Source organism: Falco rusticolus, chromosome 15 (genome assembly GCF_015220075.1).
Source record: "Falco rusticolus isolate bFalRus1 chromosome 15, bFalRus1.pri, whole genome shotgun sequence".
Classification (NCBI taxonomy): Eukaryota; Metazoa; Chordata; class Aves; order Falconiformes; family Falconidae; genus Falco; species Falco rusticolus.
Window position 1 is genome coordinate 9433066 of NC_051201.1, and position 144179 is coordinate 9577244.

At 37.8% G+C, this 144179-nt stretch overlaps 1 protein-coding gene and 1 long non-coding RNA gene across 3 annotated transcripts; one reads left to right on the plus strand and one right to left on the minus strand.

Annotated features, from left to right (window-relative positions):
• The first annotated feature begins 22634 nt into the window (after positions 1-22634).
• On the plus strand, positions 22635-57161 carry LOC119157952. The gene is made up of 3 exons (XR_005107711.1): positions 22635-22746; positions 32857-32942; positions 56852-57161. It is a non-coding gene; the product is annotated as an uncharacterized LOC119157952 (long non-coding RNA).
• CDH11 (cadherin 11) lies at positions 35586-117378 on the minus strand. 2 transcript variants are annotated; one of them, XM_037409374.1, is made up of 14 exons: positions 117232-117378; positions 116730-116881; positions 76448-76578; positions 55975-56370; positions 54654-54948; positions 53778-53897; positions 53092-53259; positions 49983-50170; positions 48215-48468; positions 47099-47235; positions 46778-46899; positions 45876-45993; positions 39495-39746; positions 35586-38490 (listed from the first exon to the last, which is right to left on the minus strand). In XM_037409374.1, the coding sequence occupies exons 4-14, from the start codon at positions 56200-56202 to the stop codon at positions 37994-37996; spliced, it is 2379 nt and encodes a 792-aa protein (XP_037265271.1). In that variant the 5' UTR covers positions 56203-56370; positions 76448-76578; positions 116730-116881; positions 117232-117378; the 3' UTR covers positions 35586-37993. The 2 variants fall into 2 exon arrangements, with proteins under 2 accessions (XP_037265271.1, XP_037265272.1); XM_037409375.1 differs by adding an exon at positions 57255-57360 and having other exon boundaries at positions 116730-117378.
• Between the last annotated feature and the right edge of the window lie 26801 nt (positions 117379-144179).

The window sequence follows — 144179 nt, forward strand, 5'->3', positions numbered from 1 at the left end:
TTTTAAATAGACTGGAGTTCAATTGGGTTTTGGTTCACAAGTCAGTTAGCACTTCGGGGGAAGCTGTCTGCATATGTTTGCATCTCCTGAGTTTTGCTTAGAGTTTCAGTTTCAAACAAAATTGAAAGCTCAAAGGAGAACCCAGCTTGAACTGCCAGCATAGTCTGACTTGGGTTGGAACTATGCAAAATCTCTATATTTAGTTTGGTTTCAAATAGCTGCCATAAATCCTTATATAGATCCCAGGAGGTGCTTTAAAGTTCACTCAGTACTTACCCCAAGTTCCCCTGAAATATTTGGTAATTTCAAAGTTTTCTATACTAGCTGCCAAAATCTTCAGTTTATAAGAAAACCCTGATATAAGCATATCTCTCTCTCTTTCTCCCTCCGCCCCCGCCTCCACACCACTCTCCCCAGCCCCCAAATCATTCCACTCAAGCAATACACAAAGAGCTAAGCCCAGTGTGAGTTGTATCTTTCTTTTGAAGAAAAACATGGAGTGAAACCCTGAGAAGCTACTGCCACAGTTCCTCTTCCCACTCCTACACCAGTTCTCACCAATCTCAACAATATTTTTATAAGTACTAACTGGCTCTGACCTTGGCACATAGTCCTTTGCAAGCTTTTGTCTGGATTTCTTTACAGAAAAGTATCGCAAAATAGTCTGTGATGTGAATAACCATGGAATGTTTTTCTTGAGCTAGGCTTACCACATACAGAGCTATAGCAAGACACATACATTACTAAAAATAATAGCCTAAAACTATTTCGGTGTCATTTGGTCATTATTAAGTCTATTACCTCTGAAATGAGGCTGCAGTATTCAGTCCTTTCTTGTTCTGCGCCGAGCAATTTATTAATGGTCCTTTTGTTTAAGAAGGATGATACAGGGAGCTGAGCGGAAGACTTGAAGCTGCTTAGCAGCTATGAAGCAGCTACTAGGTACTGTTTAATATCTTAAATGACTCCATGCCCATAAATCAGCCAGCTGGAAATTATGTTTAATGCTGAAAAATAACCACCAACCAAACAGATCTTTAACCTGTAAATGTTAATTCTCTTTGTTAATACTCAGTGGCTCCAGCAGTGCTCTGAGGCTACACAAGTTATTATTCATTTTGACTCTGTTCCAGCCCTTTTCAGAAGAGCCTCTGCAGGATATTCCTAAAAATGGGAGTTACTGTGAGGTACCCACCATCAAGCAGAAGAACTGAGGGAATGGTACAGTCAGAAATTCAGTTCATACTTCTACTGCCCAAGACACTGTACCATGGAAGCCCTGGAAGGTGTAGGAATGGGGCAGTTCACATCCTAGAAGAAATATTAGATGGAAGCTGAATTAGAGCTAACCCTCTGCTTGAGCTGCCCACTGTGGGATGACTTTGCAGATGCTCGGCCCGATGATACAGCAGCTACGCTCCCAGAGCAAGACAAGCCGGCTCAGGTGACTGTGCTGCATCGCCGTGTGCACCATCATCCTGCCTGCAGTGCTGAGCACTTGTGGGAAGGGGTTGGGAGGGTCATACCTGCAATTGTGGGTGCCCTGAAGTGGAAAGGATACAATTTCAGACTGAAAGGAGAAGGTTTATTCAAAACCTTCTTTGTTTCATTTAAGCTCAGCTCTATGTCCCGTCTCATCCCCCCTTTTCCTGTGCACTGACTGTACCTAGCAATCCATACAGCTACAAAACCCCAACATTTTATTTATTTTTGGCTTTGTGAGAAATGAGTTAATTTTCCTTTATATCAATGACAAAATTTTACTCACCCTAGGGTGGATGTAGGAAAGGACTCTCGATTACAGGGTGGAGACAGAGGCAGGGAAGAGCAGAATAGTCCTGTCGGGAAGTCAGCTGCATTTAATGTGTGACTAGATGCTACTCTGCTTTGGTGATTGCCCTGGCTTCAGCTGGGATAGAGTTAATTTTCTTCCTAGTAGCTGGTACAGAGCTGTGTTTTGGATTTAGTATGAGAGTAATGTTGATAACACACCGACGTTTTAGTTGTTGCTAAGTAGTGCTTAGTCTAAATCAAGGACTTTTCAAGCTTCCCATGCTCTGCCAGCGAGCAGGTGCACAAGGAGCTGGGAGGGAGCAGCCAGGACAGCTGCCCCGAGCTGGCCAAAGGGATATTCCATACCATGGACATCGTGCTCGGTATATAAACTGGGGGGAGTTGGCTGGGGCTGATGGCTGTTCAGGGATGGGATGGGCATCAGTCAGTGGGTGCTGAGGAACTGTGTTGTGCATCACTTGATTTTCTTGAGTTTTATTCCTCTCTCCCTGTTATCTTCCTTTTTGTTACATTCAGTACTAGTAGCCATCGTAGTCCTAGTATATTTTACTTTATTTAAATGATTAAAATGTTCTTCTCTCAACCCACGGGTTTTACCTTTTTTCCTGATTCTCCTCCCACGTTGGTGCTTTGTTGCCGTCTGGGTTAAACCCCGACAGTGATGTACTAATTGTTCTGTGAATCAAATACTATACATCTGATGCTCATTTAAGTGTTTCATTTTTATTTAAGTCAGTGAGAGTGGATGATTCAAAACATTCAAGCGCCTATTATTGGTGTCTATTACCCTTTACAAGTCTACTATTGAACTCCTTAATCTGTATGGTCCATAATACTTCCACTCTCCAACTCTGCCTGTGAAATCACCTCTATCCTTGAATAAAAAATTCTTGCTGTGAATCCTGGCTTCTTTGATCTTTTCTAGGCAATATGAAAATCAAAGCGTTTTATAATGTGAAATGATTTTGTACATTAGTACACCCAGCTGGCACACTAAATCTATTTTGCATTTGATTAAATTTTTATCATTTTGTCCCTGCATTTCACTAAGTATCAACGTTTGGAAATGAATATAGTTAATAGATGGTAAAATCTGTTGGAACAGGTAGTAAACTTTGTAGTTAGTATTTTATCCATATTTGAAAAAAATTACAAACAGTAGCTAATTCTGCATGTATGTGTGTGTGCTGCACCCTTTATGTGGTAAAGCACCACTGTCTTGGGGAAACACTCTACCTACTTCTTCACTGGCGATTAGCAACAGGTCTCAACGATGAAGCTGAGGTTTGTCCCTTGTTTAGCTGTAGACTCTATTCTCTATACACTCTCTTATTCAGCCTGATTTTATTTGTGACCAAAATTGATGCTATATATGAACTAAAGGAGGCATTTTAATTCTGAAAGTTGAAATATTTATGTTAAAAAGAGATTTATCAGTACAGTTACATTTCATTATGTAAGCTAAAATGATGTTGAAGTAAATATTGACCTTGATCTAAGCTGCTGTCCTGCAACAACAAAAACATATTCACATCTCACTTTTCTAAAAATATGGTTGTTCAAACAATAACACAGCAGAAGGAATAATACAGAAACTGGGCAGACAAAATGTAAGTGGGAAACAAATGTTAACATTCTACTTATGAAGCTCTTACAAGCAGAAGAGAGCATGTAGAATGGTAATTAACACCCACTCATCACATTCTTCTAGAAGATTAAAGAACAGGTCCTAGCCTCAGTACTTACCTTTGCAAATATAATCTCATCAATTAATCTAATTCGGAAGAGAATGAGATTTCTATTTTAGCTCCCTTAGCCAGGTTTTCTTCTCATTAGACTGTTTTTACCACACAAGAATCATTTACCACACAAGAATCTGTAACTCACTTACAGGTGAAAATTCCTTGACCTTTAAATGCATTGAGTTATGTCTTTACAAAAATAGATGAGATATCACAGATGTAGGAATTATGAGAACAGGGTTTACGACATATGATAAAGCTGATTTTTAGCTCCCACAGAAACGTGTTAGTTGCATACAAAAAGTCTAACCATGGAAGAAAAGCTTTCTATTTTAGGCCCAGGGTGCCACATATCTACATTGCTAATAGTGCTTAGCATAGATCAATAGCTGTTTTCATTGAAAGACCACAACTTGATCTCCCCCTTCTTACGAAAATGACATGTGACATTGTTTATCACTCAAATCACTACAAATCTCTATCTAATTAGTTTTTCAAATTGCATTAGTTACCTAATTGATGAGAAGTTACTTGCACCACCAGCAGATAAATGTAGATTAAAGTTTTTTCTGTATATATGTAAAAAGGGGATGCATGTACTTTAGGCTGTAAGAATATAAAAAAGTATCCTAAAGAAAAGCTCTTACTAGTTTTAATATTTTTTTAATATTATTTTTGTTTTCCAAGCAGACTTCAGGTCTGGTGATTTATGTTATGCTCTGAGACTTTATAACGTAACTGGTTTTATTAGCTGGGGAATCACATTCCTTTAATATACAGTTAATTTACATCTGGCAGCATCTTTCCCTGCAAGCATCCTCTCAGTCATGAACTTTTTCTTAGTGTTATCATGCAAATATTTCCATGCACTACCTTCCTGAGACTTTAGCAGATGAGGATATTGTGGTTTGATTTTCAAATATTTTATAAATGGAGCTGAAATATGCCTTCCTTGTAAGTCGGGTAGTGAAAACATCTTAGTAAATCTACTTTGAACTGGAATTGCTCATTCTTGGCCAGGAGGTATTAGTTGAGCACTGGTAGAAGCAGATGTAACAAGGCAATGAAGGTGATCATTAATGATATTATATACATTTGCCGGAGCAAAAATGAAAATTTCAATTTCCACACCATTAGGAGCCTGAATAAGTATAAAAATGCATTTTGCAATCTTCACTCAGATAAATGATTGCTGCTTTCAAACCCTGGAATAGTTTTAACAAATGATTACTGGCTAGATTCCACTTTTGGACCGTAGCTTCAAAAAAACCTGAACGCATAAACACAGACTGTTAATGAAACCATTCTCTATATCCCTTCCACAATTCCTGGTAGAAAACGTTTAGTTGAATATGACTGGAAAATTGAACTTGTACCAAGGTTCTCTAATCTTTCTGTTCTGTTGAATTTATAGATGTACTCATGTTGATTTATTATTGAAATTTCTTTTCGTAAAAGAAATGGTATCATGGAGCTAGAATGACACATGAAATGTAGTCCAAGGTAAATTAAAGTACTTAAACTCAGTAGTTATCATCTCATTATAACTAAGTACTTTAGACAGCTCAGTATCCTTGCAAACACTTAATATATTAAGATGATCAGTCATCAGCACAGTTCTTTTCGTCTTGCCGCTATTATGAAGCACTTTTACAAGAAATGATCTCTTGGTTTTTATCTAGGTAGGGAGAGGAAAAAAAAAAAAAAAAGGAATAGTCAGTGCAGTTATACGAATACACCTATTGTTTTATTTCCTCACTGAATGGGTATTTACTTCAATAATGTGCAATAATGAAGCTTTAATGTGACCATTGTGAATTTAAGTGTGGACATAGACACCTGTAACAAATAGTAGGGAAATACCGAATCTCCAGTTTGAAAATTACATTAACTGTCAGCTGCACGCACAAAAATATCTTTCTGTTCCTGTCAGAAAGAATGAAAATCTGGTTCATGATCAAATGGTAAGACAGCAGGACATATCTGATCTTAAAGGAGTAAAACCACGTTTGTATTGTATTGTAAACACCAATCCATGCAAGCATCTGGTACCAAAAAACAGTAGAGAAACTTCCTAGAAACATACCAGTTCCTGTGCCTTCCAATACTGTCCATTAAACACAGCTATAGTTATTTGGTTTCCAAATCTACAAATTCCAGAAAGCAGCAAAGAGAAAAAGCAAAAAAATATTGTAATAACAAAACACATCTTCGGAAACTTCATAAGCTGTAGTTTGAACTGATCTGATGCCACTCAGAGAGGTTTTGTACTTCCTGAACTTTTCAAAAGACAGGACAGTAGACTGGGAACTTCTAGTTTGTTGCTGAAATTCCAAGGTTCATGCCATTTATTGCAATAAAGTTTTGTATGCTTTAGAATATCAGAAAAGACTAAGTCATCAGGGTTCATTTCTTTTATCCACAGCTTCATTTTTAGCAGCTGAAGGACAGATTTTCTTCTTGGTCTACATTTATCTGAGGTACAGCACAGCCATCATAAATGTTTAAAATAATATTATAATGCACTGGAAAATTAAGAATGAGGGAGGAGAGACCTAAAGGGCATAAAATTGAACGCGGATTCTGAAAATACTTAACATTAAGAGCAGCATAGTATTGCAGATACCTTGGAAGCAACAGAGAAACTAAGAAAATGTCATTCACCGTATAAAACCCTTTCAGTTTTATATTCTGGAATGACAATTCTAAGAAAGAAACAAGACCCTACCTCTCAGAAAATATAGATTAGAGGTGAAACAAGTATAGACCAAGGAATTTTTTGTATCAAAATCTTGTTTGCACTGACCAGTGCTGTACTGCCAGTATTACTTGCCTGAAGGGTGCCTAGGAAGCTCCTAACGGTGCGGGCTGTGCTGAGCATCCTCACTGCCACAGCCTATTCAGCCTGTTCTGAACTCAGAGCTCAAAGCTGAGTCATGGCTGCATCGTAGCATATAGCATATGTGTCCTTTAAATGAATGTGCTCTTTGTTCAGATCGTTATTATCTTCTGTGTTTTCTCAGGGGTTAAGTACAGGCTAGGGGCACGGGAAGAAAAAGTTTTCTGTTCTTCCACAGCACATTTTTACAGTGTCACAATAATTGACTGGGCTGCATTCAAGGTTGCTAAAGAGGCACAATTATCACATCGCATACAACGTGCCTGATATGCCAAATCAGCAAAACATTGGAATTTTTGTTCAACATGAACCACATAAATAATACTGTGCCTATTCATAAAATACATAAACATATTTTCATAAAATACATAACCTTATTGAAGTAGAACCAAAACTGAACCATTCTCTACAAACGAACGCGAAGTACTGGTGTTGGTTACTCCTTGTCAGAGAAGCGATGTAAGTACCGTGTGTTAGGAATTAAGGCGGTGTCCTGCCATAGCTTGCCTTGCAGGAAGAAAATTCTCTCTCTCTCTTTCTCAGTGTGTTTGAATAATATTTCTGTTCTGGGATGGAGATGTATTGGGTACAAGGTGACATATTTTGTAATTCACTATTTACACTGTAGTTTACTTTTGATTAAATTAATCCTTTAATGTTTGCTCTTGGTTTTGTTTTGTTTTGTTTTTAAATAAAGTTCAATAGCAAGTGTATTTCTTATATGGACTTAATTATTATTTTAGAGTATGGACAGGAGTTGTTGGTTGTGAAGCAGAAAAGACTGTGTGTTCTGTGCCAGGAACAGAAGAATTCTAGTTTTACAAAAACTTTACTTTCCTTATTGATAATTTATCACAGATAAACCTAACTGGTATTACAATTCGATATTGCAGAAATATACCTAGCCTCCTTTGGCTTCTGAGAAGCAAAGACTCAATAAGAGAGCCATCAGAAAACCTCAAAAAGTAAGTTGGGTTTGCAAGACACAACAGTATGTTTACAAGTCTGTTATCAATAATTTAAGCCTCACTTGTCAGAACAGAGGATGGATATGTATGCCGTTGTGCATTTTCCTTATGTATTCCGTTTGCTAATCCACCACCAGTCTGCCAAACAGATTTAAAAGGTATTTCCATTTCTGAAGGAAAGTTGCCTCAAACTTTCAAGGTCCAAAGATTTTGTGAATTTGTTGGTGTTAATTTATGCTGAATAGCACACTAATAAAGACACTAAAATGTTCCTTGTTTGTCAGTGGCTACAATAGGCTCCATTGTTTTCCTGCTGGCTGGAAGCACCTGGGAATAGACAAAAATGAATCTGTTGCAGTGAGTGCTCTCCCTGTACTGTTTAATCTGTCTGACGTTGGAGAATGCTTGTAGGAAAAGTTCTCTGCAGGCTGCTTTTGAGCTCTGCATCCTTTTTGAGCTAATTCCAATGAAAGCGCTTTGTTAAGAAAATTCTAAGGGGGATGTGTTGCAGTAGTTCTGTACATAGAAATGAAATGATGTGAGTCAAAGGTGATGTGTCTGTCAAATCCATAGGTAGGGCACACACTACTGCAAAAGCAGCAGTTTAGTCTCGATGGCTGTGTAAAGAATGAAGGGAAAAATTTCAGAAGGTGTGTTTTAAGGCAATATTTTCAAGGAATAAAGAGTATGCAAATGAAATTCCCGCTCCCAGATGTGTACTGATGTCTCATCCAAAGGGACTGCAGAACTGGAAATTACCACAGCTCTATCCACATTTCTGCAGTGCCCAGTACTATACCCAGCATACCTATTTCTACTTTTAAGTCAATAATAATTGATTTTAACTGTTACTTTCCCTTATTACAGGGGAGGGAAATCATTCTAATGACAATCTCAGTAGGTGTTACCCTCCTTGATACTGAAGACTCCAGGAAATCAGTGTGTTGTGGGAGACATGGTATTTTTTTTGGGGGGGGGGTGTATCGCCTCCTTACACCTGGCAAGGAAAGAAAAAGTAGAGGGATCAAGAGGTCACCCTCTGACTTACGCACTTGACCCAGTAATGGTTTAGGATAGGGAGTTTAGAGTGGCTACAAGTGTTGGCTGTGTGGACAGCTGCACGGGCAGTCTCGGCTTCCTTCTCTCTCTCACACTCCAAGTGTGCTCTGTGCATTTCCAGGCTGTGGCAACCATTCGGTTTTATCATCAAGCAAAAAACACATACTGCAAGCTCCTGCTTTTTTTTTTTTTTTTTTTTTTTTCCCCAACACTGAGTAGACTGCTTATACCTGAGAAGGCTCACAGGTAATCCATGACTGGGATGTGCAGTTGTTCCTCACTGAGAAACAACCAACCTTTATTCCCATGTCCCAGGGGCATAAGGGCAAGAGTCACAAGATCTGAATAGAGACAGCATCAGCACACAGCTGATGTGGTGAGGGCAGAGCAATGTGCACACTCTTCCTTACCATCACTTTTTTCCCAGGGAGCAGCTCTGTGTCCAGGTCAGGCAGATCTCTTGTAATTTACAGATCCGTCTGTCCTAGGTTTGACCCTTTCTTTGAATGGTTGAAGATGAACATTAATTGTCCAAATGACTACGAGCTAGGAACATCAGACGAATTTAAGCAGTCAGCCATCCGACAAAGAGATTTTCATCAATATTCACAGTACTTAGAGTGCAACAGAGCAGATATGCAGTGTGGTACCCATCTTATTCTGGCAAAGATCAGCACTCACACTTTTAGAAGAGAGGACTCTTCACACCAACCATGCTTTATGTCTCAGGGTAAGGGTGTACGTGCTGATGCACAGCCTAACTGTAGTAAGGTTGTAAACAGTTGTTAAATATCGTTTTCTATGGGAGGTGGAAAGACAAAGGATTTTCTAAGTTGGTGACTGTCATTTTGAAGGAATGTCTTTTGCATGTCTGAATTTGCTCAGTAAATTAAAAGGTAAAAGAAAATCATAAAACTAAGACAAAAGCTTTATTATTGAATAATGTTATGTCTTTTTAACCCTTAGGCTATTAGAGAGGTCTTCTTTCAAGAAGATATTGATGGAGTAGACGGTGTAAAGAAAAAAATAACGATCGACTGAGCATTGAAAATCAAATGTCATGAACAAAAAAAAAAAATGCAGCCAGTCTTCTTGTACCTGCCACAGATCAACACATCTCAGTAAATCTCCGTTACTTAGCAAGTCACCAAAAAAATTAATCCGGTAAGGATAGTTGGTAATATTTACTTTGTTTTGCCTCATAATTTAAATATTCAATATTCTTTTGTGTTCGTATTGCTTTATGTTTGGACCCCGTTGCAAAGCTGACACCATTTCTACTAAGAAAGAGGCAAGTTTCCAGATTGTTTGATGGTCCTTAGGTGGATTTCTCTAAGATGTAACATACTTACTGGTGTTCTCAAGCGAGCCTTCAGTAGATCTGAATCATCTAAAGGTTCACCCTTATCTAGTTAAAAATCAGTGTTTGAATATCTATCAGTATGCAAAACATTCATTTGCTACTAGAGTTAAAGCTCCTTATTATACCAGGAAGAATTTAAGTTTTAATTAGCATTTCCTCTGGTGTACTAAATCCACTGAGATTACTACACTTAGTAAAATTTAATTAACTTGACAAAAGATCCTAATTGTTTTCATGCCACTAGTCCTTAGTGGGACTAAAAATAATACCCTTCAAATTAAGTGTCTAGAACCAACCTTCCTTTTGGTTGTCCTATATACGTAAAATGTGTTGGCCTACATATAATTATAGTTGGTAGAAAGTCTTGCCCAATATGGAATCAAGATTATTTGCTCCAAGATGAAAAATTTATGGTAATGCATAACAATAAAAACTTATTAGTCAAAAACCTCAGCTAACATGAATTCTTCCCACTAACCTCTTAACTTTTGCAATGGGAGGTTTACTGATTTTTCTAGGTGCACAGACTAATGAACAAGATATAGTATTCATTTAAATCAATACAGTAACATAATACTGTCAAGAAAAAAGAAAGATAAAGGTGTCAGTAATGTAACTATGATAAAGAATATACATCTATATCAAGTGTAGCATAACTAGGAGAAAATTGGAATTAAAATAAAAATGCTGCTTGTTCAAGACTCTTGTATCTTTCCTTTTTTCTCAAATAGAACTGCTCACATAATGCCAAGGCTTTATTCACTTTGAGACACTCATCTTGAAAGAAATATGAGTGTGGAAAGTATTGGTGCTCACAGTTTAAAGAGTATTGGGGACATCTTTCAGCTCAAGAGATTTGTTACAGAAATTTATATGCAGTACATAAGTACTAGAGTCCAGAAATTTTTTTTGGCTCTGGATGTCTAAAGAAGAGATTTTAAGGAGAAGGGATCAAGGAAAAATACCTAAGCTCTTTTGCCAAAGTTGGGATTTCATTCCTCACATCCTCACATTACAGGGATCAGATATGTTTGCCTAATTATTATCTCCATAATTTAAGGCATGAAACTGTTTATCATCCTAAGAAATCAAATCAATCACTTGTTATGCCTGTACTGAGCTTTGTTTGGCCTGAATATCTCTGACGTGATTAGAAATTACTGCTAATACAGATTTGGTTTTGGCAACTTGAACCATTATGTGGATGCTTTTATCTGAAGAAGCCGTGTCTTTGGTAAGGCTTAAACTCCATCCCCTCCTGAAATAACACAGCTCAGACTGAAGCTTTACTATTGAGAATGCAAGAGAGTATTAACTATGTGTATTGTGAAGTCCCTATAGCGCTGGGAAAGAAAAAAAACCCTGTAAATCTCTCTGCATCTAGAATCTTCAGCTTCTCTTTCTGCCCAAACATCTGGCTGCTTTATGACATTTGAATACTAAGAAGATTATCTTGGCCGATGATCCATCCAGATTGGCTGTTAAACACCTCTTTCTGCTTTCCTTGCCAAGTTCCTCCTTTGCCTCCTTCCCTCTCAATTTGAACCAATTTGAAAAAGGGGCTCTTACAGGCTTCAATCTCCATCAAGATTTCTTGATGTAAGTTCAAGATATTCATCTATTTTAGTTAGATTATTAGAATCTTCTGAATAGATGTAAACAAAATATTTTTAATGTACAACCCCCACAGGGTTCATACTGATCACTTTTGCCCTAATAGAACCTTTATGATAAGCCTTTTGCTCAAAACCACTGTGTGTGTGTTTAATGTAATGAAATATTTAAAATTACACTCCTATTAACTTTTCTCTGCATATATAAAATAGTTAACTCTGAAGAGTTGTCAAAGGTTTAAGTTTCATATGTAAAAAATCAAAGCAAGCCAGGTATACAGTTGATAAAATGGAGACAACGGGAAAAGCAATCCACAAAAGGTTCGCTATAGAAGACACTAAGCATTTGGAAGAAGTTCCTGTTTCTAAGAAAATGGAAATAACTGTTCATCTTTGTTCCTGTTGAGAATATATTTCGACTATAAAGTCTTAAGTAAACTGTTGTACCTCTTGCCATCTCTGCCTTTAATTTTTTTTTTGCTTCGTATGACTAATGAATTATTGGCAACATTAGATAAAACATAGGATAAAAAATCTCTTGTTTTAACTGTGAATAGCAGCCTGGAATACTCTCGCATTCTCAACATCACTTATTAGAATCCATTAACTTTTAAAAAGACTGTTTTCAGCAGTTTTTCATGACCTTACCTACTGTTCACCTCAAGTATTTAGACACTTAATATCTATAATGAAAAAAGGTATTTTATAAAACAATTAATTATGTGATACAATTTTCTGATCCAGCATTTTTTACACACACCTTTGGAGTTTTACATTATACCATAACAATTTATGCATTTAGAAAATTGAAGCGTAATTGAACATTATAATGTGTAAAAGCAGTTCTGATTAACATAACGTAGAGGCATGTAATAGGAATGTTAAAGACTCAAGAAAGAAAATAAGGTATTTCAAGCCTCTGAAGTTGTAAGTCTCTACACAGAATATAAGCCATCAATAACAGAATGATTACTGGGAATGTTGAGAACATTTACAAAATCATCTCCTCATTATCTTTCCTAGAGAACACTGGTAATTTCATTTGGATCTAGTCTTCCTCTATTCTGATAGTCTTTCTTTATTATGTACATACATTTTTTAATGGTGTAGTTTTAATATTTTATTTTAAAATTACTTGCAAATTTTAATGGAAAAATAGGTCCTCAAAGCAACTAGTAGTAGCTTCAGAATGGTTCTTTTGGAAGAAATCCTTTGAAAAGAGAATGGATGCTCAATTTTAAATGAATCTGAGTGTTCTTAAGTATACTACAGTTTCTACTTTTCTGTTGCAAATTTAAGGCTTGACTCTGTCTGACTCAAGCAAAAGAATAATCCATCATAGAGTAGTTTATCAGAATTTTTCTTTTTTTTGGCTGCCAATAGCTGATGAAGAATATGTCTAGTACAGTTCCCCTAAATAAGTGGAGAAGAGAACAGTGACAGAAAAATCTGAGGTTTGGTTTGGGGCTGGATTTTTAGGGAGGTAAAAAGAAATGTTGTGATGAATCTCTGATATTTGTCCATGAAAAGATTTTGTATAAGATGCTCTTACCCAATTTTAAATGTCAGTATCATGAATATTCATCTCCTGCTGCTTACAACAAAAGCATTTTCAAGAAAAACCTGAAGAAGGTAAAGCCTTAGCGAACATTAACATCTCTCTTGAAATCAGTTGAGCTATGCTGATTTGTATCACTTGAGGTCTAAAACACAAAAATCATGTGTTTTTTGAAAGAAAACCAGCTTAATCTTTCTTTAACTATCAAATTACTTAGGAATTCTACAGTGACAGATTTTTCTGGGAATGAAACATAGCATCAGGCTGGAAGAACATAGGTGCCATGAGGAAAGAATAGCTATTTCATAAAGTTTTACCAGCCATAAGCATTACATACAAGACTGAAAAGACAAGTTAATATTTTCTTAGGAAAAATCCCAAACTGATGGAAAAACATCTGCTCCATTTAAAAACTAATGGAAAATATCAGTGCAATAAAAAGAAATAGTGCAATTAAAAGAAAGGAAAATGCTGAGGGAAGGTAATTTGTGGAAAATGTTCATCAGCTTTGCACATCTATTGAGGATTGCTTAGGCACTTCTCTCCAATCAACAGAAATCCAAATAATGTTACAGTATATGCAAACAAACTGTGTGATTTCTAAAGAAGCTCTACAAACTCAACCAAGTTAACCTTAAGTCATAGCAAATGTTACAGCTATAGTGTTATTGTACTGTTCCTCTTGGATTTTTCAGTAAGTAGACAGACTATAAATTCATGGGAGCACATTGTTCTTTTCCAATAAAGTATCTTAGCATTCTCTGTACCTAAAAAAGTAATAATAATTTGGCTTTATATTATAGCAACAACTATGAAGCATTGATACTTTCTTACTACAGTGGCCAGAATTGCAGGATTCTCTTCCAGACGTTGTAGAATTCAGCAAGTTCTGTGTGCATGCAGTCTGGTTTTAGTTACAGTGTGATATAGGACTGAAGAGAACTCATTCCACTCATGACTGTATTACTTTCTATACAACTATAACTCCAAAGACTTCATGTAAGTGTACTTGTAACAGTGCTGTAATATAAAAATGAACTGAGGAAAAGCCATTTAGAAATTTCTCTGATTATTAACCACAAGTTATCTATAATTAGATTGGAAGTCAAAGCTGATAGCAGAGGATTAAGGCTGCTTTTCATCTCCCTGTCTTCTTTCAGAGGTTGGAAGTCCTGAAGACTTTGATCTTTTGGTGATCTAAGCCCAGCGTTGCTCTTGATTCCATGATGGGACCACACCACTTGCCTCTCTGGACTGAACCACCCAGCTTCTGATTTATGACGCACAGTGAGGATCAAAACTTTCAACCACAGCTTGATATACAGCTTGGTATTCTTAGTAAACATGTAGGCCTAAATCCAGAACAACTTAATTCCCACTGGTTTAAACCTACTTGACTTGATTCCAGTCCCTAGTCAGTGATGAGAGTCACCGTTTCTGACACTAACTAGTTCAAAGCAGGGCTTGAAAATCAGCTGCAGAAGTTATTGAAATACCCTTAATCTAAACTCTAATTAGGTTTCATAAGAAATCTTGAGAACAGAAAAGCAGAATTTTCTAATAGACGTAATTTGCTTCACCTATCGGAATTTATGAATACTGTAGTAAATATCTAAATATTTTGATAATGACAATACTGTGTGAGAATAAAGTATATTTTTTGTATATTTTAACCTGTGGGGAAAGCTTTAGATAATATTTTTTTCTAAATTACTGTGACATCACATGTCCTATTCAAACCTCTAATTGCACTAGATAAGCATATTAATTATAATTTCTGATGCAAGATCTTTCTTATTTAGCAATGTATTCTTTTATTTCTAAGACCTGACTAGATTTCAATATTAACATCCGATCACTGCAAATCAGAAAATCTCTGATTTATGTTCATACATTTATTTTGGTCTTGGTTTTGCGCAAAAAAATTCTCCATGGCAGGGGCAGAGGAGGAGACTCGCACTGAGATCACATACACGCTACCGAGGCTTTTTTTGTAATTGTCACTAGCAAGTAAAAGCTTTGCGTTATCTGTTGTTTTAAGCTAATACCTTCAAGGCACAAAATGCCTACACACCAACTCAAATGTAATTGGTGAGGAGAGAGGAAAAAGTGTTTGTAGTAGGAAATAGCAAAAAACCATATTGTACCTGGAGAGGAAATTTTAGTGTTTTTTTCTCATTGTTTTAGTGTGTTTCTACAGAGCTTACAGTGTTACCAGAGACATATGTCAGAAGTCTGGCTTCTTCATGTCAGTGCCTTGTGTCAGATGTTTCCTAGAGAATATCTTCTTCCATCGTCATTCCACACATGAAATTGTCAGCAATTCCTGATCAACAGACTAAACAAGATTTTCCATATTATTTTCTTCCGCTCCGCTTTTCCACCTCTTTCCCATGGCATTAAACTGCAACGATAAAAACCTTTGAAAGACCTGTATGCATGCAGTGGGCACATGCTGACCATCCTGAAACACTGATTCAGAAATGCTGAGACCTATAGATCTCGGCACAGATATTAACATGACTCAATAAACAGGAGCATTAAAGATATACGCAACCTGAATAAATACTATAATAGAACGTACATGCAGGATGTAGGAGCCCAAGTTTTTGTCCTGTCCTTTCTTGTCACCTGATGATATTCACCTTATTGACATCTCTTTGGACCTCAGTATTCCTAAACCAGCCAGAAAGTTCTGCTTTCCATCCTGTCTCCTTTTTACTCTGGTCTTACTAGCTCTGAAAATTGGTTTGTTTGTTGATCTGATTGATCCCTCAACCAGACACAAGAGGGTTGTCTGACTCCTGGCATTCGGTTTCTAGGGCGTGGTGGCTCAGCATTCTCTAGTTGCCCAGGACCCAGGCCCATAAAACAATTAGACATGATGCTTACTGCCGTTCCAGTTTCAAATGCCTTGCTGAAAGACTGAATATGGAACCTAACTCTGTTCACATGAAGATAAAACTGTGCCTGCTCTCTTTGTTACAGCCTTGCTATCAGGCTCTCTATCTGCATGTATTAAAAACAGACTTCCCTGGTGGAATGCTGAAGTTAAAAACCGAGCTCACCAAAGTCAGGAAAAACACAGATAATGTTCCACTTTACTCATCACAGTCTAAGCTGAAGCTACTGTTTGCCATTCCTTAAAAGATACGGATCTCACAAGGAGCTGTTGTTGATGCCAGATGGGCAGATCTTTCTCTGTAGATAAGTGGGTGCTGGAAGCCTTCTGCCAAAATAATGTCTGGAATGTTGGAAAAGTAGAGCTCCACATTGACTGGGAATTAGACCCAGCAGGGGCTGCAGGGCCATTGGAGCTGCAGAACTCGCTCAGAATTGCAAAATCTCTTGATCATCCAGAAAGCCTGTTCTAAATTCTTTTATGAGAAGATAAAATATTGTGGTGGGAAATGCAGTTTGACCAAAATAGAAGGGAGTGTGCTATGTCCAAATCAATGACGCTTTCAACTGAGGATGCCTTAGTTTATGGCTTGGTTGTACATCTCACTTTCAGAGATTCCAGAAAGCCATGGGATGTCATCAGGCCTCAGCTCAGACTCTGGTGGTTTGTTTCCTGGATTTGTTTTTGTTTAAGGTTAATGACAGATCAAGAAAGGGGTGGGCAAGAAATTTAATGGTACCTCTGGAAGCAATTAGTTCCTACAGTTGGTATTTTGTGTCGAAATTCATAATTCTAGGTGAAATCAGCCTTTCTGAAGAGCTGCCCAGAACATTTATGTAGGGCACAGACTTTATGCTGGCCTGCACAGAAAAAAAATCTTATATTCAATAGTGTTTCTCTGTTTGGTTTATGTAGACCATGTAGCCAAATACTTTGTATTTTTAGCTGACATGAAAAGACATTCTCAGTACAATGTGGTTTAGAAAAATCCATTCAGTCAGGAAAAAGGTTGTGATGACCCATTAAGGAAACATTTCTTAAACCCCAGCAGTTTAATTTAAAAATGTCTTGTTTCTTCAGTCTGTTAATCCTAAACAAGCCCTGGATATTTTTGAACTATGCAACTAATCCTGAGAAGGCTCACTCATGCAAATTGTTGCTCAGAATGGGAATAAAAGATTAGGCTGTCAGGCTTCATATCTAGAATATGTAGGACTTCATATTTTATATTATAGAAATGTCACTACTCTTCTGGGGTAATGAAACATACTTTAACCTTGCACAAGTACTGCTTTACTATCTTTAAGATCAATAGAATGAATAAGAATAGTAGTATTTGGGCTGTTCAGGATGGAAGGCAGCATCTATACCAAAATGCAGCTCATAAAACTGAAAAAAATCCTTCAAGTGTATTATCTATGAAGAGCTCATGGGATTTTTTAAAAGGCATGAGGCTAAAGCTTCCTCCAGCACGTTCGACATTTGCATGAGTAGAGGATGCGTTGGATTGATATGGTAATAGAATTTTCTCTGTTGCTTCTGCCTCTGTATCTGTGGGTCTTCCAGCTACAAGCTGTCAGACACGGTGGGTATACATTCCTTGTAGGAAGAGGAGGAGAGATTGAGATCATAGCCCTAGATGATATGGTCATAGTAAATTATTCATTATTGTGATGTATATAATAGCATCCGCCTTAAGTGGTATTTCAGCAACATGAAACATGACCGGTTGTTTCTTTGTTTCTAATGGTTAAATAGACAAAAAGCCTGAGACAGCTTCTTTCTCGTATCTCACATGTTTGTGTTTTTATCTCTTCCTTTAACTTCATGAACATGTGCTTTATATGAAAGAATATGACAAAAGAATGAAGATGGCATTTATGGCAGGACAGAACTCCTTTTCCAACCCACTGTATGTAAAGTATCTTACATGCATTGACATTACTTCTCTCATATAAATTTAAAATATGTATTTCAAAACTTTCCCATGCTTCTAAACCATAAATATTTAATTGTTAGTATTATCATCAATCAGGTTAGATGATCTATGAAAGATATTGGTGGTAAAAGCTTCTTGCGCTGTTTGCTGTAGACCTCCAAAAGCACTCCAGGTTCACCGAGAGCTTCTAAGGAGCTGATGGCAGAGGGGGGCTGTTGATTAATGGCTCCCTGGGACACTCTGACACCTCTGCCTGGATCAGAGACAGCTGGAGTCTGCCTGAGAGCAGTGCTTTGTACAAGCGAGGCAAAGGTTAGCAGCATGGAGGAATTCCTGCAAGAAACGTGAGGTACACAGCTTCCTCTGGGGCAGGATAATGGTCTGCAAAGGGAAGTAATAGAGTGAAGGATCGTTTTGTACTACTCAAGCAAAAACAAGAGACAAGACAGATGATGTTAAAGGGTTAGAATAAAAGCAAGAATAAGAGTCCATGGAGAAATGAAGCTTAAAGTATGTCAAGTTTTGTTGTGGTTGTTTTTTTTGAAGTATAGTTGAATTTATCATCCATAACCAAGAGTTTTTGTTATGAGGGTTTTGTTTATTCATTCTTTCATATCATAATTTACCATGCTAAACAAAGTGCACTTCTCCATTGCGGAAGGAGTATCACTAATACCCCTAACAGCACCATCCTTATTTAGTTAAAACAATGCTGACATTATAATGGTGCAAGGAAAATTCAGATGGATTGGTTAGAGTTCTTTCATCTGCAAATCTGTGTTATTTGTGATAATTGGCACAGAAAAACCCTATTGTAACAAGGCAGTTTCCATGACCCTAGAACATTGCTAGCATTTCCTCCATGTAAAATAAAATGGAATGCAGGAATCTGCAATGCTTAAACATTCATTTATCCCAGCACTGTGCCTTTGGAAGTGTCCAGAATCACGTGCTTCACAAGAAAATACAATCACTGTATTTTAGGTTCATTTTACCTTCTCCCCAGCCTGTGCTTAGAATTCCTAGTACAAAACGACTAGTCTTGTAATCAGTTTCCTCTTGAAGTCATTGAAATATTTTTCTTGTGTAAAATGTTATCACTTAGGTTGCATTTCTGACCAAGCTTTGTCATTTACAGATCTAACTATTAGTAAATGCCATGCATGGAAATAAAGGTGGCTCTAAACTTTGCAAATGTCGTTTGCAGAGAAAGGCACAAGACCGCCTTGGGAGAATTCTGTAAACAGGGTTTGATTCAGAGAACCTGGGAATCATTAGAGGGAAAAAATAATTTGGCTTTAATGAGCTTTGACTTAGTATTCAAAGTAGGAACTTTTGACGCATTTGGGAGTACTTTGCATTAACACAAATGAGCCAGGAGCACAAATCCTTGGAATGGGAACTACTTCAAAATTATTGTAGACTGACATCACTGACTGGGTTTAACTGTGTCCTTTTCAGTGGGAGAGGTAAGAGGGAAAGGTCCATCAGTGCATGACAGTATAAACTTGTGTTTGGCATGGAGTCTGAAAAGGACAAACAACTACAGCATCTCCCAGACATGGGTGGGCAAAGCCTAGAAACAGTAATTAGAAGCTCCTAATCCCATGGATGCTCTGTTACACAGTGAAGGGCATTAACTGGTGGCCTCAGACAAAGACCTGCAGGTGGAAAAGGCAAAACGTCAGGTATATACTGCTTGGCATGGAGGTACGTACATAACTGAAAATCACCTACAGGAACTCAAGAAAAAGTGTTTCTTTGGGCCAAGAAAGAGGATTTAGAAAGCTGCTCAAAGCACTTTTATCAGAGGATTCATTTGGAGAGACATTTTGAGACTACAAGGATGCATCTCTTAATTACATCAAGTGCATTACTTGTAAGAGATCACATGCAACCCACATGTGCCACACTCATTTTCAAAATGCAACAGGACAGCAACAAAACATAAACTTAGAAAACAATCTAGTTTCATGTAGAGTCGATCTTTCAAGAACAGCAGAGGATTAGTAAATGTCATTTTATGGAGACAAATCTTGAAGCAGCAAAAATAAAAATATTACATTCTTTCACTAAAAGCAAAGAATTTTTTTTAACACTGTTGTCATTACTGTAACCAGGCAGAATGGCCAGAGGGTACTCTAAGCAAAGGTCTTACATGCTACGTGGCATAACTGCAATCAATGACAGCCTGGACCATGCTTACTTGCTTTCCTACACTGGCTCTGAGATGCATCACTATAATACAAAGGCACGAGATTTTTAAAAAGGAATTTAAGAAACATTTGGTTTTAACACAAATGAGCATCTAGTGGAATTCTGTTGCCTTTAATTATCTTTAAAAAGCCCACCAGATACACCACAGGAGTGAAATAGCTGAAGAAATAGTGGTTGTAATCCCTTAAGTTGTCAAGGGCCTCTTCTTCTTCCCCAGGTCTGTGAGATGTTGACCGTGACTTTCTAACGGCCTTAGGCCTTTAATGTCAAGGTTGCTACAACTGAAAAGCAAATTTGTGAGAGGAGTTTTGCTACTTTAAAATATTAAAAGTACAGTCTCACTAGGGAGAAAGGTTTGGAAATAAAGGGATAAGCTAATTATTTATAATTAGGTCAGACTGGGTAGGCTGATTGCCATAATTAACATTGCCTAATGACTGTCCTCAGGGATTTTACTTGGATATACCAGGTGAAATCTGGTAAGGGTGGGTATCTCTTGTGCTTTTCTGGTGCACGAGAGCATTTGTAGCTCCGGAGCAGAGCAGACGTGTGAGCAGGGATGCGCGTGGGAGGCCGGGAGCGCTGCAGGTGAGCGCGTGGCGCGGGCGGAGAGCGCCAGGGAGATGTAGGTTAGTGTGCTGGGAGGCCGAGCTGGCTGCGCTCCGGGAGGGAAGCGTGTGTGGGCTGGGGAAACGCTCCCGCGCTAGCGGTGAGGGAGCTGGGTGAAGCTTAGAAGTAGTTAGAGATCTGTGCATCAAAGCAAACGGCAGCTTTTCTTAATTGAAAAGGGATCTCTAGAAAATAGAGGAGGAGTATTCATGTGGCTCAAATAGCTAGGGGGACTTCTTACAGACTGAGTTAACCAGAGGTACGCAGACGGTGCATGTAAATATTTCACACAGTAATAATGAGTCATGAACATTTCCCTTCATACAGCCTCTTTCAGGACAAATTCAGACAAAATCCTGTGGGATTCTGTACTGAGTCTGTGCTAGCCTGACTGTGCAACGTTCGCCTACAGCACAGCGCTTTCCTAACTGCTCTTGTCTCACCGTAGGAACACTTCCTTCAGCCCAGCTGCATTAATCCTCTCTCTGACACATCTAAAATGAAGCTGAATAATAGCCAAGTGGACTCAAGAAATAATTAATGGCAAAGAGGACAGAAAAGCACCAGAGCCTGCATTACTTCAAGCCCACTTAGGAAGAGCACCATACACACCTTGAGAGACAGCCAGAGTGAGCAAAACCCCTGCCATCGCCCTCGTGCAGCTTTCCATCTGGGTTTTCCAAATTTCAGGAGACATCCAAGCCTTGGCCTTCGCAAGTGGTATCATGCCAGCAGCCCTCATTTGTACCTCAGGGGAACACTAGCTCAAGTGTTTTGTTGAGCACATGGTAGCTGCCTGACGAGGAATGAGAAGGTATAAAAATGACCGGTACAAATCATTTAGTCCATAATAGCAGACAAGACAATTTCTTCATAGAGAGACTGACAGGCGGATGGCAGAGGCTGATTGGTGTTACTCAGTTTTTAATAACATGTGTAGCTCAACATAAAAAACGGCTTTTCCCTCTCCATCGACCTCAGGCTCAAATGCTTTTAAGAAGGCCTGCAGGTCTTCCATAGGTATTCAGTGGTATGGTGAGGGCAAGTAAATACACCCAGCTGCATTTCTCTGATTTAAGCTATATTGATGCCTCTCTACTGCCTCTTGGGGAAGTGTGACTGGGTTTGAGGTTCTTTATTCAGAGTTTAAAGTGGCTGTCTGAGGTAACAAAACGGTGACATGATAGACAAGACCCACAGCTATCAAGGTGTACAACCAAAAGACAGACTATTACTAGAACTGTGTGAAAAATGCAGACACTTGATATCAATATGTATTTTCAAATCACGTATTGCTTTCATTGAAATTTTTGTGCCCCCAAAAAACCAAACACAAAACTTTACAAAAATCAAAATGTTTAGTTTCCAGAGATTTTAAACACATCTCTCTGTTTCCATTTGCATTAGTTCTTATTTGCAAGTTTATTTCAAATTTATGTAAACTTTCCCTCTGAACCATACAAAGGTGTTCTTAAAATACTGAAATCCAAAAGGAGGTGTTCATTGCAGATCAAAGGAAATGCTTTCGTTCCCTAGTAAGCCTTTAATCTACTCTTGTCCCCCCCAAAACGTTAAGAACATTGTTCTGACAAATCTATCAATTTCTTCAATTAAAAAAAAAAACCAAAAAAAACAACAAACAGCCAGCCACTTAATTTGGATGCAACATGGGCAGCGTCCTGATCAAACACAGCCAGATGCTCATGGTGCCACAAGCTCATATGGGTGTCTAACGGAAGAGTGACTGTTAAAAATGACCTTTATATTGCAAATTTGGGTAATCAACAACTTCAGCTAGGCACTTGGAGGGCTTTTTTATCTCTTGCTTCCCTGATGGTTACTCTCCACATGTTACCATCAGTCTCACCCATATGTTTTTAGAAGTCTTTGAGGACCTGTCTCAGTTAGCCTCATTTTGCCTCCCACCTGTGTTAAACATTCCTGTTCCTGTTACCTTCTTGCAGGAGAGGACCGCTGGGGTGCAGAGTTTGAATTACGATGCTGGAAAGGACATTGCCCTCGACCCAGTGAAAACCAACACGCCATTGTCATAGAATTACAGAGCGTTTCAAAGCGGCTCATTGTAAGTCTGCGGTTCGCAGGTACGGCTGTCAGCTGGGAAATCCCACGCTGACGCCAAGGGGTATGCAGCAGCCACTGGAGGAACTGTGAACTAAATGAATGAGTTCCATTGAAACTGATGCTAAATGAAAAGACTCATGCACTCTTAACCAGCACAAGATTGTTCATTATATATATATATAAAAAAAAAAAAAAGTACCTCCACATTTTAAACTAATGATGACTTTTAGGCATGGTGTAATTATAGCACCATTGGGAAGCCATATGTCACCGAACTTTCAAATGTAAAGGTTGTGCCTACAAAATGAAGCCATATATTCCCATTAATTGAAGCAGTTGATTTCCAGTTACACAATATTAGTTTTAATGGTGAGACTATTAGAAAGTCTATGAATTTCTTCTTGCTATTGATCTGTAGTGTGAAGGTGGCACACTTTAAACTGATCAAAGTTGGTAAGAGAGTGACGTTTGTGCCAGCAAAGTTATAAATATAAGTGACTCTTAGAGTTGTCGCCTGTAAGTTAGCATTAGAATAACCTTGGAGGAATGGTAGTTTTGTGCTGTCAGCACAGCCTGCACAGCTAGAGCATAAAGGATTAGCAACAGAAATTTTGATGAGGGTATTTACTACTAATGACTGCCTTCAAAATTGCCTTTTATCTACAGCTTTTCAAGGCATTTTCCATTCATTAAGCCTTATAAAACCTTTGTAAAATTGGTAGAAGATATAGAAATGCAGATAACTTTGTGCCAAAACACACAGTAACACTTTGACAGAAAAGGGCAGCAGTACATGCTAAACATTATTTAAAATAGGAATTGCACAAAAAAAGTGATGCTATCACTTTGTTAATTAGAGTTTGACCAGAACAGGGGAACAGTCTTGCTCTTAAGAAAAATGGTGTGGAATAATCGGCAAATAATGCTCATGGCTTCTGGTTTGTGTTGTAGCAGCAAGACAGATGTATGTTATGCAGTGACATATAAAAAAAAAAAGAGAGAGTTAAGTATATGAATGGCACCTGTTCTTTTATTGTAATGAAATCTGCTTCCCCAACTGCCAACCCCAAGAGATCAAAAGCAGTGAGTCAGGCCTACTAAACTGATGAGCTGAAAACCCTGAGATTTAAAAAAATAATAAATGTAGGGGGTTTGGGGTGTGGGGTTTTTTTTGAGGTCTTTTGAGCCTTTAGAGATGGATTTCTGTTCTTCTGCAGCCACAAGGAATAGAAGAGCAAGCAAGAGAGCACTGAAGGCACATCTGTAGAGATGTTTGGTCTAGTGGTGTACAAGAGATGTCAGAACCCCACGTCATGCAGCTGCTCTAGAACACGAGAGGTGGGAAGACCAGGCTTAGGCTGATGCTATTACTGGGTTGCAGTGGGTGAGGACGAGTTCAACCTGGCTGCCTTAGCTGTACCTCAAGCATGCAGACAGCCACATTTTTTAAGAGAAATTAGTAAAGAACAACATATGGACCAGAAGCAAAACCAGTGGCTACACAGCATGCTGCCCAGCAATGCAGGAGCAAGCTCTGATGGCACCAGTATGGGACTTCTTACATTGCTTTTAATTTGGGCAGCTCCAGGGTGGTTTACACCTTCATTAATGACCTGGGTGCTGGGACCAACCACACCCTCAACCTGCAGGTGACATGAAAGTGGGAGGAGGAGCTGATACATCACATGGGTGTGCTGCCTGTTTAAGGGGGGCTGTGGCAGGTTGGAGAAATTGGAATTTGAAGACTGTTATGGCAGAGTTGTGAAGTATAAAGCTTTAGGTGTGGGATTTTTTTTGGTAAGTCTTTTCCTTTCTTTTTAACTACGCTAGTTATTACTGTTTAATAATGGGTTAAGTATCAATGTTGCTGTTTAAATTTCTGGTTACTTGAAGCACCTCAAAATTTTGCAGTTGCTATAGGAATGATGTCTAAGGGCTATCAATACAATTAGTCAGTTCTGTAAAAACACAAGTGACTTAATAATGTGTAACTGAAGGCTGCCAAAATATACAGTAATCTGTTGAAAATGTGAAGTTATATGCACATGTGTCAGTGTGAGTCAATGAGTGATATGTGCATTTAAAAAAAAAAAAGTAGAAACACATTTTTACTTAAAAATTACTTGTGGAACAAGCTTTGCAGTATCCCTGAATATTTTTAGAAGGAAAGATGTATAAGATAATACACAGGATGACTTGCAGAATCAGCCATGCAGTGTTCAAAAGGCTACCGGAATTTTTTGCGTCAGTAAGTGATAGTACCTCCCTGCAGTGATCAGAGGACTTGGTAACAGTGGAGGGTCTTCGTCACAGTGAGTAAAAGGTTGCATCCCATTTGGGTGGCTTCCAGGAATTTTTGTTATTTAGTTAGTTTTCTTATTGCTTTATCATTTTAGCTCATTAAACCAGACAGAATTTAACTCAATTTAAGAAAAAAATAAAAATATTCCTACCAGTTAAATGGCATAGAAGGATGGATGGGCACCAGAAATGGCACATTGAGAGTATGTGGGAGCAGCAAGACGGTGCAAGAAGGCTCTTTACAGATCCTCCCATAATTTACCTAATAGCTTGTAGAGGGAACCTATGGAAATTTGCTCTTTAATTTTTGTTGGGTGTGAAAATTAAAATCCCCACTAATGTACTATAAAGGCCTAATCATGTCAATAATGGTTATAATAAGGTTGTTATAAAAACTAAATTAAGTGTTTTATAGGTAACTTGGCTTTTAAGTACTTGGGGGGGGTGTTGTTTCTTAAGGCTGTAAAGTTGTTGATTAAGGATTCGCTTGTTTGGTGAGAAGAAGCACTCTCATTGCTGCATGTAGTACAGCAAGCTAGATTTCAGTTTGAAGTGGTCAGGCTGGTAAAATATTCCCATTCTGCAGTGTTAATCTATTCTTTAATAGCCTGGGTCTGGCCATTGAAATCCACTGTAGGATTTTTTTCTTTCCTACCCGGTTTGATTCACAGCATTTTCAATTATTTAGGTAGGAAACAAACAAACAGGCAAAGAATAAAATTGCTTAGTTCCACAAGGAGATGGAAACTTTCAAATAGGTTCATAGAGCACAAATCCTTTTACAAGGAGGATCTCTGGAAATGCTTTGAAAAAAAAAAAAAAAGACACTTCAGATTTAGGGGTTTTTTGAAGCCCACACTAGGCATCAACAGAGCTTTGAAGTCTTTTAAATGATTCTTTTATATAAAATTGGCACACAGTTCAGTTAAAACACTGAGCTAATTTTTTTATCAGATATATGAAAAAGCATAGAATAAGCATGTGGATTTCTTTTATAAAGCTTGTTGGTTATTGGAGTACCGCTGAAAAAAGGCAGTTAATTTCAGTGCTTAATGCGACTGTAATAACTGCAAGGCCACAAACCATTAGGTTCTTCATCTGATAGGTGATTAATTTCCAGGGAACATATGCTAAGAGAATAACATATTTCCCCAGACCTCTTCCCCAAAAGTTCTCACAAAGCAATGTCAGTGTATTTACTGACAGAGAAATAAGGAGGGGGAAAAAAAAAAAAAGTTTAAAAAAATGTTCCAGCAAAACTAGTTGTGGTGTTTTGGTCACTACAAGGGAAAACAAGCATTACTACAATTTCTGGAGAGATCTGTAAGGTAATACAGCGGTCATTAGGAAAAGATGGTTGCAACTGACTTACTATGAGCATTGAAGGTATTGTAGCTGTTCCCTGACTTTTGAAACTGGTAATGCGGGTTTAAAAAATGACTATAGTTTCTTAAGAAAAGAAAACTTATTTGAACTCCTTTAGAATAAACAGAATTGTCATTATTTTGACCCCTCCCACATCCTGTTTTAATGGCAGCTCAGTGCTCAAGCTTGTCTGGGGGGAGCTGGTGCTGAGCCTGGGGAGGGCAAGGAGAGGGCTGGAAAAAATTCTGCCCAGACTCCTTAGAGAATTTAGCTGCCAAGTAATAATAGGTCTTCACTGACCATCTGCAAACTGTTTTGTTTTATTGTTGTTGGTTTTTTCCCCTCTGAAGCTTATACATTTTCTACATTTGGATGGGTTTTCTTAGGGAGAGCTAAGTGGAGATCAGGGATGACATGATTATCCTCCTGCCAGTTTCCACATCCCAGTTCCAAATCTTAGCAATGCTGAAATTTCATGACAAAAACAGTTGTCAGGATTCTTTTAATCTTAGCTCTCAACATTTTCACAGAAACTTTTCACCTACTCTGTTCCTCCAAAAACTTGACTTGTTTTTAAGCTAGTTCAGGGGGGAAATGAGTCTAAATACTTTCTATTTGACAGTTTATGAGTGTGTGTCCGTCCGTGTCCATCCAGGGTGGATGTCATACTGTGAAGTTACGGTACTGTCTACGGTGTTATTATGTAAGAACATGTCAACAGGGCTTTCAAGTGTGTCTTGTGTCAATGCAAATGTTTGAAAAATAGTGAACAATTAAATCTGTCTTTCAAACTCCCTATTTATTGTGCAAGATTTCAACATATGGACTTAAATATCAGTAGTGAAGTCATCTATTTCACCTGTCTCATTACAGAAGTATATGTAACTGTTAGAGGAATATAAGGGTTACATAAAATTATATCCACTATTTATGTATTATTGTATCCAACACATATGTCCTTTCCATATGGGATGTTCTCACTGTACAGAACATGGTCGGTTCCAAGTATAACTCAACAGAAGCATTCAACCTTTGATTTTAAAACTGTTATCATCTCCACTTCAACAACCCACATTGAAAGGAAATTCCAGATTGTGGGGGGGAAATGGCTGCCAATCTGAATGAGGAGGAACATCGTCAGATGGCAGGGAAGTATTTGTACTAGTTGTATTAACAGAAGCAATGACCTTTACACACTCCAAAACAAGCCATATGGGCCTTGGATCACAGCAACCGTTTGTCAAGCAAAACTCCTGACTCACTTCAAACAGTGTTCAAACACAGGCGTAAGAAGCCTGAACACAAAACGCTCTTCTAAAATGCGTCTCGGAAAGAGGGGCGATGCACCAGATTTTGAGGTAACTGCTATTTAAACCTTCGAATCCTAGAGCAAAATTTTTTTTGCATAAATTTTGGTCTCTCCATTGTTGGGAATGGAAAACAGATGGGCTGCAGTTTAGCATTGCAGCAAGAATCCAAATTCAATTCTCTGGCTTGTTCTTAGGAGAGCTAATGAAAGTTGAATAATATGCACTGGCAGTGCCTAAAACCCTCTGTGTTTTTCTTTCTCTTTTCTTTGGCAGGGTGAGACTATTCTGCATTAAATTTGCATATGGCCACCTTTCTCCCTAGCATAACCCTAGTGATTCCTCTGACCTTATTTGTGATTAATATGGGCCCTAAACTTTACAAACTGCCCTTATTGCTTAGGCAATATCTGTGCTCCTTGTAGCCTCTGCAAGTGAACCAGAAGGACCTGTGGAAGTGAGCAATGAATTAGTATTCACCCTATTTATTCATTAAACTGACCAGAGTGATATTCTGCTCCTCCATGGCAACACTGATCTTTAACTGAAATTATCCCTAAATTTTCTTGACGGAGAGTAATACACTGAGTTCTGGATGCTTGTGGCAAGGATATTAATAGAGTACTCAGGGTGGCAAGCAGAACACGTTTTAAATGTACTCTAAATAATATCAAGAAAGAAAACAACAACAAAAACCAGACGCCAAATCGAGCATGTAGTCTTCCCTGTGAGTAGCAGGAATAGAGTAAAACAAGCGTGCTGAAGTGTGCTTGGAGAAACCTCAAGGAAAGGAGTTCATGTGTCAGAAATCAGGTCTAATAAAGCAATGCAAACAATGAAGTCTTCTGACTTTAAATGATGATGTGATTTGAAATGACAGACAATGACTAATTCTGAATTTTCTGAGAAAGCAACAGAGGCTCTTTGGCAGATAAATAACTCTTAGTTTGGCCCATTAAGTGCAGTAGCCTTGTACCTGCTGGACACCCCGCTTCACTGCTGTTCAGCTGTGAAGAAGGAAGCTTTGGTGAGTGGAGCACTTAAAGGCTATCCCGTGCTTTGCAGCAATGTTCTGCTCTGACTCCCTCAGCACTATGACAGCAGAGATGTACTAACCCAACAGGGGATTCCCAGAACGTGACGTGATGCTAAAGCGACCCAGCAGAGAACAGATGAAAGTTTTCTAGGGGTCTGTCACTATTCTTAAAGATCAATGGGGTTATGAGAGAAAGTGATTTTAAGAGCTGCAGGGTTATGTTTGATGTCAGTAGTGATCTTTTTTCTTTAAAAAGTTGCACCCCCAACAGATCTGCAGGGCATCGAAGCAGCCCTATTCCTACTAGCACAGAAGCAAACTTGTTGCCTGCATTGGTTTGTCTTCCCTGTCCATGCTTCGGTGTCAGACCTCCGTCAGGGCAATGCAACCAAAGTGTTGGCTGGGGAATGGGGGCTGAGGAGAGAATTGAGAACCGAATCCCTTTTACACCTTCGTTCATGCTCAGATTATCTTGCCTGTCTAGTAGACTTCTATTTCTCTCCCTATGTGACATTTTACCAATCAGCCGCAAAATAGTTTGCTTGAATCTTTTCCCACTCTTCCCTGAAATGGTTTTCAAGACAGATAGTGAAGGAAGCACAGGGGGGCCGGGGTGGTTGAAGGTGAACCTCCTCCTCCCCCTGCTGCCTCTGCTTCAGCCCCTCTGCTGCTGCCCAGTCCTTTGCATACAGGCAGTGTTCCTAGAAATGCTTCTCTTCAGCTGTTTCCTGACTCCCCAAAATGAAAAGTGTTTTCCTAGCCACGGGGGTGGTGGGTTTTGATGGTTTGGTCACAGTGCATTGTTCTCCTGGCAGATGCATCTCTGCCGCTGGCACACCTACGCTGCTCCCAGGACAGCCTGGGTGCCCCGGCGCTGGGCAGTGAGCCCTGAATTCCCCCTCCATCAGTGACTATTCCAGCTTGTGACTCCCGGGAATAGCTCATAAATTTTGCCCTTAGACTTTGCAGCCAACATAAATTGGTAGCAAAGAATGATAACGCCTGAGGCTTGTGAGGGAGGTCACAAGAAAGGACGCAGTCCAGGCTCTTGGAGACAGGTTTTTGCAGTCACCTGTGTGGTGCCAAGTAAACAGAAGAGCTGACTGCTGAAATCTGGCTCACCTCGGGCGTGCGTGATGGGAAGAGGCCGTTCTGCAGTGAATTGCCAGCACGTGGCTTCATGTACAGCACTGGAAGGGTTAGTTTGGGTTCTGAATTTTATAGGTGCAGTGGGAGTCTAATGCACTTTCATTAGCACAACTCCATACTGACCTCTGGACTAAAAAAAGCAGGGACTTTCATATCATCTCATAATCCACCAAGGGCAAATAAACATTCAGAAATTCTAGTCATTCTTTTTTCCCCAGCTCTCATTAAAACTCTGGTCTCTGTTAGCATCATGCAGATATTTTGCACTAGCTTTTTATTACAGTCAAGTACAGATGCCCTCTTTATTTTGTAGCAGAGTTAATAGCAAAGCTTTTTTGCTAAAGTTTCTGATTATCCGCTATGGCTGAGAGCAGTTTACCAGCAATAGTCTCCTTGGAATATTCAGGGTTATGCACAGCTTTTAATTCTTTAAAGAGTTTGGTGATAAATAGCTTGTTTATACTGTGATCTCACTTGAAAAGCAGCCAGCAGATTTCTGAATGTACTTGTCCACTTCTACCGGGCTGCTGGGCCAGCATCAGAAGCATGAAGATGGTAGTGCAAAAGCCATGCCATGTATCTACGAATCGATCCAGTTAGTATTAAGTGATTTTACAGTGCACAATTGGGCACATACAAAAAATCCAAACAAAAAAAAAAAAACACACCAAACCACAAAAACAACAGCAACAAAAAAAAAAAAAAAACCAAACACAAAAACCCAAAAAACCCAAACAGATGAAATGCCTCTGATCTGTGTTCTGGGTGCTGGTGTGGTGGCGTGTTCAGTAAGGTGGCTTCTGACCTTGCATCATCTCCGCACTTGGAGAAAGTTTAGTTTTGTGAGCAAGACGGGAAAGGGGAGGAGGGGACAGCAAGGAAGACAGACTTAAATTTTGATCTGTGTGTTATAGTGGCTCAATAGTAGGTGCTGACCTGGCTGGTGATTTACAGTATCTCTCAATACAACGAATTCCTGCTGTTGTCTTCTTGCTTTTTCAGAATGTTTTAAAGCAAGTCCTATGGCTTTATTTACTTTTGTCTTCTATATTTTTTCCTTTACTACAGTTGCATATTATTACTTACATGAATGAAACATACAATCAGTTCTCTTTGGGTGGCCATGACAAAAAAAATGCCATTTTAGTGATTCTTAGTGGGATGCTTACGTGTTATTGGAGGATTTTTTCTTCATGAAAGGAATTTTACATGACACCCGGCACTTCAGAGCAGTCTGCAGTGGAGTAGCAGTATGTGTAGGCATATAAAGTGTTCATATTCTTTCATTTAACGATGTTTCAACACAGTGAGAGACACTAGCTTCCAGTAGTGTGGGATCACTTAGATTACAGTAGTGTTACCACATTATACTTACTATTATGTGTGCTACTATTTATTCACAGTAATAAACATTGTCAACATGCTAAATAGTAAGTGTATACAAGATCTAGGCTTTAGAAAATAATACAATTCTGAGTACTGAGCCATCTTAAGAGATTGTGTTTAGTGAAAAGCATTTGCTGGACCATTTTGTAAAGCCACAGGAATAGGCAGTGCTCAGCTGTCAGAAACCTTTCCCTTTTGAATTTTATAATTATTTTCCCCAGAAAGAATTCTGAAAGAAATTAAATGTCTGAGCTTAAATATGATTCATTAGCGACCAAAACTGCAGAAGCTAGGGCACTCAGCCATTCTGTCTTTGACCTCTTCTGAGACTGTTAGCAAGGGTGATAGATGGTTGGATGATGACAGTTTTTGAAGTGTAGATTTCTGCTAAATCAATGGACAAGATATGTCAAATTTCTAGTAATTTCCAAAAGCTTCTGCCAGACCCCCACAAATAGCTACTTTTTCATTCACTATTGTAATGTCCTAGAGCCACGTAAATTAACATGGGTGAAAATGATGTTCTGTGAGTTTTTACAGTTTGAAGCATCCAACTTTCCATTTTAGAAAACAAAGAACATAAACAACAGTTTTGCTTATATGTCTTGATAAGGTACAACAGCTCCATAATCAATAATAGAAAATGTTACTGAAAGGCCCAATAGACCTCAAAGAGATAATGTGAATCGGCCATTAACAGTAAGTCATTATAGAACTTATTAAGTGAAGCCTTGGGGCTGTCATAGAGCCTAAAGGTTGACATAAATTTTTCATACACATTGAACTTTGCTAAATGTGCTTGCATTTGATTAATGATGACTTTCTTCAGTGTGCTAATAAGAAGGAAAATATGAGCTCAGGCTGCAGCAGGGAGAATAGTCTCCTGGAAAGAAGGCCATCTTTGGCGACAGAGGAACAATGGAGCTTTCCAAAGACACCCTGCCAAGTATGAGGGAGTATATTACTCCCTGAAAAATTGCTCCTTACCACCCAGAGATAGGGCAATGAGCACAGCGTGCAAGCATGGAAAAGCAATTTTATAGTCGTGGAAGTGAAAGCATTACAGCTCCAAAACAAACAAAAAAAAAGCCACACACACTCCTGGGCCCCTTAAGACCTCCATATATCATAAAGAACAATACAGAAGTGCTTCATATTTATAAAGCAGCTTTGTGAGTGGAGTGGTATGTCTGCAAGGCCTGCTGGTGCTAGAGCTGGAGGAAATTTGCCTTGGCAGCCAAAGTAATGAGTCATGGATTCGTGGAATCGTTTAGGTTGGAAAAGAAGACAACAACAACAACAAAATAAACCCTTCACTTGCAAAAAGGCCTGGAGAACAGCATATGGATTTGGTCAATAAAAAAAAGTGAAACCCATATTTATTTTTAAAAAAAGGAAAGCAGTCAGTAACTTCAGTCCAAAGCAGTCACAAAGTTTAAGTCTCTTTCACTAACCACCAAAAATCTTAGGCATGTTTTAAAATTTGGGGATAGCTTTAAAAGTCTTTTAAATATTTTTTTTTCTTTCTAGTTTTTAAAATATTAAGCTTTTCTATTTCTTTTAAAAGAGCATCCCTACAATCAAGAGCCTAACAAACAGCCCTAGCCAAGAGGACTCAAGGTAAACCAGACGTCTTCTCCTAGACTTAGGTAAGTAATTACATATCTGTCCTGATTTTAAAAACATAAAAAGAAATGCAGCAAATGACAGATGTGTTTACTTCTTCTCACCTCCTGGCAGTGTGGTTTAGCAGACGATGTTTTACTCCCCATCCATACCAGCTATGAATTTGTCACTCCAAAGCAGCTTCCCCTGCCCCAGCCATGGAGTGCTTTGCCCATCAGCCTGGCTGGTGCTTCGGCTGGTTTTTGATGCAGTTATAAGCAACCACAAATGGATTAAACAAGTACAACTTAAAATAGAAAATATAAATCAGGTTTTGAGTTTGGCAGTTAGAGCCCTCACAAGGACTTTGATAATCTCAGGTTCAATTCCCCTCCCCATTTAACACTTAATTATTTATAGAATGCAAATTCCAACAGAAAGTCTGAAAGACTCTTGAAAAGGGCACTTCTCTGACCTGGGAAGAGGTCTTTGTAAAGCCACACACAGTCCAAGCAGGTCTCCCCCTCTTTGGGCATATGTGTTTTCTTTCTTTCCATGGAGAAACCTGAAATGCTCCATGTACCCTGCAGAAACCCCTACATGTGTAAACACTTGCCCCTGTTATGCACAGCCACCACCTCTGCCCAGGAGGTAGGAGGTCTTGGATGTACTTCTCATGTACATCCAATGTACAATGGGCAACAACCAGTGTGTGTATGCACATGTGAAGTTATGGTGTCATATGTGCAAAGCTGTTATCTGTGCATCAGGCTGCAGCTTCCGTGCTCCCTCTGCTGTGAGAAGGCATGAGACCTAATCTGGGAAACAGTTTGCAGTTACTAAGGGAGGGAGTAACAAATACTGAGCTAAAGCTGGTGTGCAGGCAAGGCCCAGGTCATTGTATGGAGCTACAAGCAGCATGATTTTCAAATGACTATGAATCTACAAATCAGGGTTGGTGAAAATTGTTCTGCTTGTGACTTGGGTATTCATAGTCAACCCAGCCTGGTCAGTCAAGGATTTGAAACAGCCTTCCTTATTGAATGCTGAGATTAGTGATATTAAATAATGGAAAACTTTATTCACTAGCCTGCCTGGGCCAGTTCACTGACCTGGAACTGGGTCAAACTTGTTGATCTCCAGTCTCAGCCCAAATTAGCGAAAGCAATAGCAAACCTCCAGAGACTGGCATTTAACTAATTCTGACAAGCTCATGCATTACTTCACAAGCCATTCTTTTTTCCTCTCTTTCTCTCTCCCTTCTGCTCTCTCTCTTTTTAAAAATATGGTTCTGGTGCTGATCGTTCAGATTTTCAGTAGCTCAGTGCCTTGATCAGCCACCAAAGTGGAAGCCTGCACAGAGCCTACCTTGATTGTTTGTTATTGAGGTACTCAATGAGAACGTGGAGTTCTGAGAATTCTGCTGGGTGGGGAAGACATAAAAGTATTCCAGGCTTTTGGTTCCCATAAAGCTAAGGCTGCCTCTTTGTGAGCCTGATTTAAATTCTTATTCTTCGCTGCTTCTGCAAGCTTATCAGCTCCAACATGGTAAAATTCAGCATTTTATTTTGTCAGTCAGTCAATGATATGGAGCCAAGAAAACATGCAAATTACTTAGATGTTCTCATCTGTGGTCGTATCAGTTTCTGAGGCGTGATCTCGCACAGGATTACCTAAATGTTGGTGGCAAGCTTGTACCCCTTGACATGGTATCAAAAACCGCTTGACATAATGGCAAGAACATGACAGAGGCAATCTAAAATATCCCAAACAAACCCTCTTCTTCCATATCAATGTAAGTTTTGAGAGTTCCCTTAGCAACCAGCGCTGAACTTGCATACCTAATTGCTTCTTGCCGGTGATGAGAGGAATTGTGTACAAACGCATGGTGGATATACGTGAGACGGGGAGCGTGTCAGATGCAAATGCTCCTGGCAATAAGCAGCTAGACAAGGAGCTCTGTGTTTTTGCCAACAGGAGCACAGGCATGTGCTCAGTTCGCAGAATAAACATCACTTCTGGTAGTGTCACACTGCCTGTTACTGAGGGTGTTTGGGGGGGTTTTGTTGTGTCCCCCTGCCAAATGATGCCTCAGGCAGGACTCACAAGAAGGAAAGGAGAGGCCAAAACATCACCTGCACTTGCTTCTGTCCCTTACCTACCTGGCTTACTCGTAACAATCCTCCTTTTAAGTAGGGTTTGTCTCCAAACCCACTGAAGTTGTAATTAATCTTTCCGTTGCCTTCCATGGACGCAAGGCTCGGTCCTTCCCTGAGCTCAGTCGGGAAGAGTGCGAGCGCCTGTGCTAAAGTAATTCAGGCAAGTAAATCCCTTCTCAGGCTGCTCAGATCCCTGGGATCACCGCAAGGAACTACAGTAGCCCCAGCCCACAGTCCTTTCTGATTTGTGTCAGGGACTAACCCAGCGCTGCTGGGCTGGTTTTTACGCTCTCAGATTATAAGCCTGAGACTCCGGTGACCACTGCTGTGAAGTTTAACACAAATAAATGTCCTGTCGTAGTGCCAAAACACGCTGTTCATTTGGGGTGTTGCAGATGATACGTAATGAGTATAATTCCCAGCATTTCAGCGGTAGTGTTGGCTGAGATTAGCAAGACTAACTTAATAAAGCAGTATGATAATTGCATAGTCACTGGGAAGGGGAAAAATAATCAAATGAAAAAGGACAAAACCAGCAGGGAAAGAAAATTTATTTCCAAGCATCTATGAGAGTGCTACAAACAATAGAGACTAAAACTCAAAGCATTTAAAACTATTAAAAAATGTAGTCGACAATGTCCTTCTTAAAAATTAAACATAAAAATGTAGAAAATGCAGTTATTAATGCTAAAACTTGCTCAAAAGTGAAATAAACCCAGATAGCATCAATGAGGATGGAGTCCTACAAATGACTTTTTTAACTTTATTTCAATCTGTTAATTTGTAAATTGATACTCATTTCATTTTTTAATGTTTATTTAAATTTATAATGGAGAAATGTGCAAATCTAGCAAAATATTCTTTGGATTATAAACAGAGAAAAATCAACAACCAAAGAAATTTGAACCAAGTTAATAATAAACTATAGAATTATATAGAATGCATACAGCTATAATAAGGTGAAATATTACAATAAACATTGTAGAGCAAATCTGCTGATTTAGCAAACTCTGCCTTATAAAACATAGGGATATAATGGGACAAGTGAATATGTTATGAATATAGAGCTGAAACATCATTCATAATTTTAACAAGTTAAATTTTAATCTAACTACATATATGGGGGGTCTTCAGAAAAGCAATACACCAACAGACCAGATTTCCTCTCAGATCGAGCAGTTTGGTATCTGACTGCAAATGAAGGACAGGGTCTGTAAAATGAACGGTAGAAAAATGTATATCACTTCTATTTATTGCCTCTTCCCATATTGCAGCTGCTGATCTCTGACCCTAAACAGCAAACTATATTAAATTTAGCAGAAGTACAGCTGTACACAGCTGCTGAAAATGTTGATGCGCAGAACATATTCCAATCCCTTGCTCATTCTGAACTAATATAAAAAGTTATAGATCATTTTTCGATTAAAAACATACATTACAAAGAACAACTCTGAAAGCACTCTGTATTTCTGCCATCACAAATTAAAATGCCTTCCTATCAGTAGACGATGCTATTCTACTGCAGTAAATGGAAAAAAAAATCAAAAGAAAAAAAAAAAAAAAGTGCCAGAATCTTAATTACTACTCAGGTAAGGTAATTGTCAGGTAGAATAATCTTTAGGGAACTTATAGCTAAACTGGGTCAGATTTAAGTCTCTAGAACCCGCAGAAGCTTAGCACAGATACGGAAATTCACAAGCCTGGAGTAAATTGTAAGTACAGAATACTCCTGTCCACTTACAAAGTCATTTCTGAAACCTCTGGAATTTCTAAGATATAAGATAAATGCATATTACATGGGAAATACTGAAAAGTGTTACACTTAATTTTATCCAGAAAACACAGTAGTATTATATGCAGATTATTACTGTGTTCTGGGAGCAGCCACAAGCTGTAGATAGAGGGTACAAAATGTTCACCAGACATTACATTTTTTTTAATCTAAAAAACATTTGTAAAATGTACTTGATTTTTAAATAATCACTTAACAAGGCAACAAACCAACTACAAACACATAATAAATAAGGCTATTAAAAGGTCACAATTGTAGTAAATTAGTCAGAACTATAAATGGGACATTAGAAACACTATGTTTTTCCTTATATGCTTAATAACCAGAACAAGAATTAAAAAAGGATCAGTTTATTTCAAAGTCTGCTTCTTATATTGAAGCACATATTAAAGCAACAGTACAATGTTCATAAAATATAAGTGTGATGTTGTAACATTTCTTACATGTCAGAATACTGATATTTGTATGTATACTAAAATAAGAATTTTAAAATTGTACAAATAGATACATTAAAAATGACATAGAAATAGGGCGCCTCCCACCGCAACAAGACAGAGTTTTTATATCTGGCACGTATTAGTTCAAGATGAAAGTATAAGCAAAAAGATTTACAAGAATCAGCAGTAACAAGTTTGATGCTCAAGAGACATAATAATTGTACATTGTACTGTACATACATCATATGGGTTTAAGCTGGCTGAATATTATATATTTCAAGTTTAAAAATGCACTACCATATAGAGTGTCCATAGTTTAAGGCGAAATTACAGCTCAGAACTGTTATCTTTTCTAATTTGTGGAAGCTTCTTTGACATAAAAGATTTAGATGTTCACAATACATAAAAGATTTCCCTTATTTGTAGGTTCACATTTAGCATTTTCCTTCATTTAAATATTTTGTATTTCTTAAGTGGGTTTTTTCCTTTAGTGAAGTTGGCAGCCAACTTCTATATTTGCCTTTTGTAGGAAAAGGTACTTCACAGTATTTACCACTTTTATGTCCTTTTTTATCAAAGGAATCCTCTCTGTCAAACTTAAATGTTTAAATGAGATTTTTCTTGATTTTTAAAAAAATACCTGCTTACATTTCTTCTGGATTCTTCAGAACATTGGACACAGTTCTTAAGGCCAAATCTTAAACTTTATTGTTAAGAATCATCATCGAAAGTGTCTTTGGAGCCATACAAGTCTGCAAGTTTCTTAAATCGAGGTCCCCAATTTTGTAGATAGTCGTAGTCCAAATCAGAATCTGTTGTTGCTGACTCTAAGGAGCTAAGTGAACCAGCCACTGAGCCTCTTCCTTCATAGCCATAGATCTGAATAGAGTCATAAGGAGGAGCAGTCGGATCATTATCAGCCTCTTGTATTCGGGTGTTGATGAAATCATCAACATCAACACTATTAGGAGCTGGCCGAAGCCCTGGTCTTGGCATATACTGATACTCAGGTTTTATGTCTTTACGAGGAATAAATCCATTGATGCCATCAGGGTTCTGCAACGTAGCTATGTCAAAAGCTTCAGTATCTTCTTCTCCTCCACCTTCGTCGTCATAAGTAATAATGTTCTCTCGGACATCTTCTTCTTCGAAAACAATCAGAGGTTCTTTTTTCTGCCTTTTCAGTGTTACAAACAACACTACAATAACTACAGGGGGAAAAAAAGCAAGTTAGACTGCACTCTCAGACAGTAGTAGCTCCTTTATAAACAGCTTATCGCATTCACTGAAACCTCAGCTTTTGTGCTGTGCTTCATCATGTGTTTTTGCAAACATCTGCATTTTTAGCATACCTAGCCAGGTAAAAGCACTGGTGTTTGTACGCGGAACTGAACATACAGATTTGGAGGTTTCTATTTGGGCTGAATACCATCGCTCTTACTAATTGCTCATTATTGCAAGACTAATTCAACAAAAGCATTTGTGGGCCCCCAGCGCTGCATGAACACTATGACACTGCCTTTGGGCAGCCCAGTCATGTGTATATCTGCAACAAAACACAGATGAAACTTTATTCTCTCTTGTACGCTCAAAGCTTAACTCTAATTCTATGTCTCATTTCCACAAAAATGGAATTTTTCTTCAGCAACCTCAAAACAGATGTCTTTGTTGCTGTGTTCCTTCTCATTTCAAATTTCTATAAAATAACTTTAAAATACATAAGAAAAGAAAGACTATAAATTCCTATGAGCAAAATAAAACATTTTATGTATTTTCAAATAATCAGCAAATGCTTTACAGCACTTTCTTAAAAGCTAGTCTTTAGAGCCAATCATTTGTCTTCAACACAAGAGGAGTCAGAGGGAAATAGCTGGTAGGAGCCGTTAATCCTGGCTGACCTCAATAAGGAACTTGTCATCCAGGGAAGATCACAAAACTTAAAACTGTGTGTCACGACCTCCTTTAAACAGTGTCCCTGATTAACTGATATTAGGCCACAAAAGGACATTCTCTGAGCACACCTAGACAAATTCATTGGTGTCTGCTATTGCAGTTATCACATACTGCATTTCAGCTAGGCAGATTAGTAACTCCTATAAAAATAAAAGCTAAGGAATTAAGATTTGGTTCTCCATCTTGGAGCCAAAGGCAAGGTTAATTTTTTTTAAACACAAACAAGTATAGAAAAGTAATGAGTAAAGAACTTTCTTACCTAACAAAATCACAATGCAAGCAAGGATGGCAATTAAAGCTCCGGTGCTTAATCCAGCATTGAGGATGTAGGCTTCTGCATTGCAGGAGAGCAAGGAGCCATTGCTGTCACAGGCGCAGACCCGAATGGTGAGGGTGTTGGTGCTGCTCATAGGGGGGACTCCACCATCGCTTATTACAATAGGAAGAAGGTATAAATCTTGCTTTTGGCGACTAAATCCTTCACGTCTAACAAGAACGCTTGCTGTGTTATCTGTTTAAAGAGAGACAGTCTTCATTATTTTTTCCACAAAGTCATCCTCTTATTAAAAATATAAAAAAAAATCTATCTTGCTGCAACAGCTCTGGATTTTCAGATGCCTTAGCATTATTTGTATAATGGAGCAGTACAAAGTATCACCTTCCTAATGACCCCAGAGCAATCACAGTATAGCCTTTCATTCATATAGTACCACGCTCAACTTTAATTATTTTAGGGTGATGAGGGCAACACAAGGAACACAAAATTTCTCTGTTAGTACCTCCTTCTGGCACTCCAGTAACTTTCTGGGAAACTCACAAGATTCATCAACTACCATCATGACTTAGCCTTGGTGTTGCTCTTTGGGCTGGTTCTAGTCTCTTTCCAGAATTAAAGCCTTCAGTGGAGGGAAAAAAACCCCAACTCTCTCTGATTTACAGTTTGTGGTGTCAGACCCACAGGAATGGCAGGCAGAAATCTGTACAAAAATGGTCTGTGTTAACAAGACTTCCACCCAAATGAAGCCAACATTTGCTGTGTATTAGCAGATCTGAGCCTCAGTGTCGACCTCTTTCTGTAACGCTAACATAAGCAGTATTTTATCAGACCCTGTGTTACTCAGAAAGCTCGATCGTGCAGGCACAGTGTGTCTGGGCACGTTTTGAGCTGTGTGGAGGGAGGAAGGGCTGCAGTGTTGCTCCATCCCAGCGGTGGCCTGCCAAGGGCCTCCTGGGGCAGGTGGGAGCCCAGCTGCTGCCTAGCCACGGGGGGTCGTTTCGGAGGGTCCTTCACACCTCCTGGGGCACAAGTATTTGAAAGGGAACGTGTGACATGAAACGCTGGGATGAGACAGCCAGTGCTTCCTGCTCCTGGCCGCACCGGACACAGGCTAGGACAGACGGACAGCGTTTCGTTATTGTGCTCTTTGTTTCTCGGTTCTCACACCGAACCAAGTTAATAAAATTGTAAACATCCTGAAGTAAATAAAATGAAACAATCATATCTGTGGCTTTCAGACCTTCAAAAACTATTTTAGGATGAGGATTTACTTCACACAACCTTTTCTGTTTTGCTGTGTTCTTTATTTTTCACTATATAACAGACAGGAAAAAAATAAAAGAATGGTTCTTTTATCTACTAAGGGAGGGCTAATTCACCTCCGACGGTACCCATTTTACTATTGCCTCAGGATACTGCAGAAGATTAATCATTTTCCTGTTGAAGAGTCAGCATAAATTCCAGAATTTAATAATGCAAATCATAAAACCTCTCTTAATGATCTAATCACTGCTATTTCCATGAAAGTTTGTGAATAAATCATACCAAAAGAGAAGTATTCTTGCTTTATACTAACCAGCCTTGCAGGCAGTACCCCTGATGGAGGACAAGATCTGAAACCATCCCCAGATTTTGTGGACAGGGGTCAATTTATGGAATAAGAAGGATGTTTGCACTAGGACCCTGCTTATCTGACTCTCCCACTAATAACTTCTACCAGCAAGGATGAAATTTTTGTAGGACTGTCCTAGATCAGATCTGTTTGTTACATGCCAGATTAATTCATCTCCCCATATCTACACCTCTCCTTCCAGGGCCACCACACCTGATGCCCAGCACAGTTACCTCGGCGTGACAGAACTGTAGTCCTTCTGATACTGAAGTCTCACAAAAAATGTCTGGATAGAAAACAGCTTGTTAACTTCTCCTTTACAGGATGGTCGCGTTTGCTAAGGACAGAGAAGCTGATAAAGATCTGATCGGTTATTACTTTTAGGTTTTGGAGGTGCCCTTCATCTCTTTTCAGTCCTTCTAACCTCCTAAATGTTTACATGCGACATTTGCCCAGCTAGGCTTTGTAGCACAAATTTTTAAAGGACTTTAGTGATATCAGTGTCTGTGTGATAGGACTCTTATTTTAGGACTTTAAATTAATGGACTTATAACAATTTGGTATAAATAGAAATGTAACATCTAATACCTATTAACCTATCAAGTAATACTTGAACCAAAATATATTGATATAGAATAAAACTACTCCACAGAGTTCTCTAAAATTCATTTAATAATTCATTTCCTCAATATGAGAACAAAGATCTGCTCTGTTAAATAAAAGATTGTAATAGGACAGATTATTCTTGTAGCAAAAAAGTATGAACATTAGTAGTGGGCTGAGCTACAACTGCCTAGAGGCTGCAAAGGCAATATGGAAGGAAACACAGGCATTATCATATATTAATATATTTAGTCTGCTGTCTATGTGTATTATGTTATATCACGTCACATCATGTCATATTTTTCTTAAATTTTGGCAGCTTAAATAGTATTCCTAACTAGAAATAAGAAAAAGAATAGCATATTATTCATTTATACAGACTGGCCAATTCCACTGCAGTCAATTACATTACACTAAGGCTCAATTTGATCCAATGGTTGATTTATCTGGTTTAACTTGCAGTCATTTCTATTTTAACATTTTTTAAAAAGAAAAATCTAATCAACATGCCTGGCTAAACTTTACAAAGGACTAGCATATATCAACTCTAAAAGGTCATTTTTAAAAGTTTTTTTTTGTTTGTTTATGTTCACTTCTCACATTTATAAGAAACAAAATATCTGTAAGAGGAAAAAAACCCAATCCTCTTTCACCTAGATAAAAGATAATATATAATCCAAGCTAGTATTCTCATTCTTGCTTTTTCATTATTTCCAAGTCCCAGGAGTTTAACTATAATCCAGGTATAATGGCATTTTTTAAGCCAAGAAACAGAAGTTAAATGTCAATACCAGCTTAAAACTACTACTTAACACATATGGGAGCTACTTGACTGACAGTCTTAACAAACACATTGGGGGTTAACACCAGACAGAAGGAAGAAAACAGCCATCTCAACACCATCCGGAAAAATACACTCTCATTTTCCAGCTATTATTGTCTGGGATATCCAATATCCAACACTATTGTAAGTGAAGATTACCTATACTCTCCATGAAATCTTCACAATTAGAAGTTAAAATTGCATGACTTCGTGGTGATCTTTAGAGTGATCTTCCTGGCCTTTGATTTTCATCTTTATCTCTGGTGATCTTCTTGAGAGTTTTCCAGTTTTTTTCCTTTACATACAGGCAAATGTAGCTTAGCTTTTGGAGCTTGTTAGCATATATATTGTGTAAGGAGGCTTCTAGATTTAAGCAGCTGACTGTAGTTGTGAACATTACCACCTATATCAGAATATGAGTGCTGATTCAGCAGGAAACAAGCACTTTCAGGGGTCCAGCTCTCTAAAATCATTACCCGGCAGTAGCAATTGCTGTGGCTAATCCATGGCAAAATCCGGTAACTTTCTTGTACATATGTTTCAAAATGTCTTGATTACGAAGGTCTGAAATTGAGAGCCAGAGGACTTGTTTCTATTAAAACAAAGTGGATTTTAGTCACCGATTTTAGGGGACTCGCAAATTTAATTTCAGTCTTTGTCAAGCACTATGCTGTGGATTTGGGAACACGGCTACACCTAGCCTTTGCCACTGAGGTGTAACTCGTCCTTGTGCAGCACGGTAAAGCAAGGTGGCTGCAACCCTTCCAGCAACGCTGGCTCTGTGCCAGGCCTCCACACAAGGTGAGCCAAGCCGAGTCAAGGGCGTTTCAGTTTAGGACACAGCAGGATTAAAAGCAGGAAACCCACTTGCTGAAAATCCATCTCTTTACTGTGAAGTGCCACGAACCTCCACCACTCTTTTGAAGCTCTGACTTCAATGGGAGTAAAATTGAACAGGGCCTGGGCAAACACAGTGCTGTTTATTTATGTGGTATAATGTAAGTAAACAGTGCAAAAGTAATTCAGTGTTTTATCACAGCATGTGATAAGCCATTATCTCATGTTTTCTATGGAAGTATGGAAGATAGTCTCAGCTGAAAAACTTGGTAACACAGTAGGCTATTAATAGGATGTAGAATGTGATTACATTTTTTGCATTACTGCAATATGTGATTACTTTTAGGAGTTGGTAGAAAGAAACTCTATTAAATGATAATTATGGATTGTATTCACTTTAAAGTTCTGTAATAGACCCAGACATTGGAGTTTTCATTAACTGTTCTCCACAGTAAATAAGGCTGTTTTTCTTTGAAACTAGCAATTCCCTCTGAAAGCGGTGGCCTGGTATATTAGACTACTTGGATTTATAACTGAGAAAAAAAATATTCAAATAGTCATGTAAATTATTTGACTTGCAGATGGTAACACACTCTCTCCGAGAAGTTTGGTTGGGTTTTTTGGGTTTGGGGTTTTTTTTTTGTATGGAAGTATATAGAACTTTAACTTTTTTTAATTTGCTCTCTACCATAACTTACTTTAAAACAGCCAACAGAAATAGTTAAATTAACAACATGACTGCACTGAAGACTGTACAAAAATGAGGGACAGACAGGATGAAAATGGATGGATTTCATTACATTATTAATTTCCCAAACACTAAACTATGAGAGAAGATTAGATCCTTAAATAGCATCTTGTTGAAATAACCTTTTGCAGTATTGTCAGGTACAATCACTGCATTCAGCTGACATCATCATTTCAATTACAAAACATTTTTTCCTGGGCTAACTTTTTTATTGAAAAAAAAAAAAAAAAAAAAAGAAAGAATTTGCTGGATACAGAAATGAAAGATTAGTAGAATTGGCTGGAGTCAGAAACCATAACAGCATTTGCCTGCAGCTGTATCAGAGAGTCTCAATTCTGACCTATGCTTCCTCTGTTAGATTATAAAACCTAATTCATCTTCAGTTTGATATGGTGACCATAAAACATCTTTTAAAGAGAAACTTGCCCTCAAGGTCTCAGGCAAAGAATACATTTTTATTTACTTTCCTCTAAAAATATATTCATCAGTTTTTCAAAAATTGTGGTTTACTACTTTAAAGAGAATAAATATATCCCCTCCACTGGATCTGTTACGAATCGCTTATGTATGTACAAGTGTCAAGCACTAGGCAACAGTATTACTTTGACCCTTCAAGAATAACAGAAATTTTGTTTGGGGACTCTGATGATAATTGCCCTCACTTCAGATGCTGACAGAGATATACAGTATGCCACAACATAATACTTGAGAAAAAGAAGTTTTTACTGAAATCATGCATCTGGATTATGTTGCCTTTTGTACTTCTGGCAATCTAGAAGAAATATTTTGGATTTGTTATTTAAACCAGTTCTACTTTTCTGAAAACAGTCAAGTTTCCTTCAAACATTAAAGCTTGCTAATTAAAACCAATTTCTTAGAAGCTGAAGCAGTTTTTTTCCCCATACAGGAAAATAGCAAATGAACATTGAATGACAATATCCTACTGATTATCATTAAATAAATAGAATAAATATGTATAATGGCAGACTTGTCTTTTTTCCATTTACCCCCTTCTGCCTTCCTCACCAAGTTAGGTTCGCTGATGATTTTATGTTAGATGATCAAATAAATTTGGACACTCCCCTATGCCTGGATTTTTCCCCACAAATTTCTTATATCTTAACGTCAATCTGAATGCAAGATTTATACTATATTTCATGGATAGAAAATTGGCAAAGGAATCAGGATACCCGTCCTGAGATACACCCAATGTGGGTATGTTTCACAACAAAAATCCAAATTTATATTTCCTACAAAAGGTTAGCATGGCAGTGATTTTATTCCATTAGGAATCTAGTCCACATCTCACATGATCCATAATTTACAAAAAACAGCAAGCAGAGTAAAGTGAACAAATACAAGCAACCTAACAATTTTGGCTTAGCAAGTATGTTTTCTCTAAATCGAGGTGATTTGCCAATTATATTTAGTGAAAGTTTTTGTCATTGTTTTTCACCCTCTTCCAGGAAGATAAAATGGCAGTGGATTCTTCATGCAGGGTATTATTATGTAATTTTAAAAATGTATTCAAGAAAATGAAAGCGAGTTAACAAGCATCACATTATTCCAAGAACATCCTTGTATTTCAGCTGTATGTTTTCTGCCTTCCTCCCCTAAATCTCTGGAAAACAGACACTCTGTCCAAGTTAATGAAAATGCTGTTGCATAACATTATGTTGGCCATTAGTTTTACTTTGTCATTTCTTTGGACTCTAGTATACAGGGAATCTTCACACAAACCTCTGTTGTCTCTGAGTGTAAAATTTGGATTATGAATAATTTCAGGTGGTAAAGTGAAGATAAATCTTGGTCCATTGGCCGAGTCATCCTTGTCATCAGCACTAATTGTAATAAATTGCTGTAAAAGAAAAGTACTCTGTAAACAAACAGCTCCTTCTCTGGATACATCACATATAGACAGCATTCTGAGAAATCTCTTGAGTACAAAAAAAGGGCAGAGCCCCCCTACATGCCTGAAAAGTGTCTGCAATTATAAACATAGAGCAGACTCAAACCTAGAACAAGCAATCTTTATTTACTATTATATTTAACCAATGGAGAATTAAAGATGTAACAGTATACGCCACAAATATGTGTTAATGTTAACTTAATAGACTAAATAAAATTCCGCATAAAATTCAGCAGTTCAGAAAGAGGTAGCACAACATCCTTTTCAAGCTGCTACACTACATGCAGAAGTACAGATATCATGTAGGGCCGTATTTCTCTGTGGTACTCACCCCTCTTCCTCACAGACTGTTCAAGGATAAACCTGCAGGCTAAGCTCTACGAGCACTGTACTGTGATTCTTCCCAGGAGGGACTGAGTATTTTTGTAATATCCGAAACAGGCTCACAAATGGGGAAGCTGCTCCCAGCCCGCTTTGTTGCCCATGGGATGGTGGATACTCACACTCAACATCAGTCACCTTCAGCGCACAAAGCACTGTATCTATAACTGTTGATAGTAGTTCAAAATAAAAACACAGGAAAGTGCCTTTCTGTGTGCTTTGGGGTATTTAGGCCAAAATTTCAAAATAAACATTTGTTTACTACCACTTATTTGAGTTGCCGACACAAAACTGGGCTAACACCCTGAAGAAAGCAGTCCGTGCGCAGGGAAGGTGGTGGGCACAGGCATACCTGATTGCTTCTAGCATTCTCACAAACAAACGCTTCATAGGCTGCTGCAAATTTTGGAGCATTATCGTTGACATCGATGACCTTAATTGCAACTGGAACTTTGGCTTCCTGGTGTTGTTTGTCTATAAGAATAAGCAAACCCAAAATGAAACAGAAGCAGGAAAACTCCTCAAAACAAACAAAATCCCAGCAGTATCCAGCGGAAAATGGAATAGGCTGAAGCATTTCTACTGGGATTTTTCACAGCTTGTCAAACTGAGACAATTAGAAGACTACAGAATTTATATCATTGATTATAAAATACCTCAGTGAAATACTTACGGACTTCAACTGCAAAGACAGAGATATTATGCCAAGCAATTTCTTCCCTATCCAAAGCTTTTATTGTCTTGATATTGCCATCCTCTGCATTAATAATAAAATATCTTTCAAGGTCAGTGTGACGATCAATTGAATATCTAAAGCAGATTGAAAGTCAGTAATTAGATGGAAGGACTTAGTTTCATGCATGCAAATTTGTTCTATATTGTTATTATTTTTAAATAATTCTTAGTACACTTATTGTTATCCTTAATATCATTGTCAAAGGGGTGATATGTGCTCTTTTAAAAGGAGATTCACCTGACTGGTGTCTACATTTAGAAAAAATATTACATCACAATGTTTATAGTAAGTGAAAACTGGTGTTCTTTGAAGTCTCCATTAAAGCCCCAAAATACTCTTCATTTTCCTCTCTTATAAAACATGATAAAAGTATCTACTGAGATATTTAAGTTTTCTTCTGTTTCATGTTAATCATTAAGATCTTTTAAGTCTTCTGATCTTTGGGTTACTCAGAATTTTAATTGATTATACCAGATTAATAAATATTACCCATTATCTACACATTCATACAGTTTTATACAGCTCCGGTTTTCCTATCTTTACCTTGCAATTCTTTGAATTGTCAACTATACCCACAAAACAAGAGTTTCATAATTTAAGTTACATGGAGAACATAATGAACAAAAATAAACAAAAAGAAAACTATCCAATGTAACAGTGGAAAGTAGGGGTATGTGTATTTGTACATTAGCAATTAATATTTAACAATTACCCAACATAATCTCTAATCTACTGTGTAGACTTGTATCTTTTGAGAAAGAAAAAAATGCTGTGATATTTTATAGAAAATGTAATTTAGAATAGAGCCTAACACAGATGTCCTATTTTAATTAGACATAGCTATGGTACCACTTGCTTAGTGATATAGGCTTTGAGAAGCTAGTAGCTTATGGAACAAGTCATTAAAAACAATGCTATATGGTTAAATTTATTAACATCCTGGGTGAATGTAGAATATTACTGTGCTAGATCTATCGCACTATCTTAATAACTTGCATAACAATTCTAAAAGCTAATGCTTAGAAAGAAACAGCTCGCTCTGATGAAGCATACCTTATAGCACTGTTTGCAGCATCAGGGTCTTTGGCATGCACTTTTCCAACCACAGTACCAGATGCTGCATTTTCTTGTACTTCAAAAACATAACTTGGCTTTAAAAATACAGGTGGCTCATCGGCATCTTCCACTGATATCTTCACTGTTACTGTGTCCTTGAATGGCCCATTACTGATGAACTTAGGGTCAATATGTACATTGGCTGCCTCTACCTTCAGACTGTAGGACTTTTTGGTTTCAAAATCTAAGAGCTGTGAGAAATAAGACAACACATGCCACAGTTAGGAGAAGTAGAGTGTAAAAGCAGTAAGCAGTCCCCTAGTATTCAATGACATAAAACAAATGTGAGCATCTGTCAACAAGCTTAGACTGAAATGTGTGTATTTAAAAACATCAAGACTCAAATGGAAGGAGCTACATTCTATGTATGGAGCAGCATAGGAAGGCGCTCAAGATGTCACGACACGGTCCTTGTCTTGCTCTTTGCTTGCTGTATCACTCAGGAGACCATCATTATTGGGAAAATTAACCTTTTCTTCATACAGCCTCCCATGTAACACAAAACAGCAATGGATAGGGAAGGGGTTCCCACAATATGCCAGCATTGGCCTATCCCAAGCTGGCATGTGTTCCTTTAGAGATATGGATGTGGCTTGAACTGGGAGCATCGTGAGAAGTTAAATTATGGACCCAGAGAAGTTAAATTATTTAAGTAGTAGGGGAAATGTGCAGATGCTTTGCAGTGCTTTCATTTCTGTCTGTCTTTCAATCCATAGATCTCGGAGCACTTTACAATGGGGAGGTGAAATAATGCCCCATGAGGTAAGTCCTTTCGGGAGGCTGGGAAAAGCCACAGCACACCTGTGCTGTCAGTAACATGGCATGGCCGCAGCGTTGCAGCACTGGGAACCTCAAAATGATCATGCAGGTGCCAACCACAAGTCACAGTCTGCTAACACCATAGACTAGTGGTGTGACAGTTCCACCTGCATTGTAAAACACACAAATAACACACTCCCACCTCTACAACAGAGAGAGTAATTGAACCACAGCAGAGTTTTGACCAGAAGAGACCTCTGGGTGTCTTTCTGCGAGACCATCCCAATGTGCAAGGCAGGGCTAACTTTCACATTAAATTGCCCAGGCCTTCTCCTTTCAGTTTTGGTTATCTCCAGGACAGATTAATAGCTATAAAGATACAAAGGGCAAAATAATAATGCTGAAATAATGAATAAGATTTATGATTTATCATTTGTAATTTAAAATTCATTTAGTAACACTTTTAAAGAGCATGCTGATGGATTGTATCCGAGATCACCTCCGTATTTTTGCTGCTTTTCTCATAGCCTGTGACTCCTTCAGAACAATATTGTGGACAATGCACAGTTGAAGAATTCAAACTATAGGGCATGAGGCTATTCAGACCGAACATAAAGCAACAGTGAATGTGTGCTACTTATCAGCACTAGGCAAAACTTCATTAACAATGAAGCTGATGGCATTGTATTTTACCGTGACGTTTTATTATGAATTCATTTAGTTTGTGCAATTTATCCACTGTACAGTATTTATGTAACTCTTCTGGGTTATTTTCTTCCATTCCAATTCAGCTAATGGGGAAATGGAATATTAAGAGTTAATCACAGCTCTAGAAACAAATTAAGTGAAATTGCATTTACTGATATTTGATCTTAGGTGCTAATCCATTATTACCAAATCTTCTGTCAACAACAAAGAATGCTACACATTGGTAGGTAATACTCACCTTCTTAAGCTTTACAACACCTTCCTGAGTCTCGTAATCTGTTGTAATTTCAAACATATCCATGCCATCTCCGTCAATGATGCTGTAAGCTACTAAGCCATTTTCCCCAATGTCTGGATCTTTGGCCTTCACTCTTCCTACTTCCTCTCCTGGAACAGCTGCTTCCGACACTGACATCTGGTACACACCTGGTGGAAGGAAAAAAGGCATCTGCCTTAAGTATGCAGTCTGCTCTCCAGTTGTGTATTTACTAGTTTAACTTGTAAGTTCCAAATAAACACAGTAATTTTTTACATTTTCAAATCCCCTGAAGGAATGTTACATTATAAAGAGCTCTGAGAAGCAAGTCAGTTGTGAAATCTTGAAGCACATTGCTAATCTATGTAACATTACCTCCCTACTGATGTTTTACAACACATCTGTGTATCTCTCTGTTCAGGGTAGGGTTAAAAAGACAATCAATTATTCCGAATGCAGAAATTGTTGTAACATCAAGGTTATCATTCATATAAGAAACATTATTACAAAAAAGGAAGGAAAACTCTCTTTCATACGACTCATAGTATGACCTTCAAGTCTCTAGAGTCCAGAAGCATTTCTGCCCATTCATTCAGGAGCCATAAATTTTATACAACAAATTGGATAAGACCTCTCTGCTGTGCTGGCTAAAGAATAGATCAGTTGCTTTCTATGGCTTAAATTTGGAGGGTGAACGTACAGTAGCAATGACGCTTAAAATTCAACACAACAGAGAATACATACCAATTTGTGTGGCATTCCATATCAAACAGAAAACAGCTTTCCTTCATCAAACTCCAGCAGGAAAGCCATCCCCAAACATCCCATAGATGTGTTGCCATACAGTTTTTCCCTTGTGTATTCAGGGGCACCAGAGGAGAGCATTACTGTTCCTGGATAGATCTCTCTCCAACAGTTGTCCTTTAGGCAGCATTGATTTCACAACCTTCCCAACCCACTCCACAGTTTGGATAACATAACCTGATCCTAAATGTACAAACCTATGTAAGCATTTTCTGCTACTTCATCAGCACATCAGCATTAATGAGTTGGGGGGGGGGGGGGGGAAGCATAATAAAATAAAATAATCTAATTTATCCTCCGCTCCATAATTGCTCTTTGTCGCTACACGAGCACCCTAGGAACATCAGGAGACTTACACCAGGCAGGGACTTGGCTCATTACCCATAAAAACAATTGGCACATGTCATTGGAATAGGTCATTAACTCCAGTCACAAAGAACCCAAAATGTAAGCACATAACTCATTAAGTGCTTGAGCAATGAACAACAACAACAAAAAAAAAAGAACAAGAAGAAAGAAAATAATAAAAAAAAATCAATCATTTGAATGTCTATATGAACAGGCCAAACCTGTTTCTGAGATACAAAGCATTCCAAATTAAGGTTTTAAGTTGGCGTTAGATGATTAAGTTTAGTAACTGCTATTTAACATTTCTGATAATTTTAAATATTTTCCCAAAATACTCGGTAAAGTGGCTGGAATTTCTAGAGAAAAATCCATCACTTGATGGAATTAATCAACAAAATACCATGTACTGGGGTTCCAGGTTATGATTTGAGTGAAAAGGTATGTTTGTGAGCTATGTAAAACCTGACATTTTTAGGATTTAATACTTTCCTATTAGAATGGTAGAAAATGCTGACATAGATTTTTACATTTAGGGACTGGCTATGTAATTTAAACTTTTGCATGAGGGTCCAGGAAGCTGCAACATCGGAAAAAGAGCTGTTAGAGAGATGGTCTTATCCAGGGTGTATCAGTGTCATACCAGTTGCTCAGAGGAGAAACAGGCTGGGCTGGGCTGGTGTGTGCACTGCACTCCAAACAAACCCAACAGAAACCCATGCAGAGATAAGCTGCAGAACAGATGTGTGGGTCCACTAATGTACTTCCACCCAACTGTGAAGACTGAATCTGTTAATGTCCGTCCTGATTAATTTTATGTGTGAAAAATAAATAGCACAGGTATAAAAAATTGCTTTGTTTGACCACCAGCAATACACTTCAACCATCAATTTAGAAATGTAATTGTACTAAATTTAGCTTGGACTGTCATGGTAAATATAAGTCTTGAGGAATATCCAGTCTTAACCTTTATTCTTACGGACATTCGCCATCCACAGAGTGTTTAGAGAAGTAAAGGATAAAGCATCAACACTTAAAATGAAAGGCTATGTGAAATAAAAAATGATGCTCACTCGCTTGAAGGTCTGTCAAAGACCTGAAAGGGCATAATCAGGAGCCATTAATAGATTGTACAACATTTTCATCAAGGGCCAAGAAAAGCATGAGACTTCAAGCCTGAGAAATACAGCTTTAAGAACATAACGTAGATCTTTTCTTTATTCATCTTCATCAAAAATCAAATTGGATTTGTTCCTTGAAAATGACTACCATAACTATGCTTGCAAATAGCTATGAACTTGGAGTACTGAAAGGCATGACACGAAGCCACTTGGAGACTTCTTTCAAATGCTGTCAGTCTAATTGGAGAGATTTCTGCCGTGATTTTTTGTTTTAACCTCCTATTTCCCTGCAATGATTTCTAAAAGTTCTTGTGGTCTGAGCAGAGTAATGAATGCTACTTGCTTTTTTATAGTGTCTTTCACCATCCACAGCAGAATTATGAAAAAGGGAAAAAAGGTAAACCAGCTAATCCAGCACTGCTGCAGGGCAGGTACATTTTCTAGTATTCTTGACCAATTTGATTTAACACACAAGATGGCCCTCAAGAAATAGGGCTTCTTTCTCCACTAACAGAAAAGTCCACACTATGTCTCCCTGGTCATACCATAGGTATATTTCTAATATAACATGGTCCAGTGGTTTAAAAAATGAACTGTAGGGTTAGGAATCCTCCTAATGTAATCTTAACCTTAAAAAGCGTCTCACTTTGCAACACAAAGGAAATAATCCAGATTCTAAGGCTCTGTATGTTACTAGCAGTATGTAATATTTATCTATTCACATGTGTGCTGTGATAATCCATCAGTTACTGCTTTTTGAATAGATCTGATAGTATACAAATACAGGTACTGGTAGTAAATGCAAAGAAGTTGTTACTTACTCTGTGGGAACTTTGGTGGGTTGTCATTGACATCTGTAAGTGTAATTGTCACTTTGGTTGTCCCTGAGAGGCCTCCCATGTGTCCTCCCATATCTTTTGCCTGTATTACAACATGATACTCTTCCTTAGCTTCTCTATCCATATTTGGAAGGGCAGTTCGGATAATTCCTATAAATACAAAGAAAATATGGCACATACAAATTTTCATATGTTCACATCAGGAGAAATTGGACACTGCATTTTTAGCTTGCATTAAAACACAGCAATATTTGCAGTGTTGGTGCAGATTCTGTTTTCCCTACACTGTGCATCATGCTATGCAAGGAAAGTAGCCGAAATATTCAACACAGCTGAACACAGAACAACCCTGGAAAAACTACAGTTCAGCGTTGAAACTGCCGTTTTTATCATATCATATCATAACATATCATATCATATCATATATCATATCATACCACAAAAGAAACAGCATCATTGCTCTAGTGTAGTGTAACCAGAAGCTCTATTGAATACCAGGGGACCAGCCAGCAAAAAAGCTTAGCTGGAATCGAGAGAGAATGAAGGAAGCTTTGCACAAACACGTCAGTAGATATATCCAACTGTACTGCCTCAGTCAATATACTTAGTTCTTCATTTTAATGTATTCCAGTTATGAGGTCCTACTCAAATAAACTGCTCAATAATACCTGTTTGAGCTTCCACCGAGAAGTACGGCTGACCTTCAAGAATACTGTAAACCAATTTGGCACTGTTCCCATAGGTAGGATCATCAGCATCTGAAGCTGTTACCTGAATAACTGATGTACCTAAAAGTGGAAAGCAAACACAGAAGGAATACAGTCAGAAGCAAATGTGTCTGTAAGAAGCGTGCGGATGCTTTCAGTCATACAGCATAACTATTTCTTAACTTTTTCCCAGATTCGGTAAATGAAAAAGAAATGTACTTGGCCATTTATATACGACAAAATAGACTTGTGTGATCTAAAAAGATTTGTCATCAGCTGTGATGTGAATTCATGTTCTAAACACTGAATATATAGAAGCCAGCAGTCACTCTGTACCAGTATAGTTTTTTTCCTCGGTAGTTTAAGCCTTAGATTGTTTTTGTCATTAGCCAAATAATAGTTTTCTGTTTACATTTTCCTCAGTAAGCTGCAGAGAAATCTTTCCTGTAGAAATCTCTGAGATAGACAGAAGCTTAAACAGAAGACGAAAATGGAATAGATAGTGTGGCAGTAACTCCTTAGCTTTGTTATGCAGCTCTGCCAAGGGAATGATGATGTTTACCCCAGAGGATTCACACCCCATAAATTCCAGGGGACACTCACATTCCTTCCTAGAAGGAAATAGTCCTGTTCTAGGAACCATCTAGAGACACTTCAATCGTGACAGCTAGTAGCTGTGCAGGGTTTGATTTGGTCAGCAAAGTAAGACAAATTGACTGAGCCACTGGCTGAGCATGAAGTAAATTTTACTTCCCAATAAGAAATAAAGCCATGATGTACTGACGATGCAACATCTTCCATAGGGCCAGGAGCTGAAGCACATTTACGAGTACTTACCTACGTTTGATCTCTCTGGCACATTGGCATGGTAGTTTTCATGAAGAAACTCAGGCGGGTTGTCATTTATATCTTGAACTTTAACAATGAATTCAGAAGGTGGTTCCAAAGGTCTGTTAGTGTTCCTGTCTACAGCTTGTGCTGTCAGAGTGTACTGAGCTCTCTCCTCCCGGTCCAGTGTCTTTGTTGCATGGATGTTCCCTGATTTGTCATCGATAACAAAAATGATTCCTGCTCCTTCACCTGAGAGAATGTATTTAATGTTTCCATCTCCAGAATCAATATCTGAATGAAGCTACAAAACGAGAAACAGACACACCTTAACAAGATGGTATACTTGTTATATATGCATTTATGAAAGAAAAAAGTTCAGGAAATATTATCATTTCATAGTTTTCAAAAATCTTGTCTTACATCAGGTGATAATCCGTACGCAGGCACACGCTGTGAACACATCTGCCCTGCGCTCAGAGAAGCTGCCTGCGCAGACTTGCATGCTACTGCATGTAGTGTGCTACTGAGACCCAAGCTTTAAGATTTAAGGTTTAAGATTTAAGGAAGAGAATGCATGAGAAGATATTTAGAAAAGGTTCTTTTTTCAAATGAGGTTGGAAGGAAGAGTCACTTTTACAAAGATTTTGTACCCTACTTACTAATGTATGTAAAAAGCTGTTAAGTGACAAACGGGATGTGACGAATGAGCCAATCGGTGATTGCCAACAAGTTTTTAATTACAACCTCTTCGTTGTAAAGGAAGTAACAAAACCTTACATTCTTATTTTCACAACCATGTATTTATATTTATGTATTTATATTCTGTTTGTGTTAGACACTAACAGAATAAAATATTAGTCCAGGATGCGTGTACATAGATATATATCTTCCTCTATACATAGCCTTCATATATTTAGTTTTACTGATAACATAACATTAAAGAAATGAAGAGATACCTACTGAGCAGTACACTTTTACTGAGCTGCTGGGTTAAGGCATTACATTTTAATGACCATTTTTAAAGACCCAAGGATGATACCAGATATTCTTGATGCATATTGTTGCTCAAGTGGTTGCTGTGGTTCCTGCTGTCGTGTTAGATAACAGCTTGTACCCCTTCATTCAAAGACTGTTGAGGTCAATGGAAAAGTCTGTATTGACTTAGGTAGTATATTGCTTAAGACCTTAATTGAGCTACAATAGAACGATTAATTCTTAGGTGAATCAGGCAGCTGCTGAAGAAGCAACTAATTCAACAGAAAAGCAATGGCAAGGAAAGAAAGCAACTCACAAAAAATTCAAGAATGAAAACCAAATTCTTTCTTACCCTTCCTACCAGTACAGGATCTGGTCCTGTATACTCTTCTATAACAAAGAACTGATTCCACACCCAGCCTCTTTTTGAACGATGCAGAACTTGTCCTTCTTTTCCCTTTTCATGGTGACCATGAAGTGATGGCCTTGCGTGGTTCAGTTTGTCTGTAGTTACGGCATGGCTGTAATACAGCACACCCAGGCAGATAAGAGCGGCATGTAAACAATTGTCCTCCTTCATTTTTGGTTATTTTGTAGGCACAGGAGTATCCAAGAATCTACCCCTTCCACCTTGGAAGTCAAGAAGTTTGGGGCTACTGAAAAGTTTCAGATAAAATGTTCTGCACATAGGATGCCACCACACATTAAACACATCACCTTAATGCTCTGTAGCTTCCCAACTTAATTCCTGAAAGAAAAAAAAAATGGAGAAGATAGTTTTGTTATGTCTTTGAGGTGCAATTCTTTTTTATTAAGAAAATAAAACTAGGACTGCCTTGGGAAATGTCAAGATAATAAGAAGATTAAAATATATTCATAATTATTAATACTGAGTAATGAGTATATTTGGTGTTTTGTTACATGTACCTGCCACCTTGTAAAATCTCCTGACTTGCTTGTTAGGGCCCTCATTTGGGAGTTGAAAGATAGAGAATCATATTCTCTCATGATTCTTCCAAATGGATTTAGCCCAAGATGCAAGGTAGCTATAGAAACACCTAATTTATATCGACACCCTCTTTGGAGCTTAGATCCAAGCTGTTAAGCCATAGGTTTAGATGTAAGATAGATACCAAGATACTTGCTTATGAAGAGTGGACTATTTCTACACATGCCTTTTCATGACCAACAGACTTTCATGTCGAAAATAACTACCTATGTTTTTCTAGGCAGGAGCAGCGGCTGACAGAACTCCAAGGACCTACATTTTGGATTTAGACCCTACCCTTGAAGTAGCCCTTCTGCCTCCCTCTGAGGATCAAGTTATCAAAGCAGAGAAGCAGCACTGATTGCCAATTCGGCTGCCTTTGTGCTGGTGATGACAAATGCCACAAACAAATAAAAACATATTCAGGTACCTTTGATAATATAACAATTGATTTGGCTATTTGTTCCTACTTTCCCTGTGATTTAAATTACCAGAATGATATTGATTTCTTACTTTCTAATAATTCTTAAAACACTAGGTCAGAATTAATATTTGAAGCAAAAATTGCGAAATACAGTGAAAACTGAACTGAGGTCTATACCTCCAGCAGCTAACGATCCATCAAAAAGGCCACTTTCACCTACCCATGGGGTTTCCAACACATAGTACTCCAATCTCTACAGAACAGCCAAGTTTTACAAGGTCCCTACGATGTTTGGTTTAGCTTTCAGTGTAATTCACTTTACTCTTCTGCAAGATAGTAATAAAACATTCAAAGTTATATTCATACAGGCATGTGTATAAATATATGCTACCACCTTCTTTAAAGCAGCATGACTTTTTAAATGAGAAATAAGGAGATCTTACACACGGTATCTGTGGTGGAGAAATTATGAATATAGGGAAAAGCTTGAACATACATCAAATTCTATAACTCCAGAAACAGATAAACAACTCACTAGCACCCTTTGCACAGCTACAGAAAAATACACACCCAATATTGACAGACAGGGGTTTATAAATAAGTAATTCATAATTAAGGAATGAAATATTTGGGTTTGTTTCCTCAAAAAATGATGTTTTTCTTTTTATTTTGTTGAAAACTGAAATCACCTCAATTACAACACCACAATGGCTCCAGCATAATGAATTAAACGAAAGTCACACGTATAGATGCAAATATAACCTGGCTTTCCTAAGCATACTTATTAAGTACATTTGGTGTATCCATTTAATTTTTTACTATTGTTGTATGATGTCACATTACAGATGACTCATACCAGCATGGAAGACATGAAAAAGAAAGCAATATTATTTTGGTCAGAAAAATGCTTTCATTCTGATACAATATAAGCGTGTGAAGTGTGGAGCATTAGGTCTGTGGTGGAAGTGGCTTAAATATGAAAAGCCCTTCAACACTAGTTATCATAGTGCATTCATATGATAATAGCTACTCCTAAAAAGAAAGGACACTTCTTTTACCCCCCAGTTTGGCACAGAAAAAATAAAGTTGAACCCCTTAATATGCAACATTTACTTACTAAGTTTCCGTATCATTTAACTTTACTAAACAATAGTAAGTTTTCTTAAATATAAGCCATCAAATTCTCTACTAATCCCACAGCTGTAAAATTAGTTATTCTGTCCTGTTTAGTAAACACCTCTGGGTTTACATCCTTGTGCCAGGTGTAAATTTAACACCACAGCAAGCAGGCTGTGAGGTCACCTCTTTTGGCTGCTTTGTCTACAGAAATTTATGGATGCAACCAAATTCTACGTATTAAGGCCAGTTCAGTCTGCTTCATAATCGCCTTCTGTTAACCAACGATACTGCTGTCTGAGATGTAGTGTGGTATGGAGTCTCCTTTGAGCCAAATGGTCTTCAGTGCCACGCACAGGATACCTAATTACACTGGGCAAGTACAATTGCTATAGGGATCTATAGCATGAATAATATGCTCCAAGCAGAAATGAAATAGGAAGGTATGCTTAGGCAGCTGTGCATTGTTAAACCTGTTGTGAAAAATAAATAAATAATAATAACCTGCTTGCATTAATAGATTTTGGATGCACTTGAAAATTAAATTCACTGATAATTATTCATCATTAACATCACATAATGATCTCAATGATGAAAATAAGTAAACAAATATGACCATTATTCCCAAACTTCTCGATACTGTTATGTAAATCAGTAAACACTTTATAAAGATACTTACTTAACAATAATGGAAGAGCCAAGCTGATACATAAGCTGCTTATTATCAGCTATTCAAGAGTGAAGTGCTGGAAACAAAATCGTAATCACAAAACCATGCTTAATTTACTAATAAGTATTTAAAGCAAAAACTGTTTGCTACCTTTTGTTTTATCCTCTGCATATAAATGTACAGAGAGGAAGCCACAAGGCTAACATGTCTTCAAGATAATAAAAATATTTCTCATTCACTACTTGGGCTAAAAAGAAATCACTAAGTCTCTTTATGGTAATTGCTTCTGTTTTGAGTTATAATGTGAAAGGACTCCACGCAAGTCATACCAGGTTGGCTCTTTAGTGAGTGACCTACTGCTCGATAGGCTGCAATTAAGCTAGAGCTGCAGGCAGTGTGTCTCCCTGGCTTCCCTGTGCCCCTCTCGCCTTCTCCCTTCCTGAAGTTCACAGTCTCTGTCCAGTTACACAGCGGCTGCCACAGCAGTGAGCCCTCCAACTCCCATCGGCACAAGAAGAGCCAACAGAATAAATGAACAGGGTTCCACTGAACTTTATGAAATTACTTACATTCAAAACCACTACAATTTGGCTTTTTACAAACTATATTCCTCCTAAAAGGAAAGGTGCAGAAGACACTCTTAAAAAGTTAAAGCTAAAATAAACTTAATTAAAAGCCAAAGCAGTATTATTAACAACAACAAAGCCGTCTTCTATCTTCTTTTTTTTTTCCCCAAATAATCTACTTAAACCCTTTCAAACATTTTAACATCAACTTGGCTGCTGAAAGCCTACAGTTTCCTACTTCTTCAAGCTGAAAATATGGAAAAACTGTTAAAGAACTTATAAAGAAATTCCTTTTCTCTTGTGGAAAAATACCTCATAGCCCTGTACCAGTGGAATACGGATCTGAAGACATTAGCTGCCGCAGCTGCCAGGACCGCTGCTCTGGTAAGCGTCCACAAATTCTGTGTGCAGCACTTCTACCCAGGCACTGCACAACACTACACAGATAGCGAACTGTCAGAATCGTTTGCTGTGGATGTTTCTCGTCTTTTCACAAAATCAGTCTTGCAACTATCCTCAACATTATTGTTATTTCTGCACATGGATTATATTCCTCAATGACAGCAAAGCCATCTCCGTGGGCAATTGACCAAACTGCAACATCCTGATTTTTTCCATTGTTATCTAGAATTGCACAACATTTAATTTTGAAATCCTGTTTTCCTAAGAAATCTGTAAAAAATCTGCTTCCCACTTCTTTAAATGTAGTGGATGCCAGGTTTGAACTAAGATGGACTTTTTCTCATAAGGAAGAATTCCATTAACATATTTTAACTGCATACAAGCAAATGTTGGCAATTTTGGTACTGAATAATAGCTCTGCAGGGATAAAGGGAAAAAAGACTTAAGTGGCCACCACACAAGGTCAAATCACATCAGAAAGGCACATGAGTGCAATAAGATTCCCAAACATTGTCCGTGTAAGTTGATCAGTTGAGGTATGCAGGACTGAGAAATGTTAAAACAGTGTCTAGTCACATACATGGTGAGGCGTATACACAGAATGTTCAGATGTAAGGAGAGATCTCTCTAAATAATTGCGAGAGCATGCTTTCAGGGCACTTGTACCTACATAGATGGTATGTCTATGTTCCACACTTGCAGTCGTTACTGAATTTTGGAAACTAAAAGCCAGCAAGTTTCAATTTTAACCTAAGTCTGTTCTTCTGCTGTTAGAAAATAAAATTCATCAATATTCCTAAAGAAGGTATGCTAGTCAACTAATTCAGAACACATCTGTCATCAACTTGAAAAACTGTATAACCATGCCCACAGACTATGGCACGGAGTAGAGCCAGGGTCTTGACTCCTCCAACACATCGCCTCCGCTGCCCTTGCCCTGAGACCGCAGAGCTCCCAATGCGCAGCACAGCCCAGCAGAGGTGGTGCGACAGGCTTACCCCTGCTCTGACAGGCTAAGCTAAAATGTCAGTCTGCTCTACAAAACTTCACGCACAAATCTGAATGACTGTTCACGGATGACTAATAGATAAAACTAAAGAGCCAGCAAACACTGTTCTAATGACAAGACCAGTCGCGGAAGTGAAGTCTAGCCAATTTTAAATTTCTTTCATCATATTTATAGCAAAAATAATCCCAAACAATCATGATGACTTCCTGTGGGCTATTAAATGACCATATGCCAAATTACAATAGACGAAACAATTTTTCTGATTTGTCTAGGCCATAACTTCTGGATGATACATTAAAATAGCAATTGTTCTCAGGAATACACTTGGCAGAAAGCAGTCAAGAGCACAGCGTAGCAATATAATAATGGATGATTATGTTCTGAAATGTTTTGCAAAAGTATCAAGTAAATATAGTAAACTCTCAGACCAAATGAGATTTTAGCTGTAATTAGAATTAGCTGAAAAGATGAATGATCTATTTTACAATAATTTTATCATCAGACAAGGAAATGAATAGTTTTTTAACGACAGAATAAATATTGTATCATATTAGTTCTGGAGTTAAGAGTGCCTGAGATTTGGGCATAAGAACGGAGAGGTGGGCACAGCTGGCTGAGCCCCCGGTGCCTGTGGAGGGAGAGACCCACTGCGGCCAGGCAATGCCCCCAGCCCTGCAGGGGCCCTCCTCCCTGTAATCAGGCATAGCAAAGCTAACAAGAATCTGGGCATTTTTGTGCTTTTGGGATAGGGCTGTTCTGAGCAGCCTCAGGGCTCATACTCCTGGTTTAACTTAAATGGTTAGCTAAAAGTCTCTTTCTTCCTTGAATACTGTAATTGAGGTCATGAAAAATAAGCAGTTCACATGGAAAGAAGGTAGGAAAAAGATTTCCAGATCAAATAATCAGTCGAGTCCCACTGAGCCCATACTGGTCAATCTTCAGGATGTCTAATGAATTTAACTACTTCGGGAGTTTTTAGTAAAGTACATGAATTGAGGGATGTGGAATAGTTTTGTGCACAACTGTTTCATTACTCGTGCATTGGTGAACATATGCATCGCAGTGTAAAAGCAGAAGTTCAGTCTAGCAGGTATTTTTATCCTCTTGTACACTGCTGCATTCAAAATACCTGATACCTGATGCCCAAGTATTTTCAAGAAATACATGCAAATTAATATAAAAATGTTTTTTAAGGATCCTAGTTCTTGCTGCAGAAAGCTATTCAGCCCTAACCAGTTTAGTTTCACACATCTTGATAACCTAACATTTGGTTTTAATTTTTTTTCCCCTGTTTAACAAACTTTGTTCTCTTCCCTTGACTCATTTCAAGAAAACAGTACGTAAAGGTAAACAAATAGCCTGGTCCCTTTTGTTTATGAAACAAGATAAAATAAGAACGAGTACCTTCCACATTTAAAATTAAATTAAGTTATTCTCTTAATTACTTTTTGATTTTAAACTGTTCTGCATTATCAGATCAATCTCTGAATACTTTTTAGCTTAAACTCACTATACAACATACTTGTTGAAAGGAAAGGATCTCATTTTATTTACATGAAATAAAATTATGCAACACATCAAGATCTGCTATACAACACATCTAGTTTCCATGACACATATAGCAAAGCCAGTTCTTAAAATAAATCCTTTAGTCCTGAAAAATGCCAAGCTTTCTGTGAGATACCCTATATCTGGACAAAACTGGAATTAGGATTATTGCATTTTTCCACTGGAACTAGAGTATGCCTGATTTTTCCTTGACAGAGCTACTTACATGATACGCAGAATTGAGAGAGGTACAACACTGGTGTATCATCATTTGCAAGGTCTACTTTAAATGGAATGAGGCAACGTCAGCTTTTTTAACTTTCAGCTGCACCCCAGCTGTTAAGGGCTTTCTGCATGTCTTTTCAGTCAGGAAATCAGCCCATTAGGAGATGGAGTTCTGTTTCTCCAAACGAACCACTTATCCCAGGACAGCACTGGGACATAGAGATCTATTCATACACCAGCAGAGCTCCCTCCCAAAGTACCAGGACCGTGGCCCTTACCCATCGCATACAAAAGAGGAAAATTAAAAATGAAAGGACTTAATATATAGCAAACTGACTTTATGAATATGACTAACCCCATGAGACTAGTCATGTATATATGTATCTACTGGGAATCAAGCATTAAAGGCCCATATGCTGTAGCCTAATGTAAAACATTTTGTTTAAATGACAAGAGCTCTGACTTCTGATATAAGATTTTCATGCTGTGTAAGTAACTGGTAAATCTCATTCTTCCCAATGTGCAATTCTAAAACAGACCGCCAGAAACTAACACCCCGTGAGCCCTTCTGAAACACTGAATCTTCTTGCTGAAGCATATTTCAGGTCTCACTGGAGTGAACAGCAAACAACCCTCATCTGAATGCAAATTGATATAAAGTCTTTTGTGTCATTCACAAAATATAATTAGCCTTATGAGACAGAAGTGTTTAGTCAAGAAAAGGAAATTTTTCATATTTAAAGATATTTGGGAAAAAAAGTCTTTTAGTTATTCCACTGAATGCTGAGAACCTTATACTCCCCGAGTTCATACTCTGCTGTTTTGCACAGGAACACAATGCAATTGTAAAGGATTATAAGCAGAGGCTGCAGTTCTGCAAAGTATATATATATAACTTTATATATGGTGTGCAAACAGCCAAGGTACTAGGGTATCCTACTACAGAGGGATTCTAGGTCATGGCAAGATTTGTATGTACTAAATACATAAATAAAATCTTTGCAGAAGTGGTGATTCTCATCTTTAGCAATAGAAGTTGCTTTAAAAATGCTAAGTTTTGTAGAATCCTATTCTGAGTTCTGTAGAATCCTATGAAAGGAAATCTTAATCCTTTGCATTTTTAAATTATGTTTTATAGCACTGTATTGGATTACTGAGATGTTTAAAGCCAATAATCCCCAGTTGCTCCAAACAATAGGTTTTGAAATGTAGCCATATTTTCCTGTAGCAGCTTTGAGACTCAGTATTAGGAAGCCATAGACAAAACCATAAAATGATGCCTCTTTGAAAACAGAAGTCATTTTGCAGGGAAGAGGAAGAAAAATAACCTCCTGACTAATATGATGCGATATATCCTTCAGTATCCACCTCTGAAATCATCATGGAAGGAAAGTATTTTCATCAGGCTTTGATTTAATTTGTACTCATTCAAGATGACTGAAATTGCTGTTTGGTGTGCTTCATACAAAGCAGTAGAAAGTAGGAAGACAACTTCGTACATTATGAAGTGAATGACATAGAAATAAGCCTGAGAGAGTGATATTAAAAGGCTTGGGAAATGAAAAATGGCTGTAAACAGAGTTTTACATTTACTTGCTGCCCTGGGGAGATCCACTTAAGATAAATGTGACAGAGGCTGTCTGTTTTTAAGCATAAACTCTACGGGAAAACAACTAGCACAAGAAAGGTAGTCTTATTAAAGAACGTGGTGATTGATAGAGTCATTTAAAGTAATGACTAAGCTCTTGGTAGAGTTTATTTTAAATAGTAATTGTGTTCTTGTGCACCTCAGACAAAGTGGAATTCTCATAATTTCCTGTATACTCAAAGGCCAATATAGCCACAGCCTACGTCCATGCTAGTTTCAATATAGTTTGCTATTATTTAAGTGGCTATAAGTGACACCCTGAGGAAGAAATAAAGGACAACTAAAGTCACCTTACATCCAACTACAAATGCTGTACTTACATGCTAAGCCAACCTTAAATATATTTTTTTCTTTAAGAATTTATACTTATGAATAGCTAAATACCACTTGTGCTGTGACTGACAGTCTTTTTGGTTTATGCCAAAAGCGAGACAGAAAGTCACAATTAAACAGCGATAACTGAAAACCTATCAAAACCTAATGACTACAGCCAGGCCTCAATCTGTGGTGCTGTACTTACAGCTTCATTTCTAGAGGCAGCTTCAGCAGTGCTGCTGAAATTCCCAACTATTATAAGCATCTTGTGTGGTCTTTATATGACTAGTGTCTTCCTCTACAAAACATTTTTCCACTTTGAATATAATTCTACTAGACTACTCGACCTGCCAGTCCCTTTCAATTTGGTCTCCCTCAAGTAGGAAAGCTTCTGATAAAAGATTGCCACTTCGGAAGCACATGCAAACCACCCTGAAGCAGTTTGTTTAAGGCTAGTAACCATTGTGACTCTCATTTAGAGAGGTTCACATAATTAGATTCTCTATAACACTTATCTTTATAAAACTTGACAAGTTAGTGAATTACGAAGAGTCTCTTTTTTCAAATAAATTTGCTAGAGAAAGAAAGGTGAGAGCTACATTTCTAATCAAAGAGCCTTCTCCTTTTCTCAGTTTTCTTGGAGCTGCAGAGGGAAGAGTTCAGATCCTTCAGCCATGAACATGTAAGGTTCTTTTTGATGGTTTGCTCAACTGTTCCAGTTTAGTGCAAATTTCTTCCATAAAGAGCATAAAAGCCACTTTGAGATTTTCTGAATGAAAAACTGAATCAATAATTAATTTTTTCATAGGCAGAGATTGTCTGTGAAGAGACCTATTTTGGCTCAATAGCATGAAATAGTAACATCAGAATACTCAAACACATTCCTAATACAGTGTCAGTAGTTCTAATAAAGGAGACCACCACTGTTTAAGTACCTAATGGGAGGCTACAGCTGAAAGGACCAAAACTGCAAATTTAAATTATTATCTACAATCCAGTAAATCACAAGATTGTAATTCAAACAATATTTGCATAAATATCATCTGAGATGTCTGGTTGTAAGCAGTCACCACAGAATATTTCCATTAAACTTAAAAAACAAACACAAAGAAAACACCACCTTCACTAGACACAACCTTCCCTCTGGCTTCCTGTGCAGCCTGACCTGCTTCGACTACTAATCAGAGAAACTATGCATTTTCAGTGTTCCAAAGCTATAAGGACTAAGACATAATTCCCAGTATTATGCAAAATAATGCATTATCCCAGAAACGCAACAAGAGGTGCTAAGGTGATGCAATTAGATGCTAAGCGTATAAATAGCACAAAAAGATAGGCTTGTCAGCTTGCAATTAAAATTTGTTTTTCATGCAAATGATACATTTGCAGAAAAGGGCAAATGGTTCAGCATATTTTGCATGAACGTAACTCATTGTGAGTTAAACCTGTTCATTACATACCTCTAACTGATCATATGAAACACTAATACATACCAGAGATCATGGATTGGCGCTATTTCTGACCTGTAAACAGAGATACTGCAACAAAACACTTCATTTCTGTTCTTCTGTTAGAAGCCATTAACAACAGCAGCTTTAAGGCAATGCCTTCCTACAGTAGGAACAATGTCTGGCACCATGAAATCATGCAGTAGGGGCAAAATTCAAATACCTCAAACCTATAGCTGCTCTTGCACAAAAGCTCTAGTTTCAGAAAATGATGTTCCACAGAAAGCCGGTCATAGGAAATTGGCAAAAATAGACATTTGTTTAATTAGATTAATGTTACTCACAGCTGAATCCAAGGATCAGCTGGAATCAGATGTATCCTGGAAGTGCATTGTATGGTTTGGAGATACAAATACCCTAACTTTTGCCACCATTTCCCTGATGTCAAGGGTAAGTCTTGACCTTAAGAGTGCAATAATCAGGACTTGTAGCATATATCTGCACCTTAGATCACCAACACCTTTTTTAACAGGACAGTATAAAAGCACTTGAGCGTGAATGAACATGTGTGTGCAGTCAGGTAAAGCTTTAACTTCCAAATCAATAACGGATAGTTTTCTCCCTAATTAAGACCAATTAAATGTTACTTAAAAATGAGCTTGTGAAAGAGGAAAACCACCTGACGCTTGGTAGAACTGCTGGATTAAAAACAGTCTATTTCTTGGATGGAATGACCTTAATATGAGACAAATACAGGGGAAGGGATTTATATTCATAGGAGAAAAACAGAGTCCAGTAACAATAACAAAAACAATTAACACACATGAATATATATATATTCACACACACATATATATATAAAAAGACTGAAATCTTTGGTCAAAAGAATAGGATAAGGCATTTTTTCCCATTAAATATACCCTTACATTCAGCAATATTTCCTACCAAAATGCTCTTTTCAAAAAGTTGCCAGGGTGATATCACTATTTCAATCCAACCAATTTCCTTTGAAGTCTCCCATAATGGTAATGAAATAAATTGCTCTTGCAGTAATTACGTTTTTTCTGGAAAGGGAACTATTAGGGTGAAGAGAGAGATGAGAGTCTGTCACCAAACATAATCTTTCTAAATACATTGGTACTTGTTACACTTACTGGAATAAGAATGGAATACTTAGAAACTTTGGACCTTCCCAGTTTTTGTAAAGGAAATGTCAACTTCACAGTTGAAGTAAGAAACAAACTAAAATCACTGCTGACAGTCCTGGGAGTGCATAGAGAAAGAAAATGGAAGTTGTGTCAATAGAAAGCTTTTAAAGACCATATGTGTTAAGCCCAAGAGAGCTAGCATGAGCTAGGAGCCCAAATTATATGTTGAAGCAAGTAGCTGGTGGACAAGTTGAAGGTGACTGAAAGCCCAAGACTAATGAGCGAGTGTATTGTATAAAATGGCACTCTCCACGCGAGCACAAATACATCATGCTTGCAAGAGCACGAGGCTTTGGAAACCAGGTTACTATAGTTCTGTTAAGAACATTCTGTGTATGGCAATTCGTCAGATCAAATACCTCTCATCTCTGTGAATTTTATCATCTTTGATAGAGAGAAATGAGGCTTTCACAGTTCCAAGTAGTTTCAAATTACATAACTTTATGTTTCATCTGTACTTTTCCTCTTGTTTACAAATCAGGCTAAAATCATTAGTTGCAGCGTGTTGAGTGTACCAGGAGGTTTGTTTATGTTTTTTCCTCACTTTGCTCTCCCTGTCATTTGTTGAAAATTGCCATATACTTGCCAAGCAACCTGTAGCATCCACTGATTTAACCATCAGAACAGGTGCCATAACCCTCTACCTTGTTCTCCAGTCTAGCCTGATATCTCAGACTTCACAGAATTTATATCGTACTTTATATACAGTATTATATAATACTGATGCTCGCTGATTTTGTTCACATTACAAAGAATCTGGAGTTTTTCATTTAAAAACCTATGCAAAACTTCATTTCTTTGTGTATAATAATAGAATACTTTGCTTATTTCTTTGCATATAATGCTGAACACTTCCATCTTCCTTTTTCCTTCAAATCACTTTGGTAAATAACATAAGGTTACATAAGACTAACCCATACAGATTAGTATTTGAATTTCTTTATGGAATCTTTACAGTATCACATCCAAGGATAGTGATACAGTGCTCTTCTACAATGCTAACCCTATATTTTCTTGCCACTCCAAAGGCCAAAAGACAGTGTTTTCAACTTAAAAACTCACAAGAGTGAGCAAAAGGAAAAGGAATGATTTGGTACTACTTGTACTTCACCTACAATCAAAAATAGCTTCCTGGAAATGCAGTGGTCAGAGAGAATAAAGCACCAGACAGGCACCAGCTGGAGAAACTGGATCTGGGGATTCATCCAAGAACTGGGAACACATCTTTCTGAACAGACAGGCATGTTTCTTGTTCAAATGTAATGGCTGTCAGGGTAAACACTGCCTTAACATGTTTTGTTGTTTTTTCTAAAACTTTTTGTGCCAATTTTGTGGACACCTTCTGGCTTAAGCTTCAGTGAGTGAGCCTAACCGGAAGGATGATAAATGCATATTATAAAGCAGGGAGAACTCATCATGAAGGTCATAGGCAGGCACTTATGCTATGCTATTTGTAAACACAGCTATAACTAAACCCAACTATAATATGTAACACGAGTGATTATGTAAGAATAAGACTGCCAATATGAATGTTTAGTAAATGCATATTTAATAATAGAATTTAATTAAACAGCATAAAAGTAATTTTCCATACGCAAGATGAAATCGATAAAATTTCAGAGATTTGCCAGCCAGTAAAAGTGTTGCCATTGTTTGCAACATGGCAAGGGCTGCTTGTGAAGCTGACAGCACAGGCGTTAGGACTCATTCGTTAGGCTTCATGGGGACTTGTTCCAGCCTGCCTGGGGCTTGGGTTTAGTTAACTTACGTGGCTGTAACAGGTTATCTAGGGACTAGGTGACTACTGCCTGATTTGTTTTAACTTTTTGCTTAGCTTTAGGTGGCTGTGTGTTGTAATGCAGTTGGTTAATGTATATGGAGCTTCAAGCACCCTGTACTAGTGGCAGCTGTCCCTGCCCTTGGCAGGGACGTTGGAACTGGATGATCTTTATCCCTTCCAACCCAAACTGTTCTGTGATTCTATGATATGTATTGTAATGAACAGATAACAATTCACTATTCCATATAGAACACAGTACCTATGACCCCTGAATAAAATGCAGCATAGATACAGACATGGGATGATATAAGGAGATTTGAAAGCCCAGGTACAAGAGGATAGTGGAGGCCCTAGGGCTGTAAACTGTTCACCAGGGGTCAGCTACTGGCTATTAAAGAAAGCAGCCTTGGAAGCTGCACAAAACCAGGTTTAGAGATAACGCAGAGAACAAAGGACAATATTCAATATACATAAAAACACACCATTGACAGTAAAACTGGATGTAAGCGGAACTACAGACCAAGGAAGAACATGCACGGTGTGGAGATGTGCAGTATAATGTAACAAAAATTACTCCAGGTGGGTATCAGAGCGAGGAGGAAGAAAGCACCACCATTGTATTGCTCTGGGATGCAAAGGTCCTGCATCCCCATCCCTGCCTGAAGATGTCTGCCTGAGAGGCAGTGACATGTGACACCTGTGAAAGGGTAGATACTAGAAAGTTTCTGTATATCACTTTTCACTGTATGTAACTTGTATAAGAGCTCAACATGGATGAACTAATAATTCTTTGGTTAGACTGTTAAGACTTTACAGTGCATTCTTGGCTTTACATATACATTTCATTCCTTTGGCCTAAACAAGCTCCACAAGCTGTAGCGTAATAAACTGATGGAGACTTCAAGCAATGTAGTCTGAAACCTGGATGCAGCACACCAGTAACTGCTCACAGGCAAAGTATTTCAGTCTAACAAAAGACAATGTTGTCAAACGTGTGAGCAAGCTCACATTAGAGAAAATGGAGTTTCTGCTGAAAGGAGGTAACAACATGTGGGGAGCAGAAGTAACCTGGATAAATAACTGGGCCAACGGAACATCAAACTCTGCTTAGGAAAGCTGGTTTTGACAGTCATTAAAAAAAGCCATTATCATTCTAGCCTTTGCTGGGAAGTTTTCCCACTTAAACATTTAATTGGTCTTTGCATTTGTTAAATGAAAACACTCTTTAAGCAAATCAAATAATTACAGATCTACAGGGAAAAAAAGGTCATTCCATTTGATGCAAGATTTCTTGAATACACAACTATCATATTATTCTGTTTATCCTGCAAGCAGCAAAGTAGCAGTAACCACTGGGTCACTAGCTTTACTGTGAAACAGCACAACACAGCCTTTGTTGAGCTTTCCTTGGGGTGAGTCATTGTGACTCACTGAAAGCGTATTCCCTGGGATGGGGCTGTTCTCCCCTGTGTCTTACGCAGGGCACAGAGGGAGAGAAGATGGAAGCGGTACCTTTGGACATGTAACCAGAAGAACATGGCAGTGAAGTCTGCAGTTAGTACCTAGTCTTGAAATAAACAGCTCATTAGTGAGTGCTAAATGTTCATGCAAGCACATTCCCTTTAAAAACTAAGAGAAATATTCTTCTCTCAAACATGCTGCAACTCATAGATGTTGCCCACAGTGAAAGTACGAAAACAGCTCAAGAGGTCAAGGAAGAGCCTTTTGGTTGGTTGGTTACTTTTGCTTCAGTGCAGCCTTGGTTCACAGAATAGCTTATAGCATGAAATTCAGCCAAGATAGCTGGGAGGCCTCTGAGTGACTAGACATTTGAGCTTACGTTATCTGTTTTTCTGTTTTCGGGGGACAGAAGGGAGAATGGAAGGCCAAGTACCCAAGTTCAGTTGCAAATGCAGGTATAAAATTTTAAAAGTACAAGGGGATCAGATCCCAGAACCATGACTTTTCAGTATTTTAGGCTGTTCTTTCTAAAAGAAGATCATGTTCATAAACAAAACCAGAGAATACCCTAGAGGGTCAGTCCTGTATTTGATTCCAAACATTATATTGGCTCAGACTACCCTTTTTCTGGCCTCTCCTGTTATGCCATTGAATTCATTAGTTTGTGGCTACCGGCCAAAAAAAATGGTTAATGCATCCCAGAGCCCATATTCTTTGAAATATCTTCTGAGACAGGAATTTATAGCATTGCTATAATAAAACTCAGATTTCAACATTAAAGTATAAGTCTGTGTACTTGCCACACATACCAGAATTGTACAGAAAATTTGAACCATGAAACCCTGAGGAAATTAGGAAAATATGCAGCAACATCTAGAAAGAGGCCATTAGGACTTGGTTACACCTTTAGGAACAACCTTAAGCAAGAGATAAATCACACATGATGTTACACAGGTAGTGGCAATAGACCTAAAAGAAATGCCTCTGAATCACAAATACTCCACTTTTTGCACACCTAAGCATAGCAATTTTACACTGGTCTAGAGCAGTTACTACCTTTGGTAAGAAAAGACTGGACTGAGTCCTGACCCTGCACTCGCTTTGCCCCTCCATGCCTCTGTCCAGCTCTGAGAAGTTTGGTTTTTTGCTTTGATGTGGCTGTTCAGTATGTTGTAGTCTATTCTCTTTTATATTATGTCTGTTATTATGCATTGAAAGAGTATTAAATATGTGCTTTCCATCCCAAAAAAGTACATATCAATCTTCTCCAGGCATTAAAAAGTATTGCTTTTATAGACAAGAAACTGTACAGCTTTTTCCTGTACAGGAATAGAAGTATAGACTGCCTAAAACCTTGGAACAAACCTTCATTTATGAGACAAGGGAATCATTTTTATTCCACTACATGAATTCAGTGGGCTGCCACAGGCCAGTCATAATCTGTTATTGTTTCCCTGCAACCTTGTACTATTAATTTTTCTTTTTAATGAACTGTCCAGTCTAGTTTAGCTATGGGAACTATGATGGAGCTGCAATATAAATGGTTTATGTCATGCCTTTGTCAAAAGGCTTTCCCCTTCAGCACTAGAATGTAATTGAAAAGCCATTTTAAAATAAAGTAACTGAATGGTTGCAAATGCAGGTTGTCAGGAATAAAGTGGGAAAATCCTTTGCATTACATGAGATTTTACCAATCACAACTTGTGTAACTTTATTAGTGTTTATATAGATTAGTAAAGCCACATAAACTGCATATGTTTGCATGGTTATATTAGCAAGTATTCCTGAAAGACACTGAAGCCATTTTTGAGAAGTTTTTCTTCAACCGTGACTAACAATGCAGTAATTGGATTGATTAAATACCTTAAAAAATTAAATACACTAATTATTTTTTTTATTTTATAGGGTACAAATATGTCCACATTTGAGATGGCAAACTAGCTTCTGAGTAGAATTCAAGACAGTTTTTCTTGCATATGAAACCTTGAATGGCTGAGTGCAGTTATCTTTTTATATATAATATAGATGTGCAAGACACACAGTTTATTTTTCTGTGATGTTTATTTTTCTAGCCCTGAATGTGTGTGTGTGTTCTTGGAGGCATGATGGTGTATGTTTTAATATATGCTATTACCATCATCACCATGATTATTATTAAAGCTCAAAGACAGCAACTATAGAGAGCATTTATAGTTATAGCTGAACACGTTTTTCTCAATAAATTCCCATCAAAATTGTTTCTGAAAGACTTTGATTTAGCTTTTGGCTTATAGGTCTCACTTTTAGATTAACTGGAAATTTTGTCAGAAATTTTATCAGAACACATATTTCACAACTATTTGAAGTTGGTTTGACTTGCAAACAACTGGATTTTTGGTGAGTTTTTTAGACAACGTATCAATCTTTTAATGCCTTTTTCTCCTCTTAGGACCCATCTCTGCAGTTTGTGCAGTGCAGTCTCTCCTTTGCTTAGGTAAATCTCACCCCTTGGAAGAACCTCAGGAGTTTCCCATGACTCAGCCCAGCCAGGCTGCTCCAGCCCCAGTGCAGAGAACACTACAGGGCTGGGATTCCCCAGAAGGCTGGAATGACCCAGAGATAAGAGGTGACTCAGTTTTCTCAGCATTTGAGCTGAAAAACAAACTTTTTGTCACTGAGAGCTGAATTTCAGTTCAGGTACCACTTAGTTATTTCCAACAACAAAAGACACATTTCAGAACACTCAAGATTCTTTCAAGGCAACAGCACTTCATAGAAATAATTTTCTATTAAAAAGCAGATAGGAAAATCTAAAATGTTCATATTACAAGGTATTGAGATTATAAAAGGACAGGAAATATATTTCCCCGCTGGATAACTTTTAGAAGTCTTTGTAATTTCTAAGAAAATAATAATTCCTCTTTGGTATCTGTTTGACCAGGATATGTCTCATAATTATAATATACATAATTACAATAATTCCAACAATATCTCCAAAAGTGTTTTAGCTCAAGCAAGTCTTGAAGAGCTCTAACAAAGCAGATGTAACAAATTCAGATTTGTTCATCTCATTACACAGACTATGTGAGATGAGACTGACACAAGCAGATTACTCTTAACATTTCATACTCAGGCCTTACTTTAAAAAGAACCTAAGGATTCAATGTATTTTGGAGAGTTGTCCTACTAAAATCAAAGCTTTTGCCCTCACATATATGAGCCTATTTCATTTGGACTACTAATATCCGTCCAAAAATATATGTAATAAACTAATCCTGCACATACATTAGGTGTTTGTTCTGTGTTGTAGTCCTGTGGGTTGAAGTTGAGAATTCAAAAATTCAGGTCTTAAAACCTATATAAATGGCTACTTGCATAGAAGCCAAGTGAGACCGTAATACAGAATAATGCAGGTGACTGGAGACATCACCTTTTCTGTTTAGATATGTGGGCCTCGTTACATGTGTTAGCACTGTAATAAGACAGGGTGACTGTAACTAACTAAAAATTAATTTTCTTCCTACATGCTATTTGTGCAGAAACAAAACTGTACAGCAATTTCCTTCCAAGATCTACTTTGTATGTCAGGAATGTTTTCCCCATCGTAGTCTAGGCTTACTATGTGAGAATTAAAAACAAATAGTAAAAATGTTAGATATGAAAGAGGCAAAGTATACATTACAAAAGACTGATTCATATATTTAGCATATGAACCTAAGTTTCTCACCCTATATAAGAAGGAATTTTAGATATGGCAGTATTCTTTTTTGGGTGTCCTGTGGACTTTTTATTCATATAAAATGCTTTGTAGAATAATATAACTGAGAAGAAATTTATCTGTTGTGCCTACTCTCACTCCCTCTAAAACTTCAGTATAGAGAATCCAAGCAGTATAGGAAGGGTATCTCTAGTCAGGATAGGCCCAAGTAAGGAAGCCACTGGCCATCTTCTTGTATGACTGTGTAGCCAAGTCTGTGTTTTAGCTCCAGATGAGCCTTTCCGTCCGCCTTCTTGTCCTTTGTTCCACTAACAATAGGTAAACATGAATATTTTACCTTCTTAACTGTTTGATTATCTAGATACTATAAAAGGAAATTTGCATTCCTGAACAGGAACATCTGGAGACCATTTACAAAAGGTCCTTTAACAGAAGAGAAGTGAATTTAAGAAGAATATGGATGTCCAGGTTTACATGATAATCAACAAAAGCCATTCCTTTTCCTCCTCTTTTGCAGGGAGGCACTTCACACTCTAGCCAGAGGGAACATCCCACAGTCACTCTGCAGGAAGCTTTCCTTCACAAGTTATTTGCTTGAACTCTGAAATGTTTAAAAGTCTATGAAAACAGACACGGTTTCTCAGGTAAGACATGAAAAAAACTTGAGTAGGGACCCCACTTGTTAAATTAACTTATCTCATACACTAGTGAGAGTGATGGGCCTTCCAGTTTTCCCTTCCAGTTATTCCTCACAGTCCTTTAATTTATAAAAATTAAATCTATTTGGAAGTCAAATTCTAAAGTCAAGAACAAGGAGACTAGAAAGATGCCTGAACTAAACCTTGAACTGAGATATAAGAAAATGCCAGAAAAGGCGAACTGAAACAGTGGTGAGAAAATGCACATAACTGTGCATGGAGGGGAGACTCAGAGAAACTGAACACGTAACTCATTTAAGATATTTTTGCTATGCCTTCTTGATACCCACATATGAATTTGGAACCTAGACAGGAAGCCTTCAGCCAAACCAAACTGTTTTTAACTGCATTCTATTGAAAAGCTGTATCTGAACAAGAACCAAGCATTGGTTGCAACATTTGGCCCTTGTGTTTATGGAATGACAACACAAGAATCTGATGTGCTGAGGTACAGGCCTTCCTGAGAAGCAAAGGAGCTTACACATCTCCCACCTAAATTAAATTGAATACTGTTGGTATCACTGTCAAATGTGCTCTGTTTCAGCCTGATATTAATTGCTGCAGTCTACCTTAACAAGTCGGTGGATAGCATGAACACATATCCGATATAGCTGCTCACAAGGAAGTAAATGGCCCATTTGGCTGCCAGAAATAAGATTATCGCTATTCAAGGACATTTCCACAGAAACGAAGCGTCTGTCAAGCAGGACTTGAGTGCATTGAATGTAAAAACTGTGAATAAGTCAGGTAGACAAAGAGCTTTAATATCCTGGCTTTGTACTCTTTGTCCTAGACAAATCAGATGGGTTCATACCTTTGACTGTGTAAAAATGATAGGTTTTACATATTTATTATCTATTACATTTAATCTGCTTCTGTGTTAATTTTAAAAAAGCATGGATACTCCTGCAAGCAGACAGTTCCTACCTCTTTGGAAACAACTGGTTTAAGTAATAACACAACCGAAAGTCACAGAGGATATGAAAAATTAAAGGCATCAGAGTAGTGGATATAACTATTTTTAGGTCTAGGGTTTCCCATACTGCTCTGTTTCCACAGCCACCTTCTCTGAAGCTTAAGGGTCACCACCAAATTCTTTTTCTAACCCAGGTCTGAGCAGTTACATTAAGCTCAGTGGTATGGCCCAAAATACCAGAGAAATACACCGAATATGGAATTAATCACTCAGTAGGCCTAGAATAAGAAAAGCGTGAATCTTTTTGAGTGATAAAATCAAGCTGGAAAGCTAAATAGTTAAAAATGCCTTACGTTTCTGCTCTTCAGTGCTGCATTGTTGAATTTTTAAGAGGTTTTCTGATGTTTTATACAAGAAACTAAACAAATGTGATCCAAAAATTACACCTTATCAAACCATGTTTTTCAGACATAGAAGGATGGTCAGAGTCCTACAGCATCAGCTTCCCTGAATGACAGTCAAGACCAGTGAATAAACTCTATGATGCATGAGAAAAACTGGTTGCCAGCACACATCAAGCGAGGGATTACTCACTGAAGATGTGTTCCCTATATTGCACAGATACTGTAGACACTACAGAAACAAGAGACGAGCTATGCATATCTGACATCACGAAGAGGATCACACATTTGGATGTGCTACTTACCTTCACCCACTGGAAACTTGTTGCCAATTTATGTAGCATATTCCACACATTTGAAATGCCACTTAATGAGACTATGATGACAACGGAGATGTAGGTTTTCTGCTGTCACTTATCCAGACCTTCAGCTCTGGCTGCAAAGAATGAAAAAGTTCATTTAAAATCCAATGAAATGTTGGCACCATAATAAAAGAAAACATAGGTCTACCCTATAAACTATCACAGTAGCCTAAAGAGAGTTTAAAAACTAGCAATTAAATAATACTTATAATTCCAAGGAGAAAATGAATAAATAGCTTTTACCTTAACAGACTTACTATTGCAAGAATATTCCCATAACTAAAATGCTGGAGGCCATATCAAAATTCCTTCACATCTTTTTTGTTAACTCCTGAAAAAAACAGAGTTCTATGGAAAAATCTGCTCTGGGAACATTATCCAATACAAGACACACTGTAGGGAAAAAAAGTAACAGCTGCAGATACCATTAGCCAACAAGATGTGCTGTGAACATTTCTAAGTGCTTTAAAGGCATATCAGAAAATTAGTATTTTTGCCATCATGATGGAGAAGGAAGTAGATTATTTTGGTAAGTAGAACTACCACTACAGTAGGGAAAAGACATCTAGGATAAAAAGAAACCAGCTGAATAATTTCTTATAAGGCGAGGTAAGTCTTTCTTGAATTTAAATTAGTAAGTTACACTTACTTCCTAGACCGTGAATTTTGCCAAGGTAAGCTCTCTGAAGTAAGGTATGCTTTGGTGTGATGACCAAGTCACTAATATATAAAGAACTTGGTTTATAAAAATACTCTACACATGCAACATATTTATGCAATTTGCTGTGAAGTACATATGGTATTTTAAAATATGTTCATTTTGCAAGCAAATGTTTGGGGTTTTTTTTCATAGAGAAATCTTTTCAACTAATTCACAATTCATATGAAGGAATGAAAAGAGACTAAAACTGAATAAACTTTCTCATTTTGATAATCTGTTCAACATCTTTGCACATGACAACATCTCTACAAAGGCAGCTCAAGCCTCCTTTTTGCCCAAGACATTTAAGTTGCTTAGGTAAGTATTTCTCAAACTATAGTCTTACTTTAGCCCTATGGTCTAATTTTTTATTGAAATCAGCTTTTGCTTTTAAAAGTAGCAAATAGTTGATAATAGATACTACCAGTCCTCAGCCTGACCTGCCACATTATTAAGCTTTTTCCTGTGTATACGCCTGACCACCAGTGAAGTGCCCATGTACATAATAATTTAACTGCCAAGTAAAGGCTCCGTTTTCCAGTTACACCTCACTTAAGCAGACATCAGAGGTTACAATTTTTATTTTTTTTTGGTAGGACTAATAATTATTTGAAGCAAATAAACCTTCATACTAATATCAAGCAAAAAGAAACTCTTCCATATATCAATTTTCATGAAAAACATGGTTTAAGACTGCTGAATGATTTCCATCATCACTACAGCACAAGGAAACGTTTAGCTGATTGATGCATAGATACCAGATACTACTTTTACTACAAATTATGTTTTTATTTTCTTATTTTCTGCTGTAGTTAAATAAGGCTTCAACAGGAAGGTTCTACTAACTCTATAACCCTTACAAAAGGGAGAAAAGCCAAAAGAAAAACAACTGCTGTATTTACAGAAGGCTGTTTCAAAGTCCAATTATAATTACAAAAAAAACTCCAAAAAGCATCCATTAAACAGATCCAATGCTCCAAATAGATTTGACACAGTGGCACTTTAAATCAAATCTCCCAAGAAGGTTGTTTTTTTTCTTTTTTTAAATAAGCTGTGGCTTCAGAGCTGGTTTATACAAAGTGACAACTTGAACAATTTTGAAATGTTGCTGGTTAGAGGGAGGGGGGGAACCCCCAAACCCATTGTCACTATGGTAATTATTTCACAATGCCTGATGTTAAATGGGCAGTCCTGTGGCCTAAGAAGCAGCTGAATCCTGCATTGTCCTTGCATGATAAAAAGATTTGAAAGTCTGAAAAGCAGAGGAACGGAATCTCACAGCTTCTTAGACTTTGCTCTGAAAGGGCCATTGTAACATCATCATAAATCCTGGGCTCCCCAGGCACTTGACAACTAAAGCAGTGGACAATAGAATTCTTGTGTTGAACAAAACAGTCCTTGTCTGCCAAAGGGCTTATCTGCTTCATTTACAAATGTCTTTCATTGTACCAAAATAATTCCCTATTAGAAAAACTATTAGGAACAGAACTAAATAAATATTCACAGCCTTGTGGTCTGTTTGGCAGAATGAATAAACTAATACAATCAAGGAGCATGCAAAATATGAGATTTAAATCAAGGAAGTCCAAACCAACCCCAAACTTCTATTTATTTTCCTCTCTTCGTTTTCAGTTTTCCTGATTGCAGGAAATTACACTGAATACACAATTGTCTCTGTAAAAAAGACCTAGATATGTTACGCTCACTAGAAGGGATGAAAAATATTAGAAATCTGCAAAGATCTCAGATTGGAGCAAAATTGCATCCAACATGCTTTTAAATCTAAGTATTTCCAGAAGAGCAATTACAGAAATAATAAAAAACATATCTGAGAGTTTAATGACATAGAGACAAAATACTTATAATCATAAAAGGATTTGAACTGTGGATTTATAACTACATATGTTTAGGTCCTTGTTACTGAGAGATATAAAGGCATTAGGGATCAGTTTCTGAAATGAAATGGTTGCCAGATTATTGCAACTTTTTTCAAGCCTAATGAAAATTCAGGCAGCTATCACAGGAAAGAGTGAAAGGGACTAAAATATTCCAATTTCAAAGAGCATTTCTAACATAGTCAGAATTCCATTGCATCAGGCTTCCACGTAAACAGTTATTTGATAACAATTTACTAGAAAAGTGCTTATGGAAAGACAATTTACCCCATACACAATTATTAAGGAAACACCCGACCAATCTAAAGTATCGCTCAAGCAAACAGCATGACCACATTCAATCAAAATGGCAGAGTAATCTCTACTTCTGAATGGAAACCTGAAGTAGTTGAAACTTCTTGGCTGAATTATTCATCATAAACTACTTATTCAAATCCGATACCACAATGTTTTTACACAACCCAGGCAAACTGGCTGAGGGGCTGAATAGTTTTCTCTTCCCGTGTCGAATTATTACAAGCCTACTAAACATATAAATATTTCTAACCTTCGTATTAAACAGATATTTAAGTGGGAAAATGAAGTATTTAGAACAGCAATACCGTTAAGATGCAAAAGAGTCTTAAGAACATTTAACATAAAAATAACAGAGGTTTAATCTCACAATCACCAGGCAGAACCCAAGACTTAGCAACACATGAGGTTTACATGCTTCTACCATGACCTTGCAGTCTGACCCTACCACACACCACTTAACCTTGGAGCCATTTCTAAAAGTGAACAAAGGCACTGTAAAACGTTTCACCTATGAAAAATGTACTAATCAGTATAAAAATCAGAGGGAAAAGGCCTGAATTCAGACCTCCCACATGCCAGCTGAGCATCTCTACCATTTGGGTGCAGGGCTTCACCATTTTTTCTCTCACCTTCTCTTCCTCAGTGAATAATTCACTGTTCTAAAGGTATAGGTATAAGTTCTGATTCCACATAAAGTTTAAACTTGACTTCTTGTATACTAATTTTAATGTTTGCTATTCTATGCTACACATTGCCCAAAGCCCCCTCCCTCTTGAAGCTGGATCATCTGTATAAATATAATTTGTATAATTTTATTCTGATCATTTAGGCAATTCACAATTCAGGAATATGTCTTCAACAAAATCTGTTTCCTGCCAGCTCTCATAATTTTATTCTAGGCCCTACTACATGACACACAACCACACCATATTTTTATATAGTCAGCAGTCTCTGTTTAAGTATAAAAAAATGGATCCGCACTGAAGTTTAAGTCTCTTGGAGCAAAACTGGCATTTAACCCTGCTAGAGAATATATGTCTGGGTGCCTTGACTAGGAGGGTAGTGTCCTTGACTAAATATAAATTGCTCCTGCAAGCTATTATCTTAGGATCTAAATAAGCTTATGCTTGGAATCACCTTCCAGGAGAATCTATCTTTTTCCACTTACTACAGGCAGATAAGTCAAGTAATGTGAATCCCCACAGGCAGCAACCAAGATAGCAATATAGCATCCTCGAATAATTTAGGTGGGAAGGGACCTCTGGAGGTCATCTGGTCCAGCTCCACCACTGAAAGCAACACCAATTTCAAAGTTAACTTTAGGTTATTAAGGCTGTCACTTCATTAATGTTAATAGCTGAAATTAGCAGCATGACCAAGGTGTCTCTGTGTGGACACCAACGCTTTAAGGGCTTACCATCTTATGCTGAAAGACAGCCACGTGAAAACCAATAGAACAGAACAAAGGGCAGGAATTGCATCAGAGAGAATAAAAAAGCAATCTTGTATAATCTGCCTTATAAATACATACATATGCAATTACAGGGTCTATTGGCAGGTCAGGGCCAACAACTGATGGCTGACCACATTTCAGAGTCTGGGGGAGGCTTGCACCGCTCTGTGTGTGCTCCTGAGCACCCAGAGAGCCCGCAGCAGACCTCAGGTATACCCCATGCTGAGCAGCAGTGATGGAGGAGCACACATTTCCTGTTTCTGTCTTTCACCACCACAATACTTGAACACTTCAGATTTGTTTTATTACCTCCTGGTTCTGAGGTAGGAAAGTGTTAATATCTGTATTCCACAGCACAGAGTTCAGTCCTGGGGGAGGTAGGTTTTCAACCCATGGTTTCCATACGCAGACTGTCATAAAATGAGGCTTGAAAACAGATTTTGAACTAAACAGTTGTACCACCCTGTAGCTTCCTCCAGAAGGAAAGAAAGACCTTGCCACCCAGGGGTGATGCCTTCTGGAAGGCAGGACACGTGTGAAAGGCAGGACACGGAAGAAAAGGCCAAAGCCCAGGAGCTGCAGAGGAGGTTTCACAGAAACAAGATTCTGTTCAAAGCAGGCAGACAGCCTGTTTCTCTGTCTTATGAACTATTCTGATTTTACATTATAGTCTACCAAAATATCGTCCCTCGGTGTTCCCATGCCGTCACCATGCTGTTGAGTGCTGACCAATATTCTGCAGGTTGCAATACCACAAGCAGGGAACCAGTGAGATGGACTGCTTCCAATTACCATGCATTGAAAAGTAGTCAACTGTCCTGAATGCTAAGCTGTTAGATGTGAAGGCCACGAATAATGTCAGAAATTAAGAAACTGAAAAGCAGAATAGCCCTATGCTCCCATGAGAGACAAAAATATATATCTTAACACTTTTTAGAATATTAACAACTGTGGACTAAAGCCCAAAATCTCTTCTGTCCAAGGCCAAACCAAATAGCAGTAAGAGAAAAGGTTCATGTGGGCTCACAAGGAACAAATTGGTCACCCTCAAAAAAGCTCTTTACAGATCACATGAGTGCCCAGGCCCTGTGCTCACCCAATAGAATATGACTTTATCAGGGTTTTTTCCTTGCTTTTGGGTCACAAGTGCCTGAAGGTAGACAACAGGCCCTTGAGGATAAAGTCTGTATTAATTAGCTTCATGCTGCTCCAGTCCCATCCTATCCAGGTACTAAGAATACAAGTGGGTTGGGAGGCCTGAAGGCAGGTATGTTCTGTCATTTTAAATATCATAAATCAAGCCCACCATTTCAATGCTTCCAACTTCTGTGAGTTTCTTCCAAATCCTAAATTTGTAAGAAGAGGATCCACAGCAACTAGATACATACTTTTTATACATACACGCCTATACAGACACATAAGCAAGTAAATAAGTCAAATTATTTTTTGCAACTTTTTATGCATAAACAAATAATTTAGTGTACCACACTGTATATAATTTGAATTCCCTGCACTCAGAAAAAGTCTTTATTTGCCCACTAAAAGCTTGGTATTTACATTTGCTAACAGACTAATTTAAATGTACGTTCTTGAACCACCACCAGTAAAATGCTCACATATATTCTCTCTTGAAAAAAAAAATTACACGTACAAAGCATACAAAATCAGTTACTACTATTGCAAGAGGCATACAGAATTGCTCTAATGCATTCTAAGTCATGCTGGAACACAGCTTTCACTGGCAGCAGATGTCAGAGACTACTCATTAGAGTGGGATCATGGCAATATTTTTATGGCCAATTTTCCCTGCAGATTTTTTTTTTCTTGTTTGTTTCCTGCCCTTGCCATTTTCATACTCCTGTTCTTTGGAGCTTTTCTTCCACTAAACACAAATGGCCAGATCCTTCCTCTACAGCAAAACTGTAGCAAAGACTGTCTTCACTAGCATTTGGCACATTTTGTCTTTCTCTTCCGCTGCCAATTTCAGTAGGCTGTTCTCTATTTCTTTCCTCTAGCTTTCTTCTGCTTTCTTTTATCAACCTCTTCTAGTGACCTGAAAAGAAAAACTAAAAATTGAGAGCCACTGAAGTATATGCTGAATGCCCCTATTAGTTAAGCTGTAGGGGACACTCAGCACAGTAAAAAAATTCAACTATCCTTTCAAAAAATCTTTATATAAATGTTCTACAAAATCATCCTGCTGGTTCCAGGTCCACTGGAGACGCCCAAGAAAGAATAATTCAGAGATACCATAAAGGAGAATAGCTCAGAATTCATCCAAGAGGCTCAAGAGAGACAGAGTTCTTTGGTCTTAGGGACATTTTTTTCCTACCTTCTCCCTTTCATTAATAAAGAAAGAAAAGAGGAGTTGTTCAAAGTCACTACAGAGATCTGATGTTCCTGTATTCCTGTGTGCCTTATTCAACTCTGAATATCTCTGTCATCCCAGGAAGATACACAATTCATTCTCGGAAGCCGATTGCAAACCCAGCAATAATCTTCAAAGGTTTGTAAAGCTTTTTTACAATGTTTAATTCAGCCTTATTTCTGACTGAATACACCTCTTTCCCTATTCCCTCCCGTCCTCCTCCCAAACTCCCATGGGTCATAGCTTGTCTAGATCTACAGAGAGTGGAAGGAAGGGAAAATGGATAGTAAACTCATTTTAGGTCAACCAAAAGGCATTCAGTGTCTGTCTTTCCTAGTCGTCTTTTCCTCATTTCCTTTTGTGTTTTCTCAAAGGACATTACACGGTTGGCTTCTCAATCAAGGACAAGGCAGTGTCAAACACATTAATTTGTCCATGAAACACTCTTTAAGTGTTGACAAAAGAAAGCTTGAAAAATGAAGACAGACAAACTAAACATTACTGATTCCAAAGACCAAGCCTCTAAAGAATACACTTCAGTTTTCAGGACTGAACAGTACTGATCAGCTGATGTTTTGATACCATCCTCAAGAGTATATAATTTTTAAGAAATGGTAATTAAACGTATAGCAAAATATCAATGAGTAAGTATAGAACTTGGAAGATGTGCAAGCACTAAGAGTACTTCATGGTGCCTGGTATGCAGTTTCTACTCACAACTAATACACATTTCCAGAATTTCAGTGCTGTTTATAGCCAGGATGATACGATTTTCCACCACATATCATTTCAGGATATTCCACTCCAGAAATTACAACATATTTCTATTTTTTATTGAGTTACTTTGTTATTTAGTAACATGCCTACCTACCTGTTCTTGGGAGTTGAAACACAAACACAGATTTGCATTTCGGCTGAATCATGTAATGAAGTGCTCGTAACACTGACGTTCACAGTCAAAATTAACCAGAATACTTGACAACATTAATATTTAACATTTGTCTGCTATTCATTATGCCTCCCAAATACCATCAAGACTTTAATTTTCTGTAGTGTAATTATTATAAGCTATGAGCAAGTGTATTATGAGTTTTCTTCAAAACAATTATTGTGAAATAGAAATATGCATAACCAAATAATAACAGAGCAAGTGCTCTGCATATTCGGATGAAACCACATAATTAGGAAAGAATTTCTACTGATATTGAAGGGAGTTTTGCCTGATGGAGATAGTCTTAGGTGCTATGAAGGCATTTGCTTTAAATAACAATAAATAAGCTCCAGAGAACTATACCATCTAGCAATCATCTAGTAAACTCATATTCAACAAACCAACAAGATCTATTTATGAAATAATGACAATAAAAAAGTATTTTTTAAAAAAACAACAAACCAAAAAGCCTCTAGTTGGCTGAACGCTGAGAACCTATCTCCACTATCTTAAAATATTTCAGAATTTCAGCTACTCTATAATTCAGTTGCTTTCTTTTGGGACTCAGCCAGGAGCGTCCAATGTTAATACAACTAGACAAAAAGACAGACTGCATATGGAAATAACCTAATGCCTAATAAAAAAGATATCTTTATAACAATGAAAGAAGTCACTGCCAACTGTGCAGAAATGTGACTTTCCAGCAAAAGCATGGAAAGGTCTATTTGCCAAAAGCTTATCTAAAAACATATAAGTGGAATAATTTTTGTACAGAAGTAACTTCTTTCCTTTCAACTGAATTGGACAGGGATGGAAGAATATTCCACGCCATGGCTTAAGTCTCTTGGGTGGCTTTGGACAGATTTGCTGGGAGTATCTACGTAGTATATTGCTGGCAGATGTGAGCTTATCCTGCCCTAGTTCCAAGCTGAGTTGAAGCCGAATAAATGTGGTTAGCACAGCACATTGTGCCCAACCCACCAAGTCCTACTGTGAACCGAGGCATACGAGCTTGTGATCAGACCTGCTAATTCAGATTTGGCACTGTGATAAGCATGTTTGTGTAGCTCCGGTGGGCTGAGGTTCTGCCTGCCAACAATGGACTCTGTCAACATGCCTTCTGCTCCTCAGCTCCATCACTAAACTGGAAATAATAATTAACACCTGTATCTGAAAATGGTATTGTGAAGGTAAGTTAATTTACTCTTGCAGAGAACGTTAAGATGCTCTCAAACTAGAATCATACAGCCATATAGTTATTACTTAAGGGAGTAAACCTTTTTCTGCATGTAAGCTATGGAACTGAGCCAAAATAAGACTATATACATAATTAATGTTCCATTTGCTGAGCTCTCCATTCAGATAACATAAAAGGATCGTCATGTCTTTGGTATTATCTTCAGGTTTGTGAGACTTATCAGTATTTGACAACTCCATGTATCTAAACAAACCTGTTATTTTGTTTTCAAAAAAGCATCAACCTAAGTGAGTTATATAGAAACAAGTCACCTAGTAAGTTACCTAAGAGAGTGAACAACTTTGCTTCAACACCTTGCTGATTCTCAAGTCACAGCAATTGTAATTATAATGTAGTCTTTTTTAACAGACAGCATTCTGCATGCTAAATTATGGCTGAATGCTTCAGAAAATTCATTTGAGAAGTTTCAAATGACAATAATTAGCTTCCCCACTCCCCTTTTAAAAAGAAATCTAATTATTAATTCTGTCAAACTCATGCAAAATGTTCATGTTTTTACATTATTGTTTACTTATTACTGTAAGTAACTGTAGTGCATGGAGAAAGAGAGAGGATGAGGAATAAACCACAGAAACTTCACTAAATGTTGGATTTGTCCTTTTATATTTTGTACTTTATGTGCTTGTTTTATGCTTTTATTTTTCAGGGCACAGGAACTTCCCCAACCACATTTGAGAAAATAAACCTCAACAATCCCCCACATCAGGACAGTATAATTTTATGAGTGGTTACATAAATTATCCCCCAAAATACTTTGTGAAGAAATATCTTGTGGTATTGAGAAATACACAATGCTGTAACTCAAAAGGTCAAGATCTCCTGGTCTAGAGCACTGCACATCCACAATTATGGTACAATAGACAAAATTGACCAAAAGAAAGTTACAAGTTTCAGAGCACAATCCTGTGTGGCATCAAACAGATAAATTTAGGTGACAGTGAAGAAGCCTGCACATCTGCCCACATCAGGGAAAAACACCTTTTCATAATGCACAGTAGGGTTCCCCCCACGCCCGTACTGGCGCACTGCATAACCGAGCCAAGCGCAGTCACGCACTGCTCTCCTCTCCTCTTGGGATGTGAAAACCCGCCCATTTAGCCAAGCTTGCATGGCACAGGCATGGCCTGTACAGCCTCTGGAAAGCCATAAACCTGCAAAACTGTACTTCGTGCTACACAGATATTAGTAAGTACCTTAGAAACAAGTAGTAAAATTGCATATCAGAAATATGAAACACAGACAGTTGGAAATGGAGTTGTTGAGCTGTACTTTTCCCCTATTGATTTCTTTGTGCCCTGAGTTTCCAGTACTAAAGTTACCTTATTCCAGCACAGAAATATTTCAATTAATTAAAAATAACACTTGCAGGAAAAGATACTTACAGAGAAGAAAAAAACACCAAAGCATCAAAAAGATTTAGGAATATATATTCTATTGATAGTTTTAAGTTTTCAGATGATTAAATCACATTGACTTTGTAAAACCTTGTGATCATGTGCATTTGAAGATCTTCCCCCATAACAGCAAACTAAAACCTCATAGTTAAATGCAATAAACCCACATTTGCAATGAAACTTAAGTGCAAGTGTTCAGTACCTTTCAGCAAATGTAATTTATTTTAATTTCCAAAGTCAGAGCCAGCATTAGGTCGGTGCTCTAAAGACTGTACTTTCCTAGAAACTTCCAGGGAGGAGATTGCTATCTGAGCTCTTGTACGTACAGGGTGAATGACTGTCTAAAGATACTTCAGGGATACACCAAGGTCAGGAGCATTCTCAAGGGACACCGCATCGCACTGTACCTGTGTTTACCAATCTGCCACCTCTAGGAACAGACGTGCCTGCTCTCCCATAGCAGGCTGGGGGCCGTGCAGGACCCCAGGCTTGCTAAACTCGGCTCGGAGTAGAACAGAGCAACTTGTGAAATAGAAAGACAAGTTTAGCTGTCTTGAGAAAAAAAAGCTGGGGCGGGGAAGGGGGGGAGCCTTAAGAATGAAGCCAGCAAGCTTTGAAGAGCCAGCAGGCTCCCATGTTAGCCATATGCCTTCATATGTCTGTTCTGTGGGAGTGTTACAGCTCCTGCTGTTCCATTCTTCACTTTTTAAAGAAAATGTTACAAGGCCACAAGGACTCACAAACATTTGTTGACATTTCTTCTGGGTCAGCCTTAGGAGGCCTGCAAGAATTTAAACATATGGCAGTATTTAGTTGCATAAGGGAATGGGTTGTTTCAGAGAAAAGCAGTATTTAGTTGCAAAACAGTTTAATCCACCATAAAGGTTTTAAATTTTTTGGCCAAAATCCAAGCTTTTCTGATTATGTTTTTCACATTATCTTTTTAAAGCAACAGCAGCTTATCAGTTGAACTGGTATTATGAAATATTTCACAATAATTTCTACTGTCTTCCACACAAATAATACCTTGATCTGGGGTTCCACATCAAACAATTGATGTGTGTTTAGATTTGAAAAGGGGAAAGAAAGAAGACACCAATTGACTACTGAAATGAAGGTGGTTTCCCAAACCTGTCGAAGGACACAGAACCGTTGCTATTTTGAACCACAAGGTTACTTAAATTGGGTTCTCAATATGTTTTAGTAGCAGTACATATGCATGTGCAAAGCAGAAAAATGGGTTTTCCAAGGCTTTACCTTGTTATCCAGATAATATTGTTCTAAGTCAGTTGCTAGTAAACACACAAGCGCTCACTTGCTGGCATTCTTTACACCTTGCCGTTAAAAAAATATAGTAATAATACATTGCACACAAAGATCTGAGCTGAGGTTTCTCTTAAGCCATGAATAAAGGGCAGCCCAATGTTAAACTTACTTAAAAGCACACTGGGAACACACCTGATACAGCTATACTGACTGAGCTGTAGCATCAGGTGTGGACCATAGCAACCTACCTCACAAGGAAAGATAAAAGCCCTGTGAGGACTCTTTTTTTTTCTTCAGTGCTTATTTCCTTCAGTATCACAGCCCACTAACACAGAGGTCCTGACACACTCTTCACTTCTATGCTATTAAATAGGCCACAATATTGTGTATTGATTGTATAGGACAGTATTTAAAATTAGTATTTTAAGCAATTGAAATGGAAGGTCTTGCATGGGAAACAAGAATACAAGAACCGTTCTCTGCCAAAAAAAATATTATTTTTTCAAAACTACACAATATGGTTTTTAAAAGGTAGACCTGGCACAGAAATTTTTTTTCCTAAAATGTTCTGTTAACTAATATCCAATCTAACACATTAACTAATATGAACCAGAAGTTGTCAAACAAGTAAGTTCTTGCAAGCAGCCACAGGCATCAGGAGTACTCACACGTGTCCGTGCACCCGTCCTTCCCTGCGTGGCAGAGGCAGAGCCATGTCCTGCACCACGCAGGGACAGGAGAGCAGGGGAGGGCTGTCTGGGGGCACCACAGCTGCCTCTGGGGTGGCAAAGGGGTTGCCCCAGCAGATAGCACATTAAAAGCTAATATTGAGGAGACCATGGATCTTGGTAAGGTTTCTATGCAAGAAAACATGCTGCAGAATTTTGAAACAATACTGTTTAGCAAACTCATCTGGTTTCAATCAACATTTTGAAGCCTAAAAAGAAACCCAAGATTATTTTGGTGAAAACAATTGTAAGAAATTAATTTATAAATGACTGAGATGGATAAAGAAAATTTTTAGAAACTATAGGGAAAAGCAAGGTTGTCTGATTTTAACAAGTCTATTGTACAAATAAATGAAACATCTGGATGAGGCAGTTTAAAAGACAGAGATAGTAAACTTTTAGTATGCACTTCCTTGGGAGTTTATTAGCTGGTAGCAGGCAGGGTCAGGTGCATTATCTGTGTTGTTAAGCCAGATGAATGAAAGTTGCTTGTATGTGTTATTTAAACCAATTATAGAATGGTAAAGCATCAAACAGTCTGAAATTTAAAATGAGTCAGAGGACAAAATTTAGTTATTAACAACTGTGTGGACATATAAACGATGTGATTAAAATTTCAAGGTCAAGTTACTTTGATCTAACTTTTATACTCTCAAAACTATCATCCAAATTTGGTTAGCAAGATAACTATCTAAAATGTTGTGAACTTTGCAGTCCTTAAGAAATAGAGCATGTTACATCTCATAAAGCTTTGCAAAAATAAGTTTTTATAATCTTGCTAAAATTAATTTGACATTTCCTGAAAGTTACCCACCTACATTTAACCTTTATCCAAAATTACCTTTTATTCTAGTAATAATTTTCAGCAATAAACTGCAAGAGGCATTCTGATATTAACAGAAGGTAAAAATGGATTTTCAGAATCCTGCTATCAGCAATGATCACAACCAAGTAAACAAAAAATACTATGAGTAAGAACCAGTAACTTCAGAGGAAACAATAAATCAAACAAGTATTGATTGTCAGTTACCACGTAACAAATCCTGATGACTTAGGGATGGGAAGATTTGTGCTCAAAGGCTGAATATGGCCATGATGGAAGGTCCTGACTGTATGGAAGACATGTAGCACAGTATGAAGAAACTAGCGTCCTCGATGGAAATCAGGTGCAAAGATTTTAGTCAAATGCACATTTGAAGTAGGAAATAAAAATTAGTAGTTGAAAACAAACAGTCTGACACTGTAGTGCCCAACTTTGCGGCTGAATTCAGAGCTTGAGTATGTGAGCCAGATGGATCAAATGATATATCAGCAGAATAGGAAAAATAAAATAACAATTAATAAAAGGGACTGTATGACTCATCCAAAAGTCAGTAAGAAAATGGCATCAGAAAGCTGAAGCCATCAGCTTGTAATAATAACCAAAAGGTTAAAAATGCTTTATGTATTCAAAGAGTGGCAGGAAGACTTAACTGCAAACTTTTTGTTGCCTTCAATGGCAAGGCCGTAAAGCAATTAAAGCTGGGAATTGTCAAGAAATTTTTATAATGAAATTTTTATACAAGCACTTGGCATTAAATTCACATTCTTGCCAACGTTATGATAGAAGGCAAGACACATAAGTCCATTTTTATCTTTGAGTAAGGCAAACAATGGAAATATTTTAAGTACCCCAGTGTGAAAAAAAAAGGAAAGTTACATTCTTGAGTGTAAAAAAAGATGACATTTTGTAAGAAAAATTAAAAAAAAAAAAAAGATTGCATTCTGCATCTGGACAGAATGTAAATAGATGTAAAAGTGACAGCATGCAGTATGGAAGAACAAGGCTGCAATGAGCAGGGAGATCCTGCAGGAGTAACAATTTCTTATAGGATGCCGGTGGTATACTAAGGATTTTCTCAAACATTTTGGTTCAAAGCAGTGTGCAGTGCAACGCCTGGGTGGGCAGGCCGCTGCAGGGAGCCAGAGAAACTGCTCTGCACCGGCACAACAGTCTGCCTCATGCTGTACTGCAGAACCAGTGCTATTTATCACAAGTCTTTGTCTTACAAAGACAACCAGTTGTGATTTGGACTCTTGGATAAAACTTTAGCTATCCATTGTATTGAGGAGAATCTGATTCCAATTATCGGAAAGCAGAGAAGAGTTTGTTTCTCTGTTTAGCTACTTAGCCCCATCTAAAATTCACTTCTCTTCTGCATGATAAGAAATCAAAGATACTCTGATACATCCATGAGCAATTATAAAAGCTATGCAAATATTAGCAATGTATCTATAAATATTCATTTCATATTAAATCTTTTCTATCAGATTCACACACTTTCAGATTCTATTTCTGCAAACATTTCCCTAAATTCAGATTATCAAGTATGTTTGCTGAAACAGCATATTTTAAATAAGTATTCACAGCAGACTTTCAACTTGTAATTGCTAATATTCGTGTCAGAAACCTAACTCAAAGACCTTCACATCCATTTAGGAAACTGAAGGTTATCATATTACTGGTACCTCCCATCAACACAGCTCACAATGAATCAAATGGCTCAAAAAAACCTTACCAGAATAAAATACAATTATGCTAACAATGCATGTTAGCAACCTTGTGCAAGCAGTTTACTGAGATGAGGAAAGCCGATGACTTACAGAACTGTTTACTGAATATTTTGGTGAAAATAACTAATTTTCAATGAACAGATTATGTATCTATTGCATGAACATACTGCAAATAGAAAAGCAAGATGACCCTCATTTAATGAATTCTGTTACAAATTAACTACCCTCCTATAAAAAAAATCTTTAAAATCTAACTATATGTACACAAAATGTTTCTACATTAAAAGGATTCATAATGCTTTATTAAAAGATACAATACTAGAATAAACAACTGAAAATTGAGTCAATATGGTTTAATATTGTTCTGTGTAGATCCGACATACCTCTGGCTGAAATCAATGCAAGCCAGTTAAATAAATGCTTTTGGCAGATACTTGCTGGTGCCTTAACATATTAGCCATTCTTTTGATGAAATCAATAGTTATTAATGATTTTTTTTTTCCACTTTTAGAACACTGCAACTGTTTCTGAAAGTCACCAAATGTACACTGTCTTCTCTGCAAACAATGTAGGAAAAAATATCAAAAAACTATCAAGTTCATAGTTAAAACACATCAACTCATTTTCAACTCCTACACTTCTATATTATTCTTTGGTCAATATTTGTATTCCTTTGCCTGCTCAGCATGAGACAGTGCTTCAGCTACTTGTAGAGACTCCCATCCAGCAAGGTACCTTTGAGGCAGCATTTGCTCTTATTGTTTTGTTTTCTTAATATAACCCATTCAGCTGAACATGCTTCCATACCTCATTAACACAGCCATTACAAATCTAAAATTTCAGAAAGAGTTGTACTGCGTCTAGTCATATATTTCATTTATATGAAGGGTTATGGAACATAAAAAGGCCTAGCTAATATTAGATCGTTGTAAAACTTCCTCAGCTGTCTGTTTTCATTTCAACCATTTGTAACAAACATCCCAAGTTTTTTTTTTAAATCTCTTGGTAGCACAATACCTGCTAGCTTATGTTTCAACCTTTCATACCATGGCCAATATATGCCGTGACCCAGATACCATGGAGATATACAGCTATTGAGAAAAAAATGTAAAGCTCTGTCACATGTGAGATTAAATGTTACATCCACTTGTTTAATTTTAAGTTATATAGTCTGAGTATAGGAAAATATGTGATCATGGAAAATCAGGAGCATCTGTTAGGATAAACAGTTATAATCACAGTTAGGAATTCTCATTATCTATGTCCAGTTGAAAGCCCAACACTTCTGCTGTCAAATCTAAACAAACTGCAGCTCAATCTTAAGCTACAATTAGCAAACTTGATGGCTGTTTCAATCAAAAACATCAGAAGCGAGGTTTTGTAATTCCCTCCATTTGGGCCGAAATACAGATTTGGTCAAGATAATTTCCATTAATACAAAACCCAATAAAATATATCAGCTCAAGCAACCATTATTATTATCCAACAATATAAATGGCTTTGCTGCACTGAAACAACAAACATGATGACAGCCATTCAGGCAACATCTGATTTATATTCAAAATTTAGTCCCACACAATTAGGAAAAAGTAGGTAAGCCAAGCACAAGTTTAGCTCACTACTAGAGTTTTTAAGAGGTCAAGCCATCCTGACGTATTACCAGTACTACTCTGTAATCATTGCAAGATACTTGCAGAAGCTCAGTTTGATGCCTGTAGTCTTGTTAGGAGCATCTCCACGGTATTTAGGAAGTGCTTCATTACCATTTAGTACAATCCCAAATAAACTGCATAGTTCAAGAATAAATTCTTCCTGCTCTTGGAAAGGAAGAACTCCAATTCAATAAATATATATTATTTTTTTTACTGTCTTCATTAAATACTACTAAGTTTTCAGTAACAGTTGCAGCTCAGATTTTTCTCAGGTACTTTTTTGCTGGAAATAAACCATCTTCTAACTGCTATGTGTTTAACAAGAGCTAAGGATTAACCAGCTTCAGCTGGAAGGCAGGCAAGATGAAGCTGACTGTGTCTTTAAGAAGAGCACAACTTTTTCAGGATGGCCAAAATGCCATTGCTAGAATCTCTTCAGTGTAGCCACTGTGCCAGTATGTCACCCTCCTTTCATCCCAAGCTAAGCTAGTTTTATGTGCTTTAAAATTGACATTTCTTTTGATTTGTCATTTTCACCACCTTAGGTATCTTTCTAGGATCTGTGTTGGTCATTCTATTCTTTTTTTGGCCTAACTCATCATCTTATTCCTAAATTCTGAAAGCAAAGAACATGTTTTTCCCATAATTCACAGGATTTTTGTATGTAGAAAAGGGAACAAAATATAAAATTCATAGCAGTCTATTAAATACAGAGCAGTTACAAAAATATGGAACATACAAAATTCAGTCAGAACCCTGTCACATACATGCAAAGGAAAAAAACATCTCTGAGCCCTATTTTCATTACATCTAATTTTTGGAGTAAGAACAACAACAAAAGAACAAGAAATCATGCTAAAGGACAATGCTAGCAAAAAGAATGTGTTTGCAGAAAAATGAAGCTGAGTTAATTATCATTGATAACATACAGCTGTGGGCTGGCTTCAGGGGCGGTGGGTTGGCCGATGTAGAGAAGGTGCAGCTGTGGCTGGTTCTGGAAAGGGGTTGGGCAGCCAAGGAAGAGAGGGAGGAAGAAGCAGAGAGAACACACGCCCTGGAAGAGAAGAGCCGAGGAGAAGGCAGCAGAGGGGCTGGCATGAAAAGTATGCTGGTATGAGATGGTAAAAGACCTTGTTGCAGCTGGCTAGTTTTGAGCACTGCGACATTTGTCCAGCACTTTTCTCAACCTACCGGCAAAGAGAGTATCTAGTGTCAGCTGATTCTCACTCTCTGTATTTAATTTTGATTTGCATTAAATTCCCATAGTATAAACTCACAGATGCATTGCACGTAAACCAACAACAGTGAAGAGGAAATAAACACACAAAAGCTTCCATAGAAAGGAATGCTCCCAATATTTGTATCTCATGTCACTTGCCTATTTTCTGTATTTTAACATCTTCCTTGGTGTCTTATTCCTGCTTAGCAGCTCTAGCACATCTTAACCCAAGACATCCGTAACCTGGGACACCTCCGGCCTAGAGAAATACTAACCAGCTGATCTCAAAAGAATGAGAACCTGGCATTGATAGTTTCTCAGTTACCAGCAATAAAGAAATGCTTTCTGCACAGCAGAAAAATGCTAGAGTGCCATGTGTGCTGCCGTAATACCAGCTTTCTTGGTGGGCAAGAAGCAAAAAAGGTGTACTGATTGAGCAGTTTTATCCTCACGTAACTGCTATTGACATACCCAAAGACTGATCTATAACAAAGAGTTTGAGAGGTTTTTTACTTATCCTTTTGTCCTGCCTCTCCTTTAAACAACCATCCTTCAGACACAGACAGAGCAAAGCACCCCTGGATGTTTTACACTTAAAACCTTATACACAGAAGAATGGAAAATGATGCTTAACCGTAAGTACTATGGATTGTATCATACTGCATATGAATGATGCGTATGTTCCACCTGCAAACTATTAGTGACATTTCCAGGCAAAGCAGTGCTTAATTTTGACAATTTAATGTTGATGTGTGTAGTTAACTAAAACTCGTTCTGCAGGTTCTGAACTGAAGGCCACTGCTGGCCATATTCAGTTGCACTCAAGCAGTTACAGCCATGGGTTTTTAGCCTCCTGCACAAAGCTTTTATGTAAAAAAACCTTCAGACATTTTATATTACTTAATTGGAAATTATTCCTGATTTGACAGTGGTACCTATTTCCCTAAAGGCTCTTGATTTCTAAAACCATGTGCAAACATATTACAAGAGACGGCCACAGCCATCTGGGAAGGTGTAAAGAGAGGAATGACCTGAATAAAGTCCATAAAGCAAGTCATTAAAAGAATCCACAATGGTAGGAGAAGAACCCACATTTTTTTACCAAGATCCCTCTAGATTAGAAAATGTGACATTAACCCATATACTCCAACAATTTTTTTTGTTGGTTTTTACAGGATCTTAAATCCCTCTTCATTAAAAACTTTTTTCTATTGGTGAGATCAGTTTTTCTTTAAAATTGTGACTTTATAAATATTTTTTTTTAAAAACCAGAAACTTTCGAGACATGTAAATTAGTAATGTCTCACTTCCTCTGGCACCCTGAAAATATGGGTCGAGCCTATGACAGAGATGTATGGTTTCAGCCCCTCCTCGCTGACAACGGTGTAAGACAAAAACCTGAGAATGGAAATATTTCAGTTGGTAAAGACGAGTCCTTTCTGCTATATGAGTTTTATTCATGAGCTGATAAAAGCATTCCTTTGCCAACATATGCTGTGCTTAAAATAAGGATTGCTACCAATATAGATATCCTGGCATAACTATATTAGCAAACACTTGCTACCACAGAACAAGACCAAAAACATATCATCTTCACTAGAATTATTTTTTTAAAATTCAAACCACAAAAAACTTTAAACTTGGAGCAGAAGGTTTGAAGAGAGTTAACGTCTTTAAAACGTAACGTGTTTTACTTTTGAAGCAAATTTTGTTTTCTGCTCCTGTCCTGACCTAAAACTAATTTAAAAAACTAATCTGAAAAAAGGAGTCATTTCAGACATCTTACCTGTAATGGCCACCTCTATATTCTGTAGCTCCATGAGTCTAATCTAGTGGACTTTCCCTGTTCTCATTATGCTGAACAAAACCAGCTACTACGATGTTACACAAAACAGAAGTCTCCCACTAACTGTAGGTACATATGTATACATATGTCTTCCAATATATGCACATATTCTGCCCTATGAAGGAACAAGAGGCAGACAAAGAAATACATTTGGAAACTAGTTTCAGTTGAGTCGAACTGACAGAATGTGGGAGCTAACAATTCCTCTTAAGTTCAATCTTTTATCTTACCAAAAGAAAGATTTGCTAATGACTTTGAAAACACTTACATGAGTCATTTGGTAAGAATACTAAGGGATGGAACTAATTTTCCTCTGAATTAAAAATTTCAGATTTTTTTTTTTTATTCCTGGAAATAACTATCTAAAAATCACAGCAAATCTGTAGAGCTTTATGATTTTTGCCTATTTTATCATGAGAAATAATAGTGTCAAGGTGGTAAATGCTTTTAATTTCTGCATAAAGAACTGTAACTATTTGGCCTATGAGTGTAACAGAAACTTGGTAACTTTACAGTTTGTTATATGTTAGAAACATATAACATATGAGAGACATAACCAAGACAGAGAAAATAGCAACAGGTCAAGAACAAGGGAAAAAAATCTATTGAAATTCTATATAATAACATCTGGAGAAAACACTTGGAAGAAATTATTAGCCCGTATTGATTTAATGTTGTTTCTTTTTAAAACCCTACCATTCCTTGGGAGACTATTACAGCCAGATTTATCTGAATTTTGTCTCATTCTGTGGTACCCTCACACCTCCTTGAGGAACAGTTTGTTGCAGAAATAAAATATTTACATTTCCTCCATTTAAAAGTCTAAGGAAAAAAATAATCAGAGCTGAATTTAGTGGTACTGAACTTCTTAAAAAAAAAATAATGGAAAAGAGCAAACAAAATGCAGGGAACATCTTGTGATCTGATACACTCTAAAGGTTTTTTCACAAAATTTACTTTTCAATGGTAAGAATAAGACTATGGATCTCAATAGAGGTCAGTTAATCAAATACATGTCCCTTGGTTTTCTCAGATTCTGTGACAATACAACAAACATGAAATTAAATTAATTCAAAAATTTAATTCGAAAAAGCACAAGAGTTATTCTATACAGAAAAAACACTGAAAATAGAAGTCATCTTCTCTGAGCTGAAATATGTCAAATAAATCTGAGAAGGATAATTGTAACAAACAAGTTTTACTCTTTATTTTCTTATTAACAGAATCTTTTAAGGAAAGTGTTGGTATTCCCTTGCTTAAAGACCCCTATTCCAATAGTGTTTCTTCCAACTGACTTCAGAAGCAACAACTGACACCAGGATGCCATTGGGGGTAAGTAATTTAATGACTGTAGTTCAGAAGAACCAGACAGATTTAGTGGGTTCAGTCCAGGTTGAGGTAATTAAAGCTTGTACAGCTGAATGAATTGGAAGGACTGTAGCTGCTTTGTCTTGATCATTCAACAGGAGAAACTCTCCTAACAACCATTTAGGCTCAATGCCATGTAAATATTCTGGCATAAGTAATCCAGTCCTCCTCACTCAGCTTCCTTGCAGCTATCTATGGCCTATTCAAAAGACTTCTAATACTGTTTGTTTCTGAGGATGATAAGATGCATATGATCTGCCTGTTTTAGTATTTTGCGGATCATTTAGTACTCCCAAAATTCTGAAGTACATAATTATACTTGAAATAATTAGAATCCCAGTTTAAACAAAAATCAACAACAACAAAACACGGGGGGGGGGGGGGGGGGGGGGGGGGAATGGAAAGAAGGAAGAAAAAAAGGGGGTTCCCTGTAGTAAGTATGCTGGAAAATTTGAATTGAGTTTGGGAAACCACCATAAGGCACTCTGAACACTTAGACCTGACCCATTAAAGTTCAGCAGTAAAAATCTCAATGAGTTCAAGCAGTTCAAGAATGTGGAAAGGGAATCTGTGGTATTAGGATATTTAAAAACAGGCAATAGAGACACAGATTAAAAGAAGTATCCAGGCACTAAAAAGATGAAAGACTAAGCAATATGGTGGTAAAAAGTCAAGAATAAGAACGCATTTTATCTCTGTCTTTAATTCAAGAGGAATAAAAATAAATTTTATTTGACAAAGTGCATATGGAGCAAAGAAAATCCATGCTCTTCCTGGTTCTGGCACTTACTGGCTTACTCCATCTTTTATTTCGGCTCTCACGATGGGAACCCATAAACATAGCTTGCTGCAGAATAAAACTTCATATCAAACACAAAGTTTAAGTACAACACCTCCATGATCTTTCCCTAGGCCTATATTCAAGCATAGTAATCAATCCTCAAAAGTACTGATGGCTGCCACACAAATAGGTATTAAGGTTGCTTTGATATCCAAGAACATATAAAGCTGCTTATCATCCTCTATCACAATGCTATACCCTGCCCAAAATTCACCAACAGCACTTCAGAAAAGAGGAACCAAGAAAGTGATGTCAGTAATACCCCCTGCTTTAATCACATTTGGAGTCAAGGGTCCCTTTCCCCACAAACACTTAGAAATCATAGTTTCAGAGATAAATTCTTTGGAAATTTCTTGAAGGAGCACTGATGCATGTTCTGTATTCAGTGACATAAAGCAAAGCTGAGAGATAATTATCCTGTGAGCATGGAGTCAGTGCAGTGTTAAAAAAGGTGCCAAAAATTCCAGTGCTGTCATTAACTGCTGCTGGCTGCTTGTCATCTAAGAGTGGAGGACAGCCCATCAGCCTGTACTGGTAGATGGGAAGATGAGAACATACCTGTACACAGTAGGATATTTATAAAATCTAATCATGCAAGGAAAAAAAACCCCACAAATTGCCTCACAGAGAGTTGTAGCACTTATTTCAGTTACATGACATTTCATTTTTCCTTTAGAGCCAGCAATGCCATATTGCTGATCTTTCCCTGATTTAAAACTAAGTATCCAAAAACCTATTAAATACTGAAATTTTGTATAGTCCCTGGATCAAAACAAGATCAAGGAGAGAAAGAACTAAATTAGTGGAATATTTTGTCTATTTGTAGCTGATACATCTCCTTTGAAAGCTGTCAACATTTATATTTTTAACTTTTTTTCAAAGTACCCTCTAAATGTTAGCACTTAAAACAAGGGACTTCTGCTCTGGCTTCTGTGTTACCAGGCAAATAAGCAAAGAAATTGTCTCTATGCATAGGGTGTTGTACTAATAAATAAAAAAGAAGAGGGGAACTATACGTTTGTAGTCTCTGAGTCCAGCCACCTCAGGCAGGCAAAGCAAAAGTACTTTAGACAGGTGCATCCACTCAAAAGCATGATCTTATGTATGTAGCATATAGGTTTCAATGCATGCTATAGTAAACCTAAGACATGCAATACCAGAGCAAAAATGTAAACGTATAATGCACTATAAGAAAAGAGCTTGAGAAATCAAAAGGTTTCACCACTGGCGTAGGTCCTGGAAGAGGAACAGGTTTGTTATATAAAAGCTCCACATGATACTATTAAAAAAATCATATTCCATGTTACAGAAGAAGAAAAGTACAATTTGAAAAATTGTAAGTCCTCTAAGTCCAAACTGAGCTTGCCTAAGTTCTGCCCAATCTGCAACATCTAAGAGCAAGGTAAACCATTCCCTTGTTCTCTTGCCTGGGTGCCAAACTGTCCTTCAGGAGGTTGGAAAGGAAGTGCTGCTGTTGCTGTTGGTCTTTTAATTACCATAATCTTAGGCATTTCTCTAACTGGATTAGCCAGAGCTTTTTCAAACAAAGACAAGTTATGAGTTGATAGTAAAACTATTTTGGTTTGCAGAAAAAAAATCCTGTTTATCTGTAGCATCACAGTATTTATAATCAAGATCCTAATCTGCTGTTAATGTACATTTTATTTTATTTTACTGGCTGGCCAAGTTCTGTAGCTGTTTCAAGAGACAACTTACTAAACTTCTAAAGCATTTTAAACTATTTGATTTCTCTTTCATCTCTCACATTGAGTTTTAAAACACGTATTTCTTACAAAAATTGCCACAAACAGATTTCAGCTGAAGTCTGATCTAGATGACAGCTGCTGAAGCCATGGACAAGGAATACTATATATCAAGTTGAATGAAGCGGAGCATAAACAATAGCACCTTCAGTAGTAGGTGCATTGCTGAACATTGCTTCAGCAGAGCTGGTTGAGATACATTGCTTTGACTATTCTGTTTTATTCTCGTGGCAATAGCAGTTTAGGTGTACTTCAGCTTAGACTTCAGCAGGTCTTATTCTCCTAGAAAGCTCACAGCAGCAGGACTAAGCCAACTCTGGGGTGAGAGCCTAAAGTGAAATTTCCCAAACTGAACTCAGTAGCTTAAATCATCTGTGTTAGATGTAACCATAGAGCTTCACTTGGTTTGATTAACGTCCAGGTGCAATTCCCCAGAGAGCACACATCCTCAGATGGTCTGAACTGGCATTACACGTAACAATTCATATATTTCCACCCTTCCACTTTTCTTCTTGGGCTTTCAGGAGCATCCATTCTCTCCTACGCAGGCAGGCAGGCTCCCCCCAGATGGCTAGGAGGAGCTCTAACGAAGAGCTTTGGTGACATTTCCAACTGACATTTTTTCAGCTGATGCTTAATCAACAGCAAGATGTGCTGATGCTTGGGAACATCAGAGTCCAAAACCAGGTGCAGTTCAAACGAGATTTCAATTTGACAAGAATATTCTGCAAAGCTCACAAAATCAGTTTTGGGGTTCATACAGCTGTCACACACTGCAGATATAAAGGAAGTCTTTTAAAACACGTAGCACATTCCCTCACCCCCTGTTCTACAGCTCATACAATCAGAGTGGGTCCACTACAAGAGCATGAATACTGAGCATAGATGTTGTTTATTGCTGGGAATATACTGGGCAAAGAGACAACCAATACAATATTACTTGCCCTTGCTACATGCCTCTATCTGTAAACCGACCCCTGTTGATAGTTCCTTGCAAATTTTTAAACAATTTTCAATGGATGTGGAAAAATGGTAGGAAAATAGGTAAGGAAGAAAAAAGATAGAAGGTAGGCAAAACAGTCCTTGTCAGAGGAGCTTGAGAGCAGAAAGAGATGGCATTTTCAAGTACTCTGCAGCACACACAGCAACCTCTGTGAAAAGTTGAAAAACAAAAAAATCAGCCACTGTTAGTGCTTCATAATCACTTTAGCAGGCCCTTTTGTTGCTGAGTTCACTTGCAAAATGACTCTCCCCTTTCCTTGGATTCTCTCTGTCTCTCAAAGGTCTTTTGCACCTCTCTCAACCTACCGAACATAATCTGACTATCTATTAATCTTGAAATTTTAGTAATGTGAACTTGGTTACAGTGTTCACTCCTTTTTTATGTACACAGCCGTTGCATCTACATTGACATAACACTGTTTAGAAGCATTTTGGCACAAGTAGGATGTTAACAGTTACTTAAACCGAAGTTCCATTCTGATTTCATACAGAAATTGAAATATTCACAAATGTCAGATTTGTGTCTGTTCTGTACTTATATAACTTGAAAATACAAGCCATCATGTATGTAATACACCCACACACCCTTTTCTTAGCACAGATTAAAATGTAATTCAAATACAATACAGTATGATGGTTTTAAAGTCAACATCAGATTAGGGATTCAGCTATGTATTAATAAAATTATGCGTATGAATGTTTCGGTAGAGGACTGAAGCACCTGCCCAGATAACCTCTTACTCGAAGCATAACTGTCAACATCTAAATATATTCTGCACTTCTGTTAAGAGGTTCTACAGAGATCAAAGGTAGATAAATCTCGTACTACTTGAATCTCTGTACACACTAGAACATAGAATATACTTGGTTATACTGTTGCATTAGAAGATAGTATGATATAATAAAAATAAATATGTTCTCCTGCATTTTAGTCTGAATATCCTTACTCGGGCAGCAAAAGTAAAGGGAACTGTCTGATACATACCACATATAAAATTCAGTAATTCAACGATCTAAATGATAAATCTTATGATATGGTATCTCTGTGACACTCTGTACAGGACCTGTGCATCAAAACCAATGGATGCATTATCTTCCTCATTTAGATAATACTTTTAGCTGCTACAAATTATTTCAAAATTCTCTATTTTTCCCTCTATTTACTAAAATATAATAATTTCCTACAAAAATGTCTTGTTAAACACTTTTATTTTCATAAAGCAAATATGTTGTTTTAGCAGGCAACAATCAATGATGGAGGTTTACGTTTATAGCACCTTAATTTCTTAAGTGCTTTTTAGTTTCTAACTTAGTTTTGAAAGTTTTCATTGAACAGATTCTATACAGTAACTGCAACTAAATTCACAGAAAGGTACCTTTCCATTCAATCTGTGAATGATTGCCTTTGGTATACAGCAATAGCAGACACCGCAGTGGTTTTATACCAGCTTTCTCCTGAAATCAGGAAACACGCTCCAGTTGTCAATGCTTTCCTTTAGCACTTCTCATCTTTCAGTATGACATTTTATCTACTTACTTATTTTTAAAAGGATACTTCTCCCTAAAAAATGTTCTATGGAACTCAAAAGCTTTTGTAATTGAATTAACAAGTTTATAGAAAATAAGTTATAGCCAAAATTGCAAAGGTGGGCATGGGGAAGGAAGGAATATTTCAGCAAGATGCAGCCTATTATGCAAATTTGTCACCACATGCCATACATAATGAATAAACCTTGTGCTCTTAACACTTTGATTATAGACTATACAGACAATGCAAATTAAAATTCCTGCTGCTCTATAAACGCAATGAGAGGAAATTATGTAAATTTTAACACATTAGATTGATTTGGTTGAAATGAAACCTGTTCCACTTGATGTTTTAGGGGAAGAGCCACAATTACAATGATTGAGAAAGTGCAGTGTTAATGAAGTGTGTTATTGCTAATCAATTCCTCCTCCTCTGGTAATGGCACAGGCATGTGCACTGTCACTACATCATTCACTGGCAAATGTAACCACTCGCACCACCACGTAGTTTATATGGCAGAAATTAAGGCTTCCATAAATTGATGTGTATGGTCCTGTTTAACATCAGTGATTTCACAGTAAAACTATGATAGACATTCAGGAAAGGTGTGTGTTCTCATGTGTATGTATACACATGTGCACAGAAAACATATGTGTGTGTGTAAAACTTTTTGGCAATACTGCCTGGGTGACTATGATACTGCTGTCTTGAACGCTACTGTAGATTTTGGTATGACATCAACCAAGTAACTTCACTTTCAGGGAAATAATCACCTTTCTAATTGTCGATCTCTTGGAAAACATGGAATGAGATTATCACATGGTAATAATTTAAATGTGCTTAGTTAATTGAAATGAAAATCAAGGTCTTTCAAGCTTAAAAGAAAGTTTTCTGTCTAAATCAAAGAAACAGAAAAATCTGACTCAGTGGTTTCAAAAGTTTCACACAAAAAATGTCTTCTTCTGATAACTGAGTTATCTGGGCTTTGTGGCAGGAATTAGGAACGTCTTTACTACTGAGTAGAGTTGTTTTCATTCTGTAATGTTATTGTAAGGAACTGCAGCATGCATAGCTGACAGAGTTCTACAGTTAGCCAATATGTGAAGTAGATCATACCTTCTTTTCATGAAGCAGAGGAGCATGGCTCTCCAAGCATTATGTCACCATTTCAAACAAAATGCTTTGCAGAGCTCAAAAGCATGACAATGAATTCCAGAATACTGCATTGTTATATTGTCTTGATTATTTACTGTTTTATATGAGATAATTAAACAGACTTTTTATCAGAATTTTGCAGTCCTTTTGTTTTATAAAAAAAATCATGGTATTTTTAAAGAACAATTTTCATTTGCAAAAGGATCTGCTGAACTACATATGTGTGGCACTTGTTATTTCACAGGTAAATATGAGAGGGTGGGATGAGCCAACCCATTTTATTTTCTATCTATTTATATAACTTCTATGTTATTCTTGGAAACATATAGTGCCTGCACTTGTTTCCTGTCTCTACTGACTTGTCTCCCACTAATTTATTTCTGTTCCTGCTAAGACATAAGGAAGTACTCTGCACAGAGACATCTCCCTGGTTTCAATAGCAGTTTGACACACAGGATTGTTGCAAGTCATGAATATAACACATACAAAATCATGATGACACAGGCAACAAGACAGCTTTTATGCAGAAATGGCATAGCAGATAAACATACAACACACACACACACTAAGAGCAGCACTTACCATAATAAATTTTAGTCTATTATGTTTGGTCCATGAACACAGAAAAAAGAGGGGTCGGGCCCCAGCTGTGAAAGGAAATCTGCCAGACCAAAAGAAGAAAATGTAAAAATAACAGGGAAAGATACACAGGAATTAATCTTTCCTAGAAATAGTGACACTTACTTTTGCAGGCTGAAAATCTATCTTGTAATCAGCATGCACATTTCTGCTATGTTTAGGGTTTAAAAAATGCCAACCAATTTTTGCTTCACTAATCCTGAACTAACGTGACTGCCACCGATGGTGAGAAGCGCTTGGGACTGAGCACTGTTCTTTCAGACCATGGGCTTCTCTCACCACCCTAAATTTGTTCTGACTTTTGGCTGGGCTGCTGGAGGAATCAGCTTTGAACTCTCTCCTCTGCATTAGGGTGCACAGTCTACATTACACTCTGCTAATTAGAATCTCAAAGCATGATGTGGTCAAAGAGCCACTTAGAGCTCGGCAAACAGAGATTTGCAAAACAAAATACGAAAAAAATCACATAAAATTGAATAACTGGGAAAACAACATCAAGTGAACTTACGGGAAGAGTAGGAGCTAAGCATTTCAGTTTGCAAGATTTGGTACAGATGTTTAGTTATATAAAACAAACACAAAGATTCACAGTGGTAAATATCTCACCCCGCAGGAATCAGCTTAATTTCCAGCTCACAAAGATCCTAGAAAACTGAAGCTCTCCACACCAGCTTTTGCTTGAATTCTTTGAATTCAGACTGCTTTGTTTATAGGAAAAAGATCCCTTTGATGTTGGAATATTAGAAGGAGTGAAACAATAAATTTCCTATATTCTAATATCCAGACATCCTGAGCTTGTTCAAGGACCCCTTGATTCATGAAGGCAAATAATTAAATTACCTGAGCTTTGATCAAGGACTTGCTGCAGTCCCTTTTTGATGTAGAATATGGCTGTTTGAAGCTCCAGACAGATAACTAGCCCATATGTCTTTTAACCCTTTTGTCACTAGCAGCAGATTTTATGCAATAGTCTGGCATTTTAAAGTGAGCACCACAATATCATTTGGGGATGCTGCTCCAATAGGAGTACAGTAGGTCCAATAGAATCCATACACCACAGGCTTGATGGGATGTTTATTGAAAGGCTGAACCTTCCCCTCCTAAACAAGCTGAAATTCTTTTTCAGTCAAGTTATCTCACCTTAATATGCTTTGGAAGCTGCTCTTTGGATGGCATGCCACTGAGACACACAGAAACACTCCTGAGAAGCAAGGGGTTTGCCTTTGCAATACAAGAGTTTTCATCATGTTCCATGCTTTTCAACTATTTCCCCCAAAAGAAATGTGAGTGGGCACACACTCATCTAGTCAGGTGAAAGAACACTCTTAAAATAGGAAAAACAGAGAGATAGATTTTGGCTTTTCATTCTTCCCTGTCCTCAAAAGCAAGCACCTGGATGAAGTCATCTTTGCCATTAACAAGTCAAAGTCCTAGCCATGCTGCCTGCAAAACAGAACAGAAACTAGGGTCAATACAGATGCTGTCCTCTCAGCTCATTTGTAATTTTGAATACGATTACTGAAAGAACTCCTCTCCACAAATGAGGAATTATGCTCCTCTTCATTCATTCTAGGATTCTTTTGGGACATGAGGAGGTTACTAAAAGGGAATAATTAGAAGGCATAATTAATGTATAGGGATCTCTTACTCAGTTCCCTATACAGCTTCAACAGAACCATATATGTGTATGTACATACCCCTAATTTTAGAAGCAGTTCCATGTATTATGGAAATGACCTCACTAGACTACTGAAAAGCAGGGAAAAGCAGTTTTGCAACACAACTTTTTCTGGTACCATTCATGGTAGAAAGGCATCTGTCCTTCAAGGCACAGCTGTGGAAAGGACTCATGTCATCCACACTGACATCTCAATTCACAAGGATACAGGCTTAAGAAAGCATGATGAATATGTCTGGCTTACTACAGATAACAGACGTTATTTTGGAGCAGAGGATGTAGACAGACATTCATGTCTTTATATTTAAAACACTTGATATGTTTATTAAAAGTTGGCATGTTCTAATTTTTGGAAATAAAACTTGGGGGCCTATATAAGCCCAAAGGGGAAACGTGTATAATCAATTGGTAAGAATGAGAAAGGAAATTTAACGTGTATACAGTTTATCTTTTTTCCTGTTAAGTCACAGGAGCTGCATATAAACTAACACAAGAAAGAGGAATCATGTATTTGAGTGATTCAAATACTCCTTGTAACATTATTGAAAAGCATGAAAAGAAGGAGATGCGATCTCATATTCCAGAAAAAATTAGCATCAATTCACTGAAAGTAATAAATTGCCCAAGGCATTTATGGGTTAAAATTAGTGTATTTTTAAGCACATGGAAACAGTTAAAACACAAGCTTTTCTACAGTTTATTTTGAATTATTTCATTTCTAGTAAAAATGGATTTAACTTCCAGATGGGGTATACCTCTAGGCAAAAACATTCTTCTTGTCTCCTCCAGTAGGCAAAATGATTTAATACAGAAAAGTATTTCGTACACATTATTAATTCCATTTAAATTACTTTTTTTTCTTAATAAAGTATCAATGACCTTCTGTAAATTTTTTGGAAAAAATAAATAAAAGTTTAAAAAGTCTCATTTTTGGTAGCTCTCACATTATGCACAGCTTTCAAGAAATAACTTGCTAATCATTCATTTTTGAAGGGAAATATCATAAAGGCTAAATTGTTCCACAGACTGTGTATGGTGACAGAAACGGGATTTAACCCTTACGAGAACGAAATACAGATTTGCACCCAGTTCATCAGTAATCTGATACATGTACACAATCTGGTTCAAGTCTGCTGCAGAGGATGGCCTACAGAATCTTACAAAGGCAGTAATTACAGCTAGCATGCTTTCTGACCTCTAGCTTGTCATAAAAAAAAGCCAAGGTCACAACAACGAGCAACTGTCAAATCTTGGTAAGTATCAGAGCTGGCCCTTTCTCTACAGACTCGATTATTTCAGCCAAACTCATTTCTTGTTTAATTTGATTGGATAATTAAACAAGTATTAGTGCAATTTCTTACATATGGTGGTGTACTGATAGCGTTCCTAATGTTAGTAGGACTAAAAACTGCCTTAACCCTGAAATGCACACCTCCGTGTACTCTGTTTAAAAACATGAGTTAACGTGATTGCCGAAACTACTTTAAATTTCCATATCAAGGATGTTCAATAATACTAATGTCAATTGAATAACCCCATGGACTCCAATAAGGTTACACTGTTTTATATCAGGTTGACCAGACAGAATTTTAACCAGTAAAGTGCAAATGTCAGATAGTTTAAATTTGCCTGCTCACAGAAGCATTTAAAAAAGCCTGATAACAACAATAAAAAAATTCTGAGCATATACTAAGCAAAGTGAACTTTTCCCTAGCCTTCTAAATGTACAAATACATACTGAAGGCCTTAGAGATCTCACTAAGGTGGCACTCAATGTCAACTCAATGTCATTAAAAAAATACATAAATTAGACTTTTGTAATATGACTTTTGGTTGTTGTCATGCATTTTGACTTCTTTAAAACCCAGGCCAGCAGCCACTTATTAATTTGTGATGCTATAGAAGCACAGGACATCACTGTAGCATGGAGTAAATCTTCACGTTACTTTTTTCAATGGAGTTCATCACGTCCTAGTTATATAGGCTATCTGCATATTGCAAATAAACGGTCTAATGCAGCAGTGAGGCTTGTTTCTATTTCCTTTTTCATGAGATTGCTTGAGTGTTTCCAGGTCACTCTAATGTCACCTTATTTAAATGTGAAGTTTTCTTTGTTATGAAGTAAATATATAGGAAGTGATTGAACATATTGAGAACTAGTTTTTTTCAAATCTAACTGCTCCCACCAGTTTGACATATACCTAGCCAAACACAAAGAAAGTAAGACTTCTGGTTATGGATCCAAAAAGCTAAGTAATATGTGCAGAAGACAACTGGACATTGCTAACTACAAGATTGTAGTAAGAGGTAGGGTTACATAGCAGCCTAGGAATGGGAAGGCCTTGTTTAGTTCAGCTAGAAGTAATAGACAAAGGAGAAGGCAAGTGTTGAATTAGCGTGACCCAATCAATCACAGAACAATGCTTCTACATTTGAGGATAAGTGGTGGTGGCTGAATAAAGCAGAAATATGAAAATAAAAAGGAAGGCTAGAAGAGCCCTCTATACCTGATAAAAAGGAGGTTATGGGAGGGCAGAGCGAAGTCTGTATTGGAAAGTGGGAAACTTTGAAGGTGAAAAGTTCACTGGATATTAGATTCTGTGCTGTAGAGGGGGAGCAGACGCTAACAAACTGCACAAGAAATATCATCTAAACATAAGCAAGTTCAGTGACCTCAAGTTGATGACGATGCAGGAACCTGAGAAACCACGCCTGGGAGCACAGGCTATGCTATGTACCAAGGGCGTACAGAGTTACCTTACCCAGACCACGCAGATACCCCAATGAGCTCCAAAGTCTCCAAATCAACTTTCTTTGTACAGATCAGTGGACTGCAAACTGCAGTGCAGGACTGGGAATCCTTGAGGAAGGGATCATCTTAAAGTAGCTTCACTACAAAGGTATAGTCAAAGACTGCACCATAGATAACCACATACTAGACATCTCTAAAAGGACTGTTAAGTTTAGTGACTACATATTCATAGTTTATTAACTTTTTTTTTCATATAACTATTGCAAAATTCACAATTTTAAGGACAGAAAGAACTATAATGACCATCCTAAGTCTGACTTACTGTCACTTGTATTGCTACCTAATCAGCCCTTTTGTATGTAAATGATAAATTGTTTGTATGTAAATGCCAATGCCTACTATGTTTTTTTCTTGCTTTAGAAACAGAAATGCTATGTAAATTGCCACCGTGCTAAAAAGAATTGAAATGCATACTAATCAGTTGTATTCTCTGAGCTACACCAGCTATAGCTGGAATGGTAACAAATAGAAAGGCAACAATCAGTGGTAGATAAAATTCTCGATTTGAATCACAGCCCCAAGTAAAATTATTATTCAACTGCTTTTCAAAATTTTGGAACCTCTTATGTCTGGAGAAATTGGGTTTGAAACCGTGAATGAACAGTAACTTTCACTAAAGTGAAATACTGAAGATCTTCACTGGAATTTCAATTGCAAGGAAAATATGCTGAAAGAGAATATGAAGGAGACATTATCTTTAAAAATATCTGTTCACTGTGTGCACTGAATAAATGTTTGAGTGCTTCTTCAGTTACATCAGCTTGGTAATCTCTGTGGTTAAATAATGATGGTTACATGCAATATGAAACTGGAGGTTTTGATCGCTGCACTGTACGTATTGAACTAACCTGGCAGCGTTCAACTGTTTTAATACTGGCCATTCCTCAGAAGAAGTTTACAATCATTTCTGCGCTGACCAGAAAGCTCTCTGTAATGAAGAAATGCACTAAAATCTTGCCTTGAATGGTGATCTAAAATGAACTGATACTTAGATACACCTAACTGCATCAATACATGGTCTAGTTTGCTGAAAGGGAGGACTGCCTGTTGGAAGCACTGCTCTGAAAAGGACAAGATTTAATCCTAAAATTTCAAGTGTGTTTTCTAGTGCTAATGAGACCATTTTTTTACTTTGTAAATGCTATTCAAAGTCCTGTGTTTACCTCAGGATTTTCCTCAGATAAAACTAAATAATTTCCAAAAACTAGGTATAAACTTTTTGAATGTCAATTTTCTCAAATAATTTATAGGTTGCATTTTTTACCTGTTGCTTCAATAAAAATTTTCTAGTAACACACAAAAAATTATTTTAACTATATAAATGAAAATATACTTAAATGTGCACAAAGTACACATAAGATGCAGGCAGGTACATGATGTTATATGACTCTAAAAAGGTCTGAGAATCCTTGTCCAAGGGCTGGTATAGCTGCAGGTATTCTGCTCTGGGTAATGAAAATACTTTTAGTTTTGGTTCAAATTCCAGCCAGCTTTGCACAAACTCTGTTTCTTTTGTTTGCCTTATAATGTTCACGTGCAAAAAAATAATTTAAAAATTAGTTGATAAAAGATGAAAGGTGTAATGCAGTTATTCCTTCAGCAGCCAAGATCTTTGAGATAATTACTTTAAATCAAGAAGGGACAGACCATTTAAATTTATGACTTAATGCCGACACACGCATGTATTAATAAAACAGTTAGCATTAATGGAAATGGGGTTTAGTCTCCTGATTCAAATAGAGCTATCATTTCTAGTTTATACTGAACTAATGACTTATCCTTGGCAGAATGATATGTATGCATGTATTTAACTATTTAACTTAACCACTGAGACCAATTAATATGTTTCTGAAGTTTTATTTTATTTTAAAATATATTTCAGCAGCCTCACTGGGATAAAAATTATGTTGAACCAGAGTTTCTATGGCACCAGTTTAACCTTAAACGTAGTACTTTCACATGGAATATCTGATGATCACACTGTATAAAATGAAGAGTATGAAATGCAGAAGAAACAACTCTTCAATGGGATCTACATCAAGTTAAGGACCTTTTCTTTTTTTTTGCTTACCAAGCCAGCATAGACTCTGTGTGATTAGGAGCTCATATAAAAAGAAACGGTGGCTGCAAGACAGTACACCATAAATTCAACCTCTACCCCACATGCTAGTGTGAGGATAGAAGCAAGGAACAAACCTGTGCACAGCCATCCAAGCCAGGCTGTTCCCAGACTATGGAGTAGTCCTGATACACACTGGTAGGGCAAGAAAACCTGCACGAGTTGCACCATACAAGGATAAGGGAGCTAAACGCATGGTGCTGTGAAGCTCACAAACATGGAAATTCTGTGAATTGTGTTTTAAAGGGTTATTGAATACAAGTCCTTCTGCTCATCGCCTGTGTGGGCCTGTGTCTCCACAGCGTCATTGAGAGTTCATTGGAATAGTGTCAGACTGCACCAACACAATTAAATAAAAGCCTAAGTGTAATTACTGTCTAGGTAGGTACTCCTACAGCTTACATTCATGTATCAAAGTTCTGTTCAATTTTGTCTAGTCTATAATACTTCACGATCCACAATTGCATTTTATGTTAGTTTGCCTATAACATGGCTACAGTCTATTTGTTGATGAACTATAAAATCATCATTATAATAACAAATTATATTTGGAAACCTATTGCTGCGTTCTTCAGCAATCACTCTGGAAAATCCTGGCTCCTCTTTTACATTCAGTTACTTGGTCCTTTTCTTTTAATCCATTTACATTGATTTCTACTACTCCAACTGCCTGCCATTGCATTACAATTAAGAATTCTGATGAACTCTGGCTGATTCAGAAGGGAGAGGGCTCTTACTCATTGCCAAACTTTGGAGGAAAAAAACCCCACAAAAAACCCTTAGAATTTGCTTCAGCCAGCACTTTAAATTTGAAGAGCTAAATTATGGCTCATGGAGCCAGCAGAGCTCAGTGGGACTGGGATGCCTGAAAGCCACCACACCACCCAAGCAGTTATGGAAGAAGGCCTTATGCCTTTGTCAGGCAAAATTAACCATAATGTCACCTTCCCCACAGGCACTGCTCAGCAGCAGGGCTGGCTGCTCCAGATATTTGTCTCTGAATTCCTGCTAGCCTGCAAGGCACTGCTAATGTCCCAGCCATGCATAATGTTCTCTGAAGGGCCTTGAACATGACTGGCAGCTCTAGCTTTTCCACCCACCCTGAGCACATCTAACAGCTTAAGGGACATTCCCTGTCTTGGAGGACAGAGGATGGGCAGTTTACCCTTTGCAGACTTCTCTTGGCAGCACAGTGCTCCTCAGCAAAGCGGCATTCATTTTCCAGTGTACTAGTTACTAACCCTTGCACCAAGAGTTGTTACTTTAAGGTACCTCTTAACTAGTTCCCAAACCAGGTGACTGACAGAAAACTCTACAGCTAGTATGGTATTATGGTGCCCATTTTTGGCATCAAAGTTGTAGACAGAAATTTCTATTAGACACATTAGCTTCTCTGGCTGCATATCTGCCCAAGTGGATATAATACATATTATAAAATTCTGCACTCTGGAACTTACGGTATGTTTGTTATACACAGAAATTTGGTTAGTCTATCAGTCAAATCAGAGATCAGTGCAGTCCAGCACTTGCCTTTAGCAATACCGCAAAGTGGATGTCTAGGGAAGACCATCAGAACAGGGCAGGTAGAAATGAGACTTTTTCCAACCCTGCAGCCGTTTCAAATCTATACTGTCATGTATGTCCTTCTTGGTCAGCGCTTGCAGCAATGGGCTACAAACATCCTTTATGTTCCAAGGTGCTACGGAATATACAGAAATTATTCAGACCAATCTACTTTTCTCGGTTCTTCAGTTGTAAGCTCCACTGACCTAGATGTGTACAGGTAAAATTAGACCAGTTTGGCCTAATATGTCTTTTTTCTACCAAGGACATCTTAATAAGATCTCTCAAGCATGACAATATTTTTGAAAGAGATATTTTTTTGTTTCACCGTGTCATTTTTTTCTTGTCTTTAAACTCTTTTACTGGGCATAGCAGGAACTGACACCGTCTTTGAAAAGGCAGAGATAGCAAACCCCTTAAAAGCCACAGCCACTGAGAGGGCTGGGCTGTTTGTTTTACACCTAGACTCCAGCTGTGGCACTCTTCAGACGAGCTGAAGTTATAGCATTCCAAAACTTCGTAGCGAGCGCCGAGGCGGTAACGCCACGCCGAAGGTAACGCGATCCACTGACTAGAAAGATGCTAATCCTGACAAACTGCCTGAGCATTAGCCCGAACCGCAGCGAGATTGAATCCCGCCTCCCCAGAGAGGGCCAGCAATGCCGGTGGTAACAAAACGGCTTTTCATAGCGCCCTGGCAGCGGGCGGCGGCGGGCGGCAGCGAAGAGCATCAGCGCCCTCTAGTGCCCGCCCCGCCGCCCGCCGCCGACCTGTTGAGCAAGGCGGAGCGGCAGCAAGCCTCAGCACCCGCCGAACGGCTTCCACAAATCCCGGCTCCTGGCGTCAAAATCTCTCCTCCGGGAGCATCCCGTGCAAATTTGCTACCCTTCGGTAATATTTAAATGACTTTAAAGTCCTTACTTACACAGGAGAAGGAAATGAATGGGTTTAATAATTCGGCATATGCAGGCTTGCACTTAAATGAATCGAGAATTTCACAGTCTAACAGCATCCTAGTCTTCAGTATCAAAAACCAAACACAGGACTACATTTTCTCCTAAAACACTGCAAAAGAGTTTTAGAAGTATATGACTACAATATTCCTTAACTGATAAGAGATGCAGTAAAAAATATACAGAGATATGGCATAAAATGGCAATACTCAAGTGTGAAGTAAGTCGTCTTGATTCCTAGGGACAAAGTGCCTGATCCAAACTCCGTTTAAATCAACGGCCATCTTTCCATTTATTTCCCTAAGCTTTGGGTTGGCCCCAGCAAAGAGACAATGAAAACTGAAATGCCATTACACAAAAGAAGAAAAAAAAAAAAAGAAGGGTGGGGGTGTGGGTTATAGCATAGAAAATTATACACAGATTTTTTAGCTTAAAAGGCTAGTAGAAAAACTCAGACAAAAAAAAAAAAAGTCTAGAAAGTATGTTGCTAAACTGTTTCAATTTAATTGATTCCAGATGAGACCTCTGTTTCTCACACACTGAAGACAGTTCGCTAAACATCCAGCTCACAAAATGGATTCACAATTGGTTCAGGGGGTTCAAAAAAAGGAAATGCTAGCTTTAAGTTTGAAATTACATTTTTATGATGTCTGAGCTAGAAATAACTTCTATTGTGGAAATCTCAGCAATAAAACATTTGTTTCTCAAGTTACACTTTGTTTAGTCACAGCATTTACAGAAAAAAAAAATGTTAGTCTGCTGGAACTCTGAACTTCACGTATGTTTCTTACACTAAATTAAATCAAACATGTCAAAAGTTGTCAGAATAGCATGTTAATTGAAGCTGAAATTACATGATATATTTAAAAACATTTTATCAAACAAATCACAGAAATCATTCCAGTCTTTGTAGTTTCCCCATATTGTTATGCAAAAGAAAAATTAATTTAGCTGTCCTGTCTCTCAATCAACCAGTTCCATACATATTTCCTTCTGAAACTGCTGACAATAAATCGCAATGACTTATCTCATTTCTTGACATACCCTAGTGTAGCAGCATTTCTGGTAATGAAGTAATCTAGTTCTAGTGATTTTTTTGGACAGGCAACACTTAAAATTTTAGCAAAGTTAAAGCTGATGTGGAGAAGTCTATTAATAGCATTCTCTGTCCATGCTCATTCTCTGATGCTGAGGTGAGGAAAAAAAGATAAATATTCAGTTCCAGGGCCTAAGAACAAGAGCCTGCAGAAGAAAGATGTCTTTTAGGCAATTTCCTTAAAGAATTTCTGAATATTTTATGGAAGATCTTATTCTTAGTTCTGTAACTTTAGTTTCCTCTTTTCCTGCAAAAGGAAGGAGAACTGCTTTACAAGTACAGCCAGAACCTTCTGTTTTCTAGAGTGTAGTAGACTAAGAATACACTAGAAGAATGTTTTGTGCGTGAAGGTATGAAGCTCAAACCAGACCTTCTGCTCTCTAGTCTCCCTACTGTTCTTACTGCCCATCTCCCAGCAACATGAATTGAGCCGCTCTGCTATGAAAATGCTGTTCATAAGCAAACATCTGCAATTCCACTTCCATACTTCCATATATCTCTTCATATAAAAACATCCAAAGGATTGAGTACAACCATCAGTTTGTGTTCCAAATCTCAGTGGACAGACCTGAGCCAGATGTCAGATTAATTGTTGCAGAACTTCTACACTGAAAGCAAATTTATTTATTGGTATGTGTTAGCCAGTGTAGAAAAGGAGAACAAAGTATTTAACTGAAGAATCACATAGGCTTTGGAAACATTGAAGCAAGCATAAGAGCCAGGGAGGGGGAAAAGAGATGGGCATTCAGTAACGTCTGAGTCCATGCCTCCCTGCTTTTGAATCTGCAAGTGCTTTTCTCATTCAACAGTTTCATTATTAAATAATTAAAAATATTTAATTTCTTAATAGAGGGGTGCAGAGCCTGTGGCATTCTCATTGTATCACCATCAGAAATCAACAGGAAGAAAAGTCTTTCCCAGGGAGTTACTCGTCAATGGAACATGGAAAAGAAATGAGCATTCTCCTTATAGAGGGCTAATTTCTGAATTAGTGACCTCATTTGCTAAAGAGGTTACTTTGTCACAGATATCTTAGTAGGTAAATACTGTGTTACACAGCTACACTGTCCTTTGTAGCAATGGTACAAAGATCTCCTAGCATATATTGGTTCTCTCCCCACCAAATGAATATTTAAAAGAGTAGACAATAAAGGGGGACTTCTATAGAAGGTAAAGGCATTTGTATCATGATGTCAGACTGCTATATGTGCTCCCGAAGGACTGCACAGGAAGCACTTTTATTCTAAAAGTTAATGGTATTTATGGGGACCCGCAGCCTGATCTATTTTACCCTTCTTGGGAATGTGCTTATGCATGTATCACCCAGGAGTCTAATGCTTTTTGGACTAGCCCATATTAAAGACAGATACCATTTTGGTATCTTGTGAATAGTAATGCATTTGAAAACCAGCAAGCAAAATAAACTGAAAAAAACCAACAAAACAAACCACAAACCCAACAACAAAAAAAAAAAAAAAAAAGAGAGAGAGAGTAGGAGGAGAGGAAGATATAAATCAAAGTCTTTCCCTTTTTTTATTCTGGATAGAGTATTCATCATTTCGTGCACTCAGAATTTCTGCATATCCATTTCATGCTTAGGAGCTACAGTACAAGTAAAAGATTTTCAGTTCGGGGCTTTCAATATGCGCTTATCCGGAGGAACATTTTAAAACGGACAAATGCTCGCTCTCCCCCAACCCTGCCGCCGCCCCCCCCCCCCCCGAGCAAGAACTGAAGGAATTAAAAATAAATAAATAAATAAAATACCGCTTGCCACAGCGTTTCCTTTCTCCCTCCGGAGAGGCTATCTGGCCCCTGCGGGGAGCCGGCCGGCCGCCTCCGCGGAGCTGCCGCCGGGCGCCGCGCACCTCGCCCGGCGCTGCCCGGCCCCCCGCTCCCGCTCCCGGCGCCCGCACCTGCCTGGCCCCCGCACGCCGCAGCCCCAGCTCCGCTGCTGCTGTCAAGTTTCTGGTGCGCACTCAGGCATCCTGCCGCCCGGTCCTCCGGCTCGCAGCGACGGGAGGCGACCATTGCCCCAGCCGCCCCCGCTCCTTCCCCCTCGCCCGGCAGCCCCGCCGCCCCGCTCGCCCGCGGCAACTCCGGCGCCGGCGTGCCCCGCTGCCCCCCGCGGCTCCGGCCGCCGCTTACCTGCGGGTCCGGCGGGGCTGGCTCCTTCCCTCGGCCACCTCCGGAGGTGGGAGAGGAGGCAAGTCCCATTCACAACTAGACACCGAGCAGGCACGGCAGCATCTTCAGCCTATTACACTCCACCGGCAGCGGCTGCTGAATGAGGCTCCGAGCTAGCGGCAGGAATTAGAAAGAGGGAGGGAGGGGAAAGGGGAGAGGAAAGGGGAGAGGGAGGGAGAGGGAGCAAGGGGGAGTGAAGCAAGATTAGAGGAAGGGAAAAGCTGGAGGCTGTTGCTTCTCTGTTTTCTTCTCCCTTCCCCCCACCCCACGAGGAACGCAGACCCCCGAGCCTGCCCTCCTGCCGGCCCCGCGTCCTGGGTGCCCTCTGACGCCCGCAGGGGAGAAGTTGGGGCTGGAAGGGGAAAGGAGGGGGGTAAGGAGCCCCGGCACCCTCTCCCTCCGCCTAGGCGGCCCCGGGGGTGGGCAGGGTGCGCTCTCCCCGCGCCAGGGGTGGGTTCCGCACCCCCTCAGCCAGGCAGGCACCCGCAAGCACGTCTGCGAGGGGCACCGGGACACCCATCCTGCTGTGCTGGCAGGCTGCGGGGAGGGATGTCCTGTCCCTTCCCTGTCGCCACTCCTCTGCAGGCAGCCCAGGACCACCCCACGGCGGCAGGCGGCACCGCGGGTGGGCTGTAACCCCCGCCAGAGCCCCGGGCACGGCCAGCTGCGGCCAGACTCCGGCTTGGGGGGCTGCCCCAACCTCGCAGCACGGATGGGGAAGGCGTCTGAGCTGGACACGCAGCAGGAGTATTTTATGCTGAACCCAGTCGTGTTTCCTGTCATGATCAGACATTTGCCCCAGGAAAAAAAAAAATTATAAAGTTCCCCAAGCATTTCTGGATGTGGAAAACCTTGGTCGCTGGTAGCTGGCAGCCAGAGGCTGAGGCCAGGCCTCTGCCCAGGCAAGCTGCTCTCCCGTGGGGGGTGGAGTGGGTGACCCTGCTCAAACACACCTGATCCAGGGGCTGCAGCTCGCGCTCTCCGCTTTTGTTACCAAAAGTGAAAACCCCAGGTACGACTCCTGGGTGGGGCTGAGCTCTGTGAGCCCACCGAGAAGTGCCCTGAGTCAATGCAAACCCAGAGGCAGCATGCAGCCCCTTCTCCTGTCATGCCCACCCAGGCACACGTGAGACTGCATGTCCCTCTCACCCATCAGGGAGGCCAGGACCTGTGTGCTCTGAGGTGGCTGTCAGCACAGTCAGTGCCATCTGTGTAGCTGTGGAGCAGCACAGAGCAGAGCCAGGAAGGATGCAATGCGCAGCCCCTCAAGAATAAGGATTGCATTCGCTGCTGGAAATAACTAGGTACCTCTTTGTGAAGATAATCTGCCCATCCTCAGGCAACCCATCCAACCGTTCATCCCCCACGCCACAAGGCAGCACTCACGCTGCTCTGTGACCACCCCACTTGGCCCCAAAGAACAAGGCTTTTATATTCTGTGGTTAATTAGCTCTGCCAATAACTCCGGGCAAAGAGAAAAAAAAATTGGCACAAAAGCTGCCACTGTATAAACAAAGAATTTGGAAGGAGGAAAGCTGATAAACAATGCATCCTAAGGAGGCTGAGGGACAATAAACTTAGCACAGCAGAGAAGCAAGTCATACAATCATGGAATCATTTAGGTTGGAAAAGACCTTTAAGCAAGTCCAACTGTTAACCCAGGATTGCCAAGTCCATCACTAAACCACGTCCCTGAGCACCACATCTACACCTCTTTTAAACACCTGCAAGCATGGTAACTCAGCGCCTCCCTGGGCAGCCTGTTCCAATGCCTCACCACCCTTTCATGAAGAAATTTTTTCTAATATCCAGTCTAAACCTCCCTTGGCACAACTTGAGGCCATTTCCTCTTGTCCTATTACTTGTTATCAGGGAGAAGAGACCTACCCCCACCTGTCAGGTGGTTGTACAGAGCAACAAGGTCCGCCTGAGCCTCCTCCTCTCCAGGCCAAACACCGAGTCCTGCCTGATGTCAGCCCCAGGGGAAAAGCAGGAGCCGCCCGACTGCGGAGCTGGGGCCTTTGGAGAATTAAGGCTAAAAATGGCTTCAGCGAGCCGTTGAGAGTTCACGGTCCCACTCACAGGCACCCAGGGAAAGGCCCGCAGCGGGTGGGAGCACGAGGCTGGAGGGCTCCGAGGCGGCCTGGGGCAGGGATGCAGCCCCGACCCAGAGAACCCAGAGGGCTTGGGACAGGCTGGGAAATGGGGAACAAACCCCGAAACACCCTGGGCTGGGCTGAAAGCATCAGGGAACAATACAGCTAATTAACTGGTACTGAAGTACTGAGGGCTTTACTTTGATAGGAATAGGGCGGTGGTGCTACGAAAACTAGTTTTAGGAGTGGGTTTTGGTAGAAAATTCAAGGAGTAATACATTTCTATCGAGAAATAAAAGATGTAAAAGATCACTCCAGAATTTTTTTGGGGAGACGTAGCTGAGAAAGGAGGCTCGTGCACATTAATTTGGAACAGTTTTGTCAAGAAATTGGTTTTGGACAGAAAATATGAGAGGAAGGGAAATATGTCTCAAAATAGTTCCATATAGTCCCAGTCCAAACCTATTGCCTTTAATGGATACCATCAATCTCCTGTGATGATAGTGTGAGAATTACCATTTGTTTTCTTTATGGATACCCTGTAGTGAGTACTACTCAGTGCAGCTCTGCCAAAATTGTCACTAAGCTGAAGCCCAGAGCTGGGCAGTTGGCTGAGGATTTTTTCCCTTTTTTCCCTTCTCTTGCTGGCTTTAGCAGCACAGCGGAGGGGATGACTTTTGTAATTCTCTTTTTTTGAATTGCTGAGATCAGATTTTTTGTAATATATAAAGGAAATGTGAATGCAATTTCAACCTAATTAAACATATATAATAGGTACCCATAATATTCTCTAGTCAAAGAGCATATTGATCTATAATGAAAGGTTTCATTAATTCCATTCAAGGAAGCACGTTAACAAACGAGCATAGTAAAGTCTGATCTGGTGAGTGGCTTATTTCCTCCCTTCCTTCTGCACTGAAATCTCAGTGTAAACTAATCAGATTCTGCTATTATTTTCTCCCATTTGTTCATCTTCCTATAGGATCTATAGATAGATCGTCCTTATCTGCAAACAAAATTAAAGCAAAATTGCTGCTGAAATCTATGTGTTTGCACCTCTGGCTAAGTCCCAAGTCTGATTACAGTCATAACCACTGTGGAATTAATTTCACCTACTTAAGCCTTTTTAAAATTGAGTATCTAACATGCTATCTATAGTAAATGTTCATTTAATGTCAACAAAAAAGAAGTCCCTCTCATCAGGACAGGCCACCAGCTGCAGATGCTTCTCTATATACCAAAGGGTTCTTAACAACTTGCTCAGACTACAAACCTACCTACAACCATCTAAAAGTCAGATAAGATGAGTCCTACTTTTTATGTTAGATACAGAGCATAAGAAGTAGTGAAACGAAAATCAGTATGTGATGCTGATAAATGAAGACATTTGGTATATTCCCTTTAGCCATTACAGTTTACGTTCAGGCAGTTCCAAACTATGCTGCCATCATTTCAGGATAAGAAATGCAGGGAGGAAGGGTACCCTAGAACATCAGCAGAGCTGCTCCACTGGATGGCAACCAGTTCTTGTGTGCAGTTTCTACTGGTTGGTGACTCTTCATCTGTGAAGCCTTTGGCTAGATGGTAATTTCATGAATGGCACGCAGAAGCCTATGTAAATTCAATGTGGACAGTATCAGATTAACTAGTGGGAAATCTTTCTAAATACAGTTGCCTCCTCTCTTCACAAAGTCTTAGATGCAAACCAAAAAAGCAGGCTTTAACTATCCTGCTGCCTTGGAAGTCATGGCAGAGCAGCAGGGGAGTACAGTGAGGTCTGGAGTTAGCATTTACAGCTGCTTCAAACCTGGTGTCAGAATGAAATCAATGTCAGACATAAATAAAGGAAGTTTATACATATTTTAAACAGTAATTGTTTTTGCATATCCATATATTTAGGTTAAGAACATCTGTGATAACAAATCTGCAAAAACTAAAAAAAGATTTCTACTGTGGGCTTACAGAATCTAAAGTTTGTTAGAATTCTACTCATTGCTTGGTAAGTTAACCCATTTATCATTTGAAAATAAGCTGGCTGATTTGTTTTCTAAGCATCTGAAGGGGTACATGCACTTCTGCTAACTGAACCATGTTCTAGGAAACATTGCAGCTTAATGAAAAAAGCAGAAAATATAATACAGGTTTAAGCTGGACATTTGTATTAGGGTGCACGAAAAAGCCTGAACTGTGAACTTTGGAAACTGAATTCCTAAAAGCCTTTTGCAATTCAAAAGAATTTCTGAATGTCCCATTTACTCAGTAGCTCAGGCACATCTACGAAGCAAGTACAAAAGAAGAAACTTCTTTCCATCTTTTGACCCTGCTTCCTCCAGGCCCTACAGACTTTTCCCACTTGGCTTCCAACAGACTCTCTTCCTTCTCAGCTACCTTTAACAGACCTGCAATTTCCTTCACTTTTCTTCTCACCTGGAAAATACTAGGGATTTAAAAGACACGTGAACATCATATTGCTATCTGCAGGAGCTGGGAGTTTAGGAAGAAGCAGCAGAGACAGTGAAAGAGAAGAAGAGTTTTATAATAACGTATCTTCCACATGGTCTGAACAAAGTTTTTGTCCAAAATGTCCTTCAATGTCAGTGTCATTTTGCTACTAAAACAAAGCAAAATTTGACTCTTATGTGAAAATGTGAAAGGTGAGCAGGATTGAAGGAGAGAAAAATATTGTTCTTCATGATTCAAAAAAATTGGAAGACTAATTAAACCCACAGTACCAGCACAGTAAGAAGTGTGTAAGAAGAGTATAGCTTAACAAACATGCGCATCTTGTGTCAAGGAAACAGGGCTTTTACACAATGAAGAATGGATAGATCAAAGCAGCTGGTACCTAAAGATGGGGGGGGGGGGGGGGGGGTCCCAATAACAAATGTCTTCCCTATAGAAATATAAGAATATAAGTACATGCACTTACTTGAGAAAGGTTAAAACAAAGGCAAAAATTCAACACAAAACAGCTGATCCAGAAACTATCTCCACAAGTTAGCACTGAAAAAATCTTTCTTTGGCTATACCAGTGGGTTATACTTGAAGCATTAAAGCCTGGAGAGAAAAGGAAGTTTTGAAGTGGGAGGAGGGTTACAATAAAACCCAAACTGAAGTACAGAAATACTACAATCTTATCAACAGTGCTATGCAGGGTTTTAGTTGTGGTTTGGTTTGGTTTTTTTTTAAATTTGAGATTTGCATACAGAGCTTTTTGTAAGCACACTGATAAATCATCAGCTTGAACCAGCCATTCCAAGTGATACCTAGGGTGATACTTTCAAATACAAGGCTGATATGCCTGGTATATCAAGGAAGAACCCATATTGTGGGCTTGGTTATTTCCTTTCCCCGTTCATTACAGGAAAGAAAGGTCTCATTCCTATACCAGACTGAAGCAAAGTTCTTCTCATTAATCTGCTGATGGAGTCTGGCCTTGATGGCATTTCACATTGTAATTCATTTTTATAATGACGATGGAAATCCTTATCTTCAGTCAAACCCAAGTGGCCAGACTCTGGCCACAGAATAAGCATCTTCCTACCCATAAAATACAACAGAATTGAGTCCTATTTCATTTAGGCTGCAGTAGAATAGTCAAGTTTATTTTTTCCAGGTTTCAGAGACCTTTTAAAGCTAGGTCTGTTTGCAGTAAGACTTTCATGAGGGGAACTACTTTTTTTTCCAAAATCTAAATAGTTTGGCACATAATGAGTATGGATGATTAGCTATTTCTGTCACTGAGCTTTGAGACCATCTTACCCTGACACAGTCCTCAGAATGTTTTGAGGCTATTTTATTCAGTTTTAAAAACTGTTGGGATAAGCCAGGGTATAGCAGCATCCTGGGCATCATCTCACTTCCTCAGCTTTATTGTGATTTACTGAAGACCAGGTAGGACAGGACTAGTCAGCTTTCATGTCCTGAAGGGTTTCCTCAGGCTTGGGAGATCTCCAGAGGCACTGAGACAGCCTTTTGGTTGCCTTGGGTTACAGATTAGACCCAGTCAAGGATCAAGGCCCAGCTGGGTCGTTTCTACAATACTGAAGTAGATTACTAGAGAACAGTATTCATAAGGACATTAATTGAAAAATGCTGTATGCAAAAGGTCTGCTGAGCAATGTAGATTTGCAACTGTAAACTCTATTTATAGTCCCAACCTAGTATCCAAAAATTACAGTGCAAAAGAATTCAGGGGGGAAAAAAGGACTAAATGGTTAGTCAGACCAACCTCATAAACTTTTTAATGTATCAATGTCTTTTGCTAATGGGTTTTTAGAAATACAGATCAGAAAATTAAATTTCTCATTTAGACAAGGTATTATTTAGTTAGTAACCTGATACTCATTTATTTCTGACACTGTGCATTAAAAGAAAGTAATGCATTTTTATATGTATGTGTACACGCACACATTTAGGTGTGTGCACCATCTGCATATGCTGTCAAGCAGGATGAGGCCTCCAAATATAGTCCTCTAATGCATTCAACTTATACCTTATATATTTTATTAGAAAAGAAGTTTGAAAAAAGCCACAGCATCTTACTAGAGAGTATGCGTGGCTTGTATTATCACTCAATAGTAAGATACAGCATAGCTAAATAGCTGGTAATAATTACGGCTTTTAATTCCATTTCTGAGTGTCACTTATTTTGTGCAGTATGTGCTGTACAATTAATGATTAAGCTTCTTCCAAAGCCTAAGAAGAAAATACACTGTCCTCACAATTTTTTTCTGTTTTCCTGTGTTTTGTTTAAAGAATACACATTTATCAGAATGTACTTCTGCTCTGCTACAAATACTCTTTACATGTATATTGGGTATATCTAACATCACATTGCAAATAGCCCAAACTGTGCCCAAGAAGATTTAAAGGAGAATGATGTTCCTGTAATCTCAGCTGCTAACCCTTCTGTACTGATGAACACCAGGCAGTCATGCTTATCTAGCACAAAGATCTTTCTTCATTTAATGCCCACAGCTTGAGATAGTCAATCTTGCCCAGCATGCGCCTGAAGTATTTCAGATTGTTATTTGTGATTTTTGTTTATGTCCCCATGCTATTCCAGGTACTATGAGTTGGTAGCTACTTATCTGTCTATACAAGGCCATAATCAAAGGCATTTTTACATCAGTATATGAACAACCATGTTGCACAGATCCAGGAAATCAATCACTATCATGATTGCAAGAGTTTGATAAACAATTATAAATTGAGCTGTTTCATATAGGCTTGCAAAATAATGACACAATTATAAACCTTTTGCCATAAATTCTAGTTTAAGCCATACATAATACTGAACCCAGGGATATGCTATTGCTGCATTAACATCCATCTGCTACTGAAAAAAACACTAAGTGACTTTTCTCTAATGAGCTGGAGGAAAAAAGTTGTTAAAAGAAATATAGGTTTGCTTGACTATTTAAAGTACACAAGATTATAATTCTTTAATACCTCTTTTATCACAAGATAAAAATATAACAGAATTTAGAGTTTGTCAGATGAGTCATAACTAAAAACATTAGATGATTCACACAATCATCAATCACAAAACATGAAAACAATCTCAGTTATTAAACCTGTTGAAAAATAAAATGGCATTGCTTTACTATAAATCTGCCACGTGGTTAAAAATTTCATTGATCACTAAAATACTTTTTTTTTTAAATCCTACATATAATAAGGTATCACTTTGCTTGAGTCCAGATAATCATTTAAAGTGTCCTATGTTGGGTTTTTTCTGTATTTCCCAGTAGCATAAAACCAGTATTGCGTAACATTTTTAGTTCCACGTACAAGTAGGTCAAGGATTATAAATCACACTCAGAGAGGTGATTGAAGGCATGCTTGAAAACGATAGGCTTTACTTCAGGAAGTTCAGGTATATATTTACCTTTAATTTGTGTCTAGATGGGTAATCTAAGAAGTTTCTACCAAAAGAAAAAAAAAAAAGTGTCCTTTCGGTATTTATTAGAAATCTGTACAAACATTAAGGCTCTACTTCTGAAGGAACGTGAGATTCAAAGTGATTTCAACAGGGCACTTCCAATGACTATATAAGTTGGGGAAGGCTCCACATTGGCTTCTGTAAGCTTTAGATCAGGCCTTATAGGTTTGCAGTACCCACACATGGGAGAGGGCTGAATGAGCTCCTTTTGTCCTTTGACCTTTGACTAATAAGTGCTCATGAGAAGACCTGTGTTGGCTGGTCAGTCTTCAACCACACAGCTGAACTCATCACACAGGCACGCTGTGTATCTTTACAGTCAAACAGCCACTACAGATATACTACCACTGTTGTAAGAATAATGTCACAGCACCAGTCATGTAAACTAATGTGAACAATTCTTATGTGACTTACATTTTAGATGCCAGTTTAATTTTTTATATTTCCCTATTTAAAAAAAAAATAAGATTTCAGTCCCCACTGTATTTTATGACACCAGCGAGAAATACAGCTTCTTATAATACATTTCTGTCACTTGGCCATTTGAGGCTTTTGGTTATTTGTTCTGTATATTTGGTGATGTTTCTTAGTTTTTGAGAAAAAAACCCCACAAATCTTCTGCTGATTCAATAGCTGAGATGTGTTACCGTTTGCCTTCCATTTTTCAAAATCAGAAGGTAGATTAACACAGATGCTTAATGCATCAAACAATGTCAGGGTTTTTTCCCCAGTGAAATATTGTGGGTGCTAACAAATTGTGGAAAACATGCTCAAACTATGCTGCCACACTGCCAAATACAACTAGAAGAAAAACATATTCCACGTGAAAACCCAGTATACCCTCCCCATTAATTTAATCAACAAAGGAAGAAAAATTACCTATTTAAAAAAGAAACTAATGTGAATTCCCACATGGGCTAGGCCTCTTCAGCTTATGTTCAGGTTATACAACACAAAGAAATGCTTCACATAAGCATTTCATACAATTTAACACATCTGAATGGCTCTTTCCTAGGAGTATTGGAGAAAATTACATATGTTCTGGATCTACAGAGCCCTTAATCCATGGAAAATGGTTTCATTTCCATAAGACCTACTCAGAGAAAGCCTCATCTTTCTCCATTTTCCACCGCTGCAGTCTAGGAATGTGCAAGTAGCCCTCACTAAACTGTTTAGCATCTAGATGAACTCATTTCCATGGAAAGCAGTACCTGCAGCCTTCTTCTGTGTAGTAACCCCTAAGAGGTTCTCTGTAGTTGCTTTCTGCTTTTAGGGATGTATTTATTACTCTGACTCTCAGCTTTTCTAAGCATCTTCTTGGAAAAGGGTTGCCTTCTGTGACATTTCAGAAAGAAGCGTATTTTCTCTTCTATTGCTGCCTACTCTGTATTCCACACCAGGCACTGAGATCTGTCCTGAATGGACCAAGACACGGGTCTAAAATTTCAAGAGCATACCTACAAGATGTTAAAACAAGCCACTTAATAGATTCCTGATTTTAAAACTCAGTTATTTCAATGGAGTCTCATCTAGCCTTCTGCGAATAAAGTCATGGACCTCGTTGATTTGGACAAGCTGATTTTTATGGCACCATCCATAAAGCACATGATACTATATTGTAGGTCTAGGCATTTTCTTCTTCAGTTTGATAATGTAGTTTAACATTGTTTGGAAGTTTTAATTGGATCGCAGTGCTTGTGGTAGATCATAGTATTTGAAAATTTTTACTCAAGAATACCAGAAAGAGAGAATTTAAGAACAGAATTGACAAATAACACCCTTATGTTCCCAAGAGTTACACATGCTCACACATTTTTAAAAAAAGACCGGATCCTTTTAGCTTTTTAATTGTAATACTAAAATTGATAGTAGTGATGGCTATAGGTGTCCAACAAAACCAAGATTAAAAAGTATGCCTAAATGTTTGAAGTTTCTGATCCTGTAAGGAAAAGTGAGATATTTTTTCTTTTATTGCAGTGATTCAGGCCATTAAATTAATACTGTTCCTGTACCATTTTAGTATCTGTTCTGCTGAAAAGCTAACAGAGAAAGACTGTGTAGAAGAACTGCAAAATGAAGAGGCAAACAGGTGATGTAAAGAAACTAGAGAACATAATTGATTGACTATTAATGTAATTAGTCTTCAGATCAAGCTCAAATAAAGGAAACAAACCTTTTGGCTAGTAAAGATGAAGTAGGAAAAGTACATGATTCAGAAACTTTTACACTTGCTATTTCAATGAGCTAAAACATAAGGATGCTATGCCAGATTCTGTTCACATGCCGTAAATCCAAAATAACACCATTGGCTTACTTAGATTTTACATTGACTTCAAGAGAGTTACTTTGAATTTACATCACTGTAAGATCAGGATCAAACTGCTGAGAGGATATTAAAAGGAGATTAAACATGATCTTAAACAGTGATATCCCAGGAGATCCAAGGATTTTCAATTTGCAAGATTTTACAACTGTCTGAGAGTTGGATACATTTCAAATGCAGTTGCTGATAAGAGCATTTGCAGCTGCCAAAAGAACCTGTTTTACGGACCTGGAAGCTGGCAGAGAAACTGAACATCATGGAAGAGTGTAACAGACCAAGCAAGGCTGCAAGTAAGTGGAAGGGAACTCCAAGGGCATTTTTAACAGCATACCTACGTTACTGGATTCATTTAACTTCAGTTATTGGACAGGATTATTCTATTCTTCTAGACATTTATTCAGTAAAACTTTGAGTATAGGATTAAAGCACAGATGTATGTATTTTGATATCAATGTCCACATTCTGTTACTTAATTCCTGTTCATGATAGACTCGTACTGACATCAACCCAGAAGACATTTCAATATCTTGGTCCAAGTTATTTTGCTTTTTTTCTGGGCACAAGAATGATTCAGCACTTCTGTGTCTGAATATTGATTCCAATTATGATGTCTCATCTTGCTTTCCCTCATTTATTAAACAGTGTTCCTATAGAATGTAATGGAAAAAAATATTTTTCGCTGTAGGCCTGTGTTCTTAGACCTTTGTAGCTGTTATTTTCAGGATACTCTACGAGCATCAGTGAGATAAGTGCAACAATCTAATATAATTCTTGAGCAGAGGATGATTTTCGTTTCATTCAAATTAATTTCTCATCTGGCATAAGAGGACACAATATCCATCTTCTGATACTCTGCAAGTCACAGGCTCAGTTGATAAATTTTCCTGAATAAATGAGAATCCCAAAGAACTGATTAACAAACAGTGAACTCTGTTTTGGTGCTGATCTATAAGCAAGAGATATTGAGAAGACATTAATGCTACATTCCCAAACCAAGTGTGTGATTTTGAGTATGTGTGTCCTTTCAATTTCCTTATGCACACATGTACAAAATGACTAGTTATGAAGTTGAGTAGATACATATATATGATTTCTGAGCACAACTATAATGGTTCTGCACACCACAATACTGAATAAATCCCACACAAACGAGACATACACTTTTTTTGCACATTTTACCCTGAAAATAAAGCACTGTAAATCATCCTTTTCAGGGATGTGCTGTAGTAACTGAAGTATTCAGATTTTAAAGATACCAAGAGAACAATTTTAAATAGTGTAAACTACATATAAGCATTATACATTAAACATGAAACATTCTGTAATGGGCTGATTTGAAGAAGTCTCCAAATTCTACTGCCTTTAAATTTAAAGAGAACATCTCTAATTCAGCAGTGATTTTTTTATTATTATTTGAATTATATGATGCAACAGTGCTCTAGTTCACATTTCATAAAATTATGTAGCAGTTTTTCTGAAGTAAAATGGAACCGAAATGCACACACAAGTGAAATAGTTTGTTTTTATTGGCCAGAGCCATTATGGCCTGCAATCAGACATAAAGGCTGCAGAGGCTGATCTAAAAGGCCAAAGAAAATATTTGCATTTCTGTATAACTTTAATTTCGCAAATACAAAGTTGTCACTAGGAAAAATAAACTGGTATTTTTAATTCATTATACTATAAAAAACCCAAAAAGTATATACCATGTACTGAAGCATGTCCTACATGATGTTCCTGAGTAGTCCATTAAATAAAACTATTTCTGCAGTACAGTATTCCTAGTCTGTGCAGCCTGAAGTTATATCCATGTCTCCATGCATTTCACCTCTCTGTCCTAAATCAAATAGCCCTCATGGCACTCAATTTCTCACCTTTCAAAGCATTTGCCACTTCAGCTTTTGTTAAAGTCCAATTAAAATCCCAATTAACAAAAAGAATATTTCTTTTCAGCACAAAATATTCAGTGCCTTGTTTAATTTGCGCCTTAATTTGCATGCCCGTTTATCAGCCACAGTTTAGAATGGTCATTTCTATAACAGATTTACATGTAGTTTTATTTGTTGTTATTCAAAATATTAAACTGAAGTTTTAAGAACAGCCTATTGGTACATCGACATTAAATCCAATGTGCAGGTTTGACTGAGAGGACCGGGGGAAGCGAAACATTTTAGAGAAGTCAAAACATCTTTTCAAGTATTTTAAACCAAATGTATGAAAATGTTTTTTATAAATGTAAACCAAAATGAAATGTAGGCAATATTAAATTTTCAAATCTAAATGTTTAAAACCTACCTGCAACACCCTCTTTGAGCAGGATACAGCATTTAGGTTCAACTGTAAAAGTATTTTGAGAGTTTCATTTCAGTGAGAAAAAAATAAATGTTTAAATTGTTGCATTCAGCTAAAAAAATGTGAAAAATTAGTTCTCTACCCAGTTTAAATAAGTTTATGAGAACACCTATGAGTGTTTGTATCAAGTAATGTGATAAGGATGTGCACAGAAATATTCTGCTGAACTTTCAATTTATGAAGTTCACTGGTTTGATAATAAAGTATTTCTATGACTTTGCTCCCCAGGAGCTTATTGATGGGTTCTCATGCTAATGTATCCAATACAAATATATAATTTACATATTCCCAGAAAAAAAGAACAACCCATTTTTATCAATCTTCATACATATTAGATATGTAGAAGGCAATGAAATGTGAAAAGGCAGCAGCTAAAATGTGTAAAAACAAACATTTATAATGATATAATCAAAACTAAGCGCAAATGTCAGCTTATTCATGGTGCAGATTACATGACATCTGATGAGTGATGAAGATGGTTAAGTAGAGTTCTATTAAAAGCAGTGCAATATGGGAGATAACGAGGTTATCATGCCATTATGCATTTCCTGGATGGAATTAACAGGTAAGCCTCATTGACCATCAAAATACTGTATTGTAATCAAAGTCCTTGAAAGCACATATTTGAAAACCTGTGTATCTAAATGACAAGGAGAGAGGATTAGATAATCCATTGTCTTAAATGGTTACGTAACTACAAAATTATGGAAATGCAGAAAAATAAGAGGAAAATATGTCAATAAAGCGTTGCTCATAGCCACACAATATGGTTCTTCCATAGAAAACAAAAGTGCTGTATTGTTTTCTAATCTTCAAAAGGTGTGTTCAGGAAACAAAATAAAAAGATTTGACCCATACATAAAAAAATAGACCTTTGTTCCAATTACAGAGCTAGGTATGCAAAACACAGCAAAACCATTAAATACACTGGTGACCCGTGTTTTGTGCTACCAGATCAAACTGGGGAAAAAAAATAAATCAAAGTGCTTCTGGTGGTGGCTAAAATCTGGGAAGAAACTTCATCTCAGTGCATAGAAGAGTTACATGTGGCTTCTTTCTAAAGATGAAGGCCTTGTGTTCAAAGTAAGAAGTTTCCAATGATTTTTTTTTTTTTACGTATGTTGAAATACTAGCAGTGGCAAGTGAAAAGAAAGCAAAAATGGCAAATCTAATCAGATTCCTAGCCATACTAATATACAGAAAGATGATCCACACCAAGAACAGAGAAGAATAAGTTAAAATGAAATGCTATCTAAAGAATCTATGGACTTGCCAATATCTTAAAAACTTATGTACTGCCTTCTCAACAAACAAAATACCTTTCCTCCATTAAGCATAAATGCTAAAAATCTGTCTCCATAACAAAGCAATTATAATGAGACTTGTCATTCATCTCCTTTACAAGGGTGTTGTGAGGCATGATTCATTATGTTTGTAAAGCACTTTGAAATCCTGAGATGAAAGATGCCGAAGACATGCAAAGTATTAGCATCATAATACAAAGTAGTATTATCACTGTCATCAAACAAAGTGCCTTAGGAAAGGGCACTTTTACACATGAATTAATTTATGATTTTAACAGCTCACTTATTCCAACATAAAGCTTCTGTTACTATTAGATACAAACCTGAATCCAGGGAGTGAAACTATCAGGACTATATTCTTGCATTCCCAGCCCCAAGATGTCATTGCTATACAGAGAATTGCATCTGAATTACGGCTCAGCACAGTGCAGGCACATTTAGTCTATGTCTGTAATTCAGCATCTACCTCAGCAAGCGGCTGCTGCAGCTCAGGAGCACCATTCCTCCAGGACACTGTGCATATTAATTGGCTTGTCTGAGTTCATGCAAGTGCTGTTCTATAGAGTATTGCAGAGCACCAAAGTAAAAATATATGCGTATGCAGAAAATAAAAAAGTGAAAATGACTTTTTTTTTTTAATGACCCTTTTACTCTGTATTTTAACATTCCCACCCAACTCTGCAAGTAGTTCAACTTCACAAATACATTGAATTCCTCCAAAATGTCTTGATTATTAGCTGAAAACTGATCTTTTTTTTTTTTTTTTTTTTTTTTTGTGGAGCAACACAGACTCACTTTGAGATCTATGTCCTTAAAGTAATGGGGCCGTGCTACTTCTGTTGAAGGAGAAAGTCTAGTTCCATATATCAGCACCAGCTCCTCTACTGTGATGCGGCAGCAGAATTGCTACAGTCAGCACCTGTATGCAGACACAGTTGTGGGAAGAACTGCAGATGCTCCCCACCAGCGACAGAGATCTAACAAATCCCTTTGCCAGGCACACTTGTGGCTGACTTATGGCTTTTGCTACTGATGCTTCCTACTGATTCAGTATTAATGATTCTTTCCAAGGTTCAGCTATACCATGCTGGTAATCTGTCACTCTACTCACTTGTCTAAAAGTAAGCAAATCATATCAAAGTTTAAAAGGTTACATTTTTTAATTGATCTTAAACCATGATCTGACAGGTATTACTTTCTTCCCATAGGTGCTGGTTTTGGCAACATTCCTCACTGAATAGTACTGGAATGAAATCCCGCTTTGGTTCATTAGAATATTCACCAAGTTAATACATTTATAAATCATAATTAACTACTCTTTTTGGTTTCGTTTCTCCCCTGAATTGTTTTGCATTTGTTTGTTTCTGTTTTGGGGCAGAGAGAAAGTATGTAAAATAATGATTTTGGACCTCTCCTGGATAAAAGTAACTTTTATTGATTGCGGCTGATGTAATTTGTTTCTGCTTGGGGAGGATCAAGCTCTCTCATTATTTTCCTCCAGATAAATTTAAACCAGTCTCCTAACTTCAACAGTGCTGTCCAGTCTTCACATACTGGGCCTGTCACAACCTGCACCTACAGCTGTTAAATCCTGTTATTAATTCACAAAACTGTTGTGAAGTCAATGGAGTTGTGCCAGATTTCATATACAGAATGTTTGGCACATTATTTCTGACATCACAGAAGTATAGAAAATCTTTACCAGGCTCCTTGGTTTTTATCAAGAAACAGTTTATTTAAATCAAGCGTATTGTATTGTACAACGCTTTAGAAAAGGCTTAAAAAGCCAAGGGAGTATAAAGAGTAGATTACTGTATTACTTACAATATGGGGGTGGAATAACTTCATTTTTATGTAAATTCCTCTAAGGAATGATGGGTTCATTTTGCCTTGATAATGTTCCAGGTAACACTAATTCTTTGTGGAAACATCATATCAGATATACAGAAAAGGTTTCCGTTAGCGTACACTGGAAAGAACATGCTTGTTACTTTTAACAGAATAATAGATGTATTAGTTGGAAGCAGTTTCTTCTGCTTTTACTTTTTCTGATGGTTTGGAAAATAATCATCAGCATTCTCAGCTCTCAGCACAGAATGGTTTGGGGTAATTAAAGGACACACATGCCATGTACAAAGGGTGAAAAGCAGATGACATGGCTATTCATTCTGACCCTAACCAGCCATCAGAGCAAATTGGACAAACATGCTCATCATTCAGAGGAATGATTAGCACAGTGCTAATCCTGTCTGCTAAATGGTGATCATAGTGCTAATCCTGCAGACTGAGGAAATCTAGGATTTTGTTCCTGGGGTGGTTCAGTATCACATCTCCACACCATAAACACGCATCTGTCAAACACAGTCTGGCCTCGACCCGTTTGCTTAGTAAAGTATCTTTTTACAGAACAGTATCTGACTAATGCTCAAAACACTATTTCCAAAGACAAATACAAAAATTTAAAAACTTGTAACATCAGTCTATGCTCTCCCTTCCTCATATCAGGACAAATAAGGGAACAGATAAATCTCCATGCTCTGCAGCCATACAAACTTTATTCCCCTCTAACAAGACCAGTGCAGAGCACTTAGGACATTCTATGGCTCAGAAGTCAGAGGAGACCAAACCACCCAAATTCTGGGATGTTCTGACTGAGATGCCAACTCAACAACTGCTTGTAGTTCCCACCTTCTTAGCTAAGAACAGTATATATATATATATATGTTAAGAATATATACACATCTTATATATAAGCAACCAGCAGTTCCCTGGTTCTTGGCTTACAGACTACCAGGTCTTTATGGAAAAGGCCACAGAGTACACAGGGAAGTTAATGTTGCTTGAAGTACCATTTGCTCTCCATAACTACTTTCTGGATCTTTCCTCTGTTTCAGAATACAATTTCTCTTCTTATGTTGCTATTCTTCAGGTCACCACTACACTCATTTACATTTATGCCACTGACAAAAAGAAATACTCTGCTGCTTTACTTATATTTTGATCTTTGTCCGTCTCCATTTCACAACATTATTATTAGAAATAATTGTTGCTCCTCCAATAAAACTTAGAGACATACGAAACACTGTTCAGGAAGCCAAATAAAACAATATAAAGTGAAGGGAAAGGTACAGAAGGAAACTACATATTGCTGCTTCTGTTCAAAACAGAGACTGTCTGAAAGAATCCAGTATGAATATAACATTGAAGTGACCTACAAAAATCATAAACACTTGATGTCTGAATCACAAGACAGAAAAAAACTAGGCAAGACATCAAATGTAGTATAAAACAGTGAGGATAATAGCTACAAGGCAATGTACAAAGGTGAAAGAAAAGATATTACAAAAATCCTAAAATAAAAAGGTGTTAATTGCCATTCTGTAACTAGTCATATTCTTCCTGTCAGCATGGAAGAATAACATTTCAGGTGGAACGCTCCAAATACAAAGCCAAAAAAAAAAAAAAAAGGCAAATAAGAAAAAAAAACACACCAGAATCCTCTAAGTAAATTACACTTAAACCCATTGGATTTGTAGAAACAAAACATTAGAACCTAGTACACGGTCTTTAATCATTACACCATCATTTGTCAGTAACATCTTAGTGAGTAGGTTAATATGATTTGTATCGTTTAGCACAACCATCTGGAGATGCATGAAATAGTATTTTAAGAATCCTTGGACTTATTCCTTTATAATGCTTGTCATAGTTTTGCTTAAACTATCACTTTAAAAAAGAAAATGTTTGCTTTTTAACTAACTCTTATATTTACTGTTAAACACATCAGAATGCACTTTCTTCTTGATTTTTCGGTATCATGCTCACTTAGTCAACAGAAATTTGCAGGAAAATATACTCTCAGCTGCACAGGTTCCAGTCAAGGAAATACGGAGCATATGGAAGGTCAGAGCTCTTTTGATACACTTAGAGCCCTAACTGAGTGGCTGAAAATTTCTTAGTCTTAGAAAACACTAGTTAGAGTTCTTTCTTAGTAGCTCTTTTGGGAACTAGTCAGACCCTACACTGCAGTCCTGTCACTATGGAGTAGGAGTGCCTACAGCCAACCACGCTTTTTCAAAGTGTTCATACACTTCAGTGTCTTCTGACAGGAGAATTAGCTGTTTTCCTCCACCAATGCTTTAAATGTGGTAAGATGTCCATTATGATAATGTTTAAAGTGAAACATTCCAAAAGATCAAGAACAATAAAATTCATTACCTATATTAGTAAATCCTAAATCACATTTCTATGTTTTGTTCTCCATGTAGGTTAAAAATACTATGGTACATAATGCAGAAATAAACACAACCTCCTTCTATTGTTTTTTCTCAGTCAGTGTTTCACAGATTTGGGGATAAAAACTTACCGTTCTCAGTTCTTACACCTGCATGAAAGGTGAGGTGCACCTGACTGTCTTGCTTTTCATGACCTGATCTACATGAAATCTTCCTGTTTCAGGGACACCAAAGGAATTTCTCTTCACCTTGAAATGTCCATCCCATTTCAGTGAAAATATTTATTTTCAGCTTTAGTCACTTATCCAGGGTTACAAAATTTCATTTTTCCTCAATCCTTTTGGTACAGGCCATTTTAGGACCTGAGTTATATGTAATGTACGTAACTAGAAAAGCTGTACCATGGCCAGTTTCCTCTGAATTTTCTTGTATAGAATGACTCCATTTATTTGTATGAGAAAAAAAAGCATATGCCCCACAAGTCATGATTAAAACCTTCTATATCGTCATGAGAGTTTGTAGTCTTAAAAGTCTCAGCATTTACAGATTCCCTAGAGGAAGCCAAAGAAATCCTCAGACTTTGACAGCGCTAAGGGATTTATATAAACTGAAATATCCACCAGAACATAATAAAACATCCAGTGAAGAAATGTTTGGTTTAGACATTCTTATTAAAATCTCTTGTTAGTCTAACTCCATCTGTGACCTGTTGATATTGACTTTCTCACTACAATATAGCAGTATCAACTAACCCTATCCAAAACCATCTACGTGTTACTAGTCTTGGACTACTGCTATAGCGAGCAGTGCTTCCATCCAGGAAAATTCACTGGGGAAAACGGCAATGGAAATTTTATGAAAAAAATGCAACACTGCCTCCATTTGAAAAGCATTTTGTTATGCCTTGAATGAAGAATACAACATAAAAATAAATTGGATTCTACATTGTAGATGCAGAACTGTCTGGCTGCTATAAGAGAGAAAACACTATTGCGGCAGCAGGAGATAATTATGGATGATGATAGAACATCTCATAAAGTCCCCCGGGAAAAAAAAATAATTGATCTAGGCTATCAATAAGATAATTCTACTCTACTTTTCAATCTGTTTCTCTGCTTCTTTTTCTTCCTTCTACTTTACTACTACTCTTATTTAACCTTCAGCTAACCATTTAGGTAACCGCTGAACAACAGTAATAATTGTATTAAATCAATAGTGTGGCATATAATCTTGCTTTTTGCATTGATGTCAGGAGGTAGTCTTCTTTTTAACATCACTTTCTTAATGTTTCCAGTATGATAAGAATGTATTTTCTATTTTTTGCAGTGCTTTCAATTGTTACTGCAACTGTACTTATTATTTTCCAAAATCTGAAAAATGCTTCAGTGACAGGAACTAAGATCCTTAGCTTAATTTCGTCTTCCTGCCAATGATTTATTTTGGATCCGTGCAGAAATCTAGATCTGGCTGTATGACAGCAGAGACTCAACCCATTGTATCCTTCAACATTTAAATAAGAATTACTTAGAAGTCCTTGGAATTCTCACTGATAAGGTGACAGGAAGGTACTAGAATACTGCTGCTGATGTAGCCCAGCCAATAAAGGGAAGAAGTACAAGCTTAAAGAAAAAAACCCAACACTTACTTCCCAGCTTTGTTGTAATTCTGGATATACTGCTATATTACCTATTAACAGGGACTTTTATGAATTCAGTTCTGCAGAGTATAAACACCTTAAGAGAATTAATAGCTATAGGTATTACGGCTACTAAGAAAGTACTAGCAAAAAATGTTGTAAAGCATTAAAATAATTAACATTAACGCTTTAAACAAACTGCATATAAGCAAACCAGTGAAATTAAATAAGATTCTTTCTGCTGGGTCTTCAATTTAAGGGAATACTTGAGTTTCACTCACAGAAATACTACTAGAAAATTAACTTAAGCTGACCATGCATGCCAAAAACAGCGTGGTGTTCAGATGAGAGAGCAGAGAGGTGACTTAGGAAACATTATTCTAACCAGACTCCCTGCACAAAGACACTGAAATGCACAAGCAAGACCAGATTTAACAGTTTGATTTGTAGCTAGAACTGCACCAACAAACTGTTACTTTGTCTCAGTAATGTCACAGTGACAATGGGAACTTTCATGACAAATGGAGGACATGCACGACCAAACACTATTTTTTTACAGAATAGTATTAAATTCTTCAATGAATACAGTGAACTTAACAGACAGCAAACTTAGCTAGGGAAATTCTAAACGCACCTGACACAAAACATGCTGAAATCAGACAATTCCAAACTGGGCACATATCTGTAACGGGTAATTGAACACAGTAATAATTATGGAAGGATGGTGCCTTCATCCTTTCCCATCTAGATGCTTTTCTTGTTAAAATGCTGCTGCCTCAATTGCATCATGGAGTTCAGTAAAGTAAAAAGGCAAGATTTATTGGCTTTTATTATTATTAAGGTCAAAGCAGGTAATCTAATGGTTGCATTCAATCCTGAAATTAAAAACATTTTTTGATTATTTACCCTCTAAACTCCTTACACATGCATGTCTTCATAAATGCCTGCACTACAGAAGAAATTTCCTTTATAGCATTCCTAATTTGCTAGCAGTTGCTATTAATTTCCATGTTGGTGGTTGTTGTTTTTTTTTTTAATGAGGAAGAAACAGGGTAACAAAAAAGGTCTATTAACTTTTTGTTTCGTTTTGTTTAAATACAGTTTATATGACTAGTCCTGTTATGGCTTTATGGCTGATACTTTCAACATTAATATTCCTCACCAACAAAGCGTGTGAAGCATAGAATCACGGAATGGGTTGGGTTGGAAGGGACCTTAAAGATTAGTTCCAGCCCCCCCTGACATGGGCAGGGACACCTTCCACTGGAGCAGGTTGCTCCGAGCCCCATCCAGCCTGGCCTTGGACACTGCCAGGGATGGGGCACCCACAGCTCCTCTAGTGAATATTCTACGTCCTGATGAATGTATGCAACAGGCAGTCAAAGGCTATTCACACTGAAAAAAATGAATGTTGCTTAAATGAAAAGTTTAAATTACTTTTTTTTTTTTTTGCTTATGAAAAATATCCCATTTAAACTTTTTTAATTTTTTTTTTTTCTGAATAAAAGAATGTACCAGGATGCATTCAAGATATATTCTTAGAATTAATAAAAGTAGGATTTAAGCACTGTCTACAAAAATATCCAAGATTTGTCTCATCAAGTTGAGTTAAACATGACATAAATGTAAAAGGAAGAGAAAAATTACATAATTTGGTAAAAAAAAAAAAAAAAGGGTGAAACAAAAAAAATCCAAACCCACAACAAGTCACCACCGAACTACCAAATCTAATTTTTAGATATCTTTCTACAGTAGAAAAATACATGAAACAGTTGATGGGTCCCTTCCATCTCAATTTTTATGACTGGGAAACTGACAGAAAGGAGTACGGAAAGGGCCAATATTCCCTGCATAAATCTATGGAAACTATATTCACCAATACTATTTTTATGTTAAAAAAAAATTGTGTTTTCATAGTGTATTTCAGCCTTTTTGTAGATCTCCATCCAAGCACATGCTGAAAGAATGTCAATTTGAGGGAAATAAAAATGTGTTCTGGATTAGAATTGCATATAATGAAGAAAGAATTCCAGTCAAAATAAAGCAAATCTCACATTACTTTCTTGTGTTGAAGAATCAGATACATTGTTTCCCCTTTCAACTTATGAATTTGAAAAATGTTTCCTTGTTGGGATATAATCATGAACATGTGTGAGAAAGATCTAAACTGATGATACTTCACAAAGCAATGGAAGAAAAAGATTTTCAGATAGGAGTCTGATTTTGTAATGTATATATGTAATTGCAACTACGAAGGTGAAAGCACAAATTGCTACAAACACCTGTATTCAATCTAGTTTAAAAAGGAAACAGAGCAGTTCTAAAATTCCATATTTAACCCCTAAAATATTTAAGTAAAATCCTGCAGAAAAAAACCCACCCTTAAAATATACCTAAGTGTCTAAATATATTTTTCTATTTCTATTTTTCTATTATCTTTATTTATAATATCTTGATTAAAAAAAAAACCAAAACAACCAAACAAAAAACCCACCCGAAAAAATCTCCATTGGTCTATGATTTGACAGAAACATAATTTAAGGATCTTATTACTCATCCACTTTAAAATTTAATTTGCATGTTTTTCACCAACCATGTATTTTGTTCTTCTATCTAAAAGCCAGTGGTGAGAAATCTCCCAGAGCATACAGACTTAGTATTTGTGTTGGGTACAACATCCAAATAATATTTGATATTTTCTGGCAAGGTTTCATTTTGCAAGTTTTCAAACAAACCTCTATTGAGAGACATGGACATCAGACACGGACATCAGGCATGGACATCAGACATAGGCAGGATAAATTATCTGCCACATAGTCCCTGGAACCCTGAGCGGAGCAGGAGAAATAACATCACGTAAGTGACTCAGAAGACAAGAAACCAAGGAGCAGAGGTAAAGTAACTCAATTCATTTCTGTTCATATTCACCTTCATCCCCTTATTAAGCCATATTTTAAGGCCAAATATGAACATTCAGAAGCTTCTTGAGGGAGCTGAGGTCAGAGAAGAAAGATGTGCAAGCACATGCTTTCTAAAGTACAAACTACCAAAATTTTCTTCGAGTTCTTATCTGCAACGAAGAAATTCACATATTGGCCATTATTCTCCCTCTTCCATGCACTTATTAGCTATCAGGATAAAAAACTTTAGTTTCCCTTCTTCTCCTCATTCTTTCCAAGCAAACTTTGAGTTTTTAAACAAGTAAAGCAGATGTGATAAAAATATGGATTTTGGGGAAACTTGGATTTAACTAACTACACTGAGGACAGGATTTTCCACCCTTCAATTTTTTAGGGGATATGTATGACATAAAGCACAAAAACACAATCATGCATCAGGTAAAGCTTAAGAAGGAAAAAAACCCAAACCAAACTGGCTTCAACGCTGTTGATACTAAGAATGCTGATACTTTGTTTCTCTTCTTGGCCCAAATATTTCTGGAAATTTTCTGAACATAGGTAAGATTCTGTTATGGTGCAACTGGAAGTCAGTAAATATGAGCTAGCTTTCCTCAGCAGATGTGCCCTTATAAGACAAACTTGAAAAATCATATAAAACCGAACACAGTGTGAAGGATGAACCATAATTCCAAAAGTAACTATACCGATTTAAAAACAAACAATAGTTCTGTTAGAAATTGGCAGCATTCCCAATAATAATATTTAACACAGAAAGACAGAATACAATGGGCACAGGCATACTCCAGCTATCTTTAAATGACATATTACTGTATACTTTATGAGAAAAGTTCAACCAGATCTGTCAAATAACTCAAGGTCTAGCTATTCAAATGCTCGCTGCACAGAAAAATTGCCTCTTTTTTTGAGAGCTGACTTTCTGCATAGTTATTAAAAATGCACTTAGAAGCTCCCATCTGAGGGCTACCATCTTGAGAGCAGCAGGAACGTCATGCAAATTTTCTTGCAACAGGAAGGGTTTTAAGTGACCAATACAGCGTACTGTTAAGACCTGGCTTACACACTGAGCAGGCTGTGGACAAGCTGATTCCTGTCTGCTTATCTCCAGGTATTTTGTTGTTCAGGGAGCAAATTTTGCTTTCCCTAGAACAAACATCTGCTCTGGTGAAAAGTCTCTGCAAGACTGCTCAAGGACCTCGAAGCTGCCTGGGAAGCTGCTAAAGACTCAGAACAGTTTCTGCCAATGAAAACTTCCCCAGCACAAGGTCTGTTAGATTTAACTGCCTGACACCATTTGGGCCCCAACTCATGGCATAATTGGAAATTTTTAGGCTGACACATATTTGTAGGGTCTGTCTGATACTTGAAGACGTACAAGAGTTATGGCTCCACACTAGACTTTTGGAAGATTTCTTTATCAGCAAATAACAAAGTGAAACCCATCAGTACAGACCCATGGATGAGATTAGATACGTTTTTAGGTCGCAAGCTAAAAGCTTGCTAATGCTTACAGGCATTCCTTGTCTAGGAATGTTTGTTAATTTGAACTCCCCTCCCTTGCTGTGTTTCTTTAATCTCCCAACCAGCTGTCTCCCATAAAAAGATATTTCTGTTTTTAGTTACAAATCTGTTTAGAGATAAAACTTGCTCGTAAATACACAACTGCATCCATGGTCTTTTTTTTTGCTGACAGTAGAAAACCAACTCCAGATGAAAAATATTAAACTTTATTTAGGAACAGAAAATGTATTCTACTTGCTTGAAGCATGGTGCACGTGTTACAGATGCTCTGGGTTTTAGGTCTTAGCATGACACTGTGAGAGAACTCACTGAAACAGCCGTTTTGGTCACCTTTTCAGATTTAGAGCTCCTGAGATGGGATAAACTGAAGCACTCTCAGCACCTGGTAGCATTTTTACCTGCAGAACACCTGAACATATGAAATGAACTCAGTGTAAACAACACAACTCTCTCCCAAACTCCACAACCTTTGCTTTTCTAATAACAGCAAAACAGCATGTAATTTCTAACTTGTTTTCCCTTCCCTTGATTTCTAATTTTTAACTAAATAAATTGCACTTATTTCTTTGTTGTATATTCACTATAGTTAGATCAATCCAGAGTTCAAAATTATTTGGAACAATAATTTTGATTACAATTAAGGACTGTAGTGCAGAACCTCTAATTAAAATACACACACATTAAGGTGGGTTTTAAGCACTGTCACCAGAATATGTTAAGAGTTCTTCAATTTACCTCTGCCCATACCACAATGCTCTTAAAGTAACCTCTATCTTCTGAACAGTTCTGGCTTCCACTAAAATTATTATTAGGTATGTTATTAGAGAGACCTTGAAATACCTCTCCCTGTAATTCAAGCTAAGTGTAAAAGAGTGACAGATTTCTGACACTGAATTTTACTGCTGCAGAAAGTAGCATTTCAGTGATACCCAAACAATATTCTGCAAAATTCTTCTACCCATCATCCCTTGTACCTGCAGGAAAACACATACTGTCCGAAATCTATCATTCCTCTATTTGTCATCTGCTACTTGAGGCTCTAGAAACTCATCTTGCAGCATTTCTTCAGAATTTAGCCAAGTATATTTTTGTATATATAATCCTCTGGTATTGCCCGTATATCTTCATTATTAAAAGATTCTATCAAATGTATTTTCATTAATATTTGCTTTACTGCTGCTGCAGTTCAGCATATAGTTCTGTGGAAAATTGATTAAAAACACAGATGCATGAAAATCAAATTCTCCTAGTCTCAAAATACCAAGATTTTATAGACAATGTGCCAAAACTCTGTTATACCACAGAGTATAAATATTTATAATTGAGTTTATATATTAGTACTTAGATGTTGTGGGATGTATTCATTCTCCCAGGTGAATTCACATCTGAAGAGACTCTGCAGTCTGTCAGTCAGTTATTACATGTAGTTATTTTGTCTAAACTGCCTTCCACAGGACGCCTGTGCCATTTAGATCCAGAAGCAATAGGTGCCTTATAAACACCCGAGATAGATAAAGGTGACTGACAGGAGCTAAAAGGAAGCAGCAAACTACTTCAAGATGAAGAAATTCTTCCTTGGTCTTCACCTCAGGAAAATACTTTTCAGACACAGAAACTGCCTTTTGCTTCTGCCAAGGCTCATTCATCAGGTTTTCTAACATACCTATGTTTCCATTTATTTGTTTCCATGCAATGGGTACATGGTTTCAAGGGCCCAAGCCAGGAACAAGGAACTTCTGCTCTGGACTAGGTGTAAAATTAACTGAACTTGGAAGGTTTGGGGCAAACAGCAATCTCCTTGCAGTCTAGCTTCACACAAGTCATATGCTAACCCTGGGATTCCTGCCCCTCTGAGAAGCATATTGACTACTACCATTCATCTGGCCGTGTTGTGCTCATACTTACACCAGAGCAGAACCATACAACTCTCAGTTACTACATGATCATAACAAGATTACTCAGGGCAGAATGCACCCTTTAATAAAAAAAAACAACAAACCCTGACAAAATGAAAACTTATCTAAAACGTACTTTAAAGACAATGATAATAATAGTAGGTAGCAAAACGGAGATCCTAAGTGCCACATCTATAAATTAATTAAACAACTTGTTAGAGGGAGAATAAATATCACACAAAGGCCTGTGTGGCACAGCTGAAAAATGATCTGACAAACATGATGCCTCTAGAGGAATGAGCTAGCAGTTAAACAAGACAGGTTAATACCCTACTTACAGCCACAAGACATTCACAATGCTCCCTTGTAACTGCTGTGACTTGAGACTAAAAGCTTTAACCAATAAAACACATTAAACCTAGGCAATAAAACAATGCCAACCACAAAAGACCATGTGACTATGGATCAATACATAGTATTTCCTTTAGAAATCATGTCATAAGTTTTTCAGTCTGAAATTTGTTTTTCCTGCTTTAAAAATGCAGAGAGAAAAAGAAAATTTGGTCATGTCTAAGTTTAGAGAACTAAAACCAGAGAGCAACAAACAGAAGAGATTCATGACATCATCACTCCCAAAATGATAAAAACGAAACACGGACAATTCACAACACTTGTTCTCACAGGTCTGTCTTTGTAGGACCAATGGACCCATATATTCATCCACAGCTACACTTAGTCTTTAAGAAGATATATATACATATATTAAATAACAGTCCACCAGATATTCTATAGGTCTTCTTTAACTTTTATCTAACGTATAGTAGCGGGACTAATACTAATGAGAGCTGGTGTCACATAATTGCTTTCCAGGTTTCAGGCACTGCATAAAAAGATTCACTAGGCCAGTACTCTGCTACCTAGTAAGGCAAAACTACCTTGACATTAAGCAAGATTTCTCCTAGGAATTAGGCCTTTTGGTTTTACACCACTGAGCTCTCGGCACAAGGCAGGGGATCCAGTCAGAGCTTCCTCAGCACACACGCTCCTCCATGCCTATGAACAGTTGATTAGAGAGAGGCGTCCTCATCCTTCACCAGATCCTCATCACTGTGGTGACTTGTATGTTTTCCAATACATTCTTTAGCATATTCATAAAGTATTCTTTGTATTTATGTACTACTTCA

Coding starts and splice junctions, on each gene's coding strand:
- CDH11 (XM_037409374.1), bottom strand. CDS start 56,202: ATGAAGGAGGACAATTGTTTACATGCCGCTCTTATCTGCCTGGGTGTG. Junction 50,171..53,091: donor CCCACCAAAGTTCCCACAGA/GTAAGTAACAAC, acceptor TCCTTCCACCAG/GTGTGTACCAGATGTCAGTG. Junction 48,469..49,982: donor GTGTTGTAAAGCTTAAGAAG/GTGAGTATTACC, acceptor TATTTCTCACAG/CTCTTAGATTTTGAAACCAA.